The sequence below is a fragment of the Macaca thibetana genome, chromosome 4, assembly GCF_024542745.1.
Source record: "Macaca thibetana thibetana isolate TM-01 chromosome 4, ASM2454274v1, whole genome shotgun sequence".
Classification (NCBI taxonomy): Eukaryota; Metazoa; Chordata; class Mammalia; order Primates; family Cercopithecidae; genus Macaca; species Macaca thibetana.
In genome coordinates this window covers 114622234-114766412 of record NC_065581.1, presented here as the reverse complement: position 1 = coordinate 114766412, position 144179 = coordinate 114622234, and the positions used below count along the sequence as shown (strand labels likewise).

The window sequence follows — 144179 nt, the reverse complement described above, 5'->3', positions numbered from 1 at the left end:
GACAAAGGAATCACCAAAGGGTATTAAATCAGACAGTGTATGGTCAAAATTGTGGGTAGCTTCTCATTTAAGTGCCAGAGGTATTTTCAAACGGGGATATAAACATTTGTTTGTAGTTTGCATAGAAGGAGACAAAGCCAGGAGGCAGTAGGTGACAAGCAGTGAACAAATCTTCAAAATGGACTAAAGGCTTGTTTTGTTTTGTTTTGTTTGAGAAGGAGTTTCGCTCTTTCACCCAGGGTGGAGTGCAATGGTGAGATCTTGGCTCACTGCAACCTCTGCCTTCGGAATTCAAAGGATTCTCCTGCCTCAGCCTCCCAAGTAGCTGGGATTACAGGTGTCCGCCACCACACCCAGCTAATTTTTGTATTTTTAGTAGAGACAGGGTTTTGCCACGTTGGCCAGGCTGATCCCAAACTCCTGACCTCAGGTGATCCACCCGCCTACACCTCCCAAAGTGGTAGGATTACAGGCATGAGTCACCGTGCCTGGCCTAAAGACCTTTTTGAGAATGATATATGAGTATGGTGTATGAGTGAGGGGGGATACAAAATTATGGGGATATGGCATCATGGAGACTGGAGTTCACACATGCAATTTTAGTGAGTTCATATACCCTTACAAGTTCATTCTTTTCCTTTTTTAAATTAAACTTTTTTTTTTTTTTGTAGAGATGGGGTCTCACATCATTGTCAGGCTGATCTTGAACTCCTAGGTGCAAGCAATCCTCCTGCCTCAACCTCCCAAAGCACTGGCATTATGGGTATGAGCCACTGCACCCAGCCCAAGCTCATTCTTTAACTCCAGACTAAAATGCTCTAAGTACTAATAAATAAAGGTCAATGACGTAGCAACTTTGTGAGAATTCTTTTGATATAGATGCCATACCTTACCTTCATTTGTGTTTCTAATGGTGTTTGTGCCAAGAAAGGAGGTTGTCCCACCAACATTTCAAAAAGAATAACACCAACACTCCACCAATCACACAACTGTGTGTATCCTAAAATAAGATACCAAAGTTAGTTATTTAGAAGCACTTTAAAAATGCTCAGAATACAATAAAAATTAACATTAAATCACCAATTTATACTGTAAAATTAATACTTTTATTATAAGCCTGAAAAATAAGGCATATTCTAGTGTTGTTTTGGCTGGCCTAAAGGCCTACTGAGATTTTATATGAATGAAGTGCTTTACCTGTTCGTAGCAATACTTCAGGTGCAATATAATTGGGAGTCCCAACCAAAGAATGTGCTAAACATCGCTGGTGCTGGCGTGCAGCTCTCCGCTCTAATGGCTTCAATCTGTCTCCACATCGACAGCTTGAGGGATCCCCCCATTCATTACTGAAATCCATGCTATCTTGCCGTGGATGGTCACCTGCACAACAAAAGAATAAATAAATAAAATCAACAAGGACAACAGTAAACCTGAAGTCTATTTAATCTTCTGACATCATGGTTTAGGGTTAACAACATTCTCCCTTGTGACAAACTAAGACACAATGTATGCCAAATCACGGATGGTGTTTATTACCAATTATAGCCTGCTTTCTGAGATGTCAATAGGAATGATTTTACACTTAAAAAAAAAAAAAAGTCTAAGATTTAGCAATTTATTCAATGTTAAATAACAACAATATGAGTCATGGGGAGATTAAGAGTTTGTTATTTAGCCCACTCCCTGGTACTACTCTGGACAAACTTTCAAACAAATTAGATCAGTGTTTCATTCAATAAATGACAGTGATAAGACAAAGCTCTGGTTACATTCTAGTAGGAAAAGAAACAAAACAAACAATTACACATATAAGGAACAGTGACATACCCTACACAGAGAATCAACACAGGGTGATGTGACAAATGTGACTGGATAGCTACATAAGATAAGACTGAATGGCTAGGAAAGACCAATTGAGAAGATGACATCAGCTAAATTGTAAAAATACAAGAAGGAATCAACCATTTAAAAATCAGGTTTAGGTATTCCACACAGAAATAACAGCAACAGAGAGAAGAACAGTGCAGCTGATAGAGGGGAGAACTGTAAGAAATAGGGCAAGAACTGTAAGAAATGCAGCAGGAACAAATACACATGGGTTTTACAAGCAATAGAAATGGTCTGCCTTTTACTTCAAGTAAAGGGAAAAGATATTGGAGAGTTTGAAGCAAGAAGATAACAATATCTGATTTATGCTTAAAAAAAAGAGTTCTTTTGAGCCATGTGAAGTTTGCAAGGTCTATTTGAAATCCACATGAAGATAGACAGGAAGCAGTTGGATAGAGAAATTATGAATTTTGGAGAAAGGCCATTTCTGGAGAGAGAGATTTGGAAGTCATTAACATATAGATGGCATGAAGTCACCTTGAATATAAGAAATTAATATTTATTATATTTATATAATATAATATTTATCTAGGATGTTTGATTAAAATATGATTTCCCTTTGGGAGGCCGAGGCGGGTGGATCACGAGGGCAAGAGATTGAGACTATCCTGGCCAACATGGTGAAACCCCATCTCTACTAAAAATACAAAAATTAGCTGGGTGTGGTGGCGTGTGTCTGTAATTTCAGCTACTCAGGAGGCTGGGGCAGGAGAATCGCTTGAACCCAGGAGATGGAGGTTGCGGTAAGCCGAGATTGCGCCATGGCACTCCAGCCTGGCAACAGATCAAGACTCCGTCTCAAAACAAACAAACAAAAAACCAACAACAAGAACAAAAAGATTTCTATGCCCCAGTGAAGACTTTTGATCAAAAGACAGGAATAGAGCCTAGGAATCATGTTTTTAGGAAGCTTTCCAGGTAATAATTCAGTCAAATCTGGGGAGACACTAAATTCCACTATGTCAAACATTAAAGTAGGTTCAATTGTCTCAGTTCTACCCATTTTAATGTCAATCTACTTGTGCTCACAGAAGCACAGGAGGCCAATAATACTTACCTCAGAGAATTGTTGTGAGCATATTAGAATATATTGTTAAGCACCTAGTACATAGTATTTAACAAATGTTAGATTGACTTACACTTCCATTAGCGCTTGGAGGGATCTTGGTGAGGCAGTGTGGTGTAGTAGAAATAACATGGGCCCTGAAATCAGACAAACCTGCGTTCAAAGCCTAGCCCTTACACTTGATTTCTGTCTGACCTTGGGCAAGTTACTTCATCTAACTAGGCCTCAGTTTCTTCATCCTGCCTCACAGTGACATTGTGAGGATAAAATAGGATCAAGGATCATAAAGTGTTTAGGGTTATATAAGTTGTATAATAGTCACGTAATGGAATCCTAAATAGCAGTGAAAATAAATGTTACATGTAATAACATGGAGGAACCTCAAACAAGTCAACACAAAGAATATATATAGATTAAATTTAAATAAAGGTTAAAGAGTAGGCAAAATGAAATAATATATTATTTAGAGATATATACATTTGTGATAAAACTATTGATAAAAGTAAAGAACCAATTATAAAGTTCTGAAATAATAATTATCTCTGTGGAGGAGAAAAGGGGAAGTGATTGTTTAGGGGCTTCTAAAGTACTGATAGTCTAGTTCTTTAACTGAATGATGGATATGAGGATTCATTAAAAAATTATTTTAAAAATGTTATTTGGCCAGGCGCAGGGGCTCACACCTGTAATCTCAGCACTTTGGGAGGCTGCGGCAGGTGGATCACCTGAGGTCAGGAGTTTGAGATCAGCCTGGCCAACAAGGCGAAACCCCATCTCTACTAAAAATACAAAAATTAACTGGGCGTGGTGGCGGGTGCTTGTAATCCCAGCTACTTGGGAGGCTGAGGCAGGAGAATCACTTGAACCCAGGAGGGGGAGGTTGCAGTGAGCCGAGATCACGCCACTGTACTCCAGCCTGTGTGACAGAGCAATACACCATCAAAAAAAAAAAAAAAAAAAAGTTATTTATCTGACATATTTACAAATAAAATGTAAAAGGTGTGACTCAAAAAATGTTAATGATATTTAGAAATAATCAAGTCTAGCACATTCTTTCATTTTATAAGTCTAAGTGCCTAAAGGATTCACCCAAGTTTATCCAACAAAATTAAGAGCTGACCCACATCTTCTGGCTCTCATCCAGTGATGATATCATCTTATATTTTACTACATCAATAAATTACATTAGTATGAACAAACTAAAATAAATTTGACGAGTTTACTTACCACTCTGATAGTACTTAGAATCGTGTGTCCATCTGAAGCCAGTGCAGAGGCCAAAGTCAGTCAATTTAATATGACCATCACGATCAATCAAAATATTATCAGGTTTAATATCTCTATGAATAAAACCCATTTTATGAACACTTTCAACTGCACAGGTAAGTTCTGCTATGTAGAATCGTGCCAGATTTTCTGGAAAGATGCCCATTCTAATTAATAGGCTCATCATATCACCCCCAGGAATGTAGTCCATTACAAAGTATAAATTGTCCTTATCTTGGAATGAATAATACAGACGAACTACCCATTCATTGTCAGCTTCAGCCAGGATATCTCTCTCAGCTTTAACATGAGCAACTTGATTTCGAAGAAGAACATCTTTCTTTCGGAGAGTTTTTGTTGCATACAAAGCCTTAGTATCTACTTTTCTTGCTAGGCAGACTTCACCAAATGCTCCTATTCCTAGTGTCTTTATCTTCACAAACATAGACTTGTCCATTTTAGCCCTTTTAAGACGGATGTAATTAGATTCTTTTTGGCAAAGCATCTTTCTCATTTGATCCTGGGCATCTTGAGATAATCCAACCTAGGCAAATAAACTAGATGTTAAATAAGAATTATCTTCTTCAATATTGAATATTAAGAAATAGCTTGGAAAAATTTCAGGCATATATTTAAAGGTTAAATACATAATTTTAATAAAGCATGTTAGAAATCTAGAAAACATTTCAAAGGAAATTAATGATCAAAAGTGCAGCCTAAGGGGTAGTTAAAAGGATATTCAAAGTGAATACATATGCAAATTCAGCTGTGGAGCGCAAGAAGAGGGTACCAGATGAGTAAGCTTTCTACTTTTCTCTAATGCACTCCAAAAAAAAAAAAAAAAAGGTTCTCAATGTGCAACAAACACCTGTTAACATGCATCTTCATTTATCTCTCTGTTACATGCTTCTCTTGGTGGAATGCCTAGGCCTCAAATATTCTTCCTCCTATTTTGTCTTTCATGAAAAAAAAAATTCTTCCACTCCAGGTTCATTTATTCTAAAAAATTAATGTACCAAAGAATAACAAAACAATGCCTTTTCTAACCCACCAATCCTTTCCCCATTCTCAATAAATACACAATAGTCATTAATAATCTTTCCTTTTCTCTTTTTCAGGGCATTAGAGTAAAGGTGCGACTCACGGCCCACCACTAACACAAATTGCAAAGGGTTTCTCCTACTTCGAAAAGAACCACCTGGTTGTTCACAAGATATCCTTTGGATATTTAGGAATACTTCAAAGAATAGTCAGTGTGACTCATGAACAGATCAAAAAATAGATTAAAAACAAAAACTAACTTCTAAGTATTATAGATATGGAATGCCTGGATTTAGAAGGGAGAAACATTTTTGGCTAATGAATAAAGAATTAATTAAAGGGTTTAAATGAAAAGAAATTCAATTGGAAAAGTGGGGTCTAATTCTAGAAATACAAGACTAAAATAGAGCAACCACATGCTTCTGTTAGGATTCGTATTTGCATGCAAAATCTTTTAAGGGTGGCATGCCAGACTTAGTTCAGAACTGTTTCTCTTAAAATCTTACTTGCCTACACAGTAATGGAGACTACAGAAGTCAGCAAAGCTTCCAACACCATAAAAGTTTAAATCAGCTATTAGTGAAAGTGAAGAGGAAAAAGGAAAAATAAACTAAGAAAATACACATAGACAGACTTTAGTAAGAAATCCTAAGAACTAAAATATGAATAAGTCATAGAAATTATTATGGTATTTCTCATTTAATAAAATATAAAATGGAAACAACAATACTGTAAAATCAGATATGGAAAAATCATTTTAAAAGAATAGTTCTCTCAAGTATATATATAAAGGAGTTTAATCACAAGGTTAAGCCTCTTGGATTGTGAGTGACAGATGTAAGATTAGGAGTCAAATATTTGAACTGTAAGCATATGATAAAAACAATAATAGACGGGTGCAGTGGCTCACGCCTGTAATCCCAGCACTTTGGGAGGCAGACGTGGGTGGGTCATGGGGTCAAGAGGTCAAGACCAGCCTGGCCAACACGGTGAAACCCCGCTTCTACTAAAAATAAAAAATTAGATCGATGTGGTGACGGGTGCCTGTAGTCCCAGCTACTGGGGAGGCTGAGGAAGGAGAACTGCTTGAACCTGGGAGGTGGAAGTTGCAGTGAGCCGAGATGGTGCCACTGCACTCCAGCCTGGCAACAGAGCGAGACTCCGTCTCAAAAAAAAAAAAAGATGATGATCGCACTACCTTAATATCTAGTGAAAAGATCTATGTGAAATGACAACACATATTAAAGTGTGTTTACTTATTCTGATCTCCCTTTTAGTGCAGTTTGACTAAATAATTTCAGCACATTTTTCTCTAGTATATTATAAAAATGAAATGAAAAGGGAGAAATAACTGAAGGGAATTTCTTTTACACTTTCTAATAAGATCTATGTGATGAATAAACCCATAAACTCCAAATTTTCTACAAGTAAAAGGAATTGTTTCGTTAAGTATATCAGGAGATGAGACCCACATATTTCTTTCTTTTTTTTTTTTGAGACGGAGTCTCGCTCTGTCGCCCAGGCTGGAGTGCAGTGGCGCGATCTCGGCTCACTGCAACTGCCACCTCCCAGGTTCACGACATTCTCCTGACTCAGCCTCCCAAGTAGTTGGGACTACAGGCGCCTGCCACCGCGCCCGGCTGATTTTTTTTTGTACTTTTAGTAGAGACGGGGTTTCACCGTATTAGGCAGGATGGTCTCAATCTCCTGACCTCATGATCTGTCTGCCTCGGCCTTCCAAAGTGCTGGGATTACAGGTGTGAGCCACCGTGCCCGGCTTGAGACCCACAAATTTCTAATTTATGTTTAAATGTTGTAAGATAATGTGTAAAACCTAGAAAACAACCTTTCCTCCAATTTTCATATAAAGGTATTATGTACACCTAAACTGTACACTGCAAATTATATTTTTCTTAATTTACACAAGATTTTATTAGAGGAAATTCTGAGTAAATCTTGAAATACTAAAAAAAAAAAAAATGCTACAATCAAAAGTACTTTAAATTTATTCACTTTTAAATTCTGTAACTGATAATATATTGTAGTTAGCTATAAAAAAAGAAAAATACTGGAGCACAATATTTTAAAATAAACACCAAGCAAATAGATTTTAAGTATAAAAATGGACATTTTAAAAGGTTTTACCCGCATCATTTCATTCTCTAATTGTTTTTTACGATGTAGACGCTGCTGATGAGATTTGAGTACATTTTCTACATGTTGCTCCATAAAGAATTTAAATGCTTGAGGAGAATAACTTTGAATACGAGATTCCCTTCGCTCTTCATCTTTCTTGGTTTTCCTAACAGTAATGGGTGAAGTTGTAATCTGTTTCTTTTCTTTATCCCCACTATCAACATTTTCATAACTCTTTTCACTCTCATCTTCCTTGGGCAAGCTTGGCTGATCCTCTTTGCTAGGCTTACTGATTGATTCATATGGAGGAACAGATGGGTTTTGGTGCAGCAGATGTTTTGGGTAGGGTGGTGGTGGTCCTTGATAGTTTGGAGCTTCAGCAACAGGTGGCATCACAGTCACATTTGAAGCGGTTCCCTCAGGAAAAGGACTGGGTTGAACAGTTTGAATTGGCTGTGGTATCCAAGAAGGGTGTGTAGGTGCTAAAGCAGTCTGTAGCTCTGGTTTTAATACACGCATGCTTTTCACAGGCTGTTGAATAGGAGCTGGTGTAATTGCAGTGACTGTTGTAGCGGAAGGCTGAGAATTAGCAGAGTGACTTGCTCTATTTCCTAATGGGTTATTAAAAGAATTTGACCTCACTGGTATGTTAGGTTGCCATGTAGGGATTTCATGCCCACTGCTCGGGGATGACTGGGCTGGGGCAGAAGATGACTGAGGCCAATTTGTTTGCAGTCCAGGTACATTAATGTTATACAGTTCCATGTTATGACTATTTCTGTTTGGCACCATCATAGACTGAGGAATATTTCCATTTGTATATGACGAAGGAGCAGCAGATCCCCCTGTTTGTAAAGCAGAAGGGCTTTGACCATTAGTTGCGGTCAGAGGATATGGTGGTGGTGGCTGCCGATTCACAGTGCCAGCAGGGACAACATTTTGGTGTATCATGAAATCAGTTTGTCCAGTACCATTCTGCATTCCAGGTCTCCCTGATGGAAAGTTAAATTTGCTAGAACTCTGCATGATGATTGGTTGTCTGCCAACAGGAACAGAACTAATGCCTCTCTGTCCCTGATTAGAAGGATTCATGGGGGAAGTATTGAGAGGTGGTGGAGGATAGCCCTCTTGCCATGCCCCAGGTGGGACAGGAGAGATTCGGGAGATTACGTATTCCATGTTTCCAGAATAGCGTTTTGTTTGAGAGTTTGGTTCCCATGAAGGGGGAGGTGGAGTTGTACCTCTTGGAGGGGGAGTCTGGCCTCTTGGAGGTGGTGGAGGAGTAACACTCCTTACTTGAGGTGGAGGTGGGGGGTTCACTCTCTGTCCATTGCTGGGGTGAGCTTGAGCAAATGCTGTTATACCAGATCCAGACAAAGGTCTTCCTACATCTGTCTGTGAGTTGGGACTCTCAGAATGATAGGCCACACTTTCTCCTAGTGGTGGGCCATGCCTCTGAGGAACTAAGGATTCTTTAGAACCTTTCCAGCTCTGTTTGCGGTTAACTGATTGTTGCACATTCCCTATGGGTATAAGAGAGATAAAGAGGAAAAAGAATCATGTTTTCAACCTCTTATTTTTGAAAAGCTTGCAATTCTGATACTACAAATGATACTCAATTCTCTTTCAAGAATTATAAAAATATAAAAAAGTTCAAGTGATCTCTTGTACAAAATGGTGACTGTAGTTAATAATGTATTGTACTCCTGAAAACTGCTAAGAGAGTAGATTTTAAGTGTTCTCACTACAAAAAAAGATATGTGAGGTAATAATACATGTTATTTAGCTCAATTTAGCAGAAAAAGAAAAAAGAAGAGTTATAAAAATAAAATTTCAGTAAGTGGTTTCCTTTCACCTTTTAAAATTTTATTTATTTTTGACTGGGCGTGGTGGCTCACACCTGTAATCCTAGCACTTTGGGAGGCTGAGGTGGGTGGATTGCTTGAGCCCAGGAGTTTCAGACCAGCCTGGGCAACATGGTGAAGTCCCATCTCTACTGAAAACACAAAAATGAGCCAGGTGTGGTGGCACGTGCCTGTAGTCCCAGCTACTAGGGAGGCTGAGGTTGGAGGACTGCTTGAACCTGGGAGGCAGAGGTTGCAGTGAGCTAAGATAATGCCACTGTACTCCAGCCTGGGAGATAGAGCGAGACCTTGTATCAAAAAAAAAAAAAAAGTATTCTTGACTGATGGCTCAAAATTCACAAAGTAATCATACTTCTGTTCTTTAGCCGACGGATCTTTAATAAGGTACTTCAGGGATATACATATACAAGTTAGTACTATACATCCTATATGTACTACTACGCCTAGCTTTTTTCATTAAACAAAATGAAGATTCTATATCAGTATAGAAAGTATTTCCTCACTTTAAAAAATGTTACCATTGTTTTTCACCTTATGGATATACCCTAATTTATTTAATCAGTTCCTTCACTGATAGACATTTAGGTTATTCCCAGTCTTTTGCTTTATACATTAAAAAAAATGCAGCAATGAAAAATTTTGAACAGGCCAGGTGTTGTGGCTCACGCCTATAATCCCAGCACTTTGGGAGACTGAGGTAGGTGGATCACTTGAGGCCATGAGTTTGAGACCAGCCTGGCCAACACGGGGAAACCCCATCTCTACTGAAAATACAAAAAAATTAGCCAGGCGTGGTAGTGTGCACCTACAGTCCCAGCCACTCGGGAGGCTGAGGCAGGAGAATTGCTTGAACCCAGGAGGCCAACGCTGCAGTGAACTGAGATTGTGCCACTGCACTCCAGCCTGGGTGACAGTGCAAGACTCCATCTCGAAAAAAAAAAAAAGAAAAAAAAATTTTTTTTGAACAGATATAGTTTCATATATATGCATGCATATTTGTAGATAAATTATTAGAGGTGGCATTATTAAGCCAAAGGGCGTATCTATTTGTAATATTCATAGCTAGTACTGATTTTAAATATATTTAAATATATATATATTTTTAAATTGAAACAGAGTCTCACTTTGTCACCCAGGTTAGAGTGCAGTGGCACAGACTAACTGCAACCTCCATCTCCCAGGTTCAAGTGATTCTCCTTCCTCAGCCTCCCGAGCAGCTGGGACTACAGGAACACGCCACCACGCCCAGCTAATTTTTGTAATTTTAGTAGAGATGGGGCTTCGTCATGTTGGCCAGGCTGGTCTTAAACTCCCGACCTCAAGTGATCCGCCCACCTCAGCCTTCCAAAGTGCTGGGATTATAGGTGTGACCCACTGTGCCTGGCCTTTTCATATGGTTTTTAAAACAGAAAAAGATAGTAGGCTATAATTAGCTGAACATTAAATAAGGTATAGATTTTACAGAAACTGTCTTTAATGGAATTTCCAAATCAATAAAACAAGCAAAAAAAAAAATACCAAAAAAAAAAAAAAAAAGAAGTATTTAAAATAGAACAGTCCAGCCACTTAGGAAAATATACAAGACACATTGGTATAAAGACAATACACATATACATTCCAGAAGGACTAAAGGTTTAAATATTAAAGATGAAATCATGTAAGCACTAGAAAAAAACAAAAGACCATTCAATAATATTGGGGTACCTCTAGCAAATGTCTTCCCAGGCATGACAAAAGTAGAGATCTAAATACAAACACTCATTACCATTAAAAACAAAACAAAAAAGAATACTAACAAATTTGAAAGCTCAACATTATCCTGGGCAAAAATATATCTAACAACACATCTGAGAAAAAAAGTGGTAAAATGTGGTGAATGTTCATAATGTTTAGTTTAACACTCCCTTTCATCTAGGCGGGGCAGCATTTGGGTTCTATATTCTCAAAGGAGGAGCCAGATGAAAAGCAGGTAAGTAAATAATGTTTGGGGAACATTATCATTCTGGATAAACCAGACAATTCCTCTGGCCATCAGGCTCTTTCTCACTTTCCTCAGACGGCCAGCTGAAGTCAAATACACCATGTCACTCATTCAGCTTTTAGAGTATACAGTCACCCCTGTTGTTCTGCGCCTCCCACAGAGCTCTCCATATTCTTCCACTTCCCAAACCTTTCCACTATGTCCTCTGAATCCACTCGGCTCCACAGCCAGCAAATGTGCCTTATCAGTAACCTCTCCTCCAAGCTTTCCTGCCACCTTCTTGAAGCTGGTTTTCTTCTGCTGATATTACTTTCCTTTCTGCCTTTTGAAATTAAGGTTTTCTTTAAAAATAATCTGGTGAAAAGATGGGGTTCTAACATTTGTTCTTACAGGTTTGATATTATTCCTTTAAAAAAGCCAGCTCTTTTGAAGTTCATGCTATGTGGGAGGCCACACTCACTAATTCCTCTCACCTAATGAGCTCCTACCTATTTGCTCTGCTTCATTCAGCCACAGCTTCAGCATTCAGTCTACCCTAAGCCCCGCCTTCATCCTGTAACCTCAATATCCACGAGGATAAACCATCAATTGCCCTCATATCTCAGCTTCTTGACGTCCCCTCTTCCACTCCACATCAAGTATCATTCTCATGACTGTATTTCAAATTTTGGTATTACTCATATCTGCTAGTTTCAGAATCACTTATTTAAGGTTTATATGTTTATACTCCCAGACCACAACTTCTTCTCTTTTGTTTACTCCTACTGCAAAAGTTTTTAAACTTTATTAAGTAGCAACCTTACCAAGATCTCCAAGATTTTTTTTTTTTTTTTTTTTGAGACAGAGTCTCGCGCTGTTGCCCATACTGGAGTGACTTGGCATGATCTCGACTCAATGAAACCTCTGCCTCCCGGGTTTAAGCGATTCTTCTGCCTCAGTCCCCTGTGTAGCTGGGATTACAGGCAGGTGCCACCACACCCAGCTAATGTTTGTATTTTCAGTAGAAATGGAGTTTCACCATGTTGGTCAGGCTGGTCTTGAACTCCTGACCTCAGGTGATCCACTCACCTTGGCATCCCGAAGTGTTGGGGTTACAGGCGTGAGCTATCGCATCCGGCCAACATCTCCAAGGTTAATCCCCTACTTTATCAGTCCTCCTTTTTCTTATTTTTATTCTTTTGAGACAGTCTTGAAGTCACTCAAGCTGGAGAGCAGTGGCATGATCATGAATCACTGCAGCCTTGAACCCCTGGGCTCAAGCAATCCTCTCATCTCAGCCTTCCAAGTAGTTGGGACTACAGGCATGCATCACCATGCCCAGCTAATTATTTTATTTATTTATTTTTGTAGAGATGGTGTCTAAGTTGCCCAGGCTGGTCTCAAATTCCTGGGCTCAAGTGATCCTCCTGCCTCAGCCTCCCAAAATGCTAGGATTATAGGCAGGAGATACTAAGACTAGCCTATTTTTAAAACTTTTTGTAGAGACGGGGTCTCCCTAATATACCCAGACTGGTCTCAAACTCCTGGCTTCAAGCAGTCCTCCCACCTTGGCCTCCAAAGTGCTGGGATTACAGGCGTGAGCCAATGCACTTGGCCTTCTTCTTTCTTTATGACACATTTTATCCAACTTAAATCCATGGTCTATCACTTTGTTCTTCCCTCTCTTTTTCTCCAAGATCACCTCCTTTTTATTCATTCATTAAATATTTGGGGGTTTGTTTGTTTTTTTTTTTTTGACATGGAGTCTCGCTGTGTCGCCCAGGCTGGAGTGCAATGGCGCAATCTTGGCTCACTGCAACCTCCACCTCCCAGGTTCAAGCGATTCTCCTGCCTCAGCCTCCCAAGTGGCTGGGATTACAGGCGCCCACCACCCCATCTGGCTAATTTTTTGTATTTTTAGTAGAGATGGGGTTTCACTATGTTGGCCAGGCTGGTCTTGAACTCCTGACCTCATGACCTGCCCACCTGGGCCTCCTAAAGTGCTGGGATTACAGGCATGAGCCACTGCACCCGGCCCATTCATTAAATATTTATAGAGCATCAACTATATGCCAGGCACTGCTCTAAGCATTCCAATGACATTGGTAAACAGAACATCCCTGGCCCATGGGACCGACATTCTCGAAGGAGGAGCCAGACACAAAGCAGGTGAATAAATAAACGAGGTAACTTCAGGGAATGATAAATGCTCTGTGAATGAAACATAAACGGCATCAAATGATAGAGAGTAACGAGAGGATAGAAAGGGATAAGGGCTCCTCTGAGGGATAATATATGAGTTCAAACTGCACAGGCCAGGCGTGGTGGCTCATGCCTGTAATCCTAGCACTTTAGGAGGCCGAGGTGGGCGGATCACCTGATGTCAGGGGTTCAAGACCAGCCTGGCCAACATGGTGAAACCCCGTCTCTACTAAAAATACAAAAATTAGCTGGGTGTGGTGGCACATGCCTGTAATCTCAGCTACCCGGGAGGCTAAGACAGGAGAATCACTGGAACCCGGGAGGCAGAGGTTGCAGTGAGCCGAGATAGCGCCATGGCACTCCAGTCTGGGCTACAGAGCAAAACTTTGTCTCAAAAAAAAAAAAAAAAAAGACTGCATAAAGGTCCTGAAGTGGGAGCTTGGTATTTTCCAAGAACAAAATAAACCCAGTATGGCTGTAGAACAGTAAACGAGAAGGAAAACGTAGTATTAGATGGGATCTAAGAGGTAGCCAGGTCACGGACAAGGAATTTGGAAGAATAAGAAGCCGATAAAGGCAGAGGAGGAGTATGCTCTGATTAAGGATTTAAATTAACCTTTCAGGCTGGGCACGGTGGCTGACACCTGTCTCAAAAAAAAAAAAAAAAATACCCTTTTAGCAATATTATCGATCTTATTTTGTACTTGTTTAGTGAAACTCCAGTCAGGGATAATTCCAGCTATCTTTTTTTGTTGTTGCTTTTAACACTTACAAGAAAAAGTGATGCAATGGGCCAACTGATTCTACTATAATTTAGGATCAGCATCCTTGGATGGCCTCAGCACCACCAGGAAACTCTTTCTATAGTCTTCACTATTGCCAGTCCTCAGTCTTCTCAAATTGCCTGCCCCATTCCTCACTCATTACTCTAAGAAAATAACTTGGTTTTCTATTTCAGATAAAACAGCAGGCATCAGAAAGGACTCCCTTAGCTTCCCTACCTAACCCAGGCCCATTTGCTGCTGTTAGAGAAAAATGGCTGTTCCTCTATCTAAGGCTAATATTCCCTCATGCTATGCTTTGGATCCTATTCCTCCTGGTTTCTCAGGAAGCTTGCTTGATCCTCAAGTATCTCTTGAATATTTAATTTCATCCTCTTAACTGGAGTCTTCCAATTATCTTTTAAACATGTTTAAGTCTCTACTTAAAAAAATAATAAGACGACGATTCTCCTTCCACTCCCATATATAGAGCTCTACCTCAAAGTGTTATCTGGTCCACAAGCTGACATAAGATATATCACAAACTGACATGAGATTAAGTATGGAAACGGAGAGTGAGGATTGAGAAACATTTATAGAAATTTGACAGAATAAACTTATTCTGTTAAATACAATGATAAACTATTTAAACATATATATATATATTCCTTTTCTTTTTTTCTTTTTTTTTGAGATGGAGTTTTGCTCTTGTTGCCCAGGCTGGACTGCAATGGCTCACTGCAATCACCGCCTCCCAAGTTTAAGTGATTCTTCTGCCTCCGCCTCCCCAGTAGCTGCAATTACAGGCATGCGCCACCATGCCCAGCTAATTTTGTATTTTTAGTAGATTTTAGTAGAGACGGGGTTTCTCCATGTTGGTCAGGCTGGTCTCAAACTCCCAACCTCAGGTGATCCACCCACCCCAGCCTCCCAAAGTGCTGGGATTACAGGTGTAAGCCACTGTGCCCAGCCTAAACTTATTACTATTATTATTATTTTCTGAGACAGAATCTCGCTCTGTCACCCAGGCTGGAGGGCAGTGGCGTGATCTCAGCTCACTGCAAGCTCCGCCTCCCGGGTTCACGCCATTCTCCTGCCTCAGTCTCCCGAGCAGCTGGGACTACAGGCGTTCGCCACCATGTCTGGCTAATTTTTTGTATTTTTAGTAGAGACGGGATTTCACAGTGTTAGCCAGGACGGTCTCAATCTCCTCACCTCGTGATCCGCCTGCCTTGGCTTCCCAAAGTGCTGGGATTACTGGCGTAAGCCACTGTGTCCAGCCCTAAACTTGTATTTTTATGTCATTTAAAATTTTAACTTTCTTTTTTTTTTTTTTTGAGAAAGGGGCTCACTCTATTGCCCAGGCTGGAGTGCAGTGGTGCAATCACAGCTCACTGCAGCCTTAACCTTCTGGGCACAAGCAATCCTCCCACCTCAGCCTCTGAGTAGGTGGGACTACAGGCACATGCCATCACACCTGGATAATTTTTTGTAGAGCTGGGGTTTCACCATGATGCCCAGGCTGGTCTCAAACTCCTGAGCTCAAGCGATCCTCCCACCTCAGCCTCCCAAAGTGCTGTGATTACAAGTGTGAGCCACAATGCCTGGCACTTACATTTTCATTTTCTAGTAATTTATTGTATTTATAAAATTATGAATTGAATTCATGATGAATTGGAAATTTGAAAAATCAAAGGTCTTCACCATAGATGGTTTGAGAAGCACTACTCTTGCTAATGTCTTCACTCTCTCCTCCAGAAACACTTCTTGAAGGTATACCTTGTTTTTTTTTTTTTACTACTACATATCCTGTTTAGTCCTCAACCCACTCCAATCTGAATTATGCTCCCATGACATGACAAGTTACCTCATTTGCTAAACCCCCCAATCCATATGCTGAAGTCATAACCACCAGTACTATAAGATGTGACTGTATTTGGTAATTAAGATTAAATTAGATCACTAGGGTGGGTCCTAATGCAGTATGACCTGTATCCCTGTAAGAGAAAATCTGGACATGGAGACGGAGACTCAAGACACATGCACATGCAGAGGGACAAACATATGAGGACACAGCAAGGTGGTGGCCATCTGCAAGCCAAGGAGAGCGGCCTCAGAAGAAACTAGACCTGCCAGTAACTAATCGTGGACTTCTAGTCTCCAGCACTCAAATAAATCTTAATTGTTTAAGCCACCCAGTCTGTGTTATTTTGTTATGGCAGCCCTAGCAAACTAAAACACCATGTCACTAAAGTCAACAAGATTATTTTTTAGTTCTCATCTTGGTCAATATCTCTTTCTTAGCAGTATTTGGCATTTTGACCATTCCCTACCCTTCTTGAAATGTTCTCTTACTGTGGCTCCCAAAACACTGAAAACCTTACTGGTTTTCTTCCTTTTCATCTATTTCTTCTCTGTCCCCTTTGCAGGTTTACCCCTTCCTACTAGCTATTAAATAATAAGCTTGGTTGCAGGCCATCTTATTATTTTGATCTATGTAACATCCCTTAGGTGACCTATTTCATATGCCCGGCTCATACATACATACCCAGCTCCCTACTTGACATCTCCACTTGGAAAACTACAGCCAGATTTACGATCTTTCCCACCTAAATTCTATTCTCTTTTAACATTCCCTTTCTTAATGTCAGGTATTATCATCCATTTATTTTTCTAAGCCAAAAACCTAAGAGTTATCCCCTTCTATCATCACGCACCATATGTAATCTATTACCAAGTCCTTGTCAATTTTACCACTCCCATCCCTCTTAATTCATTCATTTTCTTCACTGCTTTTGCCCAAGTCCAAATTACCCTCACAAACTACTGTGTTTCCTATCACACCTGTCCTCATATCTATCCTCGCTCCTCTCTAACCCATTCTCATCCACTGCAGCCATCTTTCTGAAATACAAATCTAATAATGTTATTACCCTGCCTGAAACACTTCTACACCTTTCTGCTGCTCTTAGGAAAAAATTAATAAACAGAGTCAGGCCCCTATGCAGAGTCAGTCCCCTATGGACTTTTCCAGTCACATGTCACAATCCTGTTTTCAGTGCTCCAAGCATTTTCATTTTTTTTGGTGGCATCAAAATCTGCCAAAGCAGCCATGCATAGGGACACTCACTAATCCCATTCCCACTAACTCTGTACTTCTTCAGATACCAGCTTTATTACCAGTTTGTTAGGAAGGGCTTTTCTGATCTTCTTGATGCGGTTAAAAAAAAAAAAAAAATCCCACTATTATATGAGTCCACAGTACCACGTAACTCTCCTCTCTTCATTCACACCATATATAGCTGTAATTCTACACGTATCTGGGTGATTATTTTATCTCCCTTACTAGGTAAGGTCCACAAAAGGGCAAGAACTTACCCAATGCAGAACAAAGAGCCTGAAACAGTGGATGATCAATAAAAATGTGTTGAATAGGAAGAATGACTATAGCCCTCTTATAAATCAATTCTTTTTCTTTTCTTTTTTTTTTTTTTTTTTGAGATGGAGTTTCGCTCTTTTTGCCCAGGCTGGAGTGCAATGGTGCGATCTCAGCTCACTGCAACCTCCGCTTCCCAGATTCAAGCAATTCTCCTGCCTCAGCCTCTTGAGTAGCTGAGATTAGAGACATGTGCCACCACGCCCAGCTAATTTTTTATTTTTAGTAGGGTTTCTCCATGTTGGTCAGGTTGGTCTCTAACTCCTGACCTCAGGTGATCCGCCCCGCCTTGGCCTCCCAAAGTGCTGGGATTACAGGCGTAAGCCACTGTGCCGGGTATCAATTTTTAAAAGACAAAGACAGGCCAGGTGCAGTGGCTCACACCTATAATCCCAGCACTTCGGGAGGCTGAGGTGGGCAGATAACAAGGTCAGGAGTTTGAGACCAGCCTGACCAACATGGTGAAACCCTGTCTCTACTAAAAATACAAAAATTAGACAGGCATGGCAGTGTGCACCTGTAACCCTAGCTACTCTGGAGGCTGAGGCAGAAGAATTGCTTGAACCCGGGAGGAAGAGGTTGTAGTGAGCCAAGATCGCACCACTGCACTCCAGTCTGGGTGACAAGACTCCGTCTCAAAGGAAAAAAAAAAAAGACAAAATTAAAAGAGGTAAAATGGCAATTAAAAAATAACTAATAGGCCAGGAGTGGTGGCTCACACCTGTAATCCCAGCATTTTGGGAGGCCAAGGCAGGTAGATCACGAGGTCAGGAGTTCAAGACCAGCATGGCCAAGATGGTGAAACCCAATCTCTACTAAAAATACAAAAATTGCTGGTCATGGTGGCAGGTGCCTGTAATCCCAGCTACTCGGGAGGCTGCGGCAGGAGAATCACTCAGACCCGGGGGGTGGAGGTTGCAGTGAGCCAAGATCGCGCCACTGCACTCCGGCCTGGGTGACAGAGTGAGTCTCAAAAACAAATAAACAAACACCAAAACAAACCAATAAACAAATGCAGTGATCAAAGAAATGCAAATGTAAAATAAGACAGTGTTTCTATAACCATTAAACAGACAAAAATAATAATACCGAGGCTTTACAAACATAGGCATTCTCGTAGGAAACTGATAGGGAGAATATAAATTGGTACTACTGGTTGGGCGCGGTGGCTCACGCCTGTAATTCCACCACTTTGGGAGGCTAAGGCAGGCGGATCACTTGAGATCAAGAGTTTGAGACCAGCTGAGCCAACATGGAAACCCCGTCTCTACCAAAAATACAAAAAATTAGCCGGGTATGGTGGCAGGCACCTGTAATCCCAGCTACTTGGGAGGCTGAGGCAGGAGAACTGCTTGAACTTGGGATGCAGAGGTTACAGTGAGCTGAGATCATGCCACTGTATTCCAGCCTGGGCAACAGAGTGAAACCCCGTCTCAAAAAAATAAAAAATAAAATAATAAATTGGTATTACCTTTCTAGACAGCAATATCTATGAAAAGCCTTACCGTTTTTTAAGTTTTCTAAAACTTACTTTTAGGAAATCATTAGGTATACACAAAGATCTAGCTATAAGGATAATTACTACAGTGCTGTCTATAATGGCAAATATAAAAGGAAACAAAGTTGATGTCCAAAAATGGGAGATTAGTTAAATAAAGTATATGATACATCTTTTTTGTTTGTTCGTTTGTTTTGAGACAGGGTCTAGCTCTGTTGCCCAGGCTGGAGTGCAGTGGCAGGATCACCCGGGCTGAGGCAATCCTCCCGCATCAGTCTCTCAGAGTATTGAGATTATAGGTGTGAGCCACTGCAGTCAGCAAATAAGTCTATTTTAATGCAGCTATTAAAATTATTCTGTAGAAAACTTAATAACAAGTAAAATTGTACATGGTATATTAAGTGAAAAAAGTAGGTTTTAGTATGATCCCATTTTTTGCTTAAACAACAAGAATCAAAATATGCATAGATAAACCTATTCCGGTTTCCCATAGGAAAAAAGACTGGGAAACAAAATACAGCAAAATATTGTTATTAACAACAATGTTTTTATTTGCTTTCTAAATATTCTATGTTGATCATATTTTACTCTCATAATATGAAAAAAATGTATAAAAAGAAAAAAGAGTAGTCTGAATGATAGGATTTGGAGGGAAAATAGATTTATTTCCGCTGCAGTATTACCAATCAAATAGATCTTAATCTAGACTGCTGCTTACCAGAATTATCTTTTAACTTTTAAATGTGAGGACCCCATCCTTAAATTCATTTTGGGATAACATTATAACATTATTTTAATTTGAGACTTTCATTTACTGGGATGCTTTTAGAATTTCTAAGAAGAAAGATTTGATAGACTTCAGTATTTTTAAGCTACACAGAAAAAGAAGAGATGAGACAATAAAATATTTGGTTAATCACCTGGTTTCATGCTGGCATTAATAGGTCTGGCAGCTGCTGCAGCCATCTGCTCTCGTCGAGCATCTTGGTAACTCATTTTACTAATGAATTCAATTGCTGCTTCTATACTTCTGTTGTTAGTTTTCTGAAGAGCTTGTATAATCATATCCTGATATGAAGTTTAAAAAAAAAGAAACAAAATTTCAATCTTATAATAATGCAAGGGAAAGAACACTATGAGTTCCACTAGAGAAATCCATAATTATGAAGAACAGGGCCCCAAACCATGATATTAATGTTCTGTTTGTAGTTACTAAAAACCCCACACAAAATCTCAACTTAAACAGGCCAGACACAGTGGCTCAAGCCACTTTGGGAGGCCGAGTTGGGCAGATCACTTAAGACCAGAAGTTCGAGACCAGCCTGACCAACGTGGTGAAACGCAGTCTCTGCAAAAAAACACAAAAATTAGCCGGGTGTGCTGGCACATGCTTGTAATTCCAGCTACTCAGGAGGCTGAGACATGAGAATTGTTTGAGTTGTTTGAACCCGGGAGGTGGAGATTGCAGTGAGCTGAGATGACCACTGTATTCCAGCCTGGGCAACAGAGCGAAATGCTGTCTTGGGAAAAAAAAAAAAAAAAAAAAGAAAGAAAGAAAGAAAGAAAACAAAACCCTCTAATCTTCCAAATGTTTCTTTAGCATTTTCATCTTTAAGTAACATATTTCTATTTCCTTCTAGGACTAACGTATTTCTTAAAAGTGTTTTTAAATTTTTATTTTTTCAATACACCATTGTTGGCTTGAATTAGGATTAACAACTTCTTTGGGTACAATCATAGCAACATGATTCTGATTATTTTTAATTCTTTTTTTTTTTTTTTTTTCTGAGATGGAGTTTCGCTCTTGTTGCCCAAGCTGGAGTGCAATGGTGCGATCTTGGCTCACTACAACCTCCACCTCCTGGGCTCAAGCGATTCTCCTGCCTCAGCCTCCCAAGTAGCTGGGATTACAGGCGCGCGCCACCATGCCTGGTTTATTTTTTGTATTTTTAGTAGAGACAGTGTTTCACCATGTTGGCCAGGCTGGTCTCAAACTCACCATGTTGGCCAGGCTGGTCTGACCTCAGGTGATCTGCCCACCTCAGCCTCCCAAAGTGCTGAGATTACAGGCGTGAGCCACCGCTCCCAGCCTTCTAATTCTTATATAAACAATCAGAGACTATCAGATTGTTAAAAAGGTAGTAATAAAAACATCAGAAACAACTCTTTTGGGCTTAGTGTGGTGGCTCACACCTGTAATCCCAGCACTTCGGGAGGCCGAGGTGGATAGATCACCTGAGGTCACAAGCTCCAGACCAGCCTGACCAACATGGTAAAACCCCATCTCTACTAAAAACAGAAAATTGTCTGGGTGGTACATGTTTATAATCGCAGCTATTTGGGAGGCTGAGGCAGGAGAACCCAGGAGGTGGAGGTTGCAGTGAGTACAAATCATGCCACTGCACTCTAGCCTGGGCAACAAGAGTAAAACTCCATCTCAAAAACAAAAACAAACAAACAAAAAAAAACAAAACACGACTTTTTATATGAGTATTTTATTAAGCACACTGCCGTTGTGTATAGTAGTTCTGGCTCTTTTCCTCTTACAGATTACGTTTTCAGAGAACTGTATTACAGGAATGCAAATATAAGACAAAAGAAGATACTTAGACTATATATGATCATGTGATGAAGACTTCAGGAGGCCATATAGTAAGATGAAAAAAAAAAGAGGATTTGGAATCAGACGGATGTGGGTTTGAGTTCCAGCAGCTCTGTAAAGTAGAGTGACACCTGGCAAGTTATTTCACATTTCAGAGGCTCAGTTTCTTTGCCTGTAATAGGCTCACAGGGTTGATGTGCGGTTTAAATAAGAAAACACGTAAAGTACCAAGCACAGTGCCTGGAGCTAAAATGTTGGCTGCTCTCTTCCACTCCTTGTACTTTATGTTTCATGTAAACATAAATTACTCAGTATCATGCAGAGAGTATGCTGACATGCATTTTTCAAGAGGGAGGCAACTACTTTCTTGTCCTAGAGGATTCAGCATTTCAAATGACATTTTTAAATGAGAAATGGCTTAGTAAGACTAACGGGTGAACAGGCTACTGACAGATGATCCTCCTATGTGAAATGATAAGAGAAGAATGTGAAACCAACCAAAGAAAGGATGTGGTAAGAACTTATTGACTACCCAAGGTCATTTCTCCTTTTCTTGGAAAAAGTTACTGATTTTGTTGGAAGCAACAAGGGTTGCTATAAAAATTTTGCCATGCCTGCCTGATCTAGGTACTGGCCTTCCTCGACCCCGTTTCCTAGGCAACAGATATGACACCTGTGCTAGATCATGTTGCCAAGAAGTAAAATTCAAGACATTCCTAAGAGTCCCAGGCTCTGAAATCTTTAAGACGTTGAGCTAATCGTAATTATATAAACTGAATCACTATCTTGCTAAAAGCATTATTATTTAGATTGTTGTTAAACCAAGTATGTGCAAATGTAAAATAATAGAAATCACCCAGGTTAAAATTAATCGGGGAGTGTTCAATTTTAAAACTGGTTAAGTCAAGTGAACTCTACATGTATTTATGCTATTATTACACAGCAGTAACACCTCTGTTGGTAAGAAAATTATCACCCACTACCCTTTTCCAATATTGTGGGAATCATTTTTCTTTTTCTTTTTTTTTTCAGACGGAGCCTTGCTCTTGCCTGGGGTTGGAGTGCAGTGGCATGATCTCAGGTCACTGCAATCTCCGCCTCCCGGGTTCAAGCTCCTGCTTCAGCCTCCAGAGAAGCTGCCATTTACAGGAGCCCACCACCATGCCTGGCTAATTTATATTTTTTTAGCTAATATATAAAAGGTTTTGCCTTTTTGGCCAGGTTGGTCTCGAACTCCTGACCTCAAGTGATCTACCCACCTGAAGTGCTGGGATTACAGATGTGAGCCACCGCGCCTGGCCCATATTCTTGTTAAATGCACTAGAATTTCTGCCTTGTGATTTTGGTGATTACTATGCTAACCTTTATATTTTAATATTTATTATATTTATTGCTATGTTTTAAAATATTTTTTACATCTATAGAAACATCAAGCATTCATTAAGTGGAAACATCAAGCATTCATTAAGTGGAGGTGTTAGTGCCAGTGTGAAAAAAAGCACGCTCAAATCAGTAACTCTGGAATGGGAGTCTTTTTTTTTTTTTTCCACTAGGGACAGGGTCTTGCTCTGTTGCCCAGGCTGCAGTGCAGTGGTGCAACCAACCATAACTCATTGCAGTCCCAATCTCCTGGGTTTGAGTGATTCTCCCACCTCAGCCTCCTAAGTAGTTGGGGACTACAAGCATATGCCACCATATCTGGCTGATTTTTAATTTTTAATTTTTTTGTACAGACAGGGTCTCATTATGTTGCCCAGGCTGGACTTGAACTCCTGGCCTCAGGCAATCCTCCTGGCCTTGGCATCCCAGAGCACCGGAATTACAAGTGTGAACCATCACACCCAGCCAGAAGTTTTTTGTTTTTTTTTTAAAGGCAGAGTCTTGCTGTGTCGCCCAGGCTGGAGTGAGATCACTGCAACCTCTGCCTCCCAGGTTCAAGTGATGATTCCCCTACCTCAGCCACCCAAGTAGCTGGGACCACAGGAATGCACCACCAGGCCCAGCTAATGTTTTTTTTGTATTTTTTGTAGACTTGGGGTTTCACCATGTTGGCCAGGCTGGTCTCGAATGCCTGGCCTCAAGTGATCCACACGCCTTGGCCTCCCAAAGTGCTAGGATACAGGCGTGAGCCACCATGCCTGGCCGGAAGTCTTATGTGATAAGAAAATATGACCACATAATTATGCTTTTGTTTTTCATGCTTATAAGCAAAAATATACCTCAGTGATTGTATTATGTGCTCCAAGAATGCATCAATCCTATTTAACATTTATTCCTGTGAGAAAATCAATGTTGAAATATTTGAGATTTTAATTGTACAGGGTCACCAGAAACATACTCTCAAAAAAAAGGCACTATCTTGAACTTGGCCTAGCTAATAAAAGGAGTAGGTTAGGGTTTCTGAAATGATAAAAAGAATGAAGTGAAAACTAGATAATAATTTTGAAATACCAAGTTAGGATCTTGAACAAGATAAACTCTACAATATAATGGGATGCTACCAGAATGAGTGATTCAAGGAAGGAGAAGTAGACTGCCAGATTCTTTATATCACCGTTGGTGTAAATAACAACATACTTCCGCAGTGTCTGGGAAGTGAGGAACACTTCTGCCCAGCTGCTTCACAGTGTGGGAAGTGAGGAGTCCTCTATCCGGCTGCCCCACTGTCTGGGAAGTGAGGAGCGCCTCTGTCCGGCCGATGTGCAACCCTCCAAGTGTGAAGGGGCAGCCTCGTGTGTGATCTTTCTGCCCTTCCCACGTTTGCATTTTTGACATTAAAGTTTACTTTTTAATTAAAATATAAAATAAAATAAATAAAAAATACCATACTTCATTATTTGGACAAATGAGCTATGATGAATGTCTAAATACTTTCAGTAAAGCAATCTTGTGACAGTTTGAATGTGTAATTACAATAAAGCTATCATTTGTGTAGTAGCATTTCAATGAAAAAAAAGCACAAACGTATCTTTGTAATACAAACCAGTTATTGTTATTATTACCAATAATGAATAGAGCAATGACCAATGCCTTAGATTTCTTAAAACTGTCTTTATTAGAAAGAACTTTTAATTACCTTAAAGGTATAGCCCATGTCTGGTATGATTCACTATCCTGACTGATGGGTGGGGTGCACACACAGTAAGAGCTCCATAAATAAGTATTACTGGGTGACTTATCTGACATAACACATTACCACTCGGGGCTTTTATAGCTATGTGATTTCATAACTTCTCTTTGCTTAGCAATATGTAAAAGGAAAGAATAAGATCACTAATTATTCTTTGCCTTTTGGCTAAGGGATTAGGAAGAAAGTGCTTGGGACAATCTCCACTCAAGTCATTTCTTTAATCCTCCAAATACTAACCAGAAAAACATTATCCCAGGTCCTTCCCTCTTCCTCCTCTCTCTATTTCCTGGTCTAAATCCAGTATTTTTAGAACACTTAAGTATAAAAATGATAGAAAATAATATTAATCAAAAAAGTAAATAGAATGTGCCAGAAATTTTTTTTTTCGGCTGGGTGTGGAGGCTCACGCCTGTAATCCCAGCACTTTGAAAGGCCAAGGCGGGCGGATCACGAGGTCAGGAGTTCGAGACCAGCCTGGCTAATATGATGAAATCTCTACTAAAAATCTCTACTAAAAATACAAAAATTAGCCGGGCGTGGTGGCGGGCGCCTGTAGTCCCAGCTACCCGAGAGGCTGAGGCAGGAGAATCGCTTGAACCCGGGAGGCAGAAGTTGCAGCAAGCCGAGATCGCGCCACTGCACTCCAGCATGAGCAAGGCTCCGTCTCAAAAAAAATAAAAAATAAAAAATAAAAATTTTTTTCCTTCTAGTTTAGTTGTAAATCTCCCTTTTCAAATCCTTTACTATAATGCATACTTAGGTTCTCATTTTTCAAATTAAATAGAGATATTTATGGAAATTCAGTCACCAAAAAAACACAAAAAAACAAACAGTGAAGGAATTTTAAGGGTCGTTACCTTTATACAGTGAAGCTAAATATAATTTTCAGCTTCTTTACACTTTTAAATTGTTAACAGAGAATAGGTAATATTTTTGCAATCAGAAAAAAATTACTATAATTTTGAAAAATGTAATTAACTCTTTTTTTGAGATAGAGTTTCCCTCTTGTTGCCCAGGCTGGAGTGCAATGGCACGATCTCGGCTCACTGCAACCTCTGCCTCCTGGGTTCAAGCGATTATCCTGCCTCAGCTTCCCAAGTAGCTAGGATTACAGACATGCACCACCATGCCCAGCTAATTTTGTATTTTTAGTAGAGACAGAGTTTCACCATGTTGGTCAGGCTGGTCTGGAACTCTTGACCTCTGGTGATCCACCCACCTTAGCCTCCCAAAGGGCTGGGATTACAGGCGTGAGCCACCGCGCCCGGCCTAACTTTTGATTATTCACATTTAGTTACATTTTACATTGCCAATATGTGTCTGAAATGACTCCTGACACCTAAAATATTCATGCTTACAAGGTATGTTATCATAAGAAGCAAATTTTATTAATAACCTAAATGAAAGGGTTAAATATATGGGTTATGAAAAAACTTCAAAATGAATTCCGAAGAGAAATATTAAAGACTTGGCATAGTTAGCTGGAAGTGAAATTTTGTTAGTTTTTGTGAATTTAAGATTTGGGCCTGAGAACACAACTGCTTACACAAACTCATAACTATAATTCTTTCTCCCTACTATAAAGTTAAATTTCATATCCTTGGAACTATCATTTCCCCAACAGCCACTTAGTTAACCAAGCTTGTATTTCACACAAACAGATGTCCTTCCCCTACCCTCACCTGTGGCTTTCTTCAACTGCACTTCCATTCTGACTTCATGACCTGGCCTTTTAAATTCCAGAAACTCCAGAATTTAGTGATACATATCACAGAAGAAACTAAAGAAATAACAATTATTTTGTTATAGTAATTGATGGAATTATAAACATAACATTCTTTGCTGATAGAATACATAAATGTGTATACGCAGTTCAATTATCCTAAAGGAAACATTTTGGCATGTTATCACCCAAAAAGTGTTATGTAGCATAAGGTAAGAAGAATTCTTTCTTTTGTCTTTAAAACATTCTTACCTCATCAAATCCAGCAGCTTGCAAGTCTTGAAGCATCTGTGGATTAACTTCTGAAGTACTACGAGAAGAATTTGTTTCATTTGCAAATGGAAGCAGAGAGTTTCGAATTTCCTGCAAAGCTTTATGATGCGTCCCAAATTTGGGTGGATTTCTGACTTGTCGAGGATCTTCAGTTGACATTTTATTCATGTTATGTTCAGCCTTAGCAGCATCAGATGGTTTAGATAAATTCCTAAGGGATTCCCGAATTTCTTGCAACATTTGCCGGCTACTGCCAGTATAGTTACTGGCAGGAAAGGTCTTAGGCCTCATTTGTCTATATCCTTCTGGCTTTTCACTCCTCTTCATGAAAACATCTATATATGTAGCCCACACGAAGGACTTCTTTATTTGATAGATCCAGAGCTTTCTTCTGAGCAAAAGTGAAAATGATCCTTCAAGGAAGTCCCCAGAACTGTTAAAATTCTTTACAATATAAATAATTAACTCTATAAAAGAAAGAAAGAAAGGAAAGCTATAAAGTGGTTAATAAAGCAGTACCATGTATTAGAGGAAAAGTCCATTGATACAGGGGTTAAGAGATTCAGGTTATAGTTCTGACTCCATTAAGGATTACTCTGGGTTCAGGACAAGCTACTTAATTTCTCCATGCCTCTTTCCTAGCCTATAACCTAGATTTACCTCAAGTAGTAGCTATGATGATTAAAAAAAAAAAAAAGTTCTTTAGTAAGCATATAAAGCATATATACAAATACTAGGGATTATTAAGTGAACAATAAAGCAGGTAACCTCTCATTAACAACTTTACCTAGTGGATCAAATTTTAAATTTTACAAATCAGACTTCAATATTTCTTTAGAAGGGTATTGTTGCTTTAACTTTTTTTTTTGAGATGGAGTCTCACTCTGTCACCCAGAGTGCAGTGCAGTGGCATGATCTTGGCTCACTGCAAATTCTGCCTCAGCCTCCCCAATAGCTGGGATTACAGGCACCCGTCACTACGCCCAGCTAACTTTTTAAAAAATTTTTACTAGAGATGGGGTTTCGCCATGTTGGCCAGGCTGTTCTTGAATTCCTAACCTCACGATCTGCCTGCCTCAGCCTCCCAAAGTGCTGGGATTACAGGAGTGAGCCATCGCACGCCCAGCCTTTTTTTCTTTTTTGAGACAGACTCTTGCCCTATCATCTAGGCTGGAGTGCAGGAGTGCAGTGGTACGACCTTGGCTCACAGCAACCTCCGCCTCTCAGGTTCAAGTGATTCTCATGCCTCAGCATCCCAAGCAGCTGTGATTACAGGCGTCTGCCACCACGCCCAGCTAATTTTTGTATTGTTTAATAGAGATGGGGATTTCACTGTGTTGGCCAGGCTGGTCTCGAACTCCTAGCCTCAAGTGATTCTCCTGCCTTGGCCTCCCAAAGTGCTGGGATTACAGGCTTGAGCCACTGCACTCCTCTGCTTTAAAAGGATTTTTAAAGCACTATTCCAGAAGGTCCCTTTATGCTTTAAGAACAGATGCCTGAGTTTATTTTCCAAGCTATGAACTGGGACTCTGATATGGTTTGGATCTGTGTCCCCACCAAATCTCACGTCAAACTTTAGTCCCCACTGCTGAAGGTGGGGTCTGGCGGGAGGTGGTTGGATCTTGTGGATGAATCTCATAAACGGCTTAGCTGGATTTACAGTACTCCTGTGAGTACTAGAAAAGCACAGCACTTGTAATGGAAAGCAACAACAAAAAATGAGATTGAAGTACTTGTTCAGGGGCCGGGCATGGTGGCCCAGGCCTATAATCACAGCACTTGGGAGGCCAAGAAGGTAAGACTGCTTGAGTGCAGGTGTTTGAGACCAGTCTGGGCAACATAGGGAGACCCTATCTATATTTAAAAAAAAAAAAAAAAATTACTTGTTCTGTTAATTAGTAGCAATGTGGACTTGGGCATTTAATTCTCTGAAACTGACTCCTGAGACATAAAGTGGTTATCAACATCTACCTTATAGATTGAACTAGGATTAAGAGGAACAATGCCGCACAAGTAAAGGAATATACACACAAGTATGTGAAGATGTAGGCTGTTCCTCGCAACATCATTTATAACAGCAAAAGTTGACACCAGTCTAGATGTTCATCAGTGGAGGATTGTTTAAGTAATTCATAGTACGTTTATATAACATACATCTAAGTCAAAAAGAATGATGTAGTTCTTTTTTTCACTCTTATTCCCCAGGCTGGAGTGCAATGGCGCCACCTTGGCTCACTGCAACCTCCGCCTCCCAGGTTCAAGCGATTCTCCTGCCTTAGCCTCCCGAATAGCTGGGATTACAGGCATGTGCCACCATGCCAGGCTAATTTTGTATTTTAAGTAGATACGGGATTTATCCATGTTGGTCAGGCTGGTCTCAGACTCCTGACCGCAGGTGATCTGCCCACTTCAGCCTCCCAAAGTGCTGGGATTACAGGTGTGAGTCACTGTGGTCAGCAGAATGATGTAGTTCTATATAATACACAGATACAAACAGATACCCAAATGTATCCTAAGCAAAAAAAGAAAATTCACCGTACTGTATATAAAACTAACCTATTTTCTGTTTTAAAATTAGATTACAATGTATTGCTGTGTAAATACACTAAAAAACACTTTAAGTGGGTAAACTGAGGGTTTTTTTTTTTTTTTTTTGAGACAGGGTCTCATTCTGTTGCCCAGGCTGGAGTACAGTGGTGTGATCACAGCTCACTGCAGCTTCAACCTCTTGTGCTCATGTGATCCTCCTGCCTAAGCCTCCCAAGTAGACGGGAATGCAGGCACATGCCACCCTGCCCAGCTAACTTGTTAATTTTTTGTAAAACAAAGTCTCCCTATGTTGCTCAGGCTGGTCTTGAACTCCTGGGTTCAAGTGTTCAGGTAAGCCTCCTGCCTCAGCCTCCCAAAGTGGTGGGATTATAGGCACGAGCCACCCCACCTAGCCTGAGTGAACTTTATAGTATATAAACTATATGAATAGAGCTGTTAAAAATATACCCATTTTTAATTTTTTAAAATTTATATTTATAGAAATTAATTATATACAGCCTCAGTTTACCTTTACACACACACATACATATTTGCAGCAGGTCTGAGACAGGACAAAGCCCTGCAGCAGCCACTAGAGGTAGTTTCCTGATGACTTCACCTCATAAATCAGTACTCTCATGGCACAATTGCTAAATTAGCTATGAATCAATCAAACTCTATGACAAGCAGCTCATATTTCTCCACTTTGAAAAAAAAAAAAGATGAACCTTTTCATTGTCTGAAAATTACACATATGCTATCTATAACATAATAATACATGAATAATATAATTATTTTGTAAATGAAATTAGGATGGACATACCATATGATTTTTATGAAGGAAGCTGGTTCCTAAAGCATTTTCTTTTCTAAGCTTTCCCAAATATTAATTTAATAGCTTACTAACGAGTTTTTCTAAGATTAACATTTAGCTCACCAGTCTAAAGTTTGCAGAATTCGCCTCTGGCCCTTTCTAAAAGTGAAGATACTTTCTACATTAGGTCTTGTGAAACCTACCATTTCTCAAGGATTAACACTGCTGCGGAATCTCACATGTCAGTTCTTTTAGTATCTGTGTTGCAATTCATTTATAGAATGTAGGTATTCTTTTAATATCTCACTTATTTTGAGTTTCAACTGTAAGTTAATCATCACTTTATTATTATTGTTATTTTACCATTTCCAAGATCATTCTGAGAGAGACAGAGAGAGAGAGAGAAAAAAAAAAAGAAACATAGTTTTGCTTCTGTCAAAATACTTGCTTCCATTTCCCTATAATGGGACCTGGTCACCAGTAGGTAATGCAAAAATATTTGAACTTACAAATGCAGGTAACCTGCCTCTTCTTTCTGCTGTTAAAAAAATACAGTATGCATCCTTACTGAAAAATTCAAGTGTTTATATAAATATATACAGTAGAAAAAAGTAGAAGTCCCTCATAATTCACCTTCCTCAAGAGTGAGAATCACTGTAGTGTGCTGAATAATGGCCTCTTAAAAGATTCCTGGCCGGGCACGGTGGCTCAAGCCTGTAATCCCAGCACTTTGGGAGGCCGATACGGGCGGATCACGAGGTCAGGAGATCGAGACCATCCTGGCTAACACGGTGAAACCCCGTCTCTACTAAAAAATACAGAAAACTAGCCGGGCGAGGTGGCGGGCGCCTGTAGTCCCAGCTACTCGGGAGGCTGAGGCAGGAGAATGGCGTAAACCCGGGAGGCGGAGCTTGCAGTGAGCCGAGATCGCGCCACTGCACTCCAGCCTGGGTGACAGAGCCAGACTCCGTCTCAAAAAAAAAAAAAAAAAAAAAAAAAAAAGATTCCTGAGATGGGCGTGGTGGCTCACGTCTGTAATCCCAGCACTTTGGGAGGCCAAGGCAGGGCGGATCACCTGAGGTCAGGAGTTCGAGACCAGCCTGACTAACACGGAGAAACCCCGTCTCTACTAAAAATACAAAATTAGCCAGGTGTGGTGGCACACGCCTGTAATCTCAGCTACTCGGGAGGCTGAGGCAGGAGAATCACTTGAACCTAGGAGGTGGAGGTTGTGGTGAGCCGAGATGGCGCCATTGCACTCCAGCCGGGGCAATAAGAGTGAAACTCCATCTCAAAAAAAAAAAAAAAACCAAAAAAAAGATATTCCTGGCTTACACCTGTAATCCCAACACTTTGGGAGGCTAAAGTGGGAGGATCACTTGAGTTCAGGAGTTCAAGACCAGCGTGGGTGGGCAACACAGCAAAATCCCGTTTCCACAAATACTACAAAAAATGAGCCAAGTGTGGCAGTGTGCGTGGCTGTAGTCCCAGCTGCTCAGGAGACTGAGGTGGGAGGATCACTTGAGCCTAGGAGGTGGAGGCTGCAGTAAGCCATGACTGTACCACGGCACTCCAGCCTAGGAGACAGAGTGAGACTCTGTCTTAAAAAAAAAAAACAAACAAAAGATATTTCCCCTCCTAATCTTCTCTGGAACTTGTAAATGTTATCTTATTTGGAAAAAGGGATGTTGCTGATGTGATTAAGGATTGTGAGATTAAGTGACTGTCATGGATTAACAGGGTAAGTCCCACATGCAATTACAAGTGTCCTTTTGAGAGGCAGAAGGAGGTCTGATTCACACAGAAAAAGGGAGGCAATGTGATGATGAAGTCAGAAGCCAAGGATGTAAGCAGCCAACAGAAGCTGGAAGTGGTAAGGGAGAGCTTCTCTCTTAGAGCCTCTGGAGGAAAACTGGCCTTGCTAATGCCTTGATTTTAGACTTCTGGCCTCCAGAACTGTAAGAGGATAAATTTATGTTGTTTTAAGCCATCAGGTTTAGAGTGATTTGTTACATAAGACACAGGAAACCAATAATAATCACTATTAATACTGAATATTCTAACATATACTACTATTAACAAAAATGGGATCATAATACACAAAATTGGACATCTCTCTTTTTTTTTTTTTTTTTTTGGAAGACAGAGCCTTGCTCTGTCACCCAGGCTGGAGTACAGTGGAGCAATCTTGGCTCACTGCAACCTCTGCCTCCCTGGTTCAAGCAATTCTCCTGCCTCAGCCTCCTGAGTAGCTGGGATCACAGGCACACACCACCATGCCCGGCTAATTTTTGTATTTTTAGTAGAGATGGAGTTTCATCATGTAGGTCAGGCTGGTCTCGAACTCCTGACCTCGTGATCCGCCCGCCTCGGCCTCCCAAAGTGCTGGGATTACAGGTGTGAGCCACTGCGCCTGGCTGGACATCTCATTCTTTTACATAATCATGGGGAATTATGAGAAGACAATGGGGGCCTGGGGGTTTACGCCTGTAATCCCAATACTTTGGGAGGCCCAGGTGGAAGGATCACTTGAGGTAAGGAGTTCAAGACAAGAACTCCCCCCATAACATTTCATGAGATTCACATTCCATGCAGTATACATTAGAAAACGCTGGACCAGAAAGATTCATTCTCTAGTCCTATACTCTGATGTAACTCCTAACATTGACTGCACAAAGGTCAGAGAAAGGACTGAGTTCTGGTATATGTGTGACAATGTGTTTTAGGTTTAAATAACTGAAAACTTACTTTAAGCATATTTCTATCATCTACATGTTGAAAATACCTGTGGATAAAATAAATAATGTCTGGAATTTATTTCAAAATAATTTGGTTGTGTGCTGAAGGGGTTGGGGATATAAATGAGACAAAAGTTGTCATTTGTTGAAAACTGTTGTAGCTGAGTAACGGGTATATGAGGGTTCACTGTACTAGTCTCTTTCTTCTTATTATTTATTTTGTAGAGACAGGGGCTCACCATGTTGCCCAGGCTGGTCTTGAACTCCTGGCATCAAGCAATCCTACTGCCTTGACCTTTCTCTCTACTTTTTTGTATTCTTGAAGTTTTCCAAAATAGAGAGTTAAAAAAGAAAAAAAGACTGGATCCCAGAATGGTTCTGCTACAAATTCTTATTTAAATATATGCAATAAAAACACACAGGATTTATTTTAAAGAAACTATTATTTCCATCAAACAATATCACTTCATTTATCAGGGGAAATAACAGAAGCATTATATTTGAATATTCATCTCAAGTTTAATTGTACGAGACCAGCCTGGTCAATATGGTGAAACCCCGTCCCTACTAAAAATACAAAAATTAGCCAGGCATGGTGGCAGGCACCTGTAGTCCCAGCTACTCGGAAGGCTGAGGCAGGAGAATCGCTTGAACCACAGAGGCAGAGGTTGCAGTGAGCCGAGACTGCACCACTGCACTCCAGCCTGGGCGACAGAGTGAGACTCAGTCTCAAAAAAAAAAAAAAAAATTCAATTGTAAGATAATCTACATCTTCTGATTTCAAAAACGCTGAAATGGAGGAATTGTGTATATCTTTAGCCAATTGCTTTTGGTAAATATACTGTGGCAGAGACTATATTCACATACAGTACTCAACTCCATTTCCCAGATTCTGCCAAAGCTGGATGAACAGATGTAACATACCTCAATTCTGGACTGAAGCAGTTAAAAGTCACTTTGCTTCAGTTTTCCTGCTTTAATGACAATGTAGGTTACACTTTGAGATGGTGGCTTGACAATATGGAAGGAAGGTGGGTCCCTAAGCCACTGGACAGAGAGCCCTACTGACTCCCACTGAACTCTGAGCAAGAGAAACATTTCTGTTGTATTAAGCCATTGATATTTGGGGATTTGTTACCATAAAACTGTCTAATAATATTGTGAGAATAGACAAAGACTGCCCAAATGGAAACAAGCAGAGGCTATTTAATCAGATCTTACTATACAGGTAGGGAGTCAGCCACTGTCAACTTTGCTTGGCAAAGATTCAAAGGCAAGCAGGGGAGTGGGAAATCTTTATGCTAAAAAAGGGGGGAAGACTTCAGGTATGCTCTGATTGTAGGTTGTTGACATGGGAAACTGGAGGTGGGAGAACTGGTGTAAACCAAAAATAAAATTCTAAGTCCCTCAACCTTCTGAATGAACCCCTCCTCTCAGCCAAGAGCATTTGAAAGTTAACCTGAAAAACTAGTTCCAGCCATGATGGAAAGCGGGGTTTGGCCATGCCTCATTATTCCCTCCTCCCTTTTGGAATTCAGGCAAAGCTGACTAGCATTAACATTAAAACAAATCTTAAGACTGACAAAACAGACTCTCTGTAGCAATAAGATACCCAATTCCAGCCTGACTCTAGCATAGTATCACATGACAGATGGCAGGCCCTGAAAGAAATCCAAGTATTTGACCCTAAATTATGTTTCTTTTGCCATATCTTCAAACAGTACTGCCATATCTTCAAACACTACTGCAAAGCTGTCTCTTGTGGGGAAAATCTACATTCTGAAGATAATTCCCTTCCTTTCTCAGGCCTTTTGCCTGATCCCAGAGAGAATCAACCCTGATAAGAAACATTTACAATGTATTATCTCTAAAGCCTGCCACCTGGAGGCTTCCTTTACATAATGGGAACCTTGGTCTCCACAACCCCTTACCTTAACTCAGATATTCCTTCCTATTGATTCTATCTACACAATGGGAACGCTGGGCTCCATAATCCCTTACCTTTTTTTTTTTTTTTTCAGATGGAGTCTCACTCTGTTGCCCAGGCTGGAATGCAGTGGCTTGATCTTGGCTCACCACAATCTCCGCCTCCCAGGTTCAAGTGAGTCTCCTGCCTCAGCCTCCTGAGTAGCTGGGTTCATAGGCGCACGCTACCATGCCTAGCTAATTTTTGTATCTTTAGTAGAAATAGGTTTCACTATGTTGGTCAGGCTGGTTTTGAACTCCTGACCTCGTGATCCACCTGCCTTGGCCTCCCAAAGTGTTGGGATTACAGGCGTGAGCCACTGTGCCTGGCCACAACTGCTTATCTTAACCTAGATACTCCCTTCTATTGATTCTAGGTCTTTAGACAGTAACAACTCTTTCAACCAACTGCCAATCAGAAAATCTGTGAATTTACCTATGACCTGGAAGCCATCTGCTTCAAGTTGTCTTCCTTTCTGGACCTAACCAATGTACATCTTACATATACTGACTGATGTCTTACGTCTCCCTAAAATGTATAAAACCAAGATATAGTCTGATCACCTTGGGCACATGTTCTCAGGAGCTCCTGAGGGCTGTGTCATGGGGCAATGGCCACTCATATTTGGCTTAGATCTCTTAAAATATTTTACAGAGTTTGACTCTTCGTCGACACTGGAAGCGGGGTATCCTATGTGGTTGGTTTGGGAAGCATATTTGGCTTTCTCTGAGTCATCCCAAATTGGAAGTAGGCACAAAAATTAGGGAAGCTGGTAATTACTGACCAAGTCCTGACTGTTTGGGCCTACTGCTACATAGGTCATGGGTCAGAGTTCTAGTTTCATACATGATCTGGCCATTGTCCATCTGTATATTCAGTGTTTCATTATCCTAATACAGCAAACTGGTACCTGGAAGTCAGGTGCTGCTACAATAAAAATCTATGCAGTCCTACCTTAGTGATACTGCCTTAGTGGTCAGGCTGAGGGTTGAGAGGAAACAGATACCAGAGGCCGGAAAGATGGAGGATCATGTTTCATAGTGGCAAAATATCTGGTAAAGCTGTTGCCTATAATAACTTTTCATACAACTACAAGGTCAGTGAGCATACAAAGAGGCTACTGATCTTGTAGTCTTATAAAAGAGTTTGGTAAAGAGGATTTTGGAACTGAGTATTAGCTGCTATTATATATTTGGCAAGTATTATAAGTAAATGATGAGTTCAAGAAGGAAGTAGCAGATTTGAAAGCAAAAACAGAAGAGAATAGAAAAAGTTCAGAAATTTAAAGCCTTGAAGGACTGGAAAAGCAGTTTGCACCTAGACCCCTAGAGGCAGGATTAAAAGACTGAGCACAGATGCCTACTGAAACTCGTTAGCTAACTAGTGCTTCTGTGGTTAAGACCGTATTAAAGATGTAGCCCTCCCATCAAACCTAATAGCCTCAAATAACCAAATGAGAGGAGGAGGAATAGACACTCTTAAATCTTTGGATGAGTTTACCAATACATGCAAACTTTGGTTGTGGTTACTGACACACAGAATTGATGGAAACCAAACAGATTGGAAGAGGTTTACTAACTTAAAGAAACTGTTTTGTTAAAAAAAAATATTTTTTGGCCGGGCGCGGTGCTTCACATCTCTAATTCCAGCACTCTGGGAGGCTGAGGCGGGTGGATCACAAGGTCAGGAGTTCGAGACCAGCCTGGCCAATATGGTGAAACCTTGTCTCTACTAAAAAATACAAAAATTAGCTGGGCATGGTGGTGTGTGCCTGTAGTTCCAGCTATTCAGGAGGCTGAGGCAGAAGAATCACTTGAAACTGGGAGGCGGAGGTTGCAGTGAGCCAAGATTATGCCACTGCACTCCAGCCTGGGTGACAGGGTGAGACTCTGTCTCAAAAAACAGAAAGAAATTTTTTTTTCTTAAATTATCCTTAAGTTCATACTAAAAAACTCTTTTCGTCTGTTCAAAATTTAAAACTTTTGGGCCCCCAACTTCTATGAGCAATAAGCTAGCTGAGAAAGATCTGTACGTTCCAAAGGGAAGGTACAACACAAACTTCGCAGGTGGCCAAGGATAATTAAAACAATGGATGAGAGAGTTCCTTCCAAATAAATCAAGGTCCAATCTCCCCTACCTCCACGCTGGTTGCTTACACAGAATCTGACTAGGAGATTTCAGATTATAGATCAGCATTTGCTGCTTATCTTCCATTATTCTCTTTTTCTAGGAAGAGTGCTTACCTTGTGTACTGCGGTGAGTGAGTGAGGGGAAGAGAAAAGGAAGGGAGATAGAGAGAAACAGATACAGTGAGTGACAGACAGACAGAGTACGCACACACGCAGCACACAGGACACATTACTTCATCATATCTGGACCCGATTAAGAGATTACTGGGCATGTGGACCATAGGACCCAAGAATCTTGCCTCTATCACTAATCAGGGCCCAATTTGTTGGCAAAGGAATAACATAATACCATGAACATCTTTCCACAGTAATAGGTGTCATTTATTTATTTATTTATTTTGAGACGGAGTTTCGCTCTTGTCACCCAGGCTGGAGTGCAATGGTGTGATGGCTCACCGCAACCTTCGCCTCCCAGGTTCAAGCAAATCTCCTGCCTCAGCCTCCCAAGTAGCTGGGATTACAGGCATGTGCCAGTATACCCGGTTAATTTTCTATTTTTAGTAGAGACAGAGTTTCTCCATGCTGGTCAGGCTGGTCTCAGACTCCTGACTTCAGGAGACCGCCCTTGTTGGCCTCCCAAAGTGCTGGGACTACAGGTGTGAGCCACTGCGCCCAGCCACATTTTATCTTTTATTCTCTCTTTTTTTTTTAATAGAGACGAGGGTCTCGCTATGTTGACGAGGCTGGTCTCAAACTCCTGGCCTCAAGTGATCCTCCCATCTCGGCGTCCCAAAGTGCTGGGATTACAGGCGTGAGCCACCATGCCCAGCCAGTGTCACGTTTGTTTGATTCTAAGCATGCTTTTCTACATTTTAATATTTCTAAAATTTAGGGCCAGGTGCAGTGGCTCATGCCTGTAATCCCAAAACTTTTGGAGGCTGAAGTGGGCGGATCTCTTGAGCCCAGGTGTTTGAGACTAGCCTGGGCAACAAAGTGAGACCCTATCTCTACAAAAAATAGAAAAAATCAGCCAAGTATGTTGGTGTGCACCTGCAGTCCCAGCTACTGGAGAGACTGAGGTGGGAGGATCAATTGAGGTGAGAGGATCAATAGAGCCCAGGAGGTCAAGGCTGTAGTGAGCCGTGATTTTTGCCACTACACTCCAGCCTGGGCTGGAGTCAGAGCAAAACTCTGTCCCAGAAAAAAATAATAATAATAAATAAATAGAGTACATCTTAAGATCAACCCTTGGGCCCCCAACTTCTATGAGCAATAAGCTAGTTGAGAAAGATTTGTACCTTCCAAAGAGAGAATACTCACCCAACACACACTTCACAGGTGGCCAGGGATGATAATTAAAACAATGGCTGAGAGTTCCTTCCAAATAAATCAAGGTCGAATCTCCCCTCCAAAGCAGAGAAGTTCTAGAGTAGCAGTCATTGCACATGCCTAACTTAACCATAAAATAAAAGCCGAAATCTTTGTTACCTCAATTGTATTATTTTCTTTTTTTGTTTTCTTGAGACAGAGTCTCGCTCTGTTGCCCAGGATGGAGTGCAATGGCACCATCTCGGCTCACTGCAACCTCTGCCTCCCAGGTTCAAGCAATTCTCCTGCCTCAGCTTCCCAAGTAGCTGGGATTACAGGCATCCACTACCACACCCGGCTAATTTTTAGTACTTTTAGTAGAGATGGGGTTTCACCATGTTGCCCAGGCTGGTCTCAAACACCTGACCTCAGGTGATTCACCTGCCTTGGCCTCCCAAAGTGCTGCGATTACAGGCATGAGCCACCATACCCGGCCAATTGTAATATTTTCATTGGCGGCACCATATATGATGCTCAAAATGTTTTTTCTTTTTTTCTGTTTTGTTTTTGTTTGTTTGTTTGTTTTTGAGAAGCAGTTTCTCTCTTGTTGTCCAGGTTGGAGTGCAATGGCGCAATCTCAGTTCACTGCAACCTCTGCCTCCCGGGTTCAAGCGATTCTCCTGCCTTAGCCTCTCAAGTAGCTGGAATTACAGGCACGTGCCATCATGTGTGGCTACTTTTTGTATTTTTAGTAGAGACAGGGTTTCATCATGTTGGCCAGGGTAGTCTTGAACTCCTGACCTCAGGTGATCCACCTGCCTCAACCTCCCAAAGTGTTGGGATTATAGGCATGAGTCTCACTCTGTTGCCCAGGCTGGAGTGTAGTGCCATATGCTGGCTCACTGCAACCTCTGCTTCCCAAGTTCAAGTGATTCTCATGCCTCAGCCTCCAGAGTAGCTGGGACTACAAGTACCCACCACCACACACAGCTAATTTTTGTATTTTTAGTAGAGGCAGGGGTGCGCCATGTTGGCCAGGTTGGTCTTGAGCTCCTGACTTCATGTGATCCATCCATCTCAGCCTCCCAAAGTGCTGGGATTACAAACACGAGCTACTCGCCTGGCTATTATTACTTTTGTAAATAGAGATGGAGAGCTTGCTAGGTTGCCCAGGCTGGTGTCAAACTCCTGAATTCAAGTGTTCCTCCTGCCTCAGCTTCCCAAAATACTGGTATTACACCATGCCTGGCCCACAAAATGTTTTGAAAAGGTTCCATTGTGATATAGTATTGTGCACTCAAACTGTCATTCAATAGACAATGCAATTAAAGCCATAATTATTAAATTCAAGCAAGATCACAGAATTTTCAAAGGTAAGAGACTCAAAATCTGTCAAAACTTTTGCAGTTATCTTCAGAGGAAGCTGTTTAATTAGAAGAAAAAAAAAAAACTAAGCAAAAAGGAAAGCAACATCCCAGTATTCTTCATTATACCTTAAAATTATACACACAATCATAAAGACAACATAGGTTAAGATAATTAACTAGGCCGGGCGCGGTGGCTCAAGCCTGTAATCCCAGCACTTTGGGAGGCCGAGACGGGCGGATCACGAGGTCAGGAGATCGAGACCATCCTGGCTAACACCGTGAAACCCCGTCTCTACTAAGAAATACAAAAAACTAGCCGGGCGAGGTGGCAGGCGCCTGTAGTCCCAGCTACTCGGGAGGCTGAGGCCGGAGAATGGCGTGAACCCGGGAGGCGGAGCTTGCAATGAGCTGAGATCCGGCCACTGCACTCCAGCCTGGGCTACAGAGCGAGACTCCGTCTCAAAAAAAAAAAAAAAAAAAAAAAAAAAAAAAAAAAAAAAAAAAAAGATAATTAACTAGCATTATGAAAAGCAGCCTGTTATCATGATGTTGCATTAACTACCCAAAGTAATTCAGAAGAATCCTAGATTCTGAATGTGAATAAGGCTGAGACTCAAACTTTATTGTGATGAAAATGGTATACAATTGAACGAATAAATGTATGCTACTGATTATTAATAAAATCTTTATGTTTACTTTCTGCCCGCTAAAAAATTGCTACTAAATAGACGGCTTATCTTAGAGTTAGTGGCATTTCAGAACTGAGAAAATATGATAGTTCAACCTCATTCCTTTAAATACCTTGATATTGGCCGGGAGTGGTTGCTCAAGCCTGTAATCCCAGCACTTTGGGAGGCCGAGACGGGCGGATCACGAGGTCAGGAGATCGAGACCATCCTGGCTAACACGGTGAAACCCTGTCTCTACTAAAAATACAAAAAACTAGCCGGGCGAGGTGGCGGGCGCCTGTAGTCCCAGCTAATCGGGAGGCTGAGGCAGGAGAATGGCGTAAACCCGGGAGGCGAAGCTAGCAGTGAGCTGAGATCCGGCCACCGTACTCCAGCCTGGGTGGCAGAGAGAGACTCCGTCTCAAAAAATAAATAAATAAATAAATAAATAAATAAATACCTTGATATTGAACTTCATCATGTATATGTACTATTTTTATTTTATTTATTTATTTTTTTGAGACGGAGCCTCACTCTGTCGCAGGCTAGAGTGCAGTGGTGCCATCTCGGCTCACTGCAACCTCCGTCTCCCGGGTTCAAGTGATTCTCCTGCCTCAGCCTTACAAGTAGCTGGGACTACAGGCGTGTGCCACCACACTCAACTAATTTTTGTATTTTTAGTAGAGATGGGGTTTCACCATGTTGGCCAGGCTGGTCTCGAACTCGAGACCTCAGGTAATCCACCCACCTTGGCCTCCCAAAGTGCTGGTTACAGGCGTGAGCCACCACGTCTGGCCAGATGTACTATTATTTATAAATCCCTGACTGATGGACATTTAGGTTGTTCCTCATTTCTTTGCTAATGTAAAATAATACTGCAAACTGATAACTTCAATTATACTGGTAATATTCTAGTTCTGAGGACAGGTGGTAAGTTCATGGATGTTCATTTTATTATGCTTCATAGTTTAATAAAATCAACATATATATAATATATATAGCCTATTCCTTGCACATAACAAAAATTGTGAACAAAAAAAAAATTGCTGCAATAAAAATTCTTGTGCACACATTGCTGAGCATTTTCCTTAAAATAAATTCCCAGAAGTGGAATTGCTGGATCAAAGAGAATACTTATTTAAAATTCTAATATTTATTGTCAGACTGCCTTCTAGAAAGTTATACTAATTTTATAATCCCCACAACAAGGTATGGTTAATACTGGCATTACTAAATCTCAATAATCTTTGCTATGTCATGTGAAAATTCAAATTATTACTAGGCAAAGAGAATTTTTAAAATAATTATTCAAAGCAAAACTGTTCACCTTTTTAACCCACACTACAATGGGGCCAGATTCATCTTATTAAACAATTCTGATCATGTCACCTACCTACTCCATAACTTTCAATGACTTTTAACCTCATGGTTAAAGTAAGAGCTCTGGAATCAAACTGCCTGGGTATGACAAATCGCCTTTTTAAAAAAAGTTCAGACCCTCATCAAAAATACAAACATCAACAAACAGGTATCACTGATTAGTTTGTCCAACTTAGGGGAAAAAAATGGTACCATTACATAAGATTTCAAAGTGTTAACTTGGGTTGAATTAAGTTTATCAGAAAAGTACCCTGGCTGGGTGCAGTAGTGCACCTGTAGTCCCAGCTACTTGAGAGGCTGTGGTGGAGGATTGCTGGAGCCCAGGAGTTGGAATCCAGCACAGGCAAGATAGCGAGTTCCCATCTTTAAAGGAAACTGCATACTGATATTTTCTTCAGTTCACTTTCTAATAATTGTCAGATCAAAAGTGAAAGCAACACTGTATCTTCATGCTGAAAAATGATTGCTGTTTCTACTTGGCGAAAATGTTATTCAATGACTAAATAACTTTTGTGATGTATAACAATCTCCCATTAATATAAATAAAACATCTAAAATAACTAAACAACCAGGGTTAGAACCGTTCCAAAGACTATTTATACAGAACAACAAGGACTTGCAATAAAAACAAAACAAAAATAAAAACGACCCATACAATGAAAGCCAGATATTATACATTAAAAATGTAGTAGAAGTATTTTTTGGTGAGCAGCAAGACATATTTAATCAATATTTAGGCACAGAATGCACCATTCCAAGCATGGACCATGATCTAGTTTCTTGCAGTAGCAGCCAACTGGACTAACACAGTGCTACTTCTTTTACTGTTCAATCAAATTCCTCCACTGCCTTAGGGAATCAACTACCCTACTTTACCGTCAGAGATAAGCTTCGTTTTCGTAGCAGAGAACATTCATTCCAATTATAATGTCCTAGCTTTTCTTCCTCATGGAGGAAATTTGATAAAAAATTTTAACCTTCAATAAATAATTCATAAAGGTCTGACAAGTTTCATGATCGCTAACATTCAAATCCATTTCCAAAACTGGAGTTATACAATATACTTCTGTGCATGAGATTATACTTATTGTTCACTAGATTTATGAATAACTTCTGGAGGACAATACATGTTTTAAAAGTCGTATTAACATATGAGTTGGCAAACATTAAATTTTGTTCCCTTAGAAATTGACAGAGAAGTCAGAACAGTGATAAATTAAGTCATCTGAGAGTCACTGTTCCCTTAATTGTGGTTCTTTCATTTGCTGTATTTATATACACACTGCTACTCCATAAAGACTTCTCCATCTTTCCCACCACTTTCAACTAAGAACAGTAACCTAAAATCACACTGAACTAGAGAGAAGAGACTCCAAGGATTTCTCCAAGGTATACCCAGGATCACGGCCCTCTAGGATTCAAAGAACTGTAGCCCTTTTACTGCAATTTTCCTTCAGAACCACCTTTCCCGTTCCTTCCCTCCTGGACACCGCCGACTAGCGTGTTGGGGGTGGGGTGGGAGACCGTCGGCGCAAGGCAGCCAGCAAGACAGGCTCTACCCAGCCAAACCTGCACCTTCGAGGCCGAAAAGCCTGGGGCTCTTCCTGCAGCACCGGGCGCGGCCAACCCTCGCTTCCCCAGGGCAGGGCTCAGCTCGGGTCAATGCAACCAGCCAAGTCAGGCCCGGAGCGGGCCGGCTCTGCCCGCCAGTCCACAGCAACCTCTGGACCCTCGCCAGCGGGGATGGGCGTGGGCCCCGGCGGCCACCGCCCCGCCAACTCGAGCAAGGGAGGAGAGCACCCGCTACGCCGGCCCGGGACCTACCTGGAGGGGAGAGCAGAGCTCCTGGACAGCAGCCACGGGCCTGAGGGCGGACGCCGAGGCGGCCGGAGCCCGTCCCAGCAACTCCAAGTATCCCTGGTGGGGCAGAGCGGGGAGAGGAGCGGGCCGGCTGCCACGGGCCAGCGCGACCCGTCGCGGGGGTCGCGAGGACCTGGCTCTCCCCTTAACACCAGGACACTGCCGCCGCCGCCATTTTGCCTTCCACTCAGTGTCGCCGCCGCCGCACTCCGCCGCAGGTTTCCCGGATGTGGGCATTTCCCGGCGTCGCTTGCGCGGGGGCCGAGGACTGGGGGCTTCTGCCCGCCCGGCTGCTGCGAGGGAGCGCACAGCCAGCGGCCTCCGGGCCTCGTTGCGTCGCCCGCCGCTCTGATCGTTCGTGAGCGTCGCCCCACGTTGCTCCCGCCTGCCCCTGCCCAGACGACTCGCCCGCGGCCGTGGGTTTAAGGCTCTCTCCTGTTGATTCAATCCTTTTCCCCATTGATCTATTTCTCTGGACCGAGTAGGGATGCGCATTTCACGGAGCTACGTTCTCACAAGGGAACAACTGTGAGTCGCTCTGGGAAACCTTGCTGTGGGACCTCAGAATTCGAGATTTTTGGCGCTTTGAAATAAAATTTTATTCTTGCTTAGCGTTCTTTCCCCGAACAAGCCTGTGAGCTTCCAGCATCTGTATTTTCTGAATCAGGCAGATAAGAAATTCTTGAGCCAGGACCGATTGATTAGCAGCAGTTTAGAGATCTTATCTGTCAACCGCATCCGTAGAAGGAGGTCGTTATTGCCATAATTGGAGTAACGGTGACGGTGTGACAAGAGGTTTTACTTATGGTTAAACTGAATGTAAAGTGTGATACCGGATCGTTGGGTTTGATGTATAAAGTACCGTCTACCCTTTGTGAAGAGCGCCTTTGCCAGTTTTTCCTCTAGGAAATATACAGCTGGCGTTTCTAAGTACCTTCTTTCGTAAGTTTTCTACTACAGACTATAAAAAAATTAAAGACATCTTTTTCTGACGTTAAAGTAGTAACTGGCTACTTACTGTATCCAGAAATCCAAATGTGAAAACCTGGTAAAATATGTTCCGGCCGGGCGCGGTGGCTCACGCCTGTAATCCCAGCATTTTGGGAGGCCAAGGCCGGCGGATCACAAGGTCAGCAGATCGAGACCATCCTGGCTAACACGGTGAAACCCCGTCTCTACTAAAAATAAAAAAATTAGCCGGGCGCCTGTAGTCCCAACTACTTGGGAGGCTGAGGCAGGAGATTGGCGTGAATCCAGGAGATGGAGCTTGCAGTGAGCCGAAATCGCGCCACTGCACTCCAGCCTGGGCAACAGAGTGAGACTCCGTCTCAAAAAAAAAAAAAAAAAAAAAAAAAAGATTATGTTCCAAGAATATTTGGTTGAAAGCCTATTTTCTACAAGCACAGAGTTTGTATAAGGTAGACAATGTGACCCAAGGTGGGTCACTAAAGAGCTTACTTTCTTCAACGGAAGGGTGACCCATGAAAACGTTTTCAGCCCTAAAATTATATGAATTATAGGAATCTAATATGTTCACAGGTCTACTTGCCCTATCCAAAAGGATTCTGCATCTGGAAGAACAGACTGCCCCCAGAATCCTGTCACCTCTGTCATCAACCAATGGTATTCAATGCTCTCTAAACCTAAAGGAAAGTATCTCCACAAACTCTCATCTTTGGGGAAATTCCTAGATAATTCAGGGAGCTGAGTAAATTGCTCTGTGTAGGACTAGGAGTCTTACTCCTGTGAAGTAGGGCGAGAGATGAAAGAGCAGGGAAAGGAGAGGTGCAATGATCAGCAAGAGAACAAACCGACGAGATGAAAAGCAGCGGGGACTGCAGGTGTGGAGAGTGCTGATGGTTGGGGAAATACTTACTGTGGGTGCTGGATGTGTGTGTGGGAATGGCGATACCTGCCATCGCATTTGCAGGTTTTTATATCATTGTGATGGAAGATCTTGGTCCAGTTTCAGCCTACTCAACTCTTCAGTGCTTCATGGAAATGGGGCTTTTTTGTTTTTAGCAATAGATGTAGAGTCCGATTTCATGCTTGAGTGACCTTAGAAAGGAAGGAGGGGGCAATGTACATGGAAGAAGTCTGGAGACCAGTGTGGCCCTGAGAACATAAACCCTTCCAGAAATTCATGCAATCTTAGGGTAAGACATCAGACTATGTGCCACCCACTCTTAAGGAATGGGGAGTTGTGCTCCATCATCTTGACTCTGTCTCAAATAAATAAATAAATAAAGTGGATAATTCAAATACATTATTTGAAATTCTGCAGATTTATCCCTTCTCCTTCATTTATTTATTCAAACATTTATTGGCCGGGCATGGTAGTTCACACCTATAATCCTAGCACTTTGGGAGACCGAGGTGGGCGGATCACTAAGTCAGGAGCTCGAGACTAGCCTGGCCAACATGGTGAAATCTTGTCTCTACTAAAAATACAAAAAATCGGCCGTGGTGGGCGCATGCCTGTAGTCCCAGCTACTTGGGAGGCTGAGGCAGGAGAATCGCTTGAACTCGGGAGGTGGAGGTTGCAGTGAGCTGAGATTGTACCACTGCACTCCAGTCTGGGTGACAAAGCAAGGGTCCATCTTACATAAAAATAAACAAACAAATAAACAAAAGAAAAACCCTTTATGTCTGTATGGCCTCATGGATATCTATTTTATGCTTTGGGTATTTATTTTGTTGCTCAAGTTGTTTCAGTTTTGGCCACTGGAGCTCTTTCAGTTGGCTTGTCGCATGTGTGTGTGTGTGTTTTAAAGAACTTTCTGCCCAGTTTGGTGGCTCACCCCTTTAATCCCAGCACTTCTGGAGGCTGAGACAGGAGAATCACTTAAGCCCAAGAGTTCGAGACCAGCCTGGGTAACATAGCAAGACCTCATCTCTATAAATCAGCCAGGTGTGGTGGTACACAACTGTAGTCCCAGCTACTCAGGAGGCTGAGGCAGAAGGATCGCCTGAGCCCAGGAGGCCAACGCTGCAGTGAGCCTAGATCTAGCCACTGCACTTCAGCCTGGGTGACAAGGCAAGACCTCACCTTTAAAAAAAAAAAAAAAGAACTTTCATATTTTCAGGCAGTACAAGATGCTCCAAAATCTCTTTTTTTTTTTTTTTAGATGGGGTCTCACTCTGTCACCCAAGTTGAAGTGCAGTGATATAATTATGGCTCACTGCAGCTTCAACCCCCAGGACTCAGGTGATCCTCCTGCCTCAGCATCCGAGTAGCTTGGGATTACAGGCGCAGGCCATCACGACTATTTTTTTTTTTTTTTTTTTTTTAGACCAAGTTTTGTTCTTGTTGCCCAGGCTGGAGTGCAGCAGTGCCATCTCGGCTCACCGCAACCTCCGCCTGCTGGGCTCAAACAATTCTCCTTCCTCAGCGTTCCTGAGTAGCTGGGATTACAGGCATGCACCACCATGCCCAGCTAATTTTGTAGTTTTAGTAGAGAAGGGGTTTCTCCATGTTGGTCAGGCTGGTCTTGAACTCCCGACCTCAGATGATCTGCCCGCCTCAGCCTCCCAAAGTGCTGGGATTACAGGCGTGAGCCACCATGCCTGGCATGCCTAATTTTTGTATTTTTTGTAGAGACCAGCTCTCCCTATGTCGCCCAGGCTGGCCTCGAACTCCTGAGCTCAAGTGATCCGCCCGCTTTGGCCTCCCAAAGTGCAGGATTACAAGTGTGAGCCACCACACCCAATTCTCCAAGTTATCTTGTATATTTCTTGCCCCGGTTCAGGGATCACCATTCCCCCAAGGCTCCCTGGTTCCTTTTATTGGAATATAGTATAAGAAACCAAATCTGGGTGCTAGATGTATGCCTTGCTACTGGTGTATCATGGATTCTAGGACCTCTCTGGCTAAGATTTTTTAAAGTTTATTCTACCCCTATAGAGGGGTAAAAACTCTTATGATTTTTTTGCAGCTACAACATTTTAAAAAATATTTTAATTAAATTTAAATTTAATTTAATTTTGAGTCATGCTGCCACCCAGGCTAGAATGCAATGGTTCACTCACTGCAACCTCCGCCTCCCAAGCTCAAGCAATCCTTCTGGCTCAGCCTCCCAAAGTGCTGGGATTACTGGCATGAGCCACCTTGCCCAGCTGAACCTTATTTTAAATTAACATTATCTGATCAGCCAGCTTCCAGTCATTCTACTTCTCCTGCACCCCCTGGAGTTTTCTGCCCTTTTTGTACACATTGAATGTAGGGAAATGTTGGGAACTGGCTCAATGCTAAGATGACTGTGGCCCAGCACCTCGCTGTTAATTGTTTTATGTTGCCGTTTAACATTAATGGTAGGTCAGAATGATACCAATAAGGGTTCAAATAAAATAGTTGCATATCATATATTGGGTCTCCCCAAGCTTCGTATCTGTAAAACAAGAGCACGACTACTGTTCAGACCTTCATTTTTTTTTGAAACAGTTTCGCCGGTTTCCCAGGCTGGAGTGCAATGGAACGATCTCCGCTCATCGCAACCTCTGCCTCCCGGGTTCAAGCGATTCTCCTGCCTCAGCCTCCAGAGTAGCTGGGATTACAGGCATGCGCCAATATGCCTGGCTAATATTCTTTTTTTTTTTTTTTTTTTAAGTAGAGATGGGGTTTCACCGTGTTGGTGTTGGTCAGGCTGGCCTCGAACTACTGACCTCAGGTGATCCGCCTGCCTTGGCCTCCCAAAGTGCTGGGATTACAGGTGTGAGCCACTGTGCCCGGCCCAATTTTTTCTTTCTTTTTTTTTTTTTTTTTTTGAGATGGAGTCTTGCTCTATTGCCAGGCTAGAGTGCAATGGCACGATCTCAGCTCACTGCAACCTCCGCCTCCTGGGTTCAAGCGATTCTCCTGCCTCAGCCTCCCGAGTAGCTGGGACTACAGGTGCCTGTCACCACGCCAGGCTAATTTTTGTGTTTTTAGTAGAGACGGGGTTTCGCCATGTTGGTCTTCAACACCTGACCTCAGGTGATCCACCCCCCTCGGCCTCCCAAAGTGCTGGGATTACAGGCATGAGGCACTGTACCTGGCCAGACCTTCTGTTAGTCTGAGCTAGATACTATTGATAACATAAGCTTAACTAAAGGCTCGATATAAACTATATACTGTTGAATTTAGTATGCTTCTTGGACAAGAGTCTAGAGTGGATTATTAAAAGGATGTTTCCATAATACAATTAAATAGAAGTACTATTCACAAAGGACCAGTAATTTTTCAATTATGCCAAATTTTTGATAGTATGATAACTATAGCACATTTTCTCACAATAACCTTGTAAATAAGATAAATGGAATGAAACGTCAGTAATTAGGTTGTTATAAATATTTCAGTAACTATAGCCAAATAGCAAAGATTCATGTTTCATTGATAATTGAGAAGACTCCAGCAGTGGGCCTAAGACCTTCATTTCATTTAACATCTTTCTGGCTGGGCATGGTGGCTCTTGTCTGTAATCCTAGCACTTTGGGAGGCCAAGGCAAGCAGATTGCTTTAGCCCAGGAGTTCAAGACCAGCCTGGGCAATATAGTGAAACCCCATCTCAATAAAAATTGCAAAAATTAGTCAGGCTTGGTGGTACATGCCTGCAGTCTCAGATTGGGAGACTGAGGTGGGAGGATCGCTTGGGCCCAGGTCGAGGCTGCAGTGAGCCAGGGATCACACCACTGCACTCCAGCCTGGGTGACAGAGTGAAATCCTGTCTCAAACATCTTTCCTAATCAATGGGATGAAAGTGGAGAGAGCATGCTGGGCTAATTATGTAGAAAATAATAGCTTCTACAAAAGATTCAAAGAAAATTGTTATTCTTTTCCTATACCGAAATGAAATTTTTCTTAGAACAAGAAAGATAGGCCCATATTAAGGATTAGAAACCATTTGTATTAACTCCCAAATATAGGAAGTGTGGCTTAGGAGTATCACATGTGAACACTTCAGAAGCTGAGACAGCATTACAAAGGAATATCATTCCTATTAACAGGATGGCAAGGTTTCTGTCATAATCAGCAAGGCAGACAATATATGAAAAAGTGTTTATCTTAGAAGTCACACTTAAAAGAGGGCCTCTGGCCGAGCACAGTGGCTCATGCCTATAATCCCAGCACTTTGGGAGGCTGAAGAGGGTGGTTCACTTGAGGTCAGGAGTTCAAGACCAGCCTGGCCAACATGGTGAAACCCCGTCTCTACCCCATCTCTACTAAAAATACAAAAAATTAGCTGGGCGCACACCTGTAATCCCTGCTACTCGGGAGGCTGAGACAGGAGAATTTCTTGAACCTGGGAGGCGGAGGTTGCAGTGAGCTGAGATCATTGCATTGCGCTCCTGCCTGGGCGACAGAGCGAGACTTAAGTCTCAAAAAAAAAAAAAAAAAAGGCCTTTGACAAAGAGGAGTAATTTTTAAAGGGAAAACAAGATTGTGAAAACTAGGTCAATTAACAGTGACTCATTGCTTACTATGGTTCAGACACTGTTAAACACTGTTACGCTAAGACATGGGCCCTGTTCTTGATCTTGTGGCCCAGTAGGGGGAGACAGGCTTCTTAACACACTGCTTTGCGCACAATTTAAGTTCTGCACAGTGGGCCTTTGAAGCAGGGTGCAATTTAGTCCGGATTGCTGGAGGCCAGTAAAAGCTGTCTGGAGAAAATGACAACTAGAAGGAGTCTTGAAGGATAAGAAGGATTTGGCCAAAAATGGCAAGAAAGAGTGAGAAGGAAACCTTCACTGGAGAGACTATAATCAATTTTGAATATTTGAATATGTGATGAGAGGAATTTTGTGTGTGTGGCTCCTGAGATAAGACAGATGAAAGCAAATTTCAGTTCAGTATATGAAAATTCATTTATTTACTGAAACCCTACATTAAAGTATCCCAACACAAAGCAGATTCGAATATAACATAATTGGTAATTGGCTCATCTCATAGGCTCACATCATCAGTGTGTTAATGTACAACAGGACTGTACCCTTTTACAGGATTGAGTGTTTTGGATCCCACTCACACGCTAAAACCCTGCCATAAAGCTGTATCAATTAGAGTTGTTCAAATGTGAAGCTGCATTGGGAAATGGGAAACTTTATCACCATATGTATGTATATTTTTTGAGACGGAGTTTTGCTCTTTTGCCCAGGCTGGAGTGAAGTGCACGATCTTGGGTCACTGCAACTTCTGCCTCCCGGGTTCAAGCAATTCTCCGGCCTCAGCCTCCCGAGTAGCTGGGATTATAGATGCCTGCCACCACACTCGGTTAATTTTTTTTCCGCATTTTTAGTAGAGACGGGGTTTCGCCATGTTGGCCAGGCTGATCTTGAACTCCTGACCTCAGGTGCTCCACCCACCTCTGCCTCCCAAAGTGCTAGCATTACAAGTGTGAGCCACGGTGCCTGGCCACCATATGTTTTTAAGTATAGGTTTGATGATACTTTGTTGGGAATACCGTAGAAGGGATGATGAAATTTAGGCTGGAGATTATCACCAAGGTACTTTCTACCTCTAAGATCCTGCAACCCTTGAAAGACACTCTATTTGATGGTTTCATGAATAAAGGCAGTGACAATGAACAAATTCATAAATTATGGTATTATATTACATAAAGCTTAGTTTCGTATTAAAATTGGCAGAACTTGTCAACTGGCATGAAATGTAACGCTGTTAAAATATACTTTCTCTTATGGTTACAAATACTCAGTGGCTCGCGCCTGTAATCCTAGCACTTTGGGAGGCCAAGGCAGGCGGATCATCTGAGGTCAAGAGTTCGAGACCAGCCTGACCAACATGGAGAAACCCATCTCTACTAAAAATACAAAATTAGCTGGGCATGGTGGACAGGACAACATGATGTGGTCTTAATAGTGCAACTACAGGACAATATGTTGTAATTTAACATGTTCTTTCGTCTCCTGTAGTGTCTGTAAAGACAGGTAAATCAGGTTCAGTTTTGTTGCTAGGAGATGGGGAAGGACAGCTAGGCTGAAAACAGTCCTTGAAATGATATTTAGGGTAACAGCAATTATCCAAATTATCTGGTTTACTTTTCAGTGCTAGGAAAAAACCTACTCTGAGCTGAATAAGTGTATGGTTTTTACTTACTCCTGGAATGCCACAAAATAAAAGACAAGTAGTTTCTTCTGGGCAAGAATATTTCATAGGTGGTGTTATTTACTCCTTTTGTATTACATCACGAAGCACAAAATATCTACTTGTCTACTTTTGTGATATTAAGATTGACAAGAGGCCAGGCACGGTGGTTCAGGTCTGTAATCCAAGCACTTTGGAAAACCAAGGCAGGAGGATTGCTTGAGGCTAGGAGTTCAAGACCAGCCTGGGCAATATAGTGAGACCCTATCTCTACAAAAAAGTTAAAAAAATTAGCTGGATGTGGTGGCACACACTTGTAGTCCCAGCTACTTAGGATGCTGAGGTGAGAGGATTGCTTGAGCTTGGGAGGTTGAGGCTGCAGTAAGCTGTGATCATGCCACTGCACTTCAGCCTGGGTCACAGAGCGAGACCCTGTCTCCCCTACCAACCCCCCACCAAAAAAAGTGTGTGTGTGTGTCTCATCCTTCAGAGATGTACAGTGAAGAATTATGATTGAAATGACATCTGGAATTTGCTTTACAGTGATCCAGAGCAGGGGTGGGGAATGAACAGCAGCAGAGGTAAGACTGGCTGTGTGTTGTTAATTGATGAAGCTGGGCAATGAGTACACAGGTTAATAAAACCATCCTTTTCATATGTTTGGAATTATCCATAATAAAAAGAAAAAAACTTCAGACACATTAAATAATTACATTCCAAATGCAATCATTACATGCAAAATACAAAGCCACAAAATAAAAGGAATTACAGGTTAACATTTATATAAACCTAGGACAGGACAGCATGATGCCAGGGGACAGAAAGTATTAAGAAAGAAATCAAGCCGGGCGCGGTGGCTCACGCCTGTAATCCCAGCACTTTGGGAGGCCGAGGCGGGCGGATCACAAGGTCAGGAGATCGAGACCACGGTGAAACCCCGTCTCTACTAAAAATACAAAAAATTAGCCGGGCGCGGTTGTGGGCGCCTGTAGTCCCAGCTACTCGGGAGGCTGAGGCAGGAGAATGGCGTGAACCCGGGAGGCGGAGCTTGCAGTGAGCCGAGATCGCGCCACCGCACTCCAGCCTGGGCGAAAGAGCGAGACTCCGTCTCAAAAAAAAAAAAAAAAAAAAAAAAAAGAAAGAAATCAAATGATTTGGCTGGCACAGTGGCTCATGCCTGTAATCCCAGCACTTTGGGAGGCTGAGGTGGGTGGATCACCTGAGGTAAGGAGTTCGAGACCAGGCTGGCTAACATAGTGAAACCCCTTCTCTACTAAAAATACAAAAAATTAGCCGGGTGTTGTGGCGCATGCCTGTAATCCCAGCTACTCGGGAGGCTGAGGCAGGAGAATCGCTCGAACCCGGGAGGTGGAGGTTGCAGTGAGTTGAGACCACACCACTGCACTCCAGTCTGGTTACAGAGCGAGACTCCGTCTAAAAATAAAAAAAAATAAAAAATAAAAAACCACCAAGAATAAAAGCCAAGTTTTAAAAGAAATGCAAATTAAATCAAATAGGCATTATAGCACTAATCATAATAGTGAGAAGCTGGAAACATGAAATAATCAATAATAGGCAACCAACTGAAATAAATTATGGTACACACACCTATACCTTAGAATATTATGTAGCAGTTCAAAACGATAATAGAAAAAAATGTGTTTACTGCTAGGGAATGTGCATCCACAAAGATAGTATGTATATTTCATTTTATTAAAAAATTATATACATTGATGGATAGAAACGGATATGAAAAGAATACTGTGTGCTTGAAATTCTAAGTACTTAAAATTTTCTTTTGACTTTGCTTTTTCTGTAATTATTTAGTAGTAACAAAAATTCTTTAAAACATTAGTCCCAGCAATACTACTATAGACAGATCAAAAATCCAAAACCCCTGAGGTAAAGTGGCATTAAAAGAATTGCAAATAGGTAGGGCGCAGTGGGGCTCATGCCTGTAATCCCAGCACTTTTGGAGGCCAAGGCGGGCTGATTACCCATGGTCAGGAGTTTGAGACCAGCCCTGGCCAACATGGTGAAACCCTGTCTCTACTATTAATACAAAAATCAGCCAGAAGCGGTGGCTCACGCCTGTAATCCCAGCATTTTGGGAGGCTGAGGCAGGTGGATCACGAGGGCAGGAGTTCAAGACCAGCCTGGCCAACACAGTGAAACCCTGTCTCTACTAAAAATACAAAAATTAGCTGGGCGTGGTGATGAGCACCTGTAAGTAATTCTAGCTACTCGGGAGGCTGAGGCAGGAGAATCACTTGAAACCAGAAGGTGGACGTTGCAGTGAGCCGAGAGTAGCGCCTCTGCACTCCAGCCTGGGTGAAAGACCAAAACTTCATCTCAAAAAAAAAAAAAAAAAAAAAAATTATCAGGGTGTGGCAGCGCATGCCTGTAATCCCAGCTACTCGGAAGGCTGAGGCAGGAGAACTGCTTGAACCTAAGAGACGGAGGTTGCAGTGAGCTGAGATCGTGCCATTTCACTCCAGCCTCAGCAACAAGAGCAGAACCCCGTCTCAAAAAATATATATATTTATAGGACAGAAAAGCAAAACCTTACCATAATTCTGTAACTATGATTATTGGAATTACAAAGTAAATGAACACTTCAATTGTCTTATAGCAGTGATTTGTCATTAAGGTCTCAGCTCAATAATACATTTAAAATCTAACAAACTTTGGAAAGATAGTATCATTAAATTATCTTAAAACACTACATTAGGTTATTATTATCCCTGCAGACAAGGATAAAGATGGTTGGTAAGACTACAGGTGGCTAAAACAAAAGACTTAAAATGGCAAAATTCTTTACTCTGATCATATCATCATTTGATTAATAATACTTTTATCTATCAAATTCTAGTTTGGAAATCAGTTCGCTTATCAATATAGAATTCTACTTTATTGCACAATGTTCAGTCTGGCAACTTTCAACTATGCTGTGAAGCTAAACAAAAGCTAAATTCCTTAGGAAAAATGTTGTATCTTTTCCTTTTCAACAAAAATAAAGTTGGGTCTAAGGAGCTGAAAGAGTTCTGCTCAAAAACCTATTCTGAAAAAGGAACTTGTCAAAACATTTTCACCTTAAAAAAATTTCAGCATGGGCACAATGGCTCACACCTGTAATCCCAGCACTTTGGGAGGTCGAGGCGGGTGGATCATGATGAGGTCAAGAGATCGAGACCATCCTGGCCAACATGGTGAAACTCTGTCTCTATTAAAAATACAAAAATTAGCTGGGCGTGGTGGTGCACCCCTGTAGTTCCAGCTACTCAGGAGGCTGGGGCAGGAGAATCGCTTGAACCTGGAAGGAGGCGGAGGTTGCAGTGAGCCGAAATCGCACCATTGCACTGCAGCAGAGCAAGACTCTGCCTCAAAAAAAAAAAAAAAAAAGAAAGAAAAAAAATCGAACACAGCTATACATCTTTGTCATTTTTGCTCTACTCAATTCTTTCTGAAAAAGTTTATTATTATTATTATTAAGGAAATAAAGTGTGGAAGGATCACAGGAAATACTTGCAATAAAAAGAATAATCGTTAACATTGGCAACTGCCACTAGGAAGGCATATACTCCACATACTACTGATAAAAACTGTAGGAACCTGTTGGTGGTTCCCATAACCACTACTGATGTGTTAATTCCCACAGCATCAAAAATAAAGAACTAGTTCCATGAGCTGTCAATAATACTCTGAAGGTAACCTATTCATCAGCACTGGAATCCCACTGATTTTCTTCCACGTGTTCACAATATTTTGCCATCAGTCATCTACCGGATCCTACAACTGTGTGGGAGTGTCAGGCTAACAAAAGCCAAAACTGGGCATTGACATTAATGGTAGTTTACTGATGTTTCCCCTGCAAATCTTGCATTTTCTGATAATAAAATTTTGCACAGAAGTTGGATTTCAAAGGGCTAATTGTATGTTCTATCTGAAATCTTATAATTACAGTACTTCTATGAAAAAAGATGTCTAGTAACATAAATTGCTTCTGCGTCGGTTCCACAAACAAGACAAGGACCTAAAACATCTAAACTGTTCACAGACAGAGACCTACTGGGAAGCAAGCTTGTGATTTCAATTCGGTCTTTTGCAGGATCAGTGCTGAGCCAGGAGCTAATGACAGACTGGTGAACGTTAGCTTGGTTACTAATGCTATGAGACAAAAAAGTACTGCTTCTTCCTCCTGGGAGAAAAAAAGAAAAGGAAGAAATCTTTCAAGATGATTTTTATATTAGTAAACATCCAAACTTCTACTGGTATTTAGAAAGGCGATGATATCAATGTGTTTAATTCTCAGAATAATAGGCTAATAATTCCATTATTATATATCACCACTTTTGACCAAAGGCTTATTCAGTGATATTAAATATTGAAATTTCCATGGGATACTCTGGATACCAAACTTGACATCTTCAGGCAAAGCAGATGATTTCAACTGACTGTCTTTCTGTTCATCTTTTAACGGAAAGTCTCAGAAACGTAGCAAAATGGCCAGCAGACAAGTTGAATAAAGAAAGACATTATTTCCAACTTACTTTCCTCTCAACTTGGTTTAATATCAAATAAGTACAAATTTAATTCACTCAACAAATGACTGAGTACCTACTATGCACCAGGTTCTGTGTTAAGTGCTCTGTGCCAAGTCCTTATGTCTTGAAGCTGAAAGATTAGTACATTTAAAATCTTGCTGATCCTTTAAAATATGGCTGAACTTCCTTTTCTAAGAAAACTTTGAAGACAACCTCTACTTCACGTTTTTCTCTTTCCTGGAACCCTCAGCACTTGTATGTACCATTAATTTACTACTTTATAACAATTCTTATATCCTAATTGAACTTTCCATGCCTCTGTCCATGACTAAGAACGTCTTAAGAGCAGGATGCATATTTTACATCTGTTTTACTTGTTCACAGTGTCTAATACTGTGCCTTGCAATAGTAGACACAGAATAAAGTTTTATTTCCAGTCTAACCAAGGTTCCTTAAAAGTAAATTTGCAAGTTCAAGACTGTGCGGTTAGGGGAGGAAGGAAGTAAAAACCAAGTACATACTTAGTTAATCCTTAGATGAAACTGTTTCTCTGTAGATGAAGTTAGCATAGACATACATGCATGCTCCACACATGCTCTTCACTCCAGAATTTTTCTGGAGAATTTTTAGAATATTTTCCCCTTAGTTTTTATCTTTTACTGCCCCTACATTTTACATTGCTCTTGCACACTGTAAAGATTAACACATTATTCAAGCCACTGTGATAAGACTCCTTCCTCATCTCCTTGTTTCTACTTTTCTCCCCGCTCTCCCATAAAGTCCTTATCATGGGCTACAAAGTCCCAGGGCTCCTCAGCCACCAGTCCCTATCTCCCACCACTCTACCCTGCTGGCTGAGCTGCAACCTTGGTGTCCTTGCTGTACTCTGCCTGTCTCAGGTCCTCAGCATTTGCTGTTTCCTCTGCCTAGAATGCTTTCATGTCACTTACACCTTCACTTCTCAAGTCTCTGCTCAAATGTTCCTTCTGCCAAGTGGCTTCTTCTTACGACTCTCTAACTAGAGTAGCTCCCGTCACCCCTGTCTTTATTGTTTTTCCACCTACTCTTGTGTATTCTTCTTCATGGTAATTAGCAGTGTATTTGGCCACATTATTTTCCTTTTTCTTTTCTTTTTTTTGAGACAGAGTCTCACTCTGTTGCCCAGGCTGGAGTGCAGTGGCACGATCTTGGCTCACTGCAACGTCTATCCAAGATTCAAGCGATTCACCGGCCTCAGCCTCCCAAGTAGCTGGGATTACAGGCATCCACCACCACGCCCAGCTAATTTTTGTATTTTTAGTAGAGACAGGGTTTCACCACGTTGGACCAGGCTGGTCTCGAACTCCTGGCCTCAGGTGATCTGCCCACCTTGGCCTCCCAAATTGTTGGGATTACAGGCGTTAGCCACTGCGCCCGGCCTCCTTTTTCTTTTCGGTCTCCTTTCCACTTTTCCGTGCTCTGCTATATACTGTAGGGGGTGGAAGTCAGCAAACTCCACTTTCCAGGCTGCTTTGGCATCTGCCATCCAGATGGGCCTTGCCAATAGCAGGTATTCATGGTGAGTGACTGGAAGACAGAGGGGAGAAGCAGCTCCTTCCTGCTCCAGGTTTCTAGCAACAACACTGGTGGTAGTTCCAGCCTGGTTGAGGGAGCGCCTTTTCTGCTGATTCAGAACAAACTTTTACAGCATTTTCAACAATGCAGTAGCAGGGGTACTAACAATTATTATTTCTGGGTGCTCCCTTTTTTCCTATTTGTTCTCCCAACCCCTCTCCTATTACCTTTTGTTTTCCCAGCCCTTCTAACACATGTGAGACCAATTCCCTCTACATCAAAGGTAGTTTCTGACATTGATTGGACTCTTATTGATACATTATCTATTTTTTAACTGTCTACTAGAATATTTGCTCTATGCGTGTTGACATTTCGTTCTGCTCACTGTTATATGCCCTAACACCTAGAAGAATGCCTACATGATAGGCATTCAGTAAATATTTCTGAATGAATGAATAAGTAAAAGAACTATGGAACCACAGACAAACCCTCAAAAACAGGAAACTTGGAAAATGCAAAAACCTACAAACACTTGATTACAACAAGAGAATGGTTTTTGGCTGACCATAACCTACCACTGACTATAATGAGGAAAAGCAGGCCCTTTTCTTTTTTTTTTTTTGAGACGGAGTTTTACTCTTGCTATCCAGGCTGGAGTGCAATGGTATGATCTCGGCTCACTGCAACATCCATCTCCCGGGTAAAAGTGATTCTTCTGCCTCAGCCTCCTGAGTAGCTGGGATTACAGGTATGCGCCACCACACCAGGCTAATTTTGTATTTTTAGTAGAGATGAGGTTTCTCCATGTTGGTCAGGCTGGTCTCGAACTCTCGACCTCAGATGACCCACCCGCCTCGGCCTCCCAAAGTGTTGGGATTACAGGCATGAGCCACCACACCCGGCACAACTTGAGAAAAAACCAGTACCCTCAGTTACATCAAATATCAACTTTTTTCTTGCCATTCACACAAACTTGGCAATGCAATATAAAAGATTTGCCTGTGTCTGTGCTATGGCATGAGGGTCTAGGTCAATGGCACTCACAAAGAAGAACCTTGGCTGTCTCAAGTGAGCCAGCTTACAGCATTTCTAGCCATCAGCCATACAGTAGTAAGTAACTTGACAGTCAGATTTCAAGCCCTGTGATACTCAAATTTACTCTGAGGCAAGAGAATAAAAATGTTTTGCCATCAAGTAAAAACTACAAGGATGTCTAATTTGGTATTTAAAAGTATAACAAGGCTGGGTACAGCAGCTCATGCTTATAACAGCAGCACCTCGGGAGGCCCAGGCAGGAGGATCACTTGAGCTCAGGAGTTCAAGACACGCCTGGGCAGAATAGTGAGAGCTCGTCTGTACAAAAAAATTTTTTTTTAATTAGCTGGTTGTGGTGGCAAGAACCTCTGCTCTCAGCTATTTGGGAGGCTGGGGCAGGAGGATTGCTTGAGTCCAGGAGGGCGAGGATGTAGCAAGCTGTGACCATGCCACCGCAGTCCAGCCTGCATGTCAGAGTGAGACCCTGTCTCAAACAAAACAAAACAAAACAAACAAAATTAAAGTACGATAAAATTACACATAACAGGCTGGGCACAGTGGCTCACGCCTGTAATCCCAGCATTTTGGGGAGGCTGAGGTGGCAGATCACTTAAGGCCAGGAGTTCGAAACCAGCCTGGCCAACACGGCAAAACCCCATCTCTACTAAAAATACAAAAAAATTAGCCAGGTGTGGTGGCACACACCTGTAATCCCAGCTACTAGGGAAGCTGAGGCACAAGAAAAGCTTGAACCCGACAGGCAGAGGTTGCACTGAGCCAAGACTGCACCATTGCACTCCAGCACTCCAGCCTGGGTGACTAAGACTCTGTATCCAAAAAAAAAAAAAAGAAAAGAAAAAGGCCAAACATGGTGGCTCACTCCTGTAATCCCAGCACTTTGGGAGGCTGAGGCAGGAGGATCATTTGAGATCAGGAGTTCGAGACCAGCCTGGCCAACATGGTGAAACCCCATCTGTACTAAAAATACAAAAAAATTAGCCAGGCATGGTGGTGCATGACTGTAGTCCCCGCTGCTCGAGAGGCTGAGGCACAAGAATCACTTGAACCCCGGAGGCAGAGATTGCAGTGAACTGAGATCGTGCCACTGCATTCCAGCCTGGGTGACAGAGTGAGACTCTTTTAAAAAAAAAAAAAAAAAAAAAGAGCGATTACACGTAAGAGTATTCATTAAAAAGTTGTACCTTGGTGAAAGAGTGATGACTTTTCAGGTACATCTGTGGAAGCATCCCAGTGCCAGAGGGATCCATCTTCAGAGCAGGTAAATAGATGATCTGGGTTGGATGGGTGAAAGTGAACTTCCCACACTAAGAGACAAGAATCAAGAAGCTCATTCCTGTGCAGATTCGCTGAACAAACAACATTAAACCCCCATCTCTAGGCACCATCTTCCATTATCCTCCATCGCATACCTTCAAGCCTCAAGTCTATCATAAAAATTAAAGGTTTCAGAATTAAAGACATAACATAACTTTCCAATGCCTATAACATGTAGAAAGGAAAAAGAGGCCGGGCGCGGTGGCTCAAGCCTGTAATCCCAGCACTTTGGGAGGCCGAGGCGGGCGGATCACAAGGTCAGGAGATCGAGACCACAGTGAAACCCCGTCTCTACTAAAAATACAAAAAATTAGCCGGGCGCGGTGGCGGGCGCCTGTAGTCCCAGCTACTCAGGAGGCTGAGGCAGGAGAATGGCGGGAACCCGGGAGGCGGAGCTTGCAGTGAGCCGAGATCGCGCCACTGCACTCCAGCCTGGGCAACAGAGCGAGACTCCGTCTCAAAAAAAAAAAAAAAAAGAAAGGAAAAAGAACACTTTGGGAGGCTAAGGCGGGTGGATCAGCTAAGGTCAAGACCAGCCTGGGCAACATGGTGAAATACCATCTCTACTAAAAATACAAAAGTTAGCCAGGCGTGGTGGTGCATGCTTGTAGTCCCAGCTACTTAGGAGGCTGAGATAGGAAAATCACTTGAACCTGGGAGGCGGAGGTTGCGCGAGCTTGCACCACTGCACTCCAGCCTCGGTGACAAAGTGAGACTGAGAAAAAAAAAAAAAGGAAAAAGAAGCCAAATAAATTTGTGTACTGGGCAAGGAAATAAATGAAAATAGTAGCTGGGCACGGTGGCTCATGCCTGTAATCCCAACACTTTGGGAGGCCAAGGTGGGTGGATCACCTGAGGTCTGGAGTTCGAGACCAGCTGACCAACATGGTGAAACCCCATCTCTACCAAAAATACAAAAAATTAGCCCGGTGTGGTGGCAGGTGCCTGTAATCCCAGCTACTTGGGAGGCTGAGGTAGGAGAATCACTTAAACCCGGGAGGTGAGGTTGCAGTGAGCCGAGATTGTGCCATTGCACTCCAGCCTGGGCAAAAAGAGCAAAACTACATCTCAAAAAAAAAAAAAAAAAAAAAAGAAAAAGAAAAAAGAAAAGAAAAGAATTGCTAAAACATTTAACCCTATTACTTTATGAAAAGCTTTTTTTAAAATTTTAAAAACAGAGACAGTATTTTGCTATGTTGTCTACCTTGGTCTTCTACTCCTGACCTCAAGCAATCCTCCTGCCTCAGCCTCCCAAAGTGCTGGGATTACAGGTGTGTGCCCAGCTAGGAATGACTGTTTTTTACGGAAAAGTTTTTTTTTAATTGGTAAGTTGTCTTATTTTTCAATTCCGGTGTCATTAACATATGAAGATTATATTATTGGAAAAACTGAGAAAGACCCTAATATAAATACAAAAATGAATTTCTAAGAGGCAATATCCAATATTGGTTAATGCCAAGATTCTGAATACTTCTGGCCTTTATCAGAGAAATAGCAACTGACTTCTAGCAAACCAAAATTTGGAAATGTTCCAAGAATTTGGATCCAGTTTCAGATGGAGGGCTTTTTATTTTTGGCATGGTCATGGCTCACTACAGCCTTGACCTTCCAGGCTTAAACAATCCGCCTATCTCAGCCTCCCCAGTAGCTAGGACTACAGGCATGCATCACCATACCTGGCTAATTTTTGTATTTTTAACAGAGACAGGGTTTCTCCATGTTGCCCAGGCTGGTCTCAAACTCCTGAGCTCAAGCGATCTGCTTGCCTAGGACTCCCAAAGTGCTAGAATTACAGACATGAACTACCACGCTCAGCCCCAAAGAAATTCTATATATTCCAAAATCACATTCAATTCTGAAAGATACCAGTCTTCCTCATTTCCTCAAAATCTTTTATGGAATCATAATTTCTATAGAAATCTAACAATAAAAAAAATTAGCTAGGTGTAGTGGCACATATCTATAGTCCCAGCTACTCAGAAGGGCAAGGCAAGAGGATCACTTGACCCCAGGAGGTTAAGGCTTAAGTGAGGTACCACGACACTGCACTCCAGCCTGGGCAACATAGTGAGACCCTGTCTCTACAAAAAATAAAAAATTAGCCAGGTGTAGTGGTACATGCATGTAGCCTCAGCTACTCAGCTAAATCATCTCCACCAGAATCAAAAGAAAAAAAAAAAAGCTTATAAATCTATCATTCATGTTAAAAAAATGATGCAACAATAAATTGAGGAGCACATTTATTAGCAAATATGACAAAGAGCCTGCATTTGCATGGGAAAAGGGCATTCTGGCACACTTCACTATGGCATATAAAATGGTATGATTTTTATTACTTTTCTTCGGGGAGCGAAGTCTCACTATATTGTCCAGGCTAGAGTGCAGAGGTGCAATCATAATGCACTGCAGCCTTGAATTCCCGGACTCAAGCAATCCTCCTGCCTCAGCCTCCCAAGAAGCTAGTGCATGTCACCCACCTGCCTTAAACTAGTATTACTAACTTTTTAAAGAGGTTATGTTGCTTAAGCTGGCCTAAACTCTCGGGCTCAAGCAATCTTCCCACTTCATGCTCCTGAGTAGCTGGAACTACAGGCAAGTGCCAATGTGCCTGGCTTAAACTGGTATTATTTTTGTGTAGAAAAATCTGTCAGTGCATTATGCAAAAGGTCTGGCCTAGCAATTCTACTTCTAAAAAATTATCCTAAGAAAATAAGTACATAAGGCTGGGCATGGGAATAATGGCTCATGCCTGCAATCCTAGCACTTTGGGAGAATTGTGTAAGTCCAGGAGTTCGAGGCTGCAATGAGCTATGATCACACCACTACTGCACTCCAGCCTAGGCAACAGAGACCCTGTCTCAAAAAAAGTACATACAGATAAATATCTAAGGATTCCACTACAGTTTTGGATATAAGAATGAAACCTGTGGCTGGTGTGGTGGCTCATAACTCATACCTGTAAACTCAGCATTTCCTGAGGATCACTTGAGCCCAGGAGTTTGAGACCAGCCTGGGCAATAAAGTGAAACCCCATTATCTACAAAAAAACAAACAACAACAAGAAATCAGCTAGGCGTGGTGACACACACCTATAGTCCTATTTACTTGGGAGGCTAATGCAGGAGGATCACCTGAGCCCTGGAAGTCAAGGCTGTAGTGAGCCGTGACTGCACCACTGCACTCCAGCCTGGGCGACAGAGCCAGACCCTGTCTTTTAAAAAGCCGGGCATGGTGGCTCATGCCTGTAATCCCAGCACTTTGGGAGGCTGAGGCGGGCAGATCACCTGAGGACAGGAGTTCAAGACCAGCCTGACCAACATGGAGAAACCCAGTGTCTACTAAAAATATAAAATTAGCCGGGTGTGGTGGTATATGCCTGTAATCCCAGCTACTTGGGAGGCTGAGGCAAGAGAATCGCTTGAACTCGGGACGCGGAGGTTGTGGTGAGCCGAGATAGCGTCACTGCACTCCAGCCTGGGCAACAAGGGTGAAACTCCATTTCCAAAAAAAAAAAAAAAAAAAAAAAAAAGTTAAAGAACGCAAATGTCAAGTAAAAAGAAATTAGATAATTATTTAAATTTACACAATTCAGTCATTAAAAGCTACAATGTAAAACGATCCACATGTATCATTATGGAAAGGTGCTTATTATATGTCATATAACTCACCCAATACAAACTTTTTGTATCTCCACAATACTTACTTTCAGCTTCATGAGCCTTCAGCAGAGACACAGGCATAGTACCTTGTCTAACATCCCAAATACTCAACATTCCATCTTGGCCACCAGTAGCTACAACATGCTGTTGGTTGGGATGTCTATCAACACAGTGGAGTGGCACTCGGTCACCAGTCCTTTTGTGGGAGATAACAATGACATCAAAATCAAATAAAGTATAATTTATCTTTGTGTAACACAGGAAACACGTTTTTTTTGGTTGTTGTTGTTGCTTGTTTGTTTTGAGACAAGGCTTCACCCAGGCTGGAGTGCAGTGCTGCGATCATTGCTCACTGAAGACTCAAACTCCCTGGGCTCAGGTGATCCTCTCACCTCAGCCTCCTGAGTTGCTAGGAGTACATGTGTGTACCATCATGCCTGGTTAACTTTTTGTATTTTTGTAGAGATGGGGTTTCTCCTTGTTGCCCAGGTTGGTCTCAAACTCCCAGGCTCAAGTGATCTAGCCACCTTAGCCTCCCAAAGTGCTGGGATGACTGGTAACTATACTCAGCCTGTTTTTTTGGTTTTTTAAGAGACAGGGTCTTGACCAGGCTTAGTGGCTCATGTCTATAATCCCAGCATTTTGGGAGGCCAAGGCAGGTGGATGACTTGAGGACAGGAGTTCAAGACCAACCAGGCCAAAATGGCGAAATCCCATCTCTACTAAAAATACAAAAACTAGCCAGGCATAGTGACACATGCCTGTAGTGCCAGCTACTTGGCAGGCTGAGGCATGAGAATCGCTTGAACCTGGTAGGCAGAAGTTGCAGTGAGCCAAGATCATGCCACTGCACTCCAGCCTGGGCAACAGAGTGAGACTCTATCTCAAAAAATAAAAAAATAAAAAAAAGACAGGGTCTTGTTTTGTCACCCAGGCTAGAGTGCAGTGGTGTTGTCTACAGCTTGCTGCAACCTGGGCTCAAAAGAGCCTTTTGCCTCAGCCTCCCAAGTAGCTAGGACTACACGCACATGCTACCGTGCCTGGCTATTTTAAGAAATTTTTGTAGAGATGGGGTCTCACTATGTTGCCCCAGCTGGTCTCAAACTTCTCACTGCAGATAATCCTTCCAAAGTGTTGGGATTACAGGCGTGAGCCACCATGCTCAGTCAAGAAACATGTTTTATATGGTAACTAAGTGACAACGTAGTGGCTGGAGCTACTGGCTGAATCTTTATTTGAGACGGAGTTTTGTTCTTATTGCCCAGGCTGGAATGCAATGGCTTGATCTTGGTTAACCGCCAACTCTGCCTCCCGAGTAGCTGGGTCTACAGGCACACGCCACCATGCCTGGCTAGTTTTTGTATTTTTAGTAGAGATGGGGTTTCACCATGTTGGCCAGGCTGGTATCAAACTCCTGACCTCAAGTGATCCGCCCGCCTTGGCCTCCCAAAGTGCTGGGATTACAAGCATGAGCAACCATGCCCGGCCTGGCTGAATCTTAATGATACCAAAAAAATGAACTAAATTAGATATATTTCTAAATAGTACAATTTGGAAATAATTCAAGGCCACAATTATTTATTTTCACTTCAATCTGAAGACATGGAATGAAAGATAATCCGATGGTAAGATGTACAAATCACATTTCCACTTATTAGATTATTTAAAAATTCATACATCAGGTATACTAAGTATGATTTATCACCTTATTTAATGCTTAGTTTATGTAACTTTTTTCAGTGTGATACATTCTATTTTCTTATGAGAGAAGGTTGTACACCTAAAAAGGGGGATTTCTGCTCAGAAAAAATATCTGGAATTATATTTTCCCCCCAATCATTACATCTGGAGTATATTTTATCCATTAAACAATCACTGAAAGAGCAGAAATAAGTTCTCCATGAAATAATACAAACTTCAAAGAGTAAAGGCTCTGAATCACTATAACAAATAATTACTAAATGAAGCATAGTAGTATCAACCCCGTCAAGTAATGCTTGCTCTACCAAATTTTAATCAGGGATCTCCCTCTTAAAATGCAATTAAAATACAATATGGCTTAAAGCCAGTAGCTATAAACAACCTAACACATTAATTTTTGGATTACATTACTGAAATTACAAATCAACACTTACAGTGACAATATCTGAGAAGGTTCATTTCCTTGTTGTCTGAAATCCCATATTTTCAACTGTCCAATTGAATTTACAGTAAGAATCTCAGGAGTTCGAAGAAAGGTTACAGCGTGGAGTGTACTACTATCTGCATTGTCTAAAAATTTAAAAAATGGTAGTATGTGTTAATGAGTCCCCCTTTTTTCCAAGAAAATCTTAAATCACACTCCTTTCATGGATTGATATATTACAATTTCCAGTAACTTATAATTTAAATTTCTATAGAAAAATGCATGGTAATGTATATGTTTAAATGGATTCTCTTTGGATGGAAAAATATTACTCACAGGACGTCTGAACTGTTTTCTGTTTCTTTTTTTTTTTGAGACGGAGTTTCACTCTTGTTGCCCAGGCTGGAGTGCAATGGCGTGATCTTGGCTTACCGCAATCACTGCCTCTCAGATTCAAGCAATTCTCCTGCCTCAGCCTCTCAAGTAGCTGGGATGACAGGCATGTGCCACCACACCCGGCTAATTTTGTATTTTTAGTAGAGATGGGGTTTCTCCAAGTTGGTCAGGCTGGTCTAGAACTCCCGACCTCAGCTGATCCACCAGCCTCAGCCTCCCAAAATGCTGGGATTACAGGCGTAAGCCACTACGCCTGGCCTACCGTTTTCTTTCTCTTTTTTGAGATGGATGTTGCTCAGGCTAGAGGGCAGTGGCGCCCTCTTGGCTCACTGCAACTTACACCTCCCAGGTTCAAGCGATTCTCTTGCCTCAGCCTCTCTAGTAGCTGGGATACAGGTACCTGCCAGCCTGCCTGGCTAATTTTTGTATTTTTAGTAGAGACGGAGTTTCACCATGTTGGCCAGGCTGGTCTCAAACTCCTGAGCTCAGGTGATCCGCCTGCCTCAGCCTCCCAAAGTGCTGGGATTACAGGCGTGAGCCACCAGGCCTGGCCTTGAACTGTTTTCTAAATGGAAGGCTGAGTTTTCATACATTCCTTTTTAACTCTTAAGATTGTTAACCTGCATTTCTGAGACAGTTGTTCAAGCTCCTCTAAACCCAATCTTACTTCCCACTAGTCCCTGACCTAGAACTTCCATTCTATTGAGCCAAACCCCAGTGCTTCCTACAGAGCTCACTCTAACCTTCTATTATTCTACAGACTCATCCCAAATATACTCATTTTCACCCTCATCAACTCTCGCCCTCTCCATGAAGTCATTCCTGATTGTCATAATGGTCCTTTTTGTTGATTTCCTGGTGTTTAGAACTTACGCCTCATAATTTAACATATACTTTATGGATTTTAGTTTGTGCCACTCCTCTACACTGCCACCAGGCAATGGTCATTAATTAACAAATAAGTGAAGTCGCCCAGTGCAGTGGGTCACATCTGTAATCTCAGCACTTTGGGAGGCCGAGCTTGAGCCCAGGAGTTTGAGACCAGCCTGGGCAACATGGTGAAACCTCATTTCTACAAAAATTAGCTGGGCATGCTGGTATGCATCTGTAGTCCCAGACACCTGGGAGGCTGAGGTGGGAGGATCACTTGAACCTGGGAGGCAGAGGTTGCAGTGAGCTGGGATCATGCCACCGCACTCCAGGCTGGGTGACAGAGCAAGACCCTGTCTCAAAAAAAAAAAAAAAAAAAAAGTAATGCAACTTAACTCAAAACTGAAAATCATAATAAACAACACAAAAGACCAGGTACAGCGGCTCACGCCTGTAATCCCAGCACTTTGGGAAGCCAAGGCTGGCGAATGACAAGGTCAAGAGTTCAAGACCATCCTGGCCAACATGTTGAAAGCCCGTCTCTACTAAAAATACAAAAAGTAGCTGAGCGTGGTGGCGTGTGCCTATAGTCCTAGCTACTTGGGAGGCTGAGGCTGGAGAATCGTGTGAACCCAGGAGGTGGAGGTTGCAGTGAGCTGAGGTCATGCCACTGCACTCCAGCTTGGTGACAGAGTGAGACTACATCTTAAAAAAACCACTCACAAAATGGATTCATGGGCTCAATTCCTAGAGATTCTGATTTAAGAGGTCTAGAGTGGTGGACAGTTAAAAAATTGCCTCAGAGAAATCTGACTGAAGCATAGTTGAGAACCAATACACTTAGTTTTCTACCTAAAAGATGAAACCTCGGCAGGGTGTGGTGGCTCAAGCCTGTAATCCCAGCACTTTGGGAGGCCGAGACGGGCAGATCACGAGGTCAGGAGATCGAGACCATCCTGGCTAACACGGTGAAACCCCGTCTCTACTAAAAATTACAAAAAACTAGCCAGGCGAGGTGGTGGGTGCCTGTAGTCCCAGCTACTCGGGAGGCTGAGGCAGGAGAATGGCGTGAACCCGGGAGGCGGAGCTTGCAGTGAGCCGAGATCTGGCCACTGCACTCCAGCCTGGGTGACAGAGCAAGACTCCGTCTCAAAAAAAAAAAAAAAAAAAAAAAAAAAGATGAAACCTCTGTGATTTTGCATTACAGACTCTGCAATCTGGCCCCAGTTTACCCCTCTCTTGCTTCATCTTTCATCTCTCCTACATAGATATCTAAAGTCAGGTCAAACCATACTTTTTGTCGTTCTCTGAATGTCTTTATCCTGCCTCTGGCCTATTCCCTTTGTCTAGCACGCCATCTTTCAGTCTTACTTATGGTCTAGAACCCAGAAAAACTATTAATTACTACCTACTCCCAGATGCTTTACCTGATAATGCCCTCTCGCCAAAAAAAAAAAAAAAAGGTTTCTGTTTCTTCTAGTCAGTCATTCGTACTGGCCTCATCAACCTACTCTCTTGACAAAGGGATCCTGCCGTGCGTGCATGTGTACATGTATTTTTTTGAGACTGAGTCTTGCTCTGTCACCCAGGCTGGAGTGCAGTGGCGTGATCTTGGCTCAATGCAGCCTCTCAGTCTCTCACGTTCAAGTAATTCTCATGACTTAGCCTCCCAAGCAGCTGGGATTACAGGCGTGTGCCACCATGCCCAGCTAATGTTTGTACTTTCAGTAGAGACAGGGTTTTGCCATGTTGGCCAGGCTGGTCTCAAACTCTTGGCCTCAAATGATCTGCTTGCCTTGGTTTCCTAATGTGCTGGGATTATAGGCATGAGCCACTGCTACCAGCCATATATTTTTATATCCCTCAATCACTTAACATTGTGTTTACTTTTTTTTTTGAGACGGGGTCTCGCTCTGTCGCCCAGGCTGGAGTGCAGTGGTGCGATCTCGATTCACTGCAAGCTCTGCCTCCTAGGTTCATGCCATTCTCCTGCCTCAGCCTCCAGAGTAGCTGGGACTACAGACAACTGTCGACACTATGCCAGGCTAATTTTTTGTATTTTTAGTAGAGACGGGGTTTCATCATGTTAGCCAGGATAGTCTCAATCTCCTGATCTTGTGATCCGCCCGCCTCGGCCTCCCAAAGTATTGCGATTACAGGCGTGAGCCACCGCGCCCGGCTCATTGTGTTTACTTTTTTTTTTGAGATGGAGTCTCGCTTCGTCGCCAGGCTAGCGTGCAGTGGTGTAATCTTGGCTCACTGCAACCTCTACCTCCCAGGTTCAAGCGCTTCTTCTGCCTCAGCCTCCTGAGTAGCTGGGACTACAGGCGCATGCCACCACACCCAGCTAATTTTTGTTATGTTTAGTAGAGACGGACTTTCATGATGTTGGCCAGGATGATCACAATCTCTCGACCTTGTGATCCGCCTGCCTTGGCCTCCCAAAGTGCTGGGGTAACAGGCATGAGCCATCATGCCCGGCAGTGTTTACTTAGTATATGGTAAGCACTCAATTACTCTGTGATGAATGAAAGGAATACAATGATTTTTCTTTTTTTGAGATGGAGTCTCCCTCTGTCACCCAGGTGGGAGTAGAGTGCCATCACAGCTCACCGCAACCTCCGCCTCTCAGGTTCAAGTGATTCTCCTGCCTCAGCCTCCTGAGTAGCTGGGATTACAAGCATGTGCCACCATGCCTGGCTCACTTTTCTTTTCTTTTTTTTTTTTTTTGAGACAGAGTTTCACTCTTATTGCCCAGGCTGGAGTGCAATGTCACAATCTGCTCACTGCAACCTCTGCCTCCCGGGTTCAAGTGATTCTCCTGCCTCAGCCTCCCGAGTAGCTGGGATTACAGGCATGTGCCACCATTCCCGGCTAATTTTGTATTTTTAATAGAGAGAGTGTTTCTCCATGTTGGTCAGGCTGGTCTTGGACTCCCAACCTCAGGTGATCCGCCTCCCAAAGTGCTGCGATTGCCAGGGTGAGCCACCACACCCAGCCTAACTTTTGTATTTTTAATAGAGACAAGGTTTTGCCATGTTGGCCAGGCTGGGATTTTTCTTACCTATGGTTCTTACAGCTTCCTTGTGATCAGCTCTGAAGAGATTTATTCGACCATCCTCTCCAACTGTAACGATTTCTGGGTTGTTGCACACAACACCTGTACATGGTGCACTGCTATAGGAAGGACTGCCAGGGCCTGCGTGGTAGTGAGCTGTAGTCCACTGCTGGTTGACTGACAGAGTCTAGGCATCAGAAATGAGGATACTATTAAAGAAAAGTACTAAGGAACTAGCACTTCTTACCAACAAGAGTATCTTTAAATTCTGACTCACATCCTTCTACAAGAATAAATCTTTTTTCCTTTAGAATAATGAAATCTAGAAACTACTTGCATCAAAGTTCTGTATACATAGAATTAGATTCAAAAGAAATACTGTTTAATAATGCCCCACATTTATCTCAAACTACAGTAATGACTTTTAGGGATCAAGCAGTTGGATGTTCAAAAGCAACTCTTTGTATTCTTATGGAAATTAACCTACATCTAAAATATAAATCTCTGGCCCATGGCTGTGGCTCATGCCTGTAATCCTAGCACTTTGGGAGGCCAAGGCAGGCAGATCATCTGAGGTCAGGAGTTCGAGACCAGCCTGGTCAATATGGTGAAATCCCATCTCTACTAAAAATACAAAAATTAGCCAGGTATGGTGGCACACACCTGTAATCCCAGCTACTTGGGAAGCTAAGGTGGGAGAATTGCTTGAACCAGGGAGGTGCAGGCTGCAGTGAGCAGAAATCGTGCCACTGCACTCTAGCCTGGGCGACAGAGAGAGACTCTGTCTCAAAATAAATAAATAAATAAATTTAAAAAATATTAATCTCTGTAGCTTTTTCTAAATGACTCAAAAAACCTTTAACACGAACTGGGTCTTATATTTACTAGGCATGTCTATTAGAAACGTTACCTTTGGCCGGGAGCAGTGGCTTATGCCTATAATCCCAGCACTTTGGGAGGGTGAAGAGGGCTGATCACCTGAGGTCAGGAGTTCGAGATCAGCCTGACCAACATGGAGAAACCCCGTCTCTACGAAAAATATAAAATTAGCCGGGCATGGTGTCACATGCCTGTAATCCCAGCTACTTGGGAGGCTGAGGCAGGAGAATCACTTGAAGCTGGAAGGCGGAGCTTGTGATGAGCCGAGATTGTGCCATTGCACTCCAGTGCCTGGGCAAAAAGAGCAGAACTCCATCTCAAAAAAAAAAAAATCACTTTTCAAACTGAAGTTCTTTACCTGGTTATTCGGATGGTGAAGGAAAACTGTTACACATCCTGTTGATGAAGCAGTGACAATTCTTTCCTGGTCAAAAAACTAAAGAGAAAATTTCTGCTTGTTAAAGACTCAGAAATACTAGCAGGGAGGAAATCTATTCATTTATTTAACTCAATTAGTAGCAAATGATAACAATTTTAAAAAGCAAAGAGCCTATGTGTGCTAAGCAAATAACATGTGTTAATGGAGCTGAAAGTCCAAACTGCCATACAAAGTATTTTCATGAATAAACAGTATTTTTTTCCTAGACACATTTACCCGCCATTGATTTAATTTGAGACCAACACAATAAAACGTTAGAAAAATACCATTCCTGGCTGGGTGCGGTGGCTCACGCCTGTAATCCCAGCACTTTGAGAGGCCTAGGCGGACAGATCGCTTGAGTTCAGGAGTTCAAGACCACCCTGGGCAACGTGGCGAGACCTCATCTCTATGAAAATACAAAAATGAGTCGGGGTTGTGGGGAAGCGGAGCTTGCAGCGAGCCAAGATCGAGCCCCTGCATTCCGGCCTGGTTGACAGAGCAAGACTCAGTTTCAAAAACAGAATAAAAATTTTTAAAAAGAAAAGCCAGGCGCGGTGGCTCATGCCTGTAATCCCAGCACTTTGGGAGGCTGAAGCAGGCAGATCACGAGGCCAGGAGTTTGAGACCAGCCTGGCCAATATGTTGAAACCCCGTCTCTACTAAAAACACAAAAATTAGCTGGGCGTGGTGGCAGGCGCCTGTACTCCCAGCTACTCAGCAGGCTGAGGCAGAAGAATCGCTTGAACCCAGAAGGCAGGGTTGCAGTGAGCCGAGATCGTGCCACTGCACCACTCCAGCTTGGGCGACAGAGCAAGACTCCATCTCAAAAAAAAAAAAAAAAAAAGAAAAAAAGAAAGGAAAAATATTGTCCTGGCATGGTGGCTCACGCCTGTAATCCTAGCACTTCAGGAGGCCAAGCCGGGTGAACCACGAGGTCAGGAGTTCAAGACCAGCCTGGCCAACATAGTGAAACCCCATCTCTACTGAAAACACAAAAATTAGCCAGGCATGGAGGCATATGCCTGTTGTCCCAGTTACTCAACGCTGAGGCAGAAGAACTGCATGAACCCAGGAGGCAGAGGTTGCAGTGAGCTGAGATCGTGCCACTGCACTCCAGCTCAGGTGACAGTGTGAGACTCCGTCTCAAAAAAAAAAAAAAAAAAAGATCTTTCCTAGGGCTAGATAGCTTTCTTTCTTCTCTTTCTTCTCTCTGTCTCTTTTTCTTTCTTTTTTTTTTGGGACAGTGTTTCGCTCTTGTTGCCCAGACTGGCGCACACTCAGCTTACTGTAACCTCTGCGCCCAGGTTCAAGCAATTCTCCTGCCTCAGCTTCCCAAGTAGCTAGGATTACAGGCGTACACCAGGGCTAGGTAGCTTTCTATAGAATAAAATGCAGGGGCTCTCCACACCAGGATTTGAAAACTTAATTTCGGCCAGGCACAGTGGCTCACTCCTGCAATCCCAGCACTTTGGGAGGCCGAGATCAGGAGTTCAAGACCATCCTGGTTAATATGGTGAAACTCCGTCTCTACTAAAAATACAAACAATTAGCCGGGTGTGGTGGCCTGTGCCTGTAGTCCCAGCTACCTGGGAGGCTGAGGCAGGAGAATCGCTTGAATCCGGGAAGTGGAGGCTGTAGTGAGCCGAGATCATGCCACTGTACTCCAGCCGGGGAGACAGAGTGAGACTTCACCTCAAAAAAAAAAAAAAAAAAAAAAAAAAAAGAAAAAAAGAAAGCTCAATTTCATCCCCACCACTCACTACTGGTTTTGAGACTTTAGCCAAGTTAAGTTCACTAAATCGTGGTAAATCTTTAAAACGGGAGCACTAATCTCTGCTTAGGGAGTTGTCATGAAAATTCAAAAAACAAAATGATGTTAATCCCCCTGCACAGTATCTGTCACATAGTACATGCTCAAGATATATTAGTCTCAATTTTCTCATTAGTAAAACAAAGTAACAATACTTGATATACCGGCAACCAATAATAATTAATTTTTGTAAAGCTCCCCAAACGGTACTTAGCACATAGTCGACGGTCAATAAATAAAAAAGTATGATTAAATCTACATCCCCTTTCCCAGTCCTTTTTCTGCCACTAAATGGCTAAATGATGTCGGCCAAATCATAACTTACAGAGCACTCAGTTTTTCGTAAATGAGGGGTGATACAAGACAACCTTTATGATGCTCTGCTTGTTTAAATGTATTACTCAGGACTTTCAAAGTTAGCTTTTGGATGCTACACAGATTTACCTGTAAATCCATGACATCACCATGGTGTCTGATATCACACAATAATTGATGGTCTCCTTCAAACCCTCCATCAGAGTCCAAGTTTCCAAAATCTCCAATAGACCACAGTGAAACATAATTTTCCTGTAAAACAAAGAGTTTTGTCTTGAGATGACATAAACGTCAACTCTCGGAAAATAAAAGTTGCGCTTCCGTCCAGAAAGCTTGCTCCAAAACATCTCAGACAAATAGTATGGTGAGTTTAAAACGTAACGAGATATGAGGCTCAGGCACACCATCACGGGCTCTGAGCTATGGAGCAACCGCGCCTGAGACAGGGTCCGAGGGACCTAGAAGTGCGAGAAAAACCAGAAGGTGGGAGTTGGCGCGCGCGCGGCCAGGGGTCAGCTCAACGGGAGGGAGGGAAGAGGCAGGGGCTCGTCCCTATCAGCGGGGATACCTCATTGTCCCAAGATCCGGTAGCAAACGTCTCCGCGGTTTGCAAACTTCCGGGAGGCAGCGGTCGCCAGCGGGTTTTGCTGATTTTCTGAGACACAAACTTCGCATAAATTTCCTCCATGCCGAAAGCAGCCGCAGCAGGCACTGCAAAAAGCAAGCACAACGCGCGCCTCTCAGCCCCGCCTCTTCCCGCGGAGCCCTGATTGGATGGGACTTTAGGAGGGAGACGGTGGCTGCAGAGAGTCAATTCTCTTCGGTAGCCAGTGTGAGCACGGTCAGTATACAAACTGGAAGAACCTAGACCGAGAGGCCCATCTCCTAGAGCGACTCTGAGCAAAGGCAAGAGCGCTTTGGCCTTTGAGCAGTAGGACTTGCTCCTAATCTACAATATCAGTATTTTCTTGTGTTCAATAATTGTGCAGTGTAAAATTTAAGAGCAAAAATAGAACAAAATCAATACAGTAGAAACCACCTTGAAACCACACCTAAGCAGTTGCAGGTCACTGCGCATAGAAAACAATTCAAAAATCCTTAAATACTCATGGAAGTACCTCGAATACAGTGCCAACCTACTATCCTAAACCTCTCCCTCTTGTCCCCCAAACAAATACTTTGCTTGAAAGTTAATACACACTGTCAGAGCCTGGAGTTAGAATTCTGAAAGACTCCAGTTTTAGTTTTGATGCCAATTGCCTAGCTTTGGTCAATTTAATTATGTGCATGATTAAGAATGAGGTTTGTGATATCTATTGTCAATAGCCCAGGAATCAGTTTTCTAGGTTCCTTCTGTGCTTTTGGTTACACCTATAATATTCTTCCCTTCCTCTTTACTCCTCAGAATCCTGCCTATCCTTCAAGGATCTGTTCTTTCCTTAACCATTTCCTGATGCCCCCAGCCAATGTTGATCTAAATCAACATCGCTTTTTTTCTTTTTGAAGACAGGGTCTCACTCTGTGGCCCAGGTTGAAGTGCAGTGGCACAATCTCAGCTCACTGCAACCTCCGCCTCCCAGATTAAAGTGATTCTCTCACCTCAGCTTCCAGGGTAGCTGGGACTACAGGTGCGTGTCACCATGCCTGGCTATTTTTTTTTTTTTGGTAGAGACGGGATTTTACCATATTGGCCAGGCTGGTCTCGAACTCCTGACCTCAGGTGATCCGCCTGCCTTGTCCTCCCAAAGTGCTGGGATTACAGGCGTGAGCTTGCATTTGATATCTAGGCCACTATTACATATATTTTGGATATATTCTATCGTTAGTTTTCTTAAGATGCATATTCCTCCCTAATTAGAATGTAAATCCGGCCGGGCGCGGTGGCTCAAGCCTGTAATCCCAGCACTTTGGGAGGCTGAGACGGGCGGATCATGAGGTCAGGAGATGGAGACCATCCTGGCTAACCCGGTGAAACTCCGTCTCTACTAAAAAAATACAAAAAACTAGCCGGGCGAGGTGGCGGGCGCCTGTAGTCCCAGCTACTCGGGAGGCTGAGGCAGGAGAATGGCGTGAACCCGGGAGGCGGAGCTTGCAGTGAGCTGAGATCCAGCCACTGCACTCTAGCCTGGGAGACAGAGTGAGACTCCGTCTCAAAAAAAAAAGAATAAAAAAAGAATGTAAATCCTACTGAATACAAGAGGTATGACTTATCTAAAAAATGAACCTCTTTAATACTACAGGTATTCATAACTGTATGTTGGTTGTTTCTTTAAAAAGGGCCATTATGCTATTGTTGTTTTTATGTGATATTGGTAGTCCTACTTCACAGGGACAGTTTAGGGAAGCACTGCATGTAAATGCAATCCGTCTGGCTCAGCTTTAGAGTTATCAGGTTCCTATCAAGGATTTGACTTTTTTCTTTTCACCAAATGGAAGATCATCAAGAAACTGTAGAAAAGATGAAATGGAAAATATTAAGTGGGTTACAGTCCCAAATCAACAATTTATTCATGTTTAATATTGAAGTAAAGAACACTGTTTTGGCTGGGCACGGTGGCTCATGCCTGTAATTCCAGCACTTTGGGAGATAGAGGCAGGCAGATCACGAGGTCAGGAGTTCAAGACCAGCCTGGCCAACATGGTGAAACTCTACTACTAAAAATACAAAAAAATTAGCTGGGCATGGTGGTCGTGCCTGTAATTCCAGCTACTGGGGAGGCTGCGGCAGAATTCCTTGAACGCGGACCTGGGAGGCGGAGGTTGCAGTGAGAAGATCGTGCCACTGCATTCCAGCCTGGGCTACTGAGCGAGACTCCGTCTCAAAAAACAAAAACAAAAACAAAAAACCCAGTTTTGTCAGTAGTTTCATTTATGGTCACAGAATCCCAGAAAATAGGTAGTGACGATTTTGGATGGGAAACAGGCCAGTGTCACATTTTACAAAATCGGGTAAGAACTAGAATTTGAAAATTGTGCTGACATAGTAGCACAGATGTCTTAGCCTTGTTTCCTTCCAACAGATTACTGGAGGCCGGGCGCAATGGTTTACGCCTGTAATCCCAGCACTTGGGGAGGCGGACGAGGGCAGATCCCGAGGTCAGGAGATCGAGACCATCCTGGCTAACACGGTGAAACCCCGTCTCTACTAAAAATACAAAAAATTAGCCGGGCGTGGTGGCGGGCGCCTGTAGTCTCAGCTACTCAGGAGGCTGAACCCGGGAGGCGGAGCTTGCAGTGAGCCGAGATCGCGCCACTGCACTCCAGCCTGGGCGACAGAGCGAGACTCTGTCTCAAAAAAAAAAAAAAAAAAAGAAAGAAAAAAAAAAGATTACTGGACTAAGTGATGGCTGGATTCTGTCAGTCTCAGGTCAAATTACGAGTCAGCGATTTGGACGCGACAAGCAATGTTCTCAGTGAGCTTCTCACTCATGGTCTTGCAGAGCTGATAGCAATAAAGCTATGGTGGAATTTGTGAGGCTTAATTAGGTGGAAATGCACACTTTTGTCGGGAGAATAACACGTTCACCAGAGGACACAATGGTATTTTTTAACCAATCGCAATTCTTTACGTTCGTATTATTCTAAGGGAGCAAAGCTTTGCCCCAACCCCCACCCCCATGTCCTGGTATTCTTCCACTCCCTGACAGCTTTAGAACCAGGGTTCCAAAGTCTTTGCTTAGCCTAACGGTGACATGTTTGTCACAAAGCCAGAGGCCGGTGTACTCGGGTTAGAGAGGGCCTTTGTCGTTGGGTTTTATTCTTATTGTGTTATTCGGGCTCCACAGACCCAAATACCAGTCAACTGGGTTGGGCGAGGTAGGAACGGATGAAGCCCACCGTCTAACAATCTGGACATCTATAGGAGGAGATCCGCCGCTCGAAACAGCTGACCCAGCAGCGACTGCGGAACCACAAGGAGCGTCTGCAAAGATCGACCCCGCCATCCCGCCGTCCCGCTCGGTGACCGGAGACGCAGCCGGGAACGCGACTGATCAGGCTACCGAGCCCGGCCTCAGGGCGAAGTCGGTGCGGTTCGAGGCCTCAGAAAGGGACACGCAGCAGCGGCGGTGGCGCTGACTCAGCCTGGCCTCCCTGCAGTCCCCCTGGCAGCCGCAGCAGCCACAGCAGCCACACGCGCGGGCAGCTGGGCCACACGCTTCCCCCGCCCTCGGCCCCACCCGGCCGCACCCTAGGCCGCGCGGCGTCACAGAGCGCATGCGTGCCGCGGGGGATGCCGGGAGCGCGCAGTGGCGGCAGCAGCGGCGACGGCAGTAACAGCGGCAGCTACAGCGGGGACGCGAGCGGGGCGGTGACGGTGTGGGAGGTGGTCTCACTCTTGGGAAAACTGCTGGGCACCGTCGCCGCGCTGAAGGTGGTTCTGTACCTGCTCCGAGTGTGCTTAGCGATGGCCTGGAAATCCGGCGGCGCCAGCCACTCGGAGCTAATCCACAATCTCCGCAGTAAGTGCCACCTCCGCCCGTTGTAGGGCAGCTAGGGCAGGCCGGGCCTGGACCGGGTCCCCCTGGGCCGTCTGGAACGTTCTGTCTGCCCCCGCGCGCCTGTTGGAGGGCTTCGGCGCAGAGTTGCCCCAGTAGTCCCGAACGGCGTGCGCTTGCAATCGCCTCCCTCGGGACCTGTCAGTCGTCGACGACGTGGACTGGAAGGGGAGAGAAAGAGCCAGGGGCCGCTGGTGGTGGGGGCAGGGGCAGTCGTCTCCCTGCAGGCCCTGGGGGAGGGAGTGCAGTACAGGTGGTGCTGCTGTCACTCAGGTCCGCGTCCGGGTCCGGCTTGTGAGGGGCGTGCCTTCGGGGTGGGAGCGTGTGGGCTAGGCCTTGTAGAGAGAGTGGGCTGGCGCTCAGGAGACCCCACGCTCGTCCCCTGCATTTTTCTCACCTTCCTCCTCCATAATCAACCTCACTGCGAGCTTTCCCTCTTATGCAGCCTCCCCCGCCCTCGGTTTTTTCCCCTGGAGGGAGATGCCACCGTCTGATACAGGCGAGGGGAGGAAGATGAGAGTATTGCCATTGCAGATGCTGGGAGAAATTTCTCGGGCGGCTGTCCAGTGGAAAGCTCCGTAGGGGGCGGAGAAAGAACAGAGGATGCTGTTCCTGAGAGACTTGTGTTTCAGGAGCCTTTACAGGTCCTGGATCAACAAAGGGTTGCGTGTCTAATGTTCCAACTTTTTTCAGGGCTACCATAGGCTTTAAAAACCTTGTATGGAGTTTCTTTATATCACTCTCTTACTGTATTCCTTCTTCTGATGATAATTTTAGGGTAGGATGATTGCTGTGTCACTTTCTTTTTTTAAATCGAAATATAGCGTCCCCGTTTTGTTGGGAGACTACAAGGGCCACAGTCTATAATAATCTCACTGTTCAGAATTTATAACACTCTTTGCTACTAACTTTGCAGTAATCATATCTTGCCACATGGTATTTTTAATTGTCCTGTGTTACTTAGCTTTTCATGTGTTTGTCTTATCTCCCAACTCGATTTGTAATTTCCTTAAGGGCTGGCACCATTAAAATTTTTTTTTGGCTGGGCTCGTTGGCATGCCTGTAATCCAGCGCTTTGGGAGGCCAAGGCGGGTGGATTACCTGAGTTCAGGAGTTCGAGACCAGCCAGGCCGACATGATGAAACCCTGTCTCTACTAAAAATACAAAAATTAGCCGGAGGTGGTGGTGCCTGCCGGTAATCCCAGCTGCTTGAGAGGCTGAGGCAGGAGAATCGCTGGAACCTGGGAGGCAGAGGTTGCAGTGTGAGCCAAGATCTTACCACTGCACTCCAGCCTGGGCAACAAGGGCAGAAACTCCATCTCAAAAAAAGAAAATTTTTTTTAAACTTCTCTAAGGATTTAATAGTCATCCCTTTTTTTCATAAATGCCCATTAAGTGTCCATTATATGCCTAAATCTGTGCTAGACAGACCAAGGTGGCTGAAAGAAATTAGGAGTGCTGTTTGGCACATGGTTGGTACTTTTTTTTCTTTTTTGAGACGGAGTCTCGGTCTGTAGCCCAGACTGGAGTGCAATGGCACAGTCTTTAGTCACGCAACCTCCGCCTCCTAGGTTCAAACAATTGTCCTGTCTCAGCCTCCCGAGTAGCTGGGACTACAGGCGCCTGCCAGCACGCCTGGCTAATTTTTGTATTTTTAGTAGAGAAGGGGTTTCACTATGTTGGCCAGGCTGGTGTCGAACTCCTGACCTCGTGTTCCGCCCACCTTGGCCTCCCAAAGTGCTGGGATTATAGGCCTGAGCCACCGTGCGTGGCCAGTATTTAATATATTAGTCATTTTCAATTTTTTTTGGTGGGGGGACAATACTTAATGTGGAAACTGACTCTTTAGTGTTTGGTAACAGAGAATGTTTGTTTATTTTTTTTGACAGGGTTTCACTGTCACCCAGGTTGGAGTGCAGTGGCGTGAGCTTGGCTCACTGCAACCCCTGCTTTTCGTGCTCAAGCGATTTTCCCACTGCAGCCTCCTGAGTACAGGGGTGCCACCATGCCAGGCCAATTTTTGTAGGTTTTTTTCTTTTTCTGATAGTTTATGAGATGGGGTCTTGCTATGTTGCCCAGGCTGGTCTTTAACTCCTGGACTCAAACGATTTGTTGGACTCAGACTCCCAAAATTTTGGGATTACAGGGGTGAGCCACCACATCTGGCCATGGTGAATGTTTAGATGTTAACTTTTTTTTTTTGAGACGGAGTTTTGCTCTTGTTGCCCAAGTGGAGTGGAGTGCAATGGTGCAATCTTGGCTCACTGCAACCTCTGCCTCCTGGGTTCAAGCAATTATTTTGCCTCAGCCTCCTGAGTAGCTGGGATTACAGGTGCGCGCCACCACCCGGCTAATTTTTTGTATTTTTAGTAGAAACAGGGTTTCACCGTGTTAGCCAGGCTGGTCTCAAACTCTTGACCTAAGGTGATCTGCCTGCTTCGGCCTGTCAAAGTGTTTGAATTACAGGCGTGAGCCACTGCGCCCAGCCTAGATGTCAATGTTTTGTCAAGCATTGTCAGGTTCATTTTATGGAATGATGCTTGATTGGAAATGGACATTTATGTGGTACAACAGTAGTATGAAGTATGATTTGGGTTCTCGTGGATGGCACATAAGCTTAATATGTTGTAAATATTTTTATGAAATCCCTTAACATGATCTCAGTGCCTCCTATTGCAGTATATGTACCTGGAACATTTTGTACACAAATTGTGATTAAGTAATTTTCCAACAGTAGATTATCATAGTAGGCACTTGGCTGTGGCAGAAATTTGTAATCAATCAGGCTCTTAAAGTCTCTCCTTTTTGGGCCAAATTTGTGGTAAGCCAAGACTAGATAGATCTTTTCCCAGTGGTTTTATAATCACTTTAATGTATTACATTACTGTTCTTAGCTGAAATTTCTAAGAATGTTTTTCTGTCAGAAAATTTAATAAGGAATATTTAGCATACATAGATGTTGATTTTGCAAATAGTTTAATACTAGATTTATGATTGTTAAGAGGAATTTAGAGTAGTATAGTTGTTTAGCTTCTTTTGTAACACTTGTGCAACTTTAGTTTCAACTTCTTGCTGAGGTAATTCTAGCTAATAGATTTCTTTTTGTTAGCTTATTATAAAAGTAATATTTGCTCATGTGAAAATTGCAATTGATATAAAATTTGAAAATACTGCCTTCCTTCCTCATTATTCTACTGTGTATATTCTGTCTAAGTTAAAGGTTTTTAATTGAAATCTTAGAAAAATATAAAAATGTGATTATGTTGATGTTGAAATGAAAAGGGGACTGCTTACTAGAAGAGGAAGGAAATTACAGTTTTAATTTTTTTTTTTTTTTTTTTTTTTTGAGACAGTTTCGCTCTTGTTGCCCAGGCTGGAGTGCAATGGTGCGATCTCGGCTCACCACAACCTCCACCTCCCGGGTTCAAGCTGTTGTCCCGCCTCAGCCTCCCAAGTAGCTGGGATTACAGGCATGTGCCACCACGCCCAGCTAATTTTGCATTTTTAGTAGAGATGAGGTTTCTCCATGTTGGTCAGGCTGGTCTTGAACTCCCAACCTTAGATGATTCGCCTGCCTCAGCCTCCCAAAGTGCTGGGATTAAAGGTGTGAGCCACTGTGCCTGGCCAATGGTTTTTTTTTTTGTTGTTGTTTTGTTTATTTTTAAGAAGTGAAGCTTAATATAATTTGTTAAGAATATTTTGTTTTCCTTTTGTATTAGAATCCATCATAACAGCAATATGGTTGTATGATTTCATAGTTGATGCATCATTTATAGAATATTTCAGATTGTAATGGTAGATTTCTTATGTCATGGCTTATATCATAACTGCTCTTAAGTAACTTAGAACAGTGACTAAAACTTGAGCATGTTTCAAAATCTCCTGGATCACCTGGAGAGCTTGTCAAAACACAGATTGTTGGAGCTTGAGAATTTGTATTTCTAACAGATTTGTAAATGGTGCCAGTGCTGGTCCAGGGACTACATTTTCAGAACCAGTAACATGTAGAATTGAAAATTATAAGGTTGACTTCTGCCAGCATTTCAGCTAAATCAGTGTTATGCTTTAGAATAATGTTTTAGAAAAAGCCGATAGCAGTCTTACCCTATAGAGTGCTTGGTGATGTTCTCTATATTGTCCAGTGTGGTAGCTACTAACTCCGTGTGGCATTTAACATTTGAAATGTGGACAACTGAAGAACTGAAATTCGATTCTTTTTTAAAATTAACTTAATGAAATAATCACATGTATCTAGTAGTTACCATATTGGACAGCACAGGTCTCTAGAAATGAAAAATACAATTATTTTATGATTATGGACTGGTAATGTGCTCATGAAACAAATTAGCTTAATTTAAAACAACTATGAGCCTGCTTAATCCAGGGAATGTGACTATTTAAATAATGTTTATATTAAAGTTAACTTCCTACTGGTATTGAGATAATTTCAAGCCATGGTAAAATTTAGGAAGATACCCAGAGTAGTTGAGGTGATGTTCTGGAGCAGAGGTATTTAAACCAGAGGGTTTGTGGGAAGTTAACTTAATGGATAGGCTTTAAATGCTATACAGTAGTCCCTCCCTTATGCCATGGTTTTGCTTTCTGAAGTTTCAGTTACCCCAAGTCAATTGAGGTCTGAAAATATTAAATGGAAAATTCCTGAAATAAGCAATTCATGAGTTTTAAATTGTGTGCCATTCTGAGTAGCATGAGGAACTCTCTGGATGTCCCACTTCATCCTGCCCGTGACATGAATCATCCCTTTGTTCAGCATATCCATGCTGTCTACACTACCTGCCCGTTTGTCACTTAGTAGCCTATTTGGTTAGCAGTGACTGTCACAGTATCACAGGGCTTGTGTCCAAAAAATCCTTATTTTACTTAATAATGGACCCAAAGTGCAAGAATAATGGTGCTGGCATGTAATTATACTTGTTCTATTTTATTATTCATTATTTTTGTTAATTTCTTAATTGTGCCTAATTTATAAACTAAACTTTATTATAGGTATGTTATATATAGGAAGCAAACAACATACAGATGGTCCCTGACTTAACAGTGGTTTGACTTACAAGTTTTTTACTTTACTGGATGTAAACCTGTCATAAGGGACATAAACCTGTTATAAGTTAAGGAGGGCTGAGTGCGGTGGCTCACACCTGTAATCTCAGAACTTTGGGAGTCTGAGGCAGGAGGATCGCTTCAATCCAGGAGTTCGAGACCAGCCTAGGCAACATAGTGAGAATAGCATTTGTCATTTTCTCTACAAAAAATAAACAAAAGTAGCTGGGCGTTGTGGTGCATGCCTATAGTCTCAGCTACATGGGAGGCTGAGATGGGAGGATCACTTGAGCCCGAGAGGTTGAGGGTACAGTAAGCCACGATCATGTCACTGCACTCAAGCCTGGGTGGTGTCTCCAAAAATAATAATAATTACAAAAAAATGTTGAGCATCTGTATGGGCTATATGGGCTTTGGTACTGTATATGGTTTCAGGTATCTATTAAGGGTCTTGGACTGTATTCCCTGTGGATAAAGGGAAACTACTGTACTGACCACTGAAAGCAATTAAGTTCTTTTATCTATTTTTATTTGTAAAAATAATTCAGTCCATTCCCCTAATACGTCAATTATTTCTACTTATGTTTCTTTTGCATTCTTGACTTTGTCACTTTATATATATAATGTTTATAGAATTTGTCATTCAGTCAGCTGATATTTGAGTGCTTTCTATATGACAGGCACTGAGGATACAGCAGTGAACAAAACAAACATCCACTCCCTCTTGTAGCTTCTAGTGGGAGCAGCCAAGTATAGTATGTCACATGATAAGTGATAAAGTAGGGAGGGAGGACAGAGTGTGTAGGGCAGTAGGTTTATAGTTGTAGAGAAGGCCTCAGTAAGGTATCATTTGACCAAAGACTTGCTAGAGGAGTAGACACAGATCATGCAGGTAGACTTGGGATAAGCATTCCAGGCAGAAGAAATAGCGAATTCCAGATTTGGATTTAGGGTGTGGGAGAAAGATTGGAGGCAAGGATCCAGCACCAGGGTTTTAGGTCTTGGCAACTGGAATGATTTGCCATATTCTAAATTGAAAATGGTGAGTGAGTGAGCAGCCACGTTTATTCTGTGAGGAGGGGACTGTGAGAGATCAGGAGATTATTTTGAGGAATGCTTTTCTTATAAGACATTTAAGTCAAGATCTTTAGTAGGCATTTGAATATGCAAGAATTATGATGATTTGTAGTTTTTATATCCTAAAAGCATTTACTTTTGTAAATAAGGAAATTATTTTCTAATTCTATCTACAGCACCAGTTCTTAGCCACTAGTAGGTGTTGCTACTAGAAAAGAGCACTTATTGTTTCCTTTTTTTTTTTTTTTTTTTGAGACAGAGCCTCTCTCTGTCGCCCAAACCTCCAGCTGCAGTGGCGTGATCTTGGCTCACTGCAACCTTTGTTTCCCGGGTTCAAGCGATCCCCCCACCTCAGCCTCCTGAGTAACTGGGACTACAAGTGCACACCACCATGCCTGGCTATTTTTTTTTTTTTTTTTTTTTGGTAGAGATGGGGTTTCACCACGTTGCCTAGGCTGCTCTAGAACCCCTGGGCTCAAATGATCCACCCGCCTCCGTCTCCAATAATGCTGGGATTACAAGCATGAGCCACTGCGACCACCCAGCATTTAGTCTTAATATTCCATTACTTTTGTATGTACATGGGAAAAATAAAACCAGCTAGTAAAATCCTAAGAAATTGGGGCCTTGGAGTCCAGAATATACCTTCTCATTTTGACTTATTTTAAGCCAGTCTTATGGATAGGTACTAGTAAGTAAACTTAAAATCCTGTGTGTATGTTTAAATTTAAATTATATAAAAATAAATAAAATTGGCTGGGTGTGGTGGCTCATGCCTATAATCCTAGCACTTTGGGAGGCTAAGGTGGGTGGATCACCTGAGGTCAGGAGTATGAGATCAGCCTGGCCAACAAGGCGAAACCCCATCTCTACTAAAAATACAAAAATTAGCTGGGCATGGTGGCAGGAGTCTATAATCCCAGCTACTCGGAGGCTGAGGCAGGAGAATCGCTTGAACCCAGGGGACGGAGGTTGCAGTGACCCGAGATCACTCCATTGCACTCCAGCCTGGGTGAAAGAGTGAAACTGTCTCAAATAATTAAATAAATAAATAAAATTAAAAATTTTTATCTTTAGTCATACTAGCCACATTTCAAGAGCTCAGTAGCCACATGGAGTTAGTGACCACCCTGTTGGACAGTGCAGATAGAGAACAGATCTGCCATCACTGAAGGTGCTTTTGGATTGCAGTAGATCTTGATGCTTGGCTGTATTACATTCTAGTTAATAAGATCTTAGGCTGTAGGAGGGGAAAGATTCAATTGTGCTGTTACAAAAATATTTTTATTAATACTATATTTAGCTTTGGTTAAATGCTTTCAGGGTGGCAGTGTAAAACTAAAGATTATCGGATAAGGGCGATGAAGATAACAAGAGGATCAGCATCTTACATGGTGCTTTGAAGGGATTGAGGTGGTTTGGTTTAGCAAAGGCTTTATGGAGCAGTGGTGTTTAAATGTGAAGAAATGTCATGTAGTAGAGGGTCAAGCCAGGACAAATGGGAGGCAGATTTTGGCTCATTATAAGTAAGTATTCAGAAGGCTATCCTAACAATCAAAGAGTTGGCTTTGAAAAAGTGTTTTCTGTCACCGAATATGTTGAAGCAAAGAATGGTTGACCATTTCACTGTAAGGGATCTTGTAGAAGGGATTTTGTCATCAGATTTGAATGTACGCTGGATCTCTAAGAACCCTTCCAAATCCAAGATTCTGTGATTTCCCCCCCCCCGCCCAGTGGTCCTTTGTACCTATATTTTATGATTTTAAAAAATGTTTTATATTATTTTTTGAGACAGAGTCTCACTCTGTTGCCCAAGCTGGTGTGCAGTGGCGTGATCTCGGCTCACTGCAACCTCCGCCTCTCTGGTTCAAGTGATGCCTTAGCCTCCCAAGTAGCTGGGACTACAGGCATGTGCCACCATACCCAGCTAATTTCTGTACTTTTTGTAGAGATGGGGTGTCACCATGTTGGCCAGGATGGCCTCGAACTCCTGACCTCAAGTGATCTGCCCGACTTGGCCTCCCAAAGTGCTAGGATTACAGGAATGAGCCACTGCGCCCGACCAATATTTTTTTTTTTTTTTTTTTTTTTTTGAGACGGAGTCTCGCTGTGTCGCCCAGGCTGGAGTGCAGTGGCCGGATCTCAGCTCACTGCAAGCTCCGCGCCTCCCGGGTTCCTGCCATTCTCCTGTCTCAGCCTCCCGAGTAGCTGGGACTATAGGCGCCGCCACCTTGCCCGGCTAGTTTTTTGTATTTTTTAGTAGAGACGGGGTTTCACCGTGTTAGCCAGGATGGTCTCGATCTCCTGACCTCGTGATCCGCCCGTCTCGGCCTCCCAAAATGCTGGGATTACAGGCTTGAGCCACCGCGCCCGGCCGACCAATTTTTTTTTTTCTGTCTTTTTTTTTTTTTTTCCTGAGACAGAGTCTTGCTGTGTTGCCCAGGCTGGAGTGCAATGGTACAATCTCAGCTCACTGCAACCTCTGCCTCCCCGGTTCAAGCAATTCTCCTACCTCAGCCTCCTGAGTAGCTAGGATCACAGGCATGTGCCCCACCACACCTGGCTAATTTTTGTATCTTTAGTAGACAGGGGGTTTCACCATGTTGGCCAGGCTGGTCTCAAACTCCTGACTTTGTGATCTGCCCGCCTCGGCCTCACAAAAGTGCTGGGATTACAGGCCACTGCGCCTGGCCCAATTTTTTTTTTTTTAAATAGGGTATGGATTGCATGAAATTACTTGTGGAGTGTATGTGTTTTAGTAGCCAGCTACAGAAGTTTAACTTCTAATGTTACCTGCATTTTAAGTTTTGTATAACATTGTAGTTTGTTAGTGATGTAAAGGCATCATCTAAATACTATGTAAATTAAAAGTTATTAAGGTATAGTGAGAGAACCATTTTTTTCCCCCATTGGTTGGCAGAGAAAAGTACATATTTTAAATAATCTCTGGTACTTAGAGAATATGCTTTACCATAACTTGCCATCACATAAAATTCTTCCTTAATTATATTGTGCATTTTTTTTTTCGTTTTTGAGACAGAGCTTTGCTCTTGTTGCCCAGGCTAGAGTGCAGTGGCGCCATCTTGGCTCACCACAACCTTCGCCTCCCGGGTTCAAGTGATTCTCCTACCTCAGCCTCCCGAATGGCTGGGATTACAGGCACGCGCCACCATGCCCAGCTAGTTTTTGTATTTTTAGTGGAGACGGGGTTTCACCAAGTTGGCCAGGATGGTCTCAATCTCTTGACCTCGTGATCTGCCTGCCTCGGCCTCCCAAAATGCTGGGATTACAGGCGTGAGCCACCGTGCCCAGCCATATTGTGAATTTAAAACTAATTCCTCTTAGACTTTTTCAGTACAGAAAGTACTTTGGGAGTGTCTCAGCTTCTACTTAGCATCTGTCATGCCTAATGATTCTGAATGGGAAGGAAAAGGTGAAAGTTTTATTAATTTCTTACTGTTTTTCCAGACATGTTGATAGCAGAGAAGAAATGTAGGGTAGGTGATTAACAGCTATCCAAGTCTTATAAGCTAATGTAATAAGGTAATTATTTCTTTTATTGAGATGTAACCTTGTAACAAGCTTAGAAAGTTTCTATATGACTTGAAATCCATCTGCAGCTTATTTTCTTTCTTTCTTTCTTTCTTTTTTTTTTTTTGAGATGGAGTTTTGTTCTTGTTGCCCAGGCTGGACTGCAATAGCGGGATCGCAATTCACTGCAACCTCTGCCTCCCTTGTTCAAGCGATTCTCCTGTTTCAACCTCCCGAGTAGCAGAGATTACGGGCACCTGCCACCACATCTGGCTAATTTTTATATTTTTAGTAGAGACGGGGTTTAACCATGTTGACCAGGCTGGTCTCAAACTCCTGACCTCAGGTAATCCACCCGCCTCGGCCTCCCAAAGTGTTGGGATTATAGGCGTGAGCCACCGCGCCAGGCCTATTTTCTTACCTGTATTTTCAGTTCTTCATACCAACACAGGCCCTCTTTATTTTTTCATTTCTGCCAGAGTTTTCAGCATTTTTCTGTTCCCCCAGATCGTATATCTTAGAATAATCACTGATTCTTTCAGACTGTCATCAAGTTAACTCAGCAGTTCCTACAAATGCCTTTCAAAACCCTCCGTTTCACCATATTTTCATTGATACCATCCCAGCCCAAGTTCATAGTTGAAACTTAAGAGTAACATACCTGGTGTCTGATTGGTTGTCATACTTTTCAGTTTCCCTCCCTTCAGATCCAATCCATTCTACACATTATACTGATTTTCCTAGTGTACCGATTTCTGTTTTGTCACTTTGCTGCTTAGGTTTCTTAATGCTTACCGTATCAGGTGTAAACACCTTTTGCTTAGCTTTCCAGGCCTTTTTAGAGTCTGACATAGCTTACTCCCATGCTCCAACTCCAGTCCTGTTCTTCAGGCTGGTTTTATTTACCTCTTCATATGCTTTGTGCATGAGGGTACATTGTTCAGTTGCTATAACAAAGACCAAACAATACTTTAAACAAAATAAAAGTTTCTCTCTCCCATATCAATCCAAACAGTTCAAGGCTAATATGGTGGTTCTGTGGCGCTGAGGACCTAGACTCCTCTCTTGTTGCTCTGCTCTTTCCCTCATCTGCAAGGTTAAAGATAGTTTACCTTCACCATTTCCCTCTTCCAGCCAATGAGGAGGTAAGCAGGAGAAAAAGGAAAACACCCATTCCTTTTAAGAGCATGATCTGGGTTGGGCACAGTGGCTCACGCCTGTAATCCCAGCACTTTCGGAGGCCGAGGTGGGCGGATCATGAGGTCAGGAGATCAAGACCATCCTGGCCAACATGGTGAAACCCTGTCTCTACTAAAAATACAAAAAATATCTGGGCATGGTGGTGCATGCCTGTAGTCCCAGCTGCTCAGGAGGCTGAGGCAGGACAATTGCTTGAACCAGGGAGTCGGAGGTTGCAGTGAGCCGAGATCGTGCCATTGCACTCCAGCCTGGCAACAGAGCAAGACTCCGGTCTCAAAAAACAAACAAACAAACAAAAAACAAAAAGAGCATGATCTGGAAGTTGTATCCCTAATTTTTACATATGTTCCATTGACAAGAACTTAATTGTAAAGGTTCACATAATCACAGGGAGACTAATTGGGAATGCACCCAAAATAATTCTATTGCTATATACTGGATTATAGAGGATGCAGGTAAAAAGAAAATTTTGTGTGTGTGTGTGTGTATATATACACATATATAAAACTATGATATAACTGTGAAGGAAGGGGATAGGTTTGTATTGTGTAAATACTCATCCATCTTGGCGGAAGGTCAGCAGATGATGTCTAAAGTAGATAAAACGCAAAATATATGTATACACACACACACATACACATACATAAAATAAAATTCTATCACTATGAAAGTAAAGGAGTCCTTGCTGTATCTTGCTAATTGTAAGGGTGGGGTGTGTGTGTGTGTGTGTGTGTGTGTGTATACATATATATACACACATACATACTATCTATGATAGGTTAGGATAATTGAGAATATTAATTTTTAATCAAGTAATATATGTACATATTTAAAAGATACGGAATAAGATGAGCTTATAATGAAAAACAACATTCTTCCCCATTCCCCAACTCATTGCTTAGAGTGCACCACTTTTAACTGTTTTTGGTTCTTGTGATTGCCTTCATATCTTTAAATCATATGCTTAAATTGATGTTTCGTGTTTTATCTACTTTAGATGTCATCTGCTGACCTCCTGCCAAGATGGATGAGTATTTACACAATACAAACCTGTCCCCTTCCTTCATATAGTTATAGTTTTTGGTTCCTCTTTTGTGGTTACCTTTGTAACTTTGAGTAATAGACTTTAACCTCTATTTCTTGTTCCATAATTTATAAACTGACACTACCTCTTAACCCATCTACTTGGTGAGAAAGGGTATTAGGGAGTTCCCGCTCTCATTTCCTAATTGATAGACAGTTCTTTTACATTTTCAGAGTTGATAACATTTACATTTTGTTTTGAGCAGTAAATAAATCTTATGCACTTAATTGTTGATTTCAAAAGTTGAAAGTCAGTAGCCATCATTAATATTTATGACTATATCCATACTTTGCTGAACTATGTAGTGTATTGAGTTTATTCCCTGCCCTTTGTTCCCTGTATTACAGGCTTTTCTACTATTGAAGACTTTCTACTATAAAAAGACTTTATACTATTGAAGGCCTTTCTACTATTGAAGAATGTTTTTCCTTTTTTTTTTTTTTTACCGCTCCATTAGTTGCTTGAAATCTTGCCACATTTTAGTTTTCCTCATATGTAAATCATAACTCTTGTATAGTGTTTTTGTGTTTTTCCTGGAATTTGATTTATCCTCTGTGCCTGTTTTCACCCATGCTTCAATTTGGGAAAAGAAACATTTTTCTTAACATGACCCTAATTTTTTCAAGGTTTTTATTATTTGGCTGAGAGCTTGGATTCTATTGCATTATCCTTTTTGAATCCTGTTTTCACTTGAATCATTGCATATTTGGACCAACATTAGCCATTATTATAATCATTTAATTAGGGTCTTTAGACCCTATGATGGCAAGCAGATTGGGTATGGGTGGCTCTCAAGTTGTTCTCTATTTCAAAAAAGCCTAATGGTAATTGCACGTTTACCCCTAACTAGCCTGTGCATGCAAACTAAAACATCAAATTACTTTTCTGTTTGTTAGAAATATTTTAGGGCGCTGGCAGTTGTATATATCATAGATTACCAGTGATAGAAAAATTATTTAATAACTTAGTAAATATATAATAGTTTGGTTTAAGCATCTTTTAAAACATGGGATCCTGGGCAAAAATAAATAATAAGAAAGTTGTGAAAATTTTTGGAAACCACCCAGTAATGCCTAAAAAAGTTTTATTCTGAGCCTTGATGGGTTCCGCTTTTTAATAAATGACTGATGGCATGCTATTAATAACAATTCCAAGTTTTGGTAAATTCCATATGCCTTCATATCTATAGAGCCAAAGAAGCTCACATAAATTTGATAGAAGTATCTTATCGAGCTTGAAGGAAATGATTTCTTTAATTTACTTTGATTTTTAGAATGTACCTCAAGTACAATCTTTAAGATATCACACTTAAGTGTCCATCTAGAGAGGAATGAATACAGTGAATATGATGATGGTTTCAAACATTGATGAATATTTGGCAGTGTTGAGTGAAGCTGCCTAATCCGAAAAAAATAAGGCTTGAGGTAGTCATGATTTATCTTTATGTAAAAAATAGTTGACCAGATAGAAATTCAATATATTCTTTGTGGCTTCAGAGAATAACACTAAGAGTTTCATGTGAGTGAATTATAAAAAGGGAGATTCATCTTAATACAGAGAAATTGTCTAATAATCGGAATGGTCTGAATGAACTAGTAAGAACCACAATAATGGAACTCTTTTAGAAGAGAATATGGTACCAATTTATGAAGTTAGACTTGATGGCTCCTAAAACCTCTTGTGACCTTGAGAGTCTATGAATCACCCTCTGGAATTTGAATTAATTTCAGGGAAATGAACCACTCAATTATTTTGGGAAATGAAATAGTAGAACTCACTAGGCTATTTGAATATTTTTTTTTTTTTTTTTTTTTTTTTTTGAGACGGAGTCTTGCTGTGTAGCCCGGGCTGGAGTGCAGTGGCCGGATCTCAGCTCACTGCAAGCTCCGCCTCCCGGGTTTAGGCCATTCTCCTGCCTCAGCCTCCGGAGTAGCTGGGACTACAGGCGCCCGCCACCTCGCCCGGCTAGTTTTTTGTATTTTTAGTAGAGATGGGGTTTCACGGTGTTAGCCAGGATGGTCTCGATCTCCTGACCTCGTGATCCGCCCGTCTCGGCCTCCCAAAGTGCTGGGATTACAGGCTTGAGCCACCGCGCCCGGCCTTATTTGAATATGTTAGTAGCAGTATAGTGAAGTGATCGTGGAAATCTAACATCTTAATTTGAATAACCCTACCTCTTATTTGCTCTGTTATCTTGGACTACATAACTAGTCTTTCTAACCTCAATGTTATGATCTGTCAAATGAAATAATAATAGTGCCTACTTTATAGGCTTGAGACAACCTAAGATTCTGTTTATTAGAACTGTATCTTTCACATAGTAAACATTCAGCAAATATCACTGCTATTATTACTCTGCTTTTAAAACTTAAAAAAAAAAAAATGCTTTCAGGCTAGGGACAGGGGCTCATGCCTGTAATCTAAGCTGAGATGGGAGGATCACTTGAGGCCAGGAATTTGAGACCAGCCTGGGCAACATTGCAAGACCCACTCTCTAAAAAAAAAAACTTTTAAAAATTAGCCAAGTGTGCCAAGTGTGGTGGCATGCACATGTAAGCCTAGGTGTTGCGGTGGCTAAGGCAGGAAGAGCACTGGAACTCAGGAGGCTGAGGTTATAGTAAGCTATGATGGTGCCACTGCACTCCAGCCTAGGCAACAAAGCCAGAGCATGACTCTAAAAATAAAAAAATGGGGCTGGGTGCCGTGGCTCACGCCTGTAATCCCAGCACTTTGGGAGGCCGAGGCGGGTGGATCAGAGTTTCACTCTTGTTGCCCAGGCTGGAGTGCAGTGGCGTGATCTTGGCTCACTGAAATCTCCACCTCCCGGGTTCAAGCGATTCTCCTGCCTCAGCCTCCTGAGTAGCTGGGATTACAGGCGCCCACCGCCATGCCTGGCTAATATTGTATTTTTAGTAAAGACAGAGTTTCACCATGTTGGTCAGGCTGGTCTCAAACTCCTGACCTCAGGTGATCCATCTGCCTCGTCCTCCCAAAGTGCTCATATTACAGGTGTGAGCCATCATGCTCAGCAAAAAAAAAAATTTAAGGTCAATTAACGACACTATTAAAGGTATAAATACAGACTTTCCAAGTAACAATGAATATTTTTTAAAATCAGCAAAAAAGGCACATCAAATAGAGAAAACAACGTAAATAGTGATAAACTGGAAAAGACAAACTCATATGGTCTTTCCATTTTAAAATATAAATTCTGGATAAATTACCCAAATAGAAAACATTATTTCTACACAAAGAAGCGTAGGCAAGCTACCCAAAAAGGTCATTAGACTAAAACATTGAAAGCATTTTTAAAATTTTTATTTATTTATTTTTTATTTTTTGAGAGAGTCTCGCTCTGTTGCCTAGGTTGAAGTACTGTGGCGCCATCTTGGCTCACTGCAAGCTCTGCCTCCCGGGTTCAAAAAAATTTTTTTTACTATCTGGTTTATCAGTATGAAATGATATCCTTTGATTCCTTCTACTACCTGTACAACAATCAGTGATCTAATTCGACTTTCCCTTTTTTCCTCCTCCCATTGTTTTTAGTTGTATTCTTTCTACTTTGTCAGAGCATACAACATTTAAGTGCTATTATTTCACCCATGTTCCTATCCTTATTTTTGCCTTTGCTATACAATTGCATATGTGTCCTTTGCCAACATATCCCTGGTTATCTCTTGGTTAGATGAAACACATCCTCTAGAAGATTCCTCAGAAAGGGCTTGTGTGTGCAGCATTCTCTGAGTTCCTGCATATTCAAAATGGTTTTTTTCCTTCCTATAGCCTTGATATTTGAAGGACAGCTTGGCTGGGTATAAAATCCTTGGCTTACACTTTAAAAAATCAGCTTTATTGAGGCATAAATTATATAAAAATTCACCAGTTATAAGAATACAATTTGAAAAATGTGACAAACAGAATGTGTAACCACCAATTTCATTATGATGTAGAACATGGGTCAGCAAACTACAGGCCACAGACCAAATTTGGCCTGCTGCCTGGTTTTATAAATTTTTATTGGAACACAGCCACACTTTCATTTATGTAGTGTTTCTGGCTGTTCTTGCACCACAGTGGCAGTGTTTAGTAGTTGCAACAGAGATGATATGGCTTGTAAATCCTAAAATATTTACTATTTGGATCTTTACAGTTGTTTGCTGATCTCAGGAATAGAATGCTTCTTTCACCCAAAAAGTTTTCTCGTGTCTCTTTGCAATTAATCTCTTCCCTTCTCCTATCTCCTAGCAACTACAGATGGGCCTTCTACCACTATGGTTTTGGCTTTTCTTGAATGTGTTAAAAATTGAATCATATGTAGTCTCCTCACCTGGTTTCTTTCACTTAGATGAGTGCTTTTGAGATTCATTCAAGCCAAGTGTGGTGGCTCACGCCTGTAATCCTAGCACTTTGGGAGGCTGAGGCAGGTGGATCATGAGGTCAGGAGTTCAAGACTAGCCCGGCCAACACAGTGAAACCCCGTCTCTACTAAAAATACCAAACTTAGCTGGGCGTGGTGGCAGGCACTTGTAATCCCAGCTACTTGGGAGGCTGGGGCAGGAGAATCACTTGAACCCAGGAGGCAGGTTGCCATGAGCCAAGATCACGTCACTGCACTCCAGCCTGGGTGACAGAGCTAGACTCCGTCTCAAAAAAAAAACAGAAAAAAAGATAAAAAAGGGATTCTTTCATGTTGGGTAGATCAGTAATTTGCTCCTTTTTTTTTTTTTTTTTTGGTAGAGACAGGTTCCCACTATGTTGCTCAGGCTGGTCTTCAACTCTTGGGCTCAAGTGATCCTCCTACCTTGGCCTCCCACAGTGCTGGGATTATAAGCATGAGTCACCGCACCTAGCCGTTCACTTCTTTTTATGGTTGACTTGCACTTTCTTTCCTTGAATTTCTTGAAAATGCTGCTTTATTCTTACTTTGCTTTGAATCTTGCTCTTAATTTTTATTTTTATTTATTGAGACAGGGTCTCACTCTTGTCACCCAGGCTGGAGTGCAGGGCATGATCAGGGCATACTGCATCCTTGACCTCCCAGGCTCAAGCAATCCTCCCACCTCAGTCCCCTGAGTAGCTGGGTCTACGGGTATGCGTCACTACATCCGGCTAATTTTTTAAGTTTTTTTGTAGAGGTGGGGTCTCTTCATGTTGCCCAGGGTGGTCTCGAGCTCCTGGACTCAAGTGATCCACCCACCTTGGCCTTCTAAATTGCTGGGATTACAGACCTGAGACACTGCATCCGGCTTGTTTGTTGCTCTTAAGAAACCTGTGGTGACCTAATTTTTTGTTCGTTTGTTTGTTTTGAGATGAAGTCTCGCTCTGTCACCCAGACTGGAGTGCAGTGATGCAGTCTTGGCTCACTGTGACCTCCGCCTCCCAGGTTCAAGCGATTCTCCTGTCTCAGCCTTCTGAGTAGCTGGGATTACAGGTGCACACCACCACACCCGGCTAATGTTTGTATTTTTAGTAGAGACAGGGTTTCGCCATGTTGGCCAGGCTGGTCTTGAACTCCTGACGTCAGGTAATCCACCCACCTTGGCCTCCCAAAGTGCTGGGATTACAGGCATGAGCCACCACACCCGACCTGTTTGTCTGTGTTTTGAGACAGGGTCTTACTCTGTTGCCCAGGCTGGAGTACAGTGACATGATCACGGCTCACTGTAGCCTCAACTTACTGAGCTCAAGTGATCATGCCACCTCAACCTCCAGGTAGCTGGAACCACAGGCACATGGCACCACACTGGCTAGTTTTCGAATTTTTTTAAAGAAATGGGGTCTCCCTATGTTGCCCAGGCTGGTCTTGAGCTCCTAGGCTTAAGCAATCCTTTGGCCTTGACCTCCCAAAGTGCTCAGATTACAAGCATGAGCCACCGTGCCTGGCCTCTAATTTTTAAAATTATTATTATAATAGGTAATTCGATCTATTTGTCTTGATTTTTTTTTTTTTTTTTTTTTTTTTGAGATGGAGTCTCACCCTGTCACTCAGGCTAGAGTGCAGTGGCATGATCTTGACTCACTACAACCTCCGCCTCCCAGGCTCGAACGATCCTCCCACCTTAGCCTCTGAGTAGCTGGGATCACAGAGATGTACCACCATGCTCAGATAATTTTTTTTTTCTTTTTTAATTTTTTTAAAGACAGAGCATTGCTCTGTTGCTTATGCTTGAGTGCAGTGGTGCGATTTCGGCTCACTGCAGCCTTTTCCTCCTGGGTTCAAGCAATTCTTGTGCTTCGGCCTCCTTAGGAACTGGGATTACAGGCATGTGCCACCATGCCCAGCTAATTTTTGTATTTTTAGTAGAGATGGGGTTTCGCCACGTTGGCCATGCTGGTCTTGAACTCCTGACCTCAAGTGATCCGCCCGCCTCAGCCTCCCAAAGTGCTAGGATTACAGACGTTAGCCACTGTGCCGGCCCAGCTAATTATTTTTGCCTTGATGTTCTGAGAATTTTTTTCCTTTGCTTTAAAATCTAATATTTTCATTAGAATGTATTTTGAAGTTAGTTTTTCCTGGTAATATGTTTACTTCCTGGCACATTTTCTTAGAATATAGTTTTAAATACAGGTTTCGTTTAATCAGCAGAAATGTATTTATTTGCATTTAGTTTTCTTTTTATATTAGTTTTGAATGGCGTTGGTTTGAATTTTTTTTTTCTTTTTCCTACTTTTAGGCATTTTGTGGACAGAGTTCATGTGTACCCCCTCCTGTTAGTATAGCGCCCTGCACCTTCTTTAATGGATGATGATATTGGTAGTGGGGAGGAAAACGGGAGTTAGCACATATTTGTGCATGATTCTTTTTTTTTTTTTTTTTTGACACAGAGTCTTACTCTCTCGCTCAGGCTGGAATTCAGTGGCACGATCTTGGCTCACTGCAACCTCTGCCTCCGGGTTCAAGCAATTCTCCTGTCTCAGCCTCCTGAGTAGCTGGGATTACAGGTGTGCGCCACCACACCTGGCTAATTTTTGTATTTTTATTAGAGATGGGGTTTCACCATGTTGGACAGGCTGGTCTCAAACTCCTAACCTTAAGTGATTTGCCCGCCTGGGCCTCCCAAAGTGCTGGAATTACAGTTGTGAGCTACCGTGCCCAGCCTTGAGACAGGGTCATGCTTTCTCACCCAGGCTGGAGTGCAGTGGTATGATCATACCTCACTATAACCTCAAACTCCTGGGTTCAATTAATTCTCCCACCTCAGCCTCCTGAGTATTTATGACAACACACTTGTGCCATGATGCCCAGCTGATTAAATTTTTTTTTTTTTTTGTAGAGACGAGGCTTTACTATGTTGCCTTGCCTCGTCTCAAGCCCCTGGGCTCAAGCTATCCTCCCTCACTGGCCTCCCCAAGCTTTGAGATTACAGGCGTGGGCCGCTGCATCCGGCCTTAAACTCAAATAACTAATTGTTGGGGAAGGCAAATATATTTTATTGATCCTGCTTTCCTTCTTGAGAAATTCACTTCTCCTGGCTCTACAACAGTATGGTCGTATCTTCATCCTGCCTCTGTAACTGCTCCTCATCTTTGATGACTCTGTTTCCTTTGCGTATCTTTTAGATGTTGGCTTTGTTTGTCTTCTCTATTTATTCTCTGGCCACTTTGAATTCACTTTGGTTGTTTCAGTTGCCATCCATAATAAATAGAAATCTTAATATCTATTCTAGATCTCTTTCCTGAGCTCCAGATCCATGTGTCCAGCTGACTACAGAGTATCTCCAGTTGTATGATCTGAAGCCGCTAACTGAATAGATAACTTACCTTTTTACCCCTTAACTTTGATCCTTCTACAGGATTTCTTAAATCGGTAAATGGCATCAGCATCTCAACGATTACCCCCACTCCCACCCCCAAATCCAGTCAGTCAGGTATATATTACCTACCAAATATAACTCATTATCCTACTTTTCTGTGTCCTTGCTGTTGCTGAAGACTAGGTTGGGCCCGGCGCTGTGGCTCACGCCTGTAGTACAGCTTTGGGAGGCTGAGGTGGGTGGATCATGAGGTCAGGAGATGAAGGCCAGCCTGGCTAACACAGTGAAACCCCATCCCTACTGAAAATACAAAAAATTAGCTGGGCGTGGTGGCGAGTGCCTGTAGTCCCAGATACTGGGGAGACTGAGGCAGGAGAATGGCGGGAACCCAGGAGGTGGAGCCTGCAGTGAGCCAAGATGGAGCCACTGCACTCCAGCCTGGGGGACAGAGCCAGATTCTGTCTCAAAAAAAAAAAAAGAGAAACCAGGTTGCTGTTACCTAGTCCATTGCAACAACTTCCAATCATTCTCTCTTCCAGTTCAGTCTCTACAGCATAACTGGTGTAATCATTCTAAAATACGTCTGATCGTGTCTCTCTCTTCTGAAAATATTTGCCTCATTTGTTTCAGAAAACGGAATCATCAAGACAGATAAAGTATTTGAAGTGATGCTAGCTACAGACCGCTCTCACTATGCAAAATGTAACCCTTACATGGATTCTCCACAATCAATAGGTAAGCTTTAGATTTCTGAAAACATCACATTTTTCATCATTTACTTTTATGATTTTGGTAAGTAGAAAAAGCCTGGGACACAGATATTTATCTATTATTACCTTCTTAATTTGAATTTTATGACTCAGCAAGTTTCATAATCCCAAACGTGCCTATTTTAATAAAATTATGTATGTTTTTCTGTTTTCTGTTTTCTCAAACAATGTATACATAGTATAAAGAATTAAAAACATTTTTTGAAATAAAATATTTTAGTGAAAAAAACCTTTTTTTTCTGGAGATGGAGTCTCACTCTGTCACCCAGGCTGGAGTGCAGTGGCGCAATCTCAGCTCACTGCAGCCTCCGCCTCCTGGGTTCAAGCAATTCTCCTGCCTCAACCTCCTGAGTAGCTGGGATTACAGGCGCGTGCCATCACACCCGGCTAATTTTTTGTATTTTAGTAGAGACGAGGTTTCAGCATGTTGCCCAGGCTGGTCTCGGAACTCCTGAACTCGGGCAATCCACCCACCTTGGCCTCCCAAAGCTCTAAGATTACAGGCATGAGCCACCACACCCGCTGTAAAACAAAAACAACTTTTAATGAAAACTTAAAGTATTAGCTGAGTTCTGAGTTTTCTTGAGGGGCCTTCGTGTTGACTAGAGATTAGTTTTCAGGTTAGGATTAATTTTTTAAATCAATATTTAAATCAGTAAGTGTGCTTAAGTTATTACTGACTTATCTGCTTTATTTGCCCTGCTTTTTTGGCTTGTGTTTGTTTTTAGAAAGTCCTGTATTTAACTGCTTCTCCTGAAGCAGGTTTTGCTGAACTGCTGAGCCTTGGCAGTGGGCGCCTTTGAGGCTTAGAAGTGCCTCAGGATTGTGTCAGTCGGATGCCATGCTATCTTCTTTTGAAGCACTATAACAGTCAGCAGAGAAGATCCTGGGGAGCTTCTGAACCCCGAAGGCACCTGCTACCACCGCTCAGTGAAACTTGCTTCAGAGGCAGAAAGAAGCAGGTAAATAAGTTTTGAGAAAGCAACACCAGAGGAAAAGAAACTAAAAGTTAAGAACTATGAAAAGATTGTGTGAATTAACATTAGATGATAAGATAAAGAATAAAATGAAGTAGTTTATTGGTCTTTTAAGCTACTTTTTCAGTTATTCTAGTTTTATTTTGACAGAAATATGAAGCAATTTCATTTTGCACAGACTTTGTATACCTATTACACATGAAAGCTTATTTTTAAAAAACAATCTGAAGGAAAAACAAGCCAAAAATATATCAACTCTCAACTTACTGAAATTCTTCCTTTCTTAGCTGACTGTACAGAAGAAATTTTTAGCTGCCGTACTTGAGAGGGACTGTTTTACTACATGAGCACATTACCCTTCGGCATGATTATATTTTCTAGTTTTAACTGCTGGGTGGCAGTACTCTAATAGATGTAAGTTTTATTTTCTTGAGATCATAAAAGCTAAAAAAGAATTATTGTGAAAAATAACATATGGATGGTAGAAAAGAAATTATGTGAAATAGTATATTTTTGCAGCTGACTGTATCAGTAGTTCTCTTCTTGTTTTGCAGGTTTCCAAGCAACAATCAGTGCTCCACACATGGTAAGTTAAGTTTGTTCACTTGGTTACAAATGGATCATATTTTTCTCTATAATCATTTACTTTAGTAAAAAAGGTTTAAAGAAAGTTTTAAATTTTTAATTATATCAATTTATCATCTATGAGTTGTGTGGATTGGTAATGAACGTCATTTTCTTTTTTGAATGTCTTATTCTTAATAGAGGGTCTGTAGAAGGAGCTTTATAAGGTAGAAACCGGCATATTAAAGTTTTTGGTGGTTGTCAGTATCTGTGACATGTAAAAATTGAACATAAAAGGTTGGTTAGTAGAGAGTTAATTAAAGGAGATAATATTTTAAATAGTATAATGGACATTTTATAGAAATCTCAAGTTGAATATTTCACATTTTATGTGGAAAATTCATTAGGGAATGTTTAAGTATAAGAGCCATTAAGCTGCATAGCTCTTTGAGAAGGACTTAGTTTGAGTGATCTAGCAGTTTTAATTTGTTGGGAATTTTCTTGGGTTTTATTTTATTTTATTTTATTTTTTTGAGACCAGTTCTTACTTTGTTTCCCAGGCTGGAATGCAGTGGTATGATCATCACAGCTCACTGCAGCCTTGACTCCTGGGCTCAAGCAGTCCTCCCACCTCAGCCTCCCAAAGTGCTAGGATTACAGGCATGAGCCACTGTGCCCAACCTTTTGGGAGGTTTAAATGTCAGTATTTGAATGAGTGCTCTTGTTTTATTTTGTAGGAAAGAACAATAGCTGTTCTTTTCTTTTTCTTTTTCTTTTTTTTTTTTTTTTTTTTTTTGAGCTGGAGTCTCACACAGTCGCCCAGGCTCGTGTGCAGTGGCGTGATCTTGGCTTGCTGCAACCTCCGCCTCCTGGATTCAAGTGATTCTCCTGCCTCAGGCTCCCAAGTAGCTAGGATTACAGGTGCCTGCCACCACACTCAGCTAATTTTTTGTATTTTTAGGAGAGATGGGGTTTCACCATGTTGGCCCGGCTGGTTTTGAACTCCTGACCTCTGGTGATCCACTCGCCTTTGCCTCCCAAAGTGCTGGGACTATAGGCGTGAGCCACTGCGCCTGGCCAGAACAGTAACTTTTCTGATTCTCTGCAAGTATTTGGGGTTGGAGAAGCTCTTATTTAAACTTAATACTGAAATAAATTCTATTTGTATTTATAGTGAACTGATAATTATACTAGAAGAAAAAAGCAGACATAAACATTGAATAGAAATGTCTTTTTGAAACATGATAGAAAACACAGAAGCCATTAAAAAAAAATGATACATTTTGAAACTTACATATCTAGGATTTTTGCAGAGAAAAAAATGTTATAAGCAAAAATTAAAGAGGAAAAATTGGCTGTGTGTGGTGGCTCACACGTATGTAATCTCAACACTTTGGGAGGCCGAGGCAGGAATATCGCTTGAAGCCAGGAGTTTGAGACCAGCCTGGGCAACAAAGCAAGATTCTGTCTCTACAAAAAAATTTTAAAAATTAGCTGGGTGTGGTGGCATGTTCCTGTAGTCCTAGCTACAAGGGAGGCCAAGGCAGAAGGATTGTCTGAGTCCAGGAATTTGAGGCTGCAGCGAGCCATGATTGTGCTACTGCACTCCAGCCTGGTTGACAAGAGAGAGACCCTCATCTCAATAATAATAATTAATGATTGAGGGAAATACTGTAATACATTTGACAGCAAGGGAAAATTTCAATATGTAGACATGTATGCATATATTTGTGTTTGTGTGTATCCTGTTAATAAGTAAAAGACCAGTAAGCCCAAAATAAAATGTGTAAAGGACAGGATTGATAGTTCATCGTGGCCGGGTATGGTGGCTCACATCTGTAATCCCAGCACTTTGGGAGGCCGAGGTGGGCGGATCACCTGAGGTCGGGAGTTCGAGATCAGCCTCACCAACATGGAGAAACTCTGTCTTTACTAAAAATACAAAATTAGCTGGGCGTGGTGGCACATGCTTGTAATCCCAACTACTTGGGAGGCTGAGGCAGGAGAATCGCTTGAACCCGGGAGGCGGAGGTTGTGTTGAGCTGAAATCGTGCCATTGCCCTCCAGCCTGGGCAGCAAGAGTGAAACTATGTTTCAAAAAAAAAAAAAAAAAAAAAGAGGCTCAGATAGTTCATTGAACAGAAATACAAATGACAGTGACATTTAAACAAATGAAAAGATGCCATCTTCACGTATTAAATTTTTTTTTTTTTTTTTTTTTTTTTTTTTTTTTGAGATGGAGTCTTGCTCTGTGGCCCAGGCTGGAGTGCAGTGGCATGATCTCAGCTCACTGCAACCTCCGCCCCCTGGGTTCAAGCAATTCTCGTGCCTCACTCAGCCTCCCTCGTAGCTGGGATTATAGGCATGTGCTACCATGCCTGGCTAATTTTTGTATTTTTAGTGGAGATGGGGTTTCGCCATGTTGGCCAAGCTTGTCTCAAACTCCTGACCTCAAGTGATCCATCCGCCTTGGCCTCCCAAAGTGCTGGGATTACAGGCATGAGCCACTGTGCCTGGCCATTAAAAATTTTTTTTGTAGAGACAGGACCTCACCCCAGGTTGGTCTTGAACTCCTGGGCTCTAGTGATCCTCTTTGGCCTTCTAAAATGCTGGATTACAGGCATGAGCCACCATGCCCAGCCTCATCGTCACTTATACTTAGTAAATTGCAAATTAGCACTATAATGAGGTACCAGTTTTCAACTATCAGATTGTTAGAGATTAAAAACTTTGATACTCTGTATCGGAAATGGAAAACTGGCAGTCACATACTTTTTTGTGTAGGAGAGTAAATTGAATGTTTTTGGAAGACAGTTTGGCCGTATCTATCAAAATGTGAAATAAATATAACTTAGATTTCCCAGTTTTATTTCAAGATATTTGTCCCATAATATAGTTACATGAGTGCAGAATGACTTAAGTTATTTATTGACGTCTTATTTATTATAATTATAAAAAATAGCAATGTCCACAAATGGTGGATGGTTAATAAATTATAGTACAGATGCTCCTTGACTTACATGGAGTTATGTCCCTATAAATCCATCATAAGTTGAAAATACTGTAACTCTAAAATGCATTTAATATTCTTAGCCTACCAAACTTCATAGCTTAGCCTTGCTTACCTTAAATGTGCTCAGAACACTTACATTAGACTATAGTTGGGCAAAATCAACTAACACGAAGTCTATTTTATAATAAAATGGTGACTATCACGTGTAATTTATTGAATATTTTGCTGAAAGTGAAAAATAGAATGGATGTATGGGTACTCGAAGTACAATTTGTACAGAATGTGTATCATTTTTACATCATTGTAAAGTTGAGAAATCATACGTTGAACCACTGTTAAGTCAGGGACCATCTTAACCTCCATGTTGTGGAGTATTGTGAGACGGTTAAATGAAGGAGCTCTGCAAGTACAAATATGACAAAGTCTTCAAGAAATACAGTATAATACTTACAGGTAGTTTTTTGGGTGGGAAAAATAAGAATGAAACAGTATAAAAGTTGAGTCCCAAAGGGTATTTAGAACATTCTTTAATGTGTGAAAATCACATATGCACACATACTTGTACATATATGTTTTTCTTTGGGAATGAAAACTAAAAATGATTTATTCTAAGATAGGGAATTAGCTTATTTGGGACATACGAGTGGAAGTGAGATCTGATTTTCACTGTATGTCCTTGATCTGTTATCAATTTCTTTTTCTTTCTTTCTTTCTCTTTCTTTCTTTCTTTCTTTCTTTCTTTCTTTCTTTCTTTCTTTCTTTCTTTCTTTCTTTCTTTCTTTCTTTTCTTTTCTTTTCTTTTCTTTTCTTTTCTTTTCTTTTCTTTTCTTTTCTTTCTTCTTCCTTTTTTTTTTTTTCACTCTGTTGTCCAGGCTGGAGTGCAGTGGGGTGATCTTGGCTTACTGCAACCTCTGCCACCCGGGTTCAAACAATTCTCCTGCCTTAGCCTCTCAAATAGCTGGGATTACAGATGTACACCACCACGCCTGGCTAATTTTTGTATTTTTAGTAGAGACAGGGTTTTGTCACGTTGGCCAGGCTGGTCTTGAACTGCTGGCCTCAGGTGATCTGCCTGCCTCAGCCTTCCAAAGTGCTGGGATTACAAACTCGAGCCACTGTGCCTGACCTGTTATCAATTTCTTTATTCCTTTTTCTTAATTTTTTTAACATTTTAATTTATTATTATTATTATTATTGAGATGGAGTCTCCCTCTGTCGCCCAGGCTGGAGTGCAGTGGCACAATCTCAGGTTAGTGAAACCTTTGCCTCCCAGGTTCAAGTGATTCTCCTGCCTCAGCTTCCTGAGTAGCTGGATTTATAGGCGCCTGCCACCACGCCTGGCTAATTTTTGTATTTTTAGTAGAGACGGGATTTCACCATGTTGGCCAGGCTGGTCTCAAACTCCTGACCTCAAGTGATCCATCCTCCTTGGCCTCCCAAAGTGCTGGGATTACAGGCCTGAGCCGCTGCACCTAGCCCTTAAGTTTTTAGTTTTTGTTTTTTTTTGAGACAGGGTCTTGCTGTGTTGCCCAGGCTGGAGTACAGAGGCATGATAATGGCTCACTGCAGCCTAGACCTGCTGGGCTTAAAAGATCCTCCCATCTTAGCCTCCTGAGTAGCTGGGACTATAGGCACATACCACCACCCCTAACTTTTTAAAAACATTTTCTTTAGAGATGAGGTCTCAATGTGTTGCTCAAACTAGTTCTGAACCCTGGAGCTCAAGTGATCCTCCCACCTCAGCCTCCCAAAGTGTTAAGATTACAGGCGTGAGCCACTGGTCCTGGCTTGCTTTTTTCTTTAAACCACAGATTAGGAATGGCTTTTTTGTATATTACCTATTCAGTAAGTGATTAAAAAGAAAAGTTACAGTCTTAAAATAATCTGCAAACAGTTTGAACTACTACTGAAGGGGGAATTAATGAATTTTGTAAGTATAATGGTTGAAAAATGTATTCTTTTTCTTGAAGGTAGAATGTAATATAGCACCCCCGCTCTGGCAGGAGGCCAGGTTAAGAGAGAATATTAACTGCTTATCCCTCCTTTGTGCCCAGAGAGGCTTATCTGTGTTCCATCGTTTTACATTCCTTGAGGCACAGTGATTTCTTGCTTCCCTCCCTAGCTCGGCTGTAAAGTCCCAAGGTTGATAAGCAATTGCTACAAAAGCATGTATTCCCAAGGATGTAAGACAGGGTGTAGCAAATGTAAAAGACTAATTGACTGCCTTTGTTCTTGCTTCTGCAAGTACGCTTCCTGCAGCACGAAACTCCCGCCACAAACTGCTTGAAAGGTGATTGATCCCCTTGTTCAGGGATCAGACTTTCTGGACCCTAGTCCAACTGAGCCGGTGATCACCTTTAAATAATTAAACACTCTCCTGAACTGAGCTCAGTCTGTCCCATCTCTGATTTGTCCCACAACACTACCTAAATGAAAGATTTATACAGAAGCATGAATGTGACTGGGTGCAGTGGCTCACGCCTGTAACCCTAATACTTTGGGAGGCCGAGGCAGGTGGGTCATCTGAGGTCAGGAGTTCGAGACCAGCCTGGCCAACATGGCAATATCCCGTCTCTACTAAAAATACAAAAATTAGCCAGGTGTGGTGGCAGGCACCTATAATCCCAGGTACTCAGGAGGCTGAGACAGGAGAATCACTTGGACCTGGCTTGGGGGTGCAGGTTGCAGTGAGCCAAAATTGCGCCACTTCACTCCAGCCTGGGCAAAAGAGCAAAACTCTGACTCAAAAAAAAAAAAAAAGAAGCATGAATGCTAAAAGTTATTTTGGAGAACCAGTATCTAGCATGGTTGGGAAATTCACTGGAGTGGTGTGCTTTCAGGTATTAAGGGAAATACTTAGTGATTTTTTTTCTTTCCCCTGAAGTTTGGTCTGGGTGTCCAGTTTATTGCTGAACAAAGCATAGCAATTACTTGAAGGCAAAGGATGCATTTTAAAACAACAATACAAAACAGCTTTATTAAGGTATAATTCTTGGCTAGGCATAGTGCCTTGAGCCGATAATCCCAGCACTTTGGGAGGCCGAGGCCAGAGGATCTCTTGAGCCTGGCAGTTTGGGACCAGCCTGGGCAACATGGTGAGATCCCATCTCTACAAAAAATAAAAAACATTTAGCTGGGCGTGATAGTACATGCCTGTGGTCCCAGCTATTCTGCAGACTGAGGTGGAAGAATTGCTTGAGCCTGGGAGATGGAGGCTGCAGTGACTCATGATCACACCACTATACTCCTGCCTAGGTGACAGATCAAGACCCTGTCTCAGAAAAAAAAAAAAAAAAAGATATAATTCTTATACTACAGAATTCATCCCTTTAAAGTGTAGAATTCTGTGGTTTTTAGTTTATTCAGAGTTACACAAACATCACCACTATCTAATATGAGAAGGTTTTCATCACTGCAGAAAGAAACCTTCCTTATACCCATTAGCGGTCAGATCCCAACCCCTGCTCTGCTCAGATCCTGGCAACTACTAATCTATTATTTGTTTCTATAGATTTGCCTATTCTGGACATTTCATATAAATAGAATCATACAATATGTTGCCTTTTATGACTGACTTTTTAGATTTAGCATAATGTTTTCAAGATTTATCCCTGTTTTAGTGTGAATCAGTACTTCTCTCCTTTTTATGACTGACTAATATCCCTTTGTGTGGCTATACAACATTTATCTATTAACTGCTGATGGACATTTGGATTGTTTCCAGTGTTTGGCTATTCTAAATAATGCTGCCGTGAACATTTGTGTACAAATTTTTGTGTGTTTTCCTTTCTCTCGAGTATTTACCTAGGGTTGGAATTACCAGATCATATATGAAAACTCTATGAGTAACATTTTGAAGAATGGCCAAACCATTTTTCAAAGTAGCTGCACCATTTTACAGTCCCACTGGCAATGTATGAGGGTTCCAGTTTCTCTGCTTCCTTGTTAACATTTGTTATTTTCTTTTTTTAAAAAAATTTTATCCATCCTAGTGACTATGAAGTGGTATCTCATTGTGGTTTTGATTTGCATTTCCCTAATGATGAATGATGTTGAGCATCTTTTCATGTGCATATTGGCCATTTCTGTATCTTCTTTGGAGAAACATTTATTCAGTCTCTTACCCCTTTCTTGTTTGTTTGTTTATTTTTAATAATTAAAACTTTTTTTTTTTTTTTTTTTCCTGAGACATAGTCTCACTCTGTCACCCAGGCTGGAGTGCAGTAGTGCCATCTCAGCTCACTGCAACCTCTGCCTCCCAGGTTCAAGCAATTCTCCTGCCTCAGCCTCCTGAGTAGCTAGGATTACAGGCATGCAACCATACCCAGCTAATTTTTCTATTTTTAGTAGAGACAGGGTTTCACCATGTTGGCCAGGCTGGTCTTGAACTCCTGACCTCGTGATCCGCCTGCCTCAGCCTCCCAAAGTGTTGGGATTACAGGCGTGAGCCACCACACCCAGCCAAAAAAATTTTTTTTAAAGACAGGGTCTTGCTATGTCGCCCAGGCTGGTCTCAAACTCCTGAGCTCAAGCAATCCTCCTGCGTGTGCCTCCCAAAGTGCTGGGATTACAAGCATAAGCCACCACACCTGGCCTCTTGACCATTTCTTAATTGGGTTATTTGTCTTTTTATTGTCAAAACTGTATTTTATATAAATGCATTGAAAATTTTAATTGTGGTAAAATACACATAACATAAAATTTACCATCTTAACCATTTTAAGTGTACCATTTAGTAGTGTTAAGTACATTTACATTGTTATGCAATCAATCTTCAGAACACTTTTTTTTTTTTTTTTTTTTTGAGACGGAGTCTCGCTGTGTCACCCAGGCTGGAGTGCAGTGGCGCGATCTCGGCTCACTGCAAGCTCCGCCTCCCGGGTTTACACCATTCTCCTGCCTCAGCCTCCAAGTAGCTGGGACTACAGGCGCCCGCCACCACGCCCGGCTAGTTTTTTGTATTTTTAGTAGAGACGGGGTTTCACCATGTTAGCCAGGATGGTCTCGATCTCCTGACTTCGTGATCCACCCGCCTCGGCCTCCCAAAGTACTGGGATTACAGGCTTGAGCCACCGCGCCCGGCCAGAACACTTTTCATCTTGCACAACTAACACTCTATACTCATTCAATAACAATTTCCCAGTTTTCCCATTCTTTCTTTACCTCAGCCCCTGGCAACCACCATTCTATTTTCTGTTTCTATGAATTTGGCTCCTTTAGGTACGTCATATAGGTGGAATCATAAAGTGTTTGTCTTTTTGTGACTGGCTTTTTTCACTTAGCATATGTCATAGCTTATGTCAGAATTTTCTCCCAAAATGGATGCATTTTTAATGACTTATATTTTCTGAGTAATCTATGACTCTTAATAAGGAAAACGTATATATCTATGTATATATATAGTTACATGGAACATCTATATGAATGTTTATATGTAGGCACATACAGACAGTAAGCATACAGTGCAAGATGTGAGTAGGGTAAAATATTTTTAATTGTATTATATGAACAAGCAGTTGTGATCTTGAATCATTTATTGCATAAATCTTAGCAGTATTGTAGGAGAAGCAGAAAGTGAGGATGCAAAGAGAAATGACGTCTACATCTAGTGAACCTTAAAATCACAAGCTTGGAAGTAACTATAATCCTGGAATATTTTCCAAACCTATGAAGAAAAATGTGATGGGTGCAGTGGTGAAGAGATTAAAAGCAACCTGTTAAAATGGTATCCTGGTAGCAGTGAGTACACCTGGCATCCAGGTTTGGGATCCTAAATACCACTGTTTACTAAAAGAGTTGAGTACCCCTTGGAGTAGTGACTGACATCTGTCAAGTGAGGAAGTACTCAAAGGCTGAGGAGGTAATGTGGGAAGGACATAGGAGCAGATTTGAAGAGGCTCCCAAAGGCCAAATTGGAGGGGATTTGAGAATCAACAAGAATAATGATGGTAACAGATTATAGCACAGTGAATTGAAAAAGAAAAATTTATGAGTCTGTGGAGACTTAGAAAAAAACCAAAAAGGCCGGGCGCGGTGGCTCAAGCCTGTAATCCCAGCACTTTGGGAGGCCGAGACGGGCGGATCACGAGGTCAGGAGATCGAGACCATCCTGGCTAACACGGTGAAACCCCGTCTCTACTAAAAACTACAAAAAAAACTAGCCGGGCGTGGTGGCGGGCGCCTGTAGTCCCAGCTACTCGGGAGGCTGAGGCAGGAGAATGGCGTGAACCCGGGAGGCGGAGCTTGCAGTGAGCTGAGATCCGGCCACTGCACTCCAGCCTGGGCGACAGAGCGAGACTCCGTCTCAAAAAAAAAAAAAAAAAGAAAAAAACCAAAAAGAGCAAGACAGGGAAAAAAGTGAAAATGTGTTTTCGTTTTTTTTTTTCAGAAAAACAGAAGAATGTTAATTAATAAATGTAGAAGGAATAATGAAATTTTAAAAATCAGTATTTTGGCTGGATGCAGTGGCTCATGCCTGTAATCTCAGCACTTCAGGAGGCCCAGCAGGCAGATCCCTTGAGCCCAGGAGTTCAAAACCACCCTGGGCAACAAAGCAAGACCCTGACTCTACAAAAATAAAAATAAAGATCACTATTTTGTAATCATCAATGTAATGAATTAGGCAAAGATTATTAATGAATCTAAAACCATTAGGAGGAAGATGGTTGGAGAACAAAAATACTCATGTAGTCTCAAATTAGTACTCTACATATTATTATTATTTTTCAAGTCAGAGTCTTGCTCCGTTACCCAGGCTGGATGCAGTGGCAAGATCTTGGCTCACTACAACCTCTGCCTTCTGGGTGCAACCTCCGCCTTCTGGGTTCAAGCAATTCTTCTGCCTTAGCCTCCCAAATAGCTGGGATTACAGGCATGCACCACCATGCGTGGATCATTTCTGTATTTTTAGTAGAGACGGGGTTTCACCATGTTAGCCAGACTGGTCTCGAACTCCTGACCTCATGATCCACCCACCTCAGCCTCCCAAAGTGCTGGGATTAGAGGCGTAAGCCACCACACCTGGCCCACATATTATCAATTATAAAGAGAAAAATATGCCTTGAAAGTAGAGTGATCTATTGGTGACCACATTTACTGAGTGGTTGAGGTTGACATGTCCAGTGGTGAGGTGGTCCAATATTATATACTTCCTAATGTGATGCTCTGGGGAAGTTGCATAGCAAGACCTGTGTGTGTTCTTGCTAGAAGTCTTTGATCTGAATCTAACCCTGAGGAAGTAGACACATCTAGAATGTGGTGCATTATGTGTGGGGACAACTGGACAGGACTCTTTTTTTTTCTTTTTTTTTCCCCTGAGGCAGGGTCTTGCTCTGTTGCCCAGGCTAGAGTGCAAAAGATCATAACTCACTATAACCTCAAACTCTTCAGCTCCAGTGATCTTCCCACCTCTGCCTCCCAAGGAGCTAGGACTATAGGCATGTGCCATGACCCACACGCAGATAATTTTTAACTTTTTTATAGACATACGGTCTCAACTATGTTGTCCAGGCTGATTTCAAACTCCTGGCCTCAAGTTATCCTTCCACTTTGGCCCTTCAAAGCACTCGGATTATAGGTGTAAGTCACCATGCCTTGCCAGAACTCCTTAAATGAGTCAGTGTCTGAAGAACAGAGCAAAGTGATAGGTGGAGGAAGATAATTGGGGGAACATTCTAGACTGGCGAATGTAATTGCATGAACCTTGAATATATTGGGGAAAAAAACAGCCATTTAACACATATTTGTGTGTTACCCCTAAAAAGGTTCTGTGGAACATTAAGGACTTTCTGGTTTGAAAGTTTGAAATCTCTTGGATTATGTGAGGCTGTATCTATTAAAGGCCTTCTCTCAGCCAGGTGCGGTGGCTCAGGCCTGTAATCCTAGCACTTTGGGAGGCCGAGGCGGGCGGATCACAAGGTCAGGAGATCGAGACCACGGTGAAACCCCGTCTCTACTAAAAATACAAAAAATTAGCCGGGCGCGGTGGCGGGCGCCTGTAGTCCCAGCTACTCAGGAGGCTGAGGCAGGAGAATGGCGTGAACCTGGGAGGCGGAGCTTTCAGTGAGCCGAGATCGCGCCACTGCACTCCAGCCTGGGCGAAAGAGCGAGACTCCATCTCAAAAAAAAAAAAAAGGCCTTCTCTCTATGTATTAGTTGGGGGAAAAGATAGCTTTAACTTTTTAAAAATTCTTTAAGCTCCCAAGTGCTTGGAAACCTTAGCTTTAAATAAATACACAACTTTTTATTATGGAAAATTATGGAAGAATTCCAGTACAATGTATACAAATAAAATAGTGTAATGAACCTATAAATCACCCAGCTCGAATAATGACCAACAATTTGCTAATCTTGTTTTATCTAACTCTCTCTCTCTCTCTTTTTTTTTTTTTTTTTTTTGAGGCAGAGTCATGCTCTGTGGCCCAGGCTGGATGCAGTAGCACAATCTCAGCTCACTGCAGCCTTCCCCTGCTGGGTTCAAACCCTCCTCTCATCTTGGCCTCTCAAGTAGCTGGGACTACAGGTGTGCACCACCACGTCCACCTCATTTTTGTATTTTTGTAGAGATGGGGTATCGCTGTGTTGCCCAGGCTGGTCTTGAACTCCTGAACTCAAGTGATCTGCCCACCTCGGCCTCCGAAAGACTGGGATTACAGGCTGTGAACCACTGCTCTTGGTGTAACTCTCTCTTTTGCTGAAGTATTTTAAAGCAAATCCCAAACATACAGAATATTATTTTATCCCTGGATACTTTATTTTTTTTATTTATTTTATTTTATTTTATTTTATTTTTTTGAGACGGAGTCTCGCTGTGTCACCCAGGCTGGAGTGCAGTGGCGCGATCTCGGCTCACTGCAAGCTCCGCCTCCTGGGTTTACGCCATTCTCCTGCCTCAGCCTCCGAGTAGCTGGGACTACAGGCGCCCGCCACCACGCCCGGCTAGTTTTTTGTATTTTTAGTAGAGATGGGGTTTCACCATGTTAGCCAGGATGGTCTCGATCTCCTGACTTCGTGATCCACCCGCCTCGGCCTCCCAAAGTACTGGGATTACAGGCTTGAGCCACCGCGCCCGGCCCCCTGGATACTTTATTATAAATCTCAATGACTTTAAAAATAAATTATAATGCCATTATCATACCTAACAATGTTCCTTAATATCTTATGTCTAGTGCATGTTCAAACTTTGCCAGGTGCTTAAGAATTTTCATAGTTAATTTGCTTAAATCAGTATCCACACAGAGTCTATATGTTGCATCTTTTTGGTCTTGTTTCAGTTTTTTAAAGTCTCTTTTAATTTTTAAAGAAAGACCCCTTTCTTTTTTTAAATGCTATTTGTTTATTGACAAAACTATTTTTGTCAATTCTATATTTGTTATATAGAATTTCCCATATTCTGAATTTGGTTAATTGTTTCCTGGTGGTGGTTGACTTCTTTTTTTTTTTTTTTTTTTTTTGGAGACGGAGTCTCGCTCTGTCGCCCAGGCTGGAAGTGCAGTGGCCGGATCTCAGCTCACTGCAAGCTCCGCCTCCCAGGTTTACGCCATTCTCCTGCCTCAGCCTCCTGAGTAGCTGGGACAACAGGCGCCCGCCACCTCGTCCGGCTAGTTTTTTGTATTTTTTAGTAGAGACGGGGTTTCACCGTATTAGCCAGGATGGTCTCGATCTCCTGACCTCGTGATCCACCTGTCTCGGCCTCCCAAAGTGCTGGGATTACAGGCTTGAGCCACCGCACCTGGCCTGACTTATTCTTGAAACGTTTTTTTTTTTTCAGGAACACTTCCTAATGGTCCTTCCTGTTGCATCACATCAGGAGGTCCATAACGTCTGGTCATCCACTTTTAGTGATTAGAATAAGTAGTTGTCAATTTTTTTTTTTAATTGTTACACACAGAGTATAGTTCACACATCTCAAGTGTACAGGTTGGTGAATTTTAACACAGTATGCATGTATAACCACTACCCAGGATATTTTCAGCATCTTAGAAGGTTCTCTTGTGCCCTCCCTTAATTATCCCCCAGCCCCAAGGTAACCAGTATTTTGGCTTTTATCACCTAGATTCGTTTTGTAGAATAGGGCATTTTCGTTCCTTCTCTTTGGGATTGGCTATTTTTGTTGATAAAATGTTTTTAATTTTTTTTTTTTTGAGACGGAATCTCGCTGTCACCCAGGCTGGAGTGCAGTGGTACGATCTTGGCTCACTGCAACATCAACCTCCCCGGTTCAAGCGATTTTCCTGCCTCAGCTTCCCAAGTAGCTGGGATTACAGGTGCCTGCCATCATGCCCGGCTAATTTTTTGTATTTTTAGCTGAGACGGGGTTTTATCATGTTGGGCAGGCTGGTCTTGAACTCCTGACCTCAGGTGATCTTCCCGCCTCGGCCTCTCAAAGTGCTGGGATTACAGGTGTGAGCCACTGCACCTGGCCCAAATGTTTTTAAATCTTTGACATAATTTCTAACTTACAGAAATATACAAATAGTACAGTTCCTGTATACCTTTGTCCACACAGTCTTACATTGATAAAGCAAATCTCACCATTTGCTTTATCATTTATTGTCTTTCCCTTTTATCCCCTCCCTCCTGTGTGTGTGTGTGTGTGTGTGTGTGTATGTGTATTATATTTCCTTTTTCCCAAGCTCTTTTAGAGTAAATTACAGGCATAATGTTCTTTACCTTTTTTTTTTTTTGAGATGGAGTCTCGGTGCAGTGGCACGTTCTCAGCTTACTACAAGCTCCGCCTCCCGGGTTCACACCATTCTCCTGCCTCCCTCCCAAGTAGCTGGGACTACAGGCACCCGCCACCACGCCTGGCTAATTTTTTGTATTTTTAGTAGAGATGGGGTTTTACTGTGTTAGCCAGGATGGTCTCGATCTCCTGACCTCGTGACCCGCCCTCCTCGGTCTCCCAAAGTGCTGGGATTACAGGCGTGAGCCACCGCCCCTGGCCAATGCTCTTTACCTTTAAAAATAAGGACATTCTCTTACATACCCATAGTACAATTTTTGAGATCTGGAAGTCAGCATTGATATAACACTATTAGCCAATTTACAGACCTTATTCAGATTTCATCAATTGTTCTGATAATGTTCCTTATAGGAAAAGAAAATGGTAGAGTGTGAGTTTTGATTGTCATGTCTTTTTAGTTTTCTTTAAAGAATGACTGAGAAATGGTTCCTTATTCTTTTACGGCCTCGAAAACCTTGAAAATTTTTATGAATATGGGCCACTTATTTTATATAATGTCCCTCAATTTGGGTTTGTTTGATGTTTCCTCATAATTCAATATGGGTTATGCATTTTTGCCTGGCATATCCCAGAAATGAAGTATCTTAGCAGAGGCATTTGATGTCAGTGTGTCCCATAATTGTGATGTTAACTTTGATCATCTGATTAAGGTAGTGTTGACCAAGTTTTTCCAGTGGAAAACTTTTTTCTGAACTCCGTTGTAAAATTACTATTTTTCCTTTTTTGATTAATATTCATTTGAGGCAAACCCTTTGAGATTGTGTAAATAATCCTGTTTTTCAAATGTTAGTACACTAGTTTTAGCTTCCATTTATGATTTTTACCTGAATTAATCAGTTATTATTGAGATGGCTGCCCAAAGGATGATTTTCATCATTTTTTCTACATGTATTTATTATGTGTATATATATTTGTTGGGAAGTTTCCCCTGTTTTTCATTTATGTATGTATAGAATGATGTATTAATTTATCACTATAGATTAATGGATGTGTATTTTTATCAACCAAGATCTGGTAGTAAATGTGTTTACTGCTATTGGATCTGATTTTTTTTTTTTTTTTTAAGATGGAGTCTCGCTCTGTTTCCCAGGCTGGAGTAGAGTGGCACGATCTCGGATCACTGCAATTTCCACCCCCCAGATTCGAGCAATTCTCTGCCTCAGCCTCCCGAGGAGCTGGGATTACAGGCGCCTGCCACCGTGCCCAGCTAATTGTCTTGTATTTTTAGTAGAGTTGGGGTTTCACCATCTTGGCCAGACTGGTCTTAAACTCCCAACTTCGTGATCCACCCACCTCAGCCTCCCAAAGTGCTGGGATGACAGGCCTGGGCCACCATGCCCAGCCTGATCTGATTATTTTTAGTAATGAGAATACTGGCTGGGTGTGGTGGCTCATGCCTGTCACCCCAGCACTTTGGGAGGCCGAGGTGGGCAGATCACCTGAGGTCGAGAGTTCAAGACCAGCCTGACCAACATGGAGAAACCCCGTCTCTACTAAAAATACAAAATTAACCTTTGTATTTTTGTATTTGCTTATATATGCAAAGAATGAATTCCTTCCTTTTTGGAAGGAGTCACAAGAAACTAGTAATATTGGTTACCTTTACAGAGTGAAACCTGAATGGTTGGAAATGGGAGTACGGTGGAGACTTTTCACTTATAGATCTTTTAATCTTTTTACTGAATTAATTAAAAGTTAAAAATTCACACACTGGAGGTCTAAAATTACTGAAACACGCGTGATCTGAATGTAAGAATTCTAATCAAACAGTTTTCTTAAGTAATACCTGGGCAGATATAAGGATATATGTTTTGGTTATCTTGGTAGATGACAGTAGTAGGAAAATTTGTAGAAAGTTGGCAACTTTCTTTGTATGCCATGATATGTGTACTTCAGTCTTAATGAATATTTTGTTTTCTTTTGGCAGCATGCATATGCACTAGAACTTCTATTTGATCAGTTGCATGAAGGAGCTAAAGCTCTTGATGTAGGATCTGGAAGTGGAATCCTTACTGCATGTTTTGCACGTATGGTAAGAGTTTTATTTCTCATTCTGGCCCCAACAGAAGAATATAATATGATTTGGCTGTATTTTTTTTTCACTAGTGGTTTTCATGTTTGTTTGTTTGTTTATTCTATTAGGATAGTGGTTGGAATGAGCATCACTTAGGATTTTGTTGTTGTTGCAAGTGACAGAACATGCAACCCAAACTGGCAGAGCTAAAAGGGAGTTTATTTAGTTTATATAACAGAAAAGTCTGGGGGTATATACGATCTTTTGTGTGGCTGGATTTAGAAGAGCAGATGTTATTATTGACAATAGGGTTCTCTCAGTTTCTTGGTTTGGCTTTAATTTCCTCCACATGTTGGTGCCATTATCTGGTAAGCTCTACCCTTGTAATCACAAGATGGTGGCCATTAGCTCCCAAACTACCTTCTTCCAAGTTCTCATTTGGCGGAAAAGAATAGAATGAGCCTGGTTTTCTTTTCTTTTCTTTTTTCTTCTTAAAAACAGAGGTTTTATTGCGTTTGGTCTACAGTTGGTATTTCACCTTATCTCATGGTGCAGGGACCCTGGGTAGGGGAATCTGTGTAGTACTTGGTGGGGCATGTGGCTGGGGGAGACAGGGCAGTATAGATGGTCAGGCCCAGAACGGTTTGAGAAGGAGGGCTGGGGACTCCTGAAAACCTACTGAGAGGCCAGACATGGTGGCTCACACCTGTAATCCCAGCACTTTGGGAGGCCTAGGCAGGTGGATCACATGAGGCCAGGAGTTCAAGACCAGCCTGGCCAATGTGGTGAAACCCCATCTCTACTAAAAATACAAAAATTAGCCAGGCATGGTGGAGCACCTGCAGTCCCATTTACTCAGGAGGATGAGGCAGGAGAATCCCTTCAACCCAGGAGGTGGAGGTGCAGTAAGCCTTGATTGTGCCACTACACTCCAGCCTGGACAACAACAACAAAAACCTACTGAGGTACAGTGTGGGGGGGTGGGGTTAGCATGCAGAGGGGGTCAGGCTTAGCCCCGATAACTCAGAATTCTACTTACTTGTTTGGGCCTCAGTTTTCCCACCGGGCCCTGCGACATGTCTGAGAGTCCCAGGGAAATCCAGCCACTCAGGAGCCTGAGATATTTAGCATCATAGCCGGGCCCCCTCTCCCAGGGGACTCATCTCCCAGCACCCTCTCCACTGTCCCTGCCGAGAATGAGCCTGGTTTCTAAACATTCCTACAGGTTTACCAGGATGAAGGTAGAACTTTTGCATTAGAAAAAGTGCTCTTAGAAAAATAATGCCTTGTTGTTATACTTCTGCCTTTCTCATCAGAGCCTTATCTGGTCAATGGCTATCCAGAGTATTAACTGGGGACCCACTGATGTATGTTGGAGTAAAGGTTGATCTTTGCTTAGATCATCAAATCAGAGTGATTTGAGAAATATCGTGCCTGGAGGCCAGATTGGAAGATTCTGATCTAGTTAAATTGGGAGTTGTGGATCCACCTTGGACTAGAATCCATGTAACTTGCTATAAATGTATAGTCAGCAGACCTCCTAGAATGTAAGCTCCAGGGAGTTGGGCATTTTCTCTGCTCTTTGTTTTCATTGATGGTATCCTAAACATCTAAAACAATGCCTGGCACATAATAAGGACTCATATTTTCTCAGATGTTTTGCTCATTTTGTAGAGGTTAAGTCCTTATTCATGGGTATCAGTGATTTTTTTTTAAGATTAGAAATACCATTTAATAAATGACTCATTCTCTATACTTGACATGTTTATAGTTTTAGAGGATGTATTCATTTTAAAAACTCATTTGGTTCCTGAGTTATTTTTCATAAAATGGCATTAATGTTTTTCACACATTTACCATGTGTGAAAGTGCTTTGTGTTTTAAACACTAGTGCCTGTGTTCTAAGTGCCACCCCATTTTTATGATGGGGTATATGCCTTTTTCTTCCCCATTTTGTACTGAGGAACCTGATTCATAGAAGGAATGATTGGCCGGGTGTGGTGGCTCACACCTGTAATCCCAGCACTTTGGGAGGCTGAGGCAGGTGGATCACCTGAGGTCCAGAGTTCGAGACCAGCCTGGCCAACATGGTGAAACCCCCTCTCCACTAAAAATACAAAAATTAGCCAGGTGTGGTGGCACATGCCTGTAATCCCAGCTATTTGGGAGGCTAAGGCAGGAGAATTGCTTGAGCCCGGGAGACAGAGCTTGCAGTGAGCTGAGATCGTGCCACTGTACTCCAGCCTGGCCAATAAAGCGAGACTTTATCTCAAAGAAAAAAAAAAAAAGGAGAAGGAATGGTTAACTTGCCAAGGTATGTATGTGTGCAAGTGATGACACTTAAGACAAGAACCCAGATAGTCTGACTTCAAAGCCTTTATAAGGGTTACTTTTAAAAATTTTTATATTTTTTCAAAACAAATATACTTAATATTTTAATTTACAAATAAATAAATATGCAAAGAAGGGATTTTTGTTGTTGTTGCTTTTTGTTTTTTGTTTTCTGAGATGGTCTCACTCTGTCATCTAGACTGGAGTGCAGTGGCACGATCTCAGCTCACTGCAGCCTCTGCCTCCCAGGTTCAAGTGATCCTTGCACCATGTCAGCCTCCTGAGTAGGGGGACCACAGGCACATGACACCACACCTGGCTAGTTTTTGTATTCTTTTGTAGAGACGGGGTTTTGCCATGTTGCCCAGGCTGGTCTCGAACTCCTGGGCTCAAGTAGTCTATCTGCCTCTGCCTCCCAAAGTGCTGGGAATATAGATGTGAGCCACTGTATATATTTTCTTGTTTTCTACTAACAGCTGTAGAATCAAGTGTAGAAATTTCTTCCCATCAGGCGGGAGGCAGAGTATGTGGTGGCTCACTCCTGTAATCCCAGCACTTTGGGAGGCCGAGGCAGGCGGATCACGAGGTCAGGAATTTGAGACCAGGCTGACCAACATGGTGAAACCCTGTCTCTACTAAAAATACAAAAAAAATTAGCTAGGCATGGTGGTGCGCACCTGCAATCCCAGCTACTCAGGAGGCTGAGGCAGGAGAATCGCTTGAACCTGGGAGGCAGAGGTTGCAGTGAGCTGAGATTGCACTACTGCACTCCAGCCTGGGTGACAGAGCGAGACTCTGTCTCAAAAAAAGAAAAAAAAAAATTCCTCCCTGTCAAATTTATTATGTAACATTTTAATATTTAAAGTTATACTTTAGATGGCATTTAAATAGAAAATTATTGTACTACTATTAAATATTGGTAATTTTCTTCAAAGTTCTGGATTTAATCTAAGAAAGTAATTTTTCTTAGTATTATAAGTTTTATTCAATGGGAGTGATGGTTGAGAAAGGTGTATATATGGTAAGTAATGTATGATAAACTGAGTGTTTAGCAATCTATAGAAGGCTTAAGCTATTTTTGTTTTCTCTTTGCAGAATATGACTTTAGATAAGGAAAAGCATCAATAATACTTTAGAAAAACAAATTTAGCCCAATGAACTACTGAATTGTTTTCTCTTTTCAAGGTTGGATATACTGGAAAAGTCATAGGAATTGATCACATTAAAGAGCTAGTAGATGACTCAATAAATAATGTCAGGAAGGACGATCCAACACTTCTGTCTTCAGGGAGAGTACAGCTTGTTGGTGAGTATCAGAAAACTTTAAAAATTTCTTCAGAGGATTTTTATTTTCAGACGATCCAATGCAAGCTAAATAATACTCAATATAATTATTGTATTTTTTTTACAATCACTTTTAAGTACTAAAAAATAAATACAATTCTTTTTGCTCCCCTAGTGAGTATTTTGCAGTCATCTCTTTGTAAGTTTAATTTTGTATTTTCCTATTAACCTATGAGATTGAATTTTTTGTAATGTGTTTGGCCATTTGGATTTTGTCTTTTGTGAAGTGCCTGTTCAGATACTGGATTGCTTGTATTTTTGACTTATAGGGCTTCTAGCCCTTTATATATGTAAATACATTTCTTCTCCCATCTGGGGTGTGCCTTTTCATCTTACTGGTACCCTTTTGATAATAGAAATTCTTAATTTTAATGTACTCAGACTTTCCAATTTTTTTCAGTGCTTTCTGTGTCCTTTTTAAGGATAGTCTGAGGCCATGAAGATATGTCTCGTATTATTTCTTAGAACCTTTATCATTTTTAGCTTTTCATGTTTAGGTCTTTGATCTTCCTGATGTTGGTTTTTGTGTATGTATGAGGTAAAGGTGCAGTTACATGTTTTTGTATAGGAATATCCAGTTGTCTTCCCCAGACACACTCAGTTCTATTTAAAAAATAAAATACTGACCAGGAGCTGTGGCTCACACCTGTAATCCCAGCACTTTGGGAGGCTGAGGTGGGCAGATCAGGAGGTCAGGAGTTTGAGACCAGCCTGACCAACATGGTGAAACTCCGTCTCTACCAGAAATACAAAAATTAGGTGGGTGTGGTGACACATGCCTGTAGTCCCAGCTAGCTACTCAGGAGACTGAGGCAGGAGAATTGCTTGAACCCGAGAGGCAGAGGTTGCAGTGAGCTGAGATTACGCCACTGAACTCCAGCCTGGCGACAGAGCGAGACTCCGTCTCAAAAAAAATAAAAAATAAAAAATAAAAATAAATAAAATAAAGGCCCGGGCAGCTCTAGTAGCCACAGCCGCCTGAGTGGCTGCCTCCATAGCCACTTCTAGAGGGATGTGGCTGAGGAGGAAGTGGAGGTGTTGCTAGCCTTGGCCTTTGCCCTGATCCTCTGTGGACACTGAAAGGGGAATACAGGAGTAAACCACACCAAAATGAGTCTCATGTTGCCAGTGAGAGACATGAGAGTTCAAGAGATAGACGAAGGTCAAGTGACAGATCATGGGATTCATCTCATGAAGGAACAGCGTCTCAATTCACTTCTTGTATTAGAAATGTTACTTCTCCGGCTGGACGTGGTGGCTCATGCCTGTAATCCCAGCACTTTGGGAGGCCGAGGCGGGCGGATTACCTGAGCACAGTTCCTCTTCTCCAAGCAGTCCTTGTTCTCCAAAAGCCTCCCCACATGGTTCCATTAGCAGTGCTGGGAACAGCATTAGAAACAGTAGTCAGTCAAGTTTAGATAATAGCTGTTAAGATATCTGGGGAGATGGTGTTTGTATTTGAGAATGCAAAAGAAGGAGCTCGGAATATAAGAACATCTGAACGAATAGCACCAATAGTGAGTAACACTAGATTTGTTGTAGACCCATATGTTTCTCCTGCAGAACCAAATACAGTGTTGGGCAGGATGTTTGTTTGGATCTGGCCAAGAACATAACTTTACACAACCCAATGAGAAAGGAGAGTATGAAGTAGCAGAGGGAATTGGTTCCACTGTGTTTCAATCTATTCTGGATTACTATAAAATAGGAATTACCTGTTGTCCTGATGGTGTAACTGTTCCTGAATTGAGAGAAGCATGGGACTATCTTGTATCGCTTTTGAATGTAGTACTATTAAGGTACTATATATTAAGTTAACTTAAATAGGTGCTTCTGCCAAAGTATTCCTCCAGTAAAATTCATGTAGTTTGCTGCCCATAAGGAGTAAAAATTATTTATCTTGGGTTTATTTGAATGATTAGGATGAGATTTAAAACAGAACTTATGAGTTCCGTTATCTCCAGTGCGTTTCACCCTTTAGAGTGAGTCACGTGCAGGGAGTGTGAACGACAGAGGTGGTTTATTATCCAGTCTGCCTTATCCTTAATCTGTTCACAGATATTTATTTACTAATGCTTTTGTTCTTAAGAGTTGTGGGATACAGGTTCATGCCTGTAAACCTAGCACTTTGGGAGGCTGAGTTGGGTGCATCACCTGAGGTTAGGAGTTCATGAAAAAGAGTTGCGAGATAGGAAAATGAAGTGCTTTTCGTTTACTAAATGATTGTAAACTCCAGTTTTTCATCAAAATCAAATTCCATTGTTTTAATGTTTCTGACCAAACAAAAAATAAAATAAAATGAGTTAAAAACAGCAAAAAAGTGAGTATCCAGTTGTCCCAGGATTATTTATTGAAAAATCTATCCTTTCTCCATTGTAAACCTCCTGTACTAGAATTCTTCACATTAAGTTTGATCTGAACAGGTTTTTAAAGCATAGCTATTTTTCTTTCAGTGGGGGATGGAAGAATGGGATATGCTGAAGAAGCCCCTTATGACGCCATTCATGTAGGAGCTGCAGCCCCCGTTGTACCCCAGGCGGTGAGTCGGGATTTTTTTCTGTTTGTGTGTTTTATTCAACTAAAACTCTACAAGACTTAAATAGAAAAGACTTCTAGATGATGTTTAAAATATAATTAGATTTTCGTATCATACATTTTGGTTACAATTAGCTATTACTCTTTTCTTTTTTCATATGCAAACAATTGTATAAATGACATGAAAATTACTAAACCCCAGCTTGTGGCGCTCATATTTGATCCAGGTAAGAACTAGGACAACAGGAGAATTGGGAAAATCCCTTTGGAGTTTATGACCTGATAATCAGTTTGAATTTTTTTTTTTTTGAGGTGGAGATTTGCTCTTGTCGCCCAGGCTGGAGTGCAGTGGCACAATTTCAGCTCACTGCAACCTCCACTTCCTGGGTTCAAGTGATTCTCCTGCCTCAGCCTCCCGAATAGCTGGGATTACAGGCGCCTGCCACCACGTCCAGCTAATTTTTGTATTCTTAGTAGAGACAGGGTTTCACCATGTTGGCCAGGCTGGTCTCGAACTCCTGACCTCGGGTGATCTGCCCACCTCAACCTCCCAAAGTGCTGGGATTACAGGCGTGAGCCACTGCGCCCGGCCAGTTTGATGTTTTTTAAATACCGTAATATGTACGGCTGTATTTGGTGTATGGGAGATATGAGAAAGTATTTGCCATACATTGTATTCTCACAAAGCTTGTATTCTAGAAGAGATATGTCATATATGTAACCAGGAAATTAGCAATATGATAGCATATAATTAACACATGATATCTATTGGAAGGAAAATAAAATATGCATATGAGGGAGAGAATTGTGCAGTGAGTGGTCAAGGAGACATCACATAGGGATGGAACTTGAACTGAATCTTAAAGAATAGTAGGATATATGGCCAGGCATGATGGCTCATGCCTGTAACCCCAGCACCTTGGGAGGCCAAGGTGGGAGGATTGCTTGAGCCTAGGAGTTTGAGACCAGTCTGAGTAACATGGCAAGACCCTGTTTAAAAGAAAAAAAATTAGCCAGGCATGGTCGCGCATATGCCTGTAGCCCCAGTTACTCTGGAGGCTGAGGTGGGAAAATTGCTTGAGCCCAAGTGGTTGAGGCTGCATTGAGCCATGTTTGTGCTGTGGCACTCTAGCCTGTGGTCCTAGATTTCTGTTACACATGCCTCTTGCGTAGTTCTTGACTAGATGACCAGGGGATGAAGGTGACACTGTTTCTTCTGCCTAGTCTCATCTGGTTTTTTTGTAGGCTTAGATCAGTTATGGGAAGCTGAAAGTTGGATAATTTGTTCTGGTCATTGGCCTGCTACTTATTGGCCAAGTGACTGGGAAAATCACTTAATTGCTTTGGCCCTGTTGATTATCTGTTTTTTGTTTTGTTTTGTTTTGTTGTTGTTGTTGTTTTTAAAGTAGCTCACGCCTGTAATCCCAGCACTTTGGGAGGCTAAGGCAGATGAATCACTTGCGCTCAGAAGTTCGAGACCAGCCTTGGCAGCATGGCAAAATCCCATCTCTACAAAAAATACAAAAATTAGATGTGGCAGGCACTTGTAGTCCCAGCTACTCAAGAGGCTGAGGTGGGACGATAGCTTGGATTGCCTGAGCCTGAGAGGTTGAGGCTGCAGTGAGCCATGCTTGCACTACTGCATTCCAGCCTGGGTGACAAAGTGAGACCCTATCTCAAAAAAAAAAAAAAAAAAAGGTAGATTGAACCAGTGGTTTTAACACATTTTAACTGAAGTATTAATATAATACAGAAAATTTTACAAGTCATAAACAAACAGCTCAATTGAATTTCAACACATGACCAATGAGTTTTTAACTTTTCAAAAAAAAAATATTGACAACCTAGAGTGAACAGTTAAAACCTGAAATAGAACTGTGCTTAAATGAGGGGAGTGGGTGCAGGGCCCATTTCTCCCTACTGGGACCCTGAGGTGATCTTGAAAGATATTTCTAGATCTAATTAAATTGAATTTAAATATTGGAGTAATACTTGCAAGTATTATAGGGGTATGTATACATCTGATTTAAGATAGATGTACTGAAGCGGCTTTCCAGTTTTAAGATAGCAGAATGAAGAGGTTTATGCCTTCTCTTGGATATCACCCCAAGATAGCCAGAAAAACAGAAGCATAAACTCCATACTCAATTAACTAGGAGACTATACCTGCAATCCTGAACTCTACAGTGTGTGAAGATAGAAAGCAGATGGAATAATAGCTGACCCAGGAGGGTGGAGGAAATGGAAACTAAAGAGACTACAGAGTGAAATATTATGCATACGCAGTTTGCTCTGCAAAACTCTGAAAAGGCTTAGGAATTGGTGGCATCAAGACCTTGAAAATCATAGGTAAAGCATGGGTCTGAAAAGAGGGAGTGCTGCTTGAAACTCCGCATGAGGAATAATCAGCACTAATCCCTAAGTAAGAAATTTTCTAAAAACCGATGGACATAATTCTATAGTTTGCAACTGAGTGCCTAACACAAAGAATTTTTAAAATAAGAAAAAAGAACCATATCATGTATATTCAGAATATTAGGGGATAAAGAGAAGATTCTGAAAGCCGCTAGAGGCCAGGTGCAGAGGCTCACACTTGTAATCTTGTCAGTTTGGGAGGCCAAGGAAGTAGGATCTCTTGAGGACCTGAGTTTGAGACCAGCCTGGGCAACATATCAAGACCCCATCTGTACAAAACAATTTAAAAATTAGCCAGATGTGGCAGCCTGTGCCTGTAGTCCCAGCTACGTGGGAGGCTGAGGTGGGAGGATTGCTTGTGCCCGGGAAGTTGAGATTTCAGTGAACCATAATTGCACCACTGTATTCCAGCCTAGGTGACAGAGCAAGACCCTGTCTCTAAAAATAAATAAATAAATAAATAAATGAAAGCTTCTAGAAAAATAAAACATCTCCTGTTAAGGACTGGTAATCAGAAAGGCATCAAACTGCAAACAGCATTAGAATTTGTAAGTCAGAGTACCAAACCATTAAATTCTGAGCTGAAAATTATTTCCAGCCTTGAATTATGTATACACACACATCACCAAATAGATTAAAGATAGTTTTAGGTTTGCAAATCTCCATCTCTTTCTTTTAATACATTCCATGCACTATTTCACAAAATGCTTCCAAAGGAACTTTCTTAAATGATTAAGATGTCTTAAAATGTCTTAAAATTTAATGTCTTAAAATGCCATTTTTGTCATCCAAAAATGAAATGAGGGAAGAGACAGACAGTAGGAAAAACCAAAAGAGGAAACCACATAGGGCATCTTGATCAGGCAGAGGCATGGAAGTTTACGGGATTGTTACAAAGGGAAGGGCCTAGATGGAAGCTGTGCGGCAGGCCTGGAGAATAACCAGCTCAGATTTGGAGCAAGAGGAGGAAAGGAAACAATCATTGGATATTTCTTGACTCAGCAGCAAATCATAGTTACACAGTCATAACTAGAAATGATTTTAATAAAAAATGATTGGTTGGGGGAAGGAAGCAGAATGTAGATTAAGAGAGTTCAATCCTTATCTAGCTTATGTTTTGAAATATAAAGGTAAATACTAGAAGACATAGCTAAAACGATTTGAAATAACTGGATTTAGAGAGCAAGGGTGGGGTAGGGAGAGGAAGTCAGCTGTTTATCATTATAAGCCTTGAAATTGAGAAAAACAACAAAATACATTTGCAGACAACCAAAATTTTGACTGAGGGCACCCTTTCTTGAGGTAATAAATACCCAAAGTAAGGTTTCTGGCTGGGTGTGGTGGCTCGTGCCTGTAATCCCAGCACTTTAGGAGGCCAAGGCAGGCGGATCACTTGAGGTTAGGAGTTTGAAACCAGCCTGGCCAACATGTTGAAAGCCCGTCTCTACTAAAAATACAAAAAAAATTAGTCGGGCTCAGTGGTGGGCACCCCGTAATCCCAGCTACTTGGGAGGCTGAGGCATGAGAATCGCTTGAACCCGGGAGGCAGAGGTTGCAGTGAGCCAAGATCGTGCCACTGTACTCCAGCCTGGGTGACAGAGTGAGACTCAGTCTCAAAACAACAAAAAACTACAACAAAAAACAAAACAAAAAACCAAAGTAAGATTTCTTCTTTAATGTCTTTTATTAATAGTGATCCATAAAGCTATATGAAAATGGTAACATGATTTAAAAGTTTTCTGACTGTAAGAGCTTTCATTGAGTACTCTTGGTTCTTCATTGACAAGAGTGTCCTCATTGTAATGCTATAGGGATTCCAGCCCTACCTTCCCTCCTTATGGTACCAGTAAACCTGAATTTAATCATAACTAGGGTTCCCTTATCCCTTCAGTGATGCCCTAGATTCTACAATAATAGGATAGGGATTCCTTGTTGATTTTCTACACTTCCTCTCCTCCCCTCCTCCTCCCTTCAAATCCACAAAGGTTCCAAACAGGCACACAGGCATTAGAATTCTATGTTCTGCCTTTGGCCTGCCAAGAGGATAGTTCTATATTAGGTGGTTCAGTTCAAACATTTTGAGCACTGCAGTTGTACCAGGTACTGTGTTAGATGCTAAAGGCACAAAGATGAGTAAGACACAGTCCCCATCCTCAAGAGCTTGTAGTTTAGTAGAGGAGGCTGATAGTTGAGTAATAATATAACAATCAAAGTATGTACAGGGTGAGTATCCCTTATCCAAAATGCTTGGGACCAGAAGTGTTTTGGATTTTGGATTTTTTCAGATTTTTTCCCATTTTGGAATATTTGCATATACATAATGAGATATCTTGGGGATGGGGCCAAGTCTAAACAAAACTCATTTATGTTATAACTCTTATACACATAGTCTGAAGGTAATTTTATGTAATATTTCAAATAATTTTGTGCATGGAATAAAGTTGTGACTGCATTTTGACTGCGACTTGCCACATGAGGTCAGGTGTGAAATTATCTACTTGTGGTATCATGTTGATGTTCAGAGTTTTGGATTTTGGAGCATTTCCAGTTTTGGGTTTTCAGATTATTGATGCTCAATCTGTATATACTGTATATTTATTTTTAAGACGGAGTTTCGCTGTGTCACCCAGGCTGGAGTGTGGTGGCGTGATCTTGGCTAACTGCAGCCTCCGTCTCCGGGTTCAAGGAATTCTCCTGCCTCAGCCTCCTGAGTAGATAGGACTACAGGCATCCGACACCAAGCCTGGCTAATTTTTGTACTTTTTTAGAAGAGTTGGGGTTTCACTGTGTTGGCCAGGCCGGTCTTAAACTCCTGACCTCAAGTGATCTGCCCACCTTGGCCTCCCAAAGTGCTGGAATTACAGGCGTGAGCCACCATGTCTGGCCTTAACCTGTATGTACTAAATGAAGAACATTTCTGCTTTCTGCCCATGGACACTAAAAGTTGTTTATAATGATGTCAAATGACTATTAGTATAAAATCTGGGCCAGGCACGGTACCTCACACCTGTAATCCAAGCACTTTGGGAGCTGGAGGTGGGTGGAGTACTTGAGGTCAGGAGTTTCAGACCAGTGTGGCCAATATGGTGAAACCCCGTCTCTGCTAAAAATACAAAAATTAGCAGGGCATGGTGGCATGTGCCTGTAGTCCCAGCTGCTTGGGAGACTGAGGCAGGAGAATCGCTTGAACCCAGGAGGCAGAGGTTGCAGTGAGCCGAGATCATGTCACTGCACTCCAGCCTGAGTGACAGAGTGAGACCCTTTCTCATACATAAATAAAACAAAATAAAATAAAATCTGTAACTTGATGTGTATGTGCTTTTTTTTTTTTTTCTTTTAGCTAATAGACCAGTTAAAGCCTGGAGGAAGATTGATATTGCCAGTTGGTCCTGCAGGTGGAAACCAAATGTTGGAGCAGTATGACAAGCTACAAGATGGCAGCGTCAAAATGAAGCCTCTGATGGGGGTGATATACGTGCCTTTAACAGATAAAGAAAAGCAGTGGTCCAGGTGGAAGTGATTTTATCTTCTGCTCTTTCTTCTTCCACACATGCAAGGTGAAAGGGTGTGGATTTTAAGACGTTAGATTACAAGAGCTGTTTTGGTTGTCACCTTTATGCTCCTCCATTATAACATCAGAAATTCATTACATTAAAAATGTGAAAAATGTTGCATGGTCTGCCCTTATTTTGGTTTAACATATATATCTTTGGGAAAGGGAGGGTGAGACTTGGTTGGCACAAAGGCTTTTTTTTCTTTTTTTTTTTTTTAAGAGACTTTCAGCTGCAATTCAGTACTTTGTAAGGATTTTTTATTCATTATCAGCCACTCTGTTTTTATATTTTTAAATTATTTTTATAGCACTGGATGGGCATGGAAACAATGAGTTTGGTCTGTAAAAGAGGCCAGGTGGAGTGGCTCACGCCTGTAATCCCAGCACTTTGGGAGGCCGAGGTGGGCAGATCATTTGAGGTCAGGAGTTTGAGACTAGCCTGGCCAACATGGTGAAACCCCGTCTCTATTAAAAATACAAAATCAGCTGGACGTTGGGGCGCAGGCCTGTAATCCCAGCTACTCAGGAGGCTGAGCCAGGAGAATCGCTTAAGCCCTGGAGGCAGAGGTTGCAGTGGGCCGAGATTTTGACACTGCTCTCCAGCCTGGGACACGGAGCGAGGCTCTGTCTCAAAAAAAACAAAAAACAAAAAAAAACAAGGGGCCATCATTTCCTGCCCTGTTTATTGTACCCACAAGGAGAAAGAAGGGGAAAGATAACAGTTGTCTCAATTTTCTAAAATGTCACAATACCAGAGAGGACATTCTACCTCTCAGCTTGGTTTATCTGTTTCAACCAAATCATAGATACCTGACAGCCCATATCTATTTTTCATTCAGCCCTGTTTAAGATTCACCTTCTCCCCATTCTATAGAATAGGCCAACCACTGTTTAAGCTATTCTGGCTAAATTCCTAGGGACAGGCAAGGATTCTACAAGTTACCCAATGAGTGCCCAGGTCTCACAAACCCACCCAAAGAGTCAGCAGCATGCAGCAACTTTCAGCACAGCATGGCTTATAAAAAATGTCCACTTTTGTTTTATGTCTCAGCATAATCTGAGTATTTTGTTTGAAGCCAAGATTTCTCTTCTCTTTTCCTCTGCTTCCCACTCCCTTCCATGAGAGAGAGTGACATCAGTACATAACAGTGCCATTAGCCCAAATTACTTGAAATTAAATGCCAAAACAAGAAAGGCTTTACAGTTTCCTTGTCTTAGAATCTATTTTTATTTGACATAAAGATTCTTATTTTAAAATAATTATTTTCTTAATAAGTAAAAGGGGTGATAATAAGTTTAATAGATCTCTCAATTTTGTTTTTATTCTTCACCAATAGCTATTTTCTGTGAATTATAGCCTGGAGCACAGCCACTGAAAAAAAAAAAAAAGCATTTTAGGCCAGGCATTTTATGCCTGTAATCCCAGCACTTTGGAAGGCTGAGGCGAGCCAATCATCTTAAGTCAGGAGTTTGAGACCAGCCTGGCCAACATGGTGAAACCGTGTCTCTACTAAAAACACAAAAATTAGCCGAGCATGGTGGCTTACACCTGTAGTTTCAGACACTCAGGAGGCTGAGGCAGGAGAATCGCTTGAACCCAGGAGGCGGAGGTTGCAGTGAGTCGAGATTACACTGCTACATTCTAGCCTGGGCAACAGAGCAAGATTCTGTCTCAAAAAATAAATAAATAAGTGAATAAAAATTAAAATTAAAAAGGCATTTAAAAAATTACTGGTTTTTTCAACTGGAATCAGATGTAGTTACTAACAACTAACTACAACCTTCCTTCACTTTGCTTCTAGTATGGTTTATACAATTACATAATTGTGAGATTATTATAGTATAAAAGGGGCAAATATGTTACTGAAATTTGATGAGTTGATTTTCATTAGAAACTTTGAAATTTTTCTTTTTATATACAATAAATATTAGTGAACATCTTGCCTATAACTTAATTATGAAGGGATTATAAAAAGGGAATTTTGTTTTTGTGACTAGTGGTAGATTTACTGTGAAGCTGACAAAGCTGAAGCTGCAGAGCCCTTGCTTGCCTAGGTTTTCTCTGACCCTGTTCTTAATTTAATTTAATTAAAAAAAATTTTTTTAAGGCAGAGTCCTGCTCTGTTACCCAGGCTGTGTAGAGGAGTGGTGCAATCTCAGCTCACTACAACCTCCATCTCCCAGGTTCAAGCGATTCTCCTGCCTCAGCTTCCCGAGTAGCTGGGAGTAGAGGTGCACAGCTAATTTTTGTATTTTCAGTTGAGAAGGGGTTTTACCATGTTGACCAGGCTGGTCTTGAACTCCTGACCTCAGGTGATCTGCCCGCCTTGGCCTCCCAAAGTGCTGGGATTACAGGCGTCAGCCACCATGTCCGGCTCTGTTCTTAATTTTATATTAAGCATAGTCCTACTGTTTTTTTTTTTAACTTCATAAAAAGGTTCCCCTGCTCTCTAATTATATAAACCTTAGGCCGCCACAAAACCTGAATCCATCCTTGATAAAACCAAACTATTTGTATTAACAAATTTAAAATAGGGCCAGGTACGGTGGCTTATGCCTGTAATCCCAATGCTTTGGGAGGCTGAGGTGGGAGGATCACTTGAAGCCAGAAGTTCAAGACAAGCCTGGGAAACATAGTGAGACCTCATATCTACTAAAAATTTAAGAACTAGCCAGGCGTGGTGGTGTGCACCTCTAGTTCTGGCTACTTGGGAAGCTGAGATGAGAGGATCACTTAAGCCCAGAAGCAGCTGTGAGCTGTGATCACCACAGCATTCCAGGCTGGGCAACAGAGCAAGACCTTATCTCTAAAAAAAAATTTAGAATAATTTTTAAATTTATGGACAATTATTCAGTCATCTGCTAAACATTAAATGTATACTTGCTTTTAGGCTGGGTGCAGTGGCTCATGCCTGTAATCCCAGCACTTTGGGAGGCGGAGGCGGGCGGATCATGAGGTCAGGAGATCGAGACCATCCTGGGTAACACGGTGAAACCCCGTCTCTACTAAAAATACAAAAAAAATTAGCCGGGTGTGGTGGCAGGCACCTGTAGTCCCAGCTATTTGGGAGGCTGAGGCAGGAGAATGGCGTGAACCTGGGAGGCGGAGCTTGCAGTGAGCTGAGATCACGCCACTGCACTCCATCCAGCCTGGGCAACAGAGCAAGACTCTGTCTCAAAAAAAATGTATACCTGGTTTTCTTTTTAACCTTCAAAGTTTTTTTAAAAATTGAGCAAATTTAGGCTGGGCACAGTGGCTCACGCCTGTAATCCCAGCACTTTGGGAGGCCGAGGCGGGCAGATCACGAGGTCAGGAGATCGAGACCATCCTGGCCAACATCATGAAAACCTATCTCTACTAAAAAATACAAAAATACAAAAATTAGCTGGGCGTGGTGGCAGGCACCTGTAATTCCAGCTACTCAGGAGGCTGAGGCAGGAGAATCGCTTGAACCCAGGAGGCGGAGGTTGCAGTGAGGCTACATTGTGCCACTGCACTCTAGCCTGGCAACAGAGCAAGACTCTGTCTCAAAAAGAAAAAAAGAAATCAAGCAAATTTACATGTTTGCAGCATCAGAAAAAAAAATTTTCTCCAGCTGTACCAAGAGGACTTTCCAATTTTTTCTGTTGTAGATTTTTAAAACCTCTTTGTTGAAATACATTTTCCTGTATCCAGAGATTGGTTCTAATTAAAAAGATGGTTGCTTGATTGTAATTCTTAAAGTTTAAATAATATAAATAAAGGTAAAATAAAATCTAGAAACTAAATTGGGAAAAAACCAAACTACCACATTAAAAAAAAAAAAAATTTGGCCTAAAAAATTACTGGAAAATAGGATGTTTTAGAGGGGACAACATCAATAGTTAACCTAAAATCTGAAGAGACCATTCATCTATAATATCTCTTATCGATAAACTTGTCAATCAGGATCCAGCCAGGAAACAGAAGGCGTACTCAGACAGGATTTTGAAATGATTTTAATGAAAGGACTTTTCAGAGAAATATGGGAAAGGTTATGGAAACAAATAAAGGAGGTTGTTATACCCAGGGATCAGGGACACCCAGGGTAATAGCAAGAAGCTTTTACCATTATAGACCTAAAGGGGAAGTAGCAGGAAACAACTGTACTGAAACCCATTGAGAACAGGGACAGCCAGGGTCAGGGGTGGAGGGCATGGGAGCTTGGTTCCTGACAGGAGCTGTAGTGAGAGAGGGAAGTGGCTACTACTAGGTCTCTGAGTCACCTTAGCTTTCTTATCTCCCCTCTCTGCTCTCTTACTGGGCATCACTTAGACCAGAAGTCGGAGGAAGGGGCCCTGTGGCAAACGTGGTCTGAAATCAGTTCTCACCACTACCTCCTTTCCCTTTCCCCTAAGTAGGTACCCATGCTTCTTTTAAAATTTAAGTCTGGAATAGATTTGAGGGTCCTCTAGTTTTTGTGTGCACTATTTCTGTTCTCTTTAGGCCAATGTAAGCTTAAACTGTTCTTGACAGAAAAAAAAAGTGTATTTTAAATTGCCTTTGAAAAAGAAACATCTAATGCTTTTCTTTGGCCATTTGTTCAGTTGTTAAATATTTTTCAGCATGAGGATCTTAATATTATTTGTGAATTTAACCAATATGCATATGCCAACTAGGCCAGTTACTGTACTAGGTGCCAGGAGTCGTCAGCTGTGAATTTGAAACTGACTGCTCTCATGGAGCTTACAGTAATGTAGGAGATGCAAAGACCAAGATGAATAGGCAGTTATAGGGTAGTGTTCAGACTCACAGTAGGGAGCCAGGCAGTGAAGTGATCAGAATTACATTTCAGAAAGATAACTCCAGCTGTCGTGTAGAGAGTAGCCTGGGAAGGGACAAAAGTCGAGTCAGAAACAGGAAGTGGTTATAGCAATTCAGGAGTGAAATGATGATGGTCTGCATTAAGGCAGTGTTAGTAAGGATAGAGAGAAGTGGGTAGATAGCTACAACTAAAAAACTGTCACTGTTTTCTGGGAATTATCTAAAAAGTTCCCTAGTCAACTTCTTGCCAGGCTACATGATTTCTGTTCTTTCAAACTTTGTTTTTGTTTTTGTTTTGTTTTATTTTGTTTTGTTTTGATACAGTCTCTCTCTGTCACCCAGGTTGGAGTGCAGTAGCATGATCTCTGCTCACTGCAGCCTCAACCTCCTGGGCTCAAGCGACCCCCCTGCCTCAGCCTCCTGAGTAGCTGGGACCACAGGGCATGTCACCATACTCAGCTGATTTTCTTGTTTGGTTTTTTTTTTTTGTAGACAAGGGGTTTTGCCATGTTGCCTAGGCTGGTCTCGGACTCCTGAACTCAAGCATTCCACCCACCTCAGCCTCCCAAAGTGCTGGGATTATAGGCTTGAGCCACCAGCCTCAAACTTTCTTCAGGATTACTTTAACTCATTAAATACTTTCCTAGGAACCTTCTCTTGTGTCTCACCAGCTTTCCACCTTTCTTACTGAGGAATCCAGAGCTAATTGCAGTGCTCTGATGAGGATGAGATCCCATTTTTGCTGAGGAGATGTGACAGAAACTGTATTTTTAAAAATGAGAATTAGTGGACATGCAGAATTCTAGTACCAAGTAAAGATCCAAACTTGAATGTAGACTTGAGTCTTTTTACACTTGGAAAGATGTCACTTGTAATTTCGGTGGATTAATAGAAGGGGAGACAATGCCAGATCTATAGGCCAGACACCTAGAATCTGTGGAATTGTGTTCATGACTATGGATATGTAATAGTTGTATTAGTTGCTACAGAAAGTTAATAGTTCTTAAGTATGTATTTTATTTTAAATAAATATATTTATATGTAAAAATATTTTGTTAATTTTCTGGTAAAAGCTTTATTTTTACTTTTATGTATTTATATATATTTTTGAGACAGAGTCTCACTCTGTCGCCCAGGCTGCAGTACAGTGGTGCGATCTCAGCTCACTGCAGCCTCCGCCTCCTGGGTTCAAGTGATTCTCCTGCCTCAGCCTCCCGCATAGCTGGGACTACAGACACACACCACAACACCCGGCTAATTTTTGTATTTTTAGTAAAGACAGGGTTTCACTGTGTTGACCAGGCTGGTCTCAAACTCCTGACATCAAGTGATCCGCCCGCCTCAGCCTCCCAAAGTGCTGGGATTACAGGTGTGAGCTATCACACCCAGACTATTTTTGTTTTTAATAGTCACAAGAGTTAGTGTAATTGGTCCATCTTTGGTTTGTGAAACTGAGGAATGTTCAAGTTTATTATTCCATAAGCTCTTTGTTTATTGATATCTTCTTAAAGTGCCTTGCATCTGTGAAAAAGATGTTAGGAATTGACTGCATTTCCAAGATTGACAGTATTGGTGCTAAGGGATCCAATTAATCCTGTGTTCCATATTCTATATTGTTCCTTTTTAATCTCTTTACATATGTTCCAGTATTGTGACATACATTGCATCCTTAAAAGAAGGGATATATTTCTGTTACTTTTGGAATTCTTTTTGTCTCTCATAATGCTTCATACAAAGCAAATTGTACAACACTTTTATTACCTTGGAAGATCCATGAAATTATTAGAAAACATTCATGGATTCTGATTATTGTTTCCTTATAGTATATCTTTTCATTTATTATTGGTAAAGAATGTATAAGACTAAATGTTAGTATCATAGAGTTATTAAAATCTAATAATTAAATTATGTAAAATTATATACTAGTAGAAATATATAGTTATTAACCTAATGAATATATTTAGCATAGTATATAGCAATTTTAAAGAGCCTTTCTAAAAATTTAGTACATGCTATTTTTTATTGTAAATGATCTTTGCATGTAAGTCAGATAAAGAAATGGTCATATAGAATTTGGAACACTGGGAAAAATTTAATAACTTGAAAGTTACATGGATTTAGAGTAATAGGCTTTTACAAGATTGTGCATGCGCTGGCAGCAAATTTTTGTTTTTCCCTAGAACCCCTTATTTTAAAATTCAGGTCTACAAACCTAATTTCCTTTTTTAAAGTATTTTTTAGATGGAGAGGATAGTTGGGAAAATGGTACTATGTTGTTGAGGGGGCATGAATTTATTTACAGTATACTTAATGTCTTGCAGGAGGTAAATTGTAAATTATTATTATTATTATTATTATTGTTTTCTGAGATGGAGTCTCGCTCTGTCACCCAGGCTGGAGTGCAGTGGCGCGTTCTCAGCTCACTGCAACCTCCGCCTCCCTGGTTCAAGCAATTCTCCTGCCTCAGCTTCCCAAGTAGCTAGGATTACAGGTGCATGCCACCATGCCTGGCTAATTGTATTTTTAGTAGAGATGAAGTTTCACCATGTTAGCCAGGATGGTCTCAATCTCCTGACCTCATGATCCGCCCGCCTCGGCCTTCCAAAGTGCTGGGATTACAGGTGTGAGTCACCGCCCCCGGCCAAACTGTAGTAAATTATTTAAAAATAACAGTATCTTTGGCTTGGGTATGGTGGCTCACACCTGTAATCCCGCACTTTGGGAGGCTGAGGCAGGCGGATCACTTGAGGTCAGGAGTTTGAGACCAGCCTGGCCAACATGGTGAAACCCTGTCTCTACTAAAACTACAAAAAAAAAAAATTCAGCTGTGTGTGGTGGTGCCTGCCTGTAATCCCAGCTACTTCGGAGGCTGAGGCAGGAGAATTACTGGAACCAGGGAGGCGGAGGTTGCAGTGAGCTGAGATCGCACCACTGCACTCCAGCCTGGGCGACAGAGCGAGACTTCATCTCAGAAAAAAAAAAAAGAAAGAAAAAGTCAAAACAAGAAAAACAATCTCTTCAATTCATATTCTAAAAAGCACAAGTGAATTTTAGTTTATGAATAGAGCACTTTGCAGGTAATTCTTTGTAGACGAAATATTTTAACGCCTGCATGAGTTTAAGTAAAAGCTGTTCTATGAGAATTATAATATTGTTATTTGGTAGAATATAGTAAGAGGAAGCAGACTTATAATTTGTCATTTAATAGATAATCCAATACTGTAGGATAAAGGCAGCTTATTGGAGAAATAATTTTTAAAATATTTTCTTGCACAATTTATAAAATTTAGTTTTAAAAAATTGTCCAGTAATTTACCCCCACTTACTTGTGAAATATGAGCTCTTTATTTCTTCTTCCCTTCAAATTTAACAACTTTTTCAAAACTTTTACCTTTAATTTTTATTGCAGACAAGTTGCTAGGATAGTACAAATAACTCCTAAATCTCTTCATCCAGAGTCATCAATTATTATCATTTTTCTACATTTCTTTCCCCTCTTTCTATATATACATATATATAATTTTTTTCCTTTTTCTTAAACCACTTGAGACTTAATCAATATCTTGCTTCTTTACCCCTAAAGTTCTTGTTTTTTCACTCAGATTACCTTCAGCTATGAGGCTTGTGGGCTTTTCTCATAGTTTTATTCATTTTTTCACTTTTAACAGTTTTACTGAGGTATAATTGAGATACCATACAGTTTATTTTAGACTGCATTTTTATTCCTTCCTTCCTCTCACTGGCAGTTGCTGGTACAGTGCTGCACCTGGCTGAGCGAATGGTTTCTTTTGGAGCTGATAAAGCTGCCTTATGAAATCAGCTGACAGGTATATTATACCTACAGATGATGCCTTTTCTCTCAGAGAGCTTAGGTGGAGATTGACCCACTCCACAATTGCTAATGGACATTCTGAGCAAAAGACCACATTTTTGTCCAATTTTGTGAATGTAACTATTAACTCATTTGAACTCTAAAACACTTAAGTTGTCATTTTAGTATAGTGTAAAGATGAACATAGGTCTAAAAGATAATTTTTCTGAATTTTGACATTGAAGGAAGATATCTATTTTTAGAAATAAAAAAGAACTCACGCCCTTGAGGTTGCATACTTCATTCTGGAGTGGCATGGAAGATGTTTGGAATGGCTGACCCTCTGTTGCTTTCACTTGGATTGTTTGCTTTTTTATCTTTTAAATATGTTGCTTGGTGATCAGTGCATTTTTATTGACTTAATAGTTGTATCTAAACTATTATAAAGTCAAATTGGGCAGTGTGTAACTCCTACTAATGTATTTCTCTCTTTTATCCTCACAGGGATGAATTGTAAAAGCAACATCAGCTTGACCAGTATAAAATTACAGTGGATTGCTCATCTCAGTCCTCAAAGCTTTTTGAAAACCAACACCATCACAGCTTGTTTTGGACTTTGTTACACTGTTATTTTCAGCATGAAAATGTGTGTTTTTTTTAGGGTTTCTGATTCTTCAAAGAGGCACAGAGCCAAATTGGTAGAGGAAGGATACAGAGTATAAATTTGTGTAATATTACTTTAACATGCCTATATTTTACTTGGAAATATTAAAAGAAAGGGTTCTGAAAAATGGAAAACTTAGTTTGTCAATTGATTTTGAGGAGTGGTTTTTATTTTCTTGGACACTTAATTCTGTTCTGATATTAATTTATCAGATTGCTTTTGTGCATTGGATAACACCACCATTCACAAGTTAAGATTCTTGGTATTTGGATGTCTGTTAGATGCTACTAAGAAAATAGAGATGAGCTTTCTTTTTAAAGCTTTTGATGTGGTGTCATAGAATAGCATGTTGTAGATACAATCAGCTGCTTTGTTACCTTAAAACTAGGCATTTGTAAATATTAAACCTTAAGATGGCAGGTGATGTCCTGTAAACACTCAGCTGTTCAGATTGGACATAACTGACTTAGTTCTTCCCTTCTCTCTCTCAAAATTATAGGAGACTTGTAGTTTAGTGTTGTTTTCTGTTACTAATGTGCTGCTGATAATGTACATGAACTTAACATGCTGTGTAAGCTGTGTCCCAGTTCTTGAACAGTTTATGCAGTGCTGCTTTGCCAAATAAAGTTAAAAGCAAAAGAGGCATTGGTTGTTTTTGAATATAGAAGAAAGAACAGCAAATCCACCAGATAGGGAGTGTTTACGATCACAGGAAAAAAACTATTTCTCTGGTTGTTTCCTTTTGCGAAGTCTGAGTAAGTAAATAGCATTAATCCAACTGTACATTGCAGAATGTGACTACATTGCAGAATGTGACTACACTGCTCCAGGGCCAGGACTGTACTTCAGTCGTCATTTCTCTTTGACTCCCTAGCCCAGGGCTTGTCTTGTAGTAGCTATACAATAAATGCTGATGAGTGAGTGGTGAATGAATTGACTTAAAGTCAGGAAAGAACAGGATTGAGGATGAACAGACCAAAACCCATCTCTCACCTATAAATACATTTATTAATACGATGACTATAGCTGAATTTCTAAGAAGGCAGTAGCACTTTGGGATCTTATTTAAATGTTATGATTTATAACTTTTATAATAAGATGTTAGTTTTTCTAGGAGTTCTAGAACTGAGGAAATATAAGCTCCAGAATGAGCAGAATCAGCACTCCCAGCAAAGCCCTTCTACTGGGTGCATGTGTGTAATTCTGGCAAAGAACCTTTGTGGCCATGTGAGACACTCCCCCGAGCTCTTGAAAAAAGTCTTGTATATTACTTCTTTACAAATGGCTTTTAGGCTGGGTGCAGTGGCTCACGCCTGTAATCCCAGCAGTTTTGGGAGGCCGAGATGGGTGGATCACCTGAGGTCAGGAGTTCAAGACCAGCCTGGCCAACATGGTGAAACCCCCTCTCTATTAAAAATACAAAAATTAGCCGGGCATGGTGGCACACACCTGTAATCCCAGCTAGTAGGGAGGCTGAGACAGGAGAATTGCTTGAACTGGGGAGGCGGAGGTTGCAGTGAGCCGAGATCATGCCATTGCACTCCAGCCTGGGTGACGAGTGAAACTCCATCTCAATAAATAAATAAATAAATAAAATGGCTTTTAAAAATTGTGCATACATCTTTTCACAAGTGCCTCTTCTTGGCTAAGGTCTTAGACACAGGAAACTAGCATTATTTGGTGCCCATAACTTGAGAGTTTGTTTATGGTTGGCTTCAGTTTGCTGCTGTTTATTGCTTCCATACTCAGGCCGTGAACTCCTGTGGTCCAGGACTAGTCCATTTGAAATAGTTGTAAAGGTCTAATTTCTTTACAACTTAAATTCTTAAATGTATCCACTGATCTGCGTCTTTCATAGCCATTACCAACATTTTACTATATGTGAGTCTCTATGTTTGGTTTTGGGGATAGAAAAAGGCCCCTACTCTCAAGAGTGAAGTCTGTTTGAGGAGACAATTATGTAAATATGATAAGACAAACTTAAATGCCACCTGATTAGTACAGACAGTGCTATGCCTTCAGCATTGTTCAAGCACTGCTCTTGGACTTTACATGTTTATAAATTAAAATTGTAGAATGTTGAATAAACAAGAATGGGCTTTAAGGAGCATGAATAAATGGGTAGAAATGGAAATAATGGATTTTAGCTAGGCCTAAGAGTTTTTTTTTCTGTAAGATATATATGTGTGTGTGTGTGTATGTGTGTGTGTGTAGGTAGTCTCCTTTATCTTTAGTATTCATAATTTCTAAAACATTTCCTTATGTCATTTTCCTTAGTAGAAGTGATTCCTTTACATAATATGAAGGGCAACAATGAAAACATTTCAAAAAGTTTCGGTCTAGTGAGATCCTGTTGAAATGAGATTTTTTTCTATAGATTTGGTTTTATTAAAGGCCAAATCAAACTCTCAAAATTTATGTAATCTTGTCCAAGCATGGTGGCTCAAACCTGTAATCTCAGCACTTTGGGAGGCCAAGGGAGGAGGATTGCTTGAGGCCAGGAGTTCAAGACAAGCTTGAGCAACAGAGTGAGATCTTCTCTCTACAAAAAATAAAAATTTTCCAGGCATGGAGATGTGTTCCTGTAGTCCCAGCTACTTGGGAGGCTAATGCAGGAGAATTGCTCGAGCCCAGGAGTTCGAGGCTGTAGTGAGCAAAGCTATAGTGAGCTATGATTGTGCCACTGCACTCCAGCCTGGGCAACAGAGTAAGACTCAGTCTCTCCCTCTCTTTTTTAAAAAATCTTTCCTACACCCTTCTAGTAGAAACCTAAGAACCCTATCTCTTAAAATAAATACCACTAATAAAATCTAAGCCCGAATTATGAATATCAGCTTTTTATTGAGGGTTTCTTTCTTTTGAGTGTGATGATGCGATCTCAGTTCACTGCAACCTCCGCCTCCGGGGTTCAAGCAATTCTTAAATGTATCCACTGCCTCCCAAGTAGCTGAGGTTACAGGCATGCGCCACCACACCCAGCTAATTTTGTACTTTTTTAGTAGAGATGGGATTTCACCATGTTGGTCAGGTTGGTGTCGAACTCCTGACCTCAAGTGATCCACCTGCCTTGGCCTCCCAAAGTGCTGGGATTACAGGTGTGAGCCACCGCACCCGGCTGAGAGTTTCAACTCTTTTCTAGTCAATAACATTAGAAGAAAATGACATTCTGGGGGGAAAATAATCCATAACATTGTTCATGCAAGTATTTTAAATTCCACTGCCCTAATTTTAAAAAGTGCCATTTTTCAAAAACAGTTCACTGAACTTTTTTTTTTTTTTTTTGGGGGGGCGGACAGATCCTCACTCCATCACCCAGGCTGGAGTGCAGTGGTGTGATCTCAGCTCACTGCAACCTCCGCCTCCCGGGTTCAAGCGATTCTCCTGCCTCAGCCTCCCAAGTAGTTGGGACTACAGGCGTGTGTCACCACGCCCAGCTAATTTTTTGTATTTTTAGTAGAGACGGGGTTTCACTGTGTTAGCCAAGATGGTCTCCATCTCCTGACCTTGGGATCTACCCGCCTTGGCCTCCCAAAGTGTTGAGATTACAGGTGTGAGCCACTGTGCCTGGCCCACTGAACTTTTAAAATTGGTGTATAATGTACCTGTATTAAAGCATCCTAAAAATTCAATTGATCTAAAATAGAATAACATTTTTGAGTGATAATGCTCACAAATTATTTGAAGCTATTCTTGGTCATTGTCAGCCAGGAAACAAAGCTGCTTAATTTTGTTTCATTAGCCAGGTGGGTATTTTTGGTTTTCAGTTAAATGTTAACAAATTTTTAGTAGTTTGATACGTTACTAAAATATATGAGTGAGTATGGTAACTGAACACTAATATTGTAAATGAAATAAATGGATTATTTTTAGTGTTCTAAATGGGGTTCAGAGGCTCATACCTTATTTTAGGTAAGTGCTAAAATTCTTCTAGGTATAAATCATTTCCTGCAACTTATTGTGTTCTTAAAGAACTGAACAGTAAAACAAATGGGTTCTGATTGGATTTCAGTTGGATGTCTGGATTCCTCTGACCATTTTCCGGAAAGGTAAGTGTTGTGTTCTCACTGAACCTAGCACCTGGCTCAAATAGAGGGCTGCTGAAAGAATCCCACTTGAAGAAAACCAGCTGACCCAAGGAGCCAAGAAATGTTTGTGTATTGTAATATGATAAAAAGGAAATCAGGCCGGGCGCAGTGGCTCACCCCTTTAATCCCAGCAATTTGGGAGGCTGAGGTGGGTGGATCACCTGAGGTTAGGAGTTTGAGACCAGCCTGACCAACATGGCAAAACCCCATCTCTACTAAAAATACAAAATTAGCTGGGTGTGGTGGGGTGTGCCTGTAATCTACTTGGGAGGTTGAGACAGGAGAATGACTTGAACCCAGGAGGCAGAGGTTGCAGTGAGCCGAGATCACGCCACTGCACTCCAGCCTGGGCGACACAGCCAGACTCCGTTTCAAACAAAAAGGGAATCAAGTCCAATAATTTCCTTATCCTTAATCCTTCTAATATCGTTGCTACAATAATGGTTGTTGGTTCCCCACTTCTGGCTTCATCTTTTTGGCTTTTTCTTTCCTTCTTTTTTTTTTTTTTTTTTTTTTTTGAGACAGAGTCTCTCACTCTTTCTCTAGGCTGGAGTGCAGTGGTACAATCTTGGCTCACTGCAACCTCTGCCTCCCAGGATCAAGTGATTCTCCTGCCTCGGCCTCCTGGGTAGCTGGGACTACAGGCGTGTGCCACCATGCCCAGCTAATGTTTGTATTTTTAGTAGAGACAGGGTTTCACCATGTTGGCCAGGATGGTCTTGATCTCTTGACCTCGTGATCCTCCTGCCTCAGCCTCCCAAAGTGCTGGGATTACAGGCCTGAGCCACCGCACCTGGGCCTTTTTTTTTTTTTTTTTTTTTTTTTTTTTTTTTGAAATGGAGTCTTGCTCTGTTCCCCATGCTGGAGTGCAGTGGCAGGATCTCAGCTCACTGCAACCTCCACCTCCTTGGTTCAAGTGATACTCCCACCTCAGCCTCCCGATTAGCTGGGCTTTACGGGTATGCTACCACGCCTGGCTAATTTTTGTATTTTTAGTAGAGACAGGGTTTCACCATGTCGGCCAGGATGGTCTCAAACTCCTGACCTCAGGTGATCTGCCCACCTGGGCCTCTCCAAGTCTTGGGATTACAGGCATGAGCCACTGCACCTGGCCCAATTTCCCTAAGCTATTTTTGTAAAAGTAACATTTTTGTATTAAAATATTTTGAGAAGTTTCCTAAATTTTGAAATAACTTCATAAAAGGATTTAAGCTGAATAGTAAGTTGATCTCTTTCCAATTTGCAGGGTGATGACATAACAAGATTTTAAAAATGTGATTTGAGAATTGAAATAATTAGGAAGGAAGATATGCTTAGACCTAAATATGGGAAATATAGGAGAAGGCTCAGTTCTAACCCGTCAATTCCCAAAAACATTCAGCTTTGGGATGTCTAACTTTATTTTTGTCCTTGGTGGTTTCCTATTTAGCTGGACAATCTGTGTTTATCCACTAAAGTAGCTATAACTTAAAATATTCATTTTATTTTTAGAATACTAGAATCCAGTAGGTTGGAAAATGGGGACAGGAACAGAAAAGTCCGCAACACAGATGCTTAAAAAGCATCTGTGAGACAAGAAATTTGTGAATGGCAAACTGCAAACTAAGTTTTTCCCTCTTTGTATTCAGCTTGGGCAGGTCTTTGTTAGAAATTCTCGTTCAATTTTAATCCGAAAAATTGTAGAAAACCTGGAATCCAGAAAACAAAACATTAATTCTGCTAGGAATAAAGTGGCATAATCCACTTTGAGAAAGCAAACCAAAACATGAAATTGTTTTGAGACAATATGATTGAATTTAGCAAGGAGCCCAAATTATGGAATCTCAGGCTCAGATGCTGTGTTAAGAGGCAGCATCAACATTATGTTGAGCGAACATCTGAGGGTAAGGATGGTGGCTTGTGTTCTGGGGCACAGCACACCTGTTTGTTTACACAGGTGAAGTAATCAAGAGTGGGCCTTGAACAGCAAAATGGAAAGACAAATAGAAATATACATCTTAGCTGGGCGTGGTGGTTCACACCTGTAATCCCAGCATTTTGGGAGGCCGAGGCAGGTGGATCATCTGAGGTCAGGAGTTTGAGACCAGCTTGGCCAACATGGCGAAATCCCATCTCTACTAAAAAAATACAAAAATTAGCTGAGCATGGTGGCACACACCTGTGGTCCCAGCTAATCGGGAGGCTGAGGCACCAGTATCACTTGAACCTGGGAGGCAGAGGTTGCAGTTAGCTGAGATCACACCACTGCACTCCAGCCTGGGCAACAGAGTGAGACTTGATCTCAAAAAGAGAAAAAGCATCTCTATGTGTGGGCCAAAGGAAAATCTAGTAAAGAGCAATGTGAACAGCCATCAGTGACTGAAGGGAGGTATTGCTGAGTGGGACTCAGTTATGGGGCCGGACCACAGGTTTTGAAGTCATTGGGAGCAAGATGAAAAAAATCCTGTTATTTTCCTATGGAAGAGAATGTATTGAGTACTCAGCTGATTTGAAATAGTAAAATGCTGTGGAAGGCTGGAGGAGTAGCTGCTGTCTAGTAAGAATGAAAGGAAAAAGTAAGTTTTAAGTGTTCAGGAGGAGGTTTAAGTGAGCTTTAAGAAAAGACAAGTAAAACACAAGAACATGTTTGAGAGAGAAATTGTGGACACCTTTCCCTTTAAAATTATTTTTCAATTGTCTTAGATGC

The 144179-nt window shown here is 41.7% G+C and overlaps 3 protein-coding genes, 1 long non-coding RNA gene and 2 pseudogenes across 9 annotated transcripts in view; 4 read left to right on the top strand and 2 right to left on the bottom strand.

The window, feature by feature from the left end:
- LOC126952520 (uncharacterized) overlaps nucleotides 1-5419 on the top strand; it is a 24677-nt gene extending 19258 nt beyond the window's left edge. The window contains exon 3 of the long non-coding RNA XR_007724924.1: nucleotides 5338-5419. This is a non-coding gene — a long non-coding RNA (uncharacterized LOC126952520). The remainder of the gene's footprint in view (nucleotides 1-5337) is intronic.
- LATS1 (large tumor suppressor kinase 1) overlaps nucleotides 1-43808 on the bottom strand; it is a 58521-nt gene extending 14713 nt beyond the window's left edge. Inside the window, exons 1-7 of one of the 3 annotated variants that reach the window (XM_050787139.1) lie at nucleotides 43570-43808; nucleotides 26826-27313; nucleotides 20039-20186; nucleotides 7406-8919; nucleotides 4181-4763; nucleotides 1198-1380; nucleotides 894-1000 (exon numbers count right to left, since the gene is read on the bottom strand). In XM_050787139.1, the coding sequence (XP_050643096.1) occupies nucleotides 894-1000; nucleotides 1198-1380; nucleotides 4181-4763; nucleotides 7406-8919; nucleotides 20039-20186; nucleotides 26826-27173 (2883 nt within the window). In that variant the 5' untranslated portion in view covers nucleotides 27174-27313; nucleotides 43570-43808. Of the gene's footprint in view, nucleotides 1-893; nucleotides 1001-1197; nucleotides 1381-4180; nucleotides 4764-7405; nucleotides 8920-20038; nucleotides 20187-26532; nucleotides 26631-26825; nucleotides 27314-30392; nucleotides 30877-43569 lie in introns of those variants that run through there. The other 2 variants (XM_050787140.1, XM_050787141.1) reach the window with 2 other exon arrangements.
- On the top strand, nucleotides 43215-44604 carry LOC126952513 (uncharacterized; annotated as a pseudogene). The gene has a single exon (XR_007724919.1). The product of XR_007724919.1 is annotated as an uncharacterized LOC126952513 (transcript).
- Nucleotides 44605-55448: 10844 nt separating this feature from the next.
- On the bottom strand, nucleotides 55449-74443 carry NUP43 (nucleoporin 43). Of its 2 annotated transcripts, none has more exons than XM_050787164.1 (8): nucleotides 74255-74443; nucleotides 73816-73938; nucleotides 71499-71576; nucleotides 70268-70448; nucleotides 65948-66083; nucleotides 63857-64008; nucleotides 60021-60143; nucleotides 55449-55883 (listed from the first exon to the last, which is right to left on the bottom strand). In XM_050787164.1, exons 1-8 carry the CDS (start codon nucleotides 74372-74374, stop codon nucleotides 55654-55656), a joined length of 1143 nt encoding a protein of 380 aa, XP_050643121.1. In that variant the 5' UTR covers nucleotides 74375-74443; the 3' UTR covers nucleotides 55449-55653. The 2 variants fall into 2 exon arrangements, with proteins under 2 accessions (XP_050643121.1, XP_050643122.1); XM_050787165.1 differs by lacking the exon at nucleotides 55449-55883 and adding an exon at nucleotides 55893-59306 and having other exon boundaries at nucleotides 74255-74415.
- A 3455-nt stretch (nucleotides 74444-77898) lies between these two features.
- PCMT1 (protein-L-isoaspartate (D-aspartate) O-methyltransferase) lies at nucleotides 77899-138053 on the top strand. Of its 2 annotated transcripts, XM_050787177.1 has the most exons (8): nucleotides 77899-78146; nucleotides 98521-98625; nucleotides 100192-100223; nucleotides 115886-115990; nucleotides 119489-119609; nucleotides 122101-122186; nucleotides 127938-128107; nucleotides 137249-138053. In XM_050787177.1, the coding sequence occupies exons 1-8, from the start codon at nucleotides 77918-77920 to the stop codon at nucleotides 137259-137261; spliced, it is 861 nt and encodes a 286-aa protein (XP_050643134.1). In that variant the 5' UTR covers nucleotides 77899-77917; the 3' UTR covers nucleotides 137262-138053. The 2 variants fall into 2 exon arrangements, with proteins under 2 accessions (XP_050643134.1, XP_050643135.1); XM_050787178.1 differs by lacking the exon at nucleotides 115886-115990.
- LOC126952512 (BTB/POZ domain-containing protein 10-like) lies at nucleotides 119626-122094 on the top strand (annotated as a pseudogene).
- Nucleotides 138054-144179: the final 6126 nt, after the last annotated feature.

Bases quoted from the DNA above. Each gene is read 5' to 3' on its own strand.
- NUP43 (XM_050787164.1), bottom strand. From the start codon at position 74,374: ATGGAGGAAATTTATGCGAAGTTTGTGTCTCAGAAAATCAGCAAAACC. The intron at 73,939-74,254 runs GTATCCCCGCTG...TTTGTTTTACAG, and splicing joins CCGGATCTTGGGACAATGAG to GAAAATTATGTTTCACTGTG. The intron at 60,144-63,856 runs GTAAGTATTGTG...CTTGTCTCTTAG, and splicing joins GAAGGCTCATGAAGCTGAAA to TGTGGGAAGTTCACTTTCAC.
- PCMT1 (XM_050787177.1), top strand. From the start codon at position 77,918: ATGCCGGGAGCGCGCAGTGGCGGCAGCAGCGGCGACGGCAGTAACAGC. The intron at 100,224-115,885 runs GTAAGTTAAGTT...TTCTTTTGGCAG, and splicing joins CAATCAGTGCTCCACACATG to CATGCATATGCACTAGAACT. The intron at 119,610-122,100 runs GTGAGTATCAGA...TTTTTCTTTCAG, and splicing joins AGGGAGAGTACAGCTTGTTG to TGGGGGATGGAAGAATGGGA.